The 144,179-nt window shown below is 36.3% G+C and overlaps 6 protein-coding genes and 5 pseudogenes across 14 annotated transcripts in view; 9 read left to right on the forward strand and 2 right to left on the reverse strand.

The window, feature by feature from the left end:
- Positions 1 to 34,976: 34,976 nt before the first annotated feature.
- LOC128221253 (F-box and WD repeat domain containing protein 10B-like) lies at positions 34,977 to 61,476 on the reverse strand. Of its 4 annotated transcripts, none has more exons than XM_052929805.1 (14): positions 61,343 to 61,476; positions 53,944 to 54,596; positions 50,844 to 50,975; positions 48,982 to 49,307; positions 46,808 to 46,834; positions 43,469 to 43,704; positions 43,120 to 43,189; positions 42,355 to 42,527; positions 40,997 to 41,118; positions 40,594 to 40,742; positions 39,964 to 40,106; positions 39,562 to 39,720; positions 38,220 to 38,372; positions 34,977 to 37,955 (listed from the first exon to the last, which is right to left on the reverse strand). In XM_052929805.1, the coding sequence occupies exons 2-14, from the start codon at positions 54,548 to 54,550 to the stop codon at positions 36,452 to 36,454; spliced, it is 3,801 nt and encodes a 1,266-aa protein (XP_052785765.1). In that variant the 5' UTR covers positions 54,551 to 54,596; positions 61,343 to 61,476; the 3' UTR covers positions 34,977 to 36,451. The 4 variants fall into 4 exon arrangements, with proteins under 4 accessions (XP_052785765.1, XP_052785756.1, XP_052785771.1 ...); XM_052929796.1 differs by lacking the exon at positions 61,343 to 61,476 and adding an exon at positions 55,214 to 55,413; XM_052929811.1 differs by lacking the exons at positions 46,808 to 46,834; positions 61,343 to 61,476 and adding an exon at positions 55,214 to 55,412.
- A 114-nt stretch (positions 61,477 to 61,590) lies between these two features.
- LOC128243165 (kinetochore protein spc24-like) lies at positions 61,591 to 70,105 on the forward strand. The gene is made up of 5 exons (XM_052960753.1): positions 61,591 to 61,642; positions 64,427 to 64,599; positions 64,862 to 65,081; positions 65,601 to 65,677; positions 67,840 to 70,105. Exons 2-5 carry the CDS (start codon positions 64,434 to 64,436, stop codon positions 67,941 to 67,943), a joined length of 567 nt encoding a protein of 188 aa, XP_052816713.1. The 5' UTR covers positions 61,591 to 61,642; positions 64,427 to 64,433; the 3' UTR covers positions 67,944 to 70,105.
- A 7,394-nt stretch (positions 70,106 to 77,499) lies between these two features.
- LOC128216091 (rho GTPase-activating protein 19-like) lies at positions 77,500 to 80,473 on the forward strand. The gene is made up of 7 exons (XM_052922684.1): positions 77,500 to 77,602; positions 77,787 to 78,017; positions 78,292 to 78,588; positions 78,752 to 79,182; positions 79,510 to 79,734; positions 80,038 to 80,190; positions 80,426 to 80,473. Exons 1-7 carry the CDS (start codon positions 77,500 to 77,502, stop codon positions 80,471 to 80,473), a joined length of 1,488 nt encoding a protein of 495 aa, XP_052778644.1.
- Positions 80,474 to 80,535: 62 nt separating this feature from the next.
- On the forward strand, positions 80,536 to 85,481 carry LOC128216102 (rho GTPase-activating protein 19-like). Its single transcript, XM_052922694.1, has 7 exons — positions 80,536 to 80,626; positions 82,795 to 83,025; positions 83,301 to 83,597; positions 83,761 to 84,191; positions 84,519 to 84,743; positions 85,047 to 85,199; positions 85,434 to 85,481. The coding sequence occupies exons 1-7, from the start codon at positions 80,536 to 80,538 to the stop codon at positions 85,479 to 85,481; spliced, it is 1,476 nt and encodes a 491-aa protein (XP_052778654.1).
- Positions 85,482 to 85,543: 62 nt separating this feature from the next.
- On the forward strand, positions 85,544 to 90,498 carry LOC128216113 (rho GTPase-activating protein 19-like; annotated as a pseudogene).
- Positions 90,499 to 92,529: 2,031 nt separating this feature from the next.
- On the forward strand, positions 92,530 to 95,640 carry LOC128216123 (rho GTPase-activating protein 19-like; annotated as a pseudogene).
- A 1,891-nt stretch (positions 95,641 to 97,531) lies between these two features.
- On the forward strand, positions 97,532 to 100,508 carry LOC128216134 (rho GTPase-activating protein 19-like; annotated as a pseudogene).
- Positions 100,509 to 102,539: 2,031 nt separating this feature from the next.
- LOC128216145 (rho GTPase-activating protein 19-like) lies at positions 102,540 to 105,529 on the forward strand. Its single transcript, XM_052922730.1, has 7 exons — positions 102,540 to 102,642; positions 102,837 to 103,067; positions 103,350 to 103,646; positions 103,810 to 104,240; positions 104,568 to 104,792; positions 105,096 to 105,248; positions 105,482 to 105,529. The coding sequence occupies exons 1-7, from the start codon at positions 102,540 to 102,542 to the stop codon at positions 105,527 to 105,529; spliced, it is 1,488 nt and encodes a 495-aa protein (XP_052778690.1).
- A 2,044-nt stretch (positions 105,530 to 107,573) lies between these two features.
- LOC128216155 (rho GTPase-activating protein 19-like) lies at positions 107,574 to 110,557 on the forward strand (annotated as a pseudogene).
- A 2,040-nt stretch (positions 110,558 to 112,597) lies between these two features.
- LOC128216166 (rho GTPase-activating protein 19-like) lies at positions 112,598 to 115,578 on the forward strand (annotated as a pseudogene).
- Positions 115,579 to 143,161: 27,583 nt separating this feature from the next.
- Positions 143,162 to 144,179, reverse strand: part of LOC128225111 (HSPB1-associated protein 1-like) — a 12,353-nt gene continuing 11,335 nt past the window's right edge. For 2 of the 6 annotated variants that reach the window (XM_052935141.1, XM_052935140.1), the window contains one exon: positions 143,166 to 144,179. This exon is cut by the window's right edge and continues 129 nt beyond it. In XM_052935141.1, coding sequence (XP_052791101.1) covers positions 143,472 to 144,179 — 708 coding nt within the window. In that variant the 3' untranslated portion in view covers positions 143,166 to 143,471. The other 4 variants (XM_052935143.1, XM_052935144.1, XM_052935142.1 and 1 more) reach the window with 3 other exon arrangements.

Below are 144,179 nucleotides of genomic sequence, written 5' to 3' on the forward strand. Positions count from 1 at the left end.
GGTGTAATTTAAGCACATGTTTACTGGAAAGGTTCATTGATTGACACATTTTAGGACACGCGCCTAATCGTTGCTCTAAACGGTATCAACAGAGTTTAAGCTCCATCATTAACTGGATAAATATAGATTCAATTAAAAAGTTGTTCTTTTGAGTGCTTGAAAATGATAACATGAAAGTTTCATAAATTTATCACATACCGGGCAAACCGACGGATTGATGAGGCAAAGTTTATAAACTATTTCTTTTAAATTTCCTAGAATATTGACAGTACAAATCATCATGTTATCTATAACATAGTACGGAAGGAAATGACCTACATGTGACTTTAGGAGTTTTAAAAAATACACAAATTATGTATCATATATTCCTGTAAATTCTGTTTTAGGTAATTCCACATTATATATTTTAAATGCTTCGTTAGCTTTGGTGATTGACACACATACAAAAGTATTGGCGACAACAGTGGTTTACCTAACCTAATGTATGCTAATGGTAGGCTCTTGATTCAATCAGCACCATCATACATATCAAGCACAAGCCGTATTCTGAAATTTACTGTTCTTTTTCATTTACATTTACATTGACATTACGTGTGCTTATGTGTTAATGCAAATTGTCCTCTAGTCATAATAAAATGGATTTACTACAAGTATATTTTTTCAGTGGACAGACGGTTCGTTATGCTGCCAGTTGTTGTTTTGCGTAATAGTCCTCAGGTCACAATAAACACAAATGACGCAACAAATACAGTTACATTGTATTTTTGGTTAATGTTAGTTAGACCATTTCAAATATTCTGATAAAGATTATTATTTATTGAGAAACATTTCATTATGACCATATTCATTTTGATATTAGGAAAAGTGTTGTTTTATGTACCCAATAGAATAGTTATAGACATACAGTAAATGTTGAGCGGACGATAACTAGATTTGAAAACGTTATTGAAAGAGAAGCAGCTTCAATTTTTAGCTTTTATTACATTTTGTGTCATTTCGAATATAAGTTGGAATTGTAGCGTCTGTTTTAAATCTAGAACAACATAGGGGATCCTTTCTTGATTTTTTGATACCATGTATACTACGAGAATCGTTTTATAAGCAGTGGCACAGTGGCGGGTTACCATTAGAGCTTATGTCTTGGCAGGAAAGGTCTACTTTAGTCCCTCAAACTTCCTTGAAGTATTCCATCGCATCATCCACACTCTTGAAGCCTTGAAATCCAATCTCAAAATGTCTTTGGAAACACTTGTTTAGTTGTAATATTTATACACTACATCCAAAGGCATTGTGCGTCTCAAAATGACGTCTGCGTACATATGGTTTTATGTGAGGATTAAACCAGAAGTCACACGGTGTGAAATCTAGGCTGAATGGTGATTGTGGCGAAAGTTGAAGATTGTGCTGTTGAAGATATAATGTAACCGGTAAAGAGCGATACAATGATTGATTAGCATGCAGAAACTTGACACCGCGACGTGTGGTACAAGGGCGCTTGTATTATTATTGTTGTCAATAACAGCAGAGAGAACATACTCTCTATCAATTTGTCTCTAACACTTTCAGGTACGGGGACCCGGGGCTTCGATCCTGATACTGCCAAAACATAGAGCATACATGCCCCGCCTGACACTCATGTTATGCGCAGCTTTCACATGACGCTTAATTTGTTCACCCACCCTCATGCTGTTCTATTTTACTGTAAGGCTTAATATTATATAGAGCCATGTTTCGTCAGAATGACGATCTCTCAAAAACGCCGAGGATTCTTTAGAGAGCAATGCCGGCGCCATTTGAACACATGACAGCTTCTGTTCTGTGATCAAAAAGTGCGGTGTATAACGTACAATCCTCTGACGAATTTACCCCTAGATATTTTGCTGTTAGACGGGCATCTGGCTTTACTATGGATTTGACATTGTCATTTTATTTATCAGAGCCAATCGAAATACGCAGGCCGGGTGAAGGATCATCTTTAACACTTTCTCTTCCTTCCATAAACAAGGATACCATCTTGCAACAGTACGGTACGGTAGTCTGTTTAAAGGCACAATGTTATATACCTTACACACAACATACTGCCCATACATATATACTGAAAATACTTTCATACTGAAAATACAACACACTGAACATACAATATACTGACCATACTGACCATGCATACATACTGACCATACATACATACATACTGACCATGCATACATACTGACCATACATCATATTGACCAAACATCATACTGACCATACATATAAACTGATCATACAACATACTGCCCATACATACATACTGATCATACATATATACATACTGATCATACATATACACATACTGACCATACATACATATTGACCAAACATCATACTCACCACACATACATACATACATACATACTAACCATACAACATACTGACCATACATGCATACTTGCCATACATTCATACTGACTAAAGAACATACTGACAAAATAGACAAACTGGTCATACAGCATACACACCATACCATATAAGTTAGACACGTTTGTACTTCTAAGAATACAACGCACATTGTCAAGTAGTATATTTTGTAAAATAATTAAACTTCAAATTTAATACATATCATATGCATGTTGTATTATTGTATTTTGTAGACACTGTTGTTAATACTATGATATAAATATAATATTTCATAGTTAAGATCATGTATGTATTTATGATATGTATATCAAACTCTCCTAGGTACAGCTGCTATTTATTTGATACAATTATGCTTGTTTACTTGTTCGCTATTTGAACTTGAATTTGTATACGTAAGCTATTGTATTCGATGAATTTGATCACGGGTCATGTTGGCCTATTTCAAATGTATATTGTGTGTTATATTTCCTTGAATAAACTTTCTTCTTCTTTCTTCTATACAGACCATACAACATACTGCACATACAATAAACTGACCATACAATATATTGAACATACAATAGGCTGACCATACAACATACCGACCATTCAACATACTGACCATTCAACATACTGACCATACAACATACTGACAATACATACATAATGACCATACAACATACTGACCATACATACATACTAACCATGCAAATTACTGACCATACAAAATACTAGTTGCATTCATAAATACTGACAATACAAACATACTGACCAAATACCATATTCAACACACATACATACATAAAAACATACAACATACTGGCCATACTTGCATACTTGCAATACGTTCATACTGGCCATAAAACATACTGACAACAGGAATGTCTGTGGAATGAAAATAATTTTTAAAGCATTTTTGAAGACAGCTTTAATGAACAATGAATAACCGCTGAGTCACTTCCGGTAAAAACATTTTAACTCACCGCTGCGTCAATTCCTGTAGACACATTTCTAACTCTGTATGATGCATGGGTAATAAGGTGGCCTCAACGAATGCTCTATTAGACGTTAACGTTAAACGTTAACGGAATTGGCAACATTTCCGAGACAAAGAAACACTTCATTTTGTTATCTGTTTTGTAATTCTTTTAAAACTATAATTCTCTCACAACATTGATCATTATCAGGTTATGTCTGACGTCAGGCAAATCAGGAATTCAAACAGTGAGTACGCAGCAATCTTAAACCCAGTGGTATTATTACGAGAAACTTAGTTAACGAGTACTAGTCAATGTATGAGCAGTGCTTGCGGAACAAAACTCAATGTTCTCATTCATGTTATAGACGATAGCGTAACAAAATAGGTAAACATATGTACAGTGACAAAAGACGTCGTTTAAAAAACATAAGAGTAGGATTATTTCCGTCACGCAATCGCCAGCAAAAATGCACGACAATAGATGAGCAGGGACCTATCCTGGTCAATACCCCTAAAATTTTGATCCTAAGGCTGTTATCGAAAACGATTACGCGCTTTATTGCTTGGAAAACATTTAATCTTCATATTATAAATATATAAATAAATACATAAATATCATGTCATTAAAACTCATCATTGCGTATATTTACACCATTTTTCACCCTCAAAGATCAGAATATGTGTTAAAATTATTGTAACAATGCTAATAAGTTAGTTTGATTCCTTTCAAGTGAAAAGTAATATGATGATATACACAGTATTCCAGGAAACAAAGGCACACGGCCGATACCAGTGCGTTGTTGCCAGTATACTGATCGTAACCAAGTAATGCAGGCGTTCAGGCAAAAATGGAAGGAAAGAGACCTTCAGGTGAGCAAAGATTTACCAAGCCGTTTAGCAATGGCGCGTACTGTTTCATATCCTTTTTCAACCTTGCATATCTGAGGTAAGAGGGCGTATGCTCTTGTCACGATTTAGAAATTTAATAAGGAAAACATCAAAATTTAGAAATATATTATAGATTGTGCTCTTCGTGTATATACTATAAACACGATCGGGGACGATCATTTTATGTTAATTTGCCATCTAAAATGCGCGATTCTAAAGGTTGTCTACTAAAGAAACATTGTATAATTCCAAATAATTGTTATTATTTAGAGGTTAATACATGGCGTAGCCTGGCCGTTGAGTGATAATTAGCCCGAGTGACTCATAATGGCCCGAGACGTAGTAATAAAACACCTACATACAGTTTCAGATTTGCAAACACAAATAGGATGAACTCATTCCGTTTTGAGGCTGCCCAGGTGATGAACACCCTTCCAAATGAAGACAATTTTAAAGTATTCAAAAGACTTATAAACACCAAAATGCAAGAGGTACATGTGTCGTTCTAAATAACACTGTGTATAATTTTATAAGGTACCAATGCTTTACATTGCTGCTTATCTTTATCCCTTTTATGTAACCTGTTATAATTATATCAGTTGTATTTCTTGTAAACTTAACACTTATGAGCATTATGTTTCTTCATTCCGAATTCATTAATTTGGTTTTAGACTGGTTAAAATTTAATGTTGTTTTGTTTTGGTAGTGTAGTATACTAATATGTGTTATGTCTTAGTTAAAATAACATATGCGTAGAAGTTTCTTAACCCTTTGCCTAAAATCTCTATTAACGTCATGAGCATGCTAAACATCCTACATTCATTGCTTTATAAAATTGCATGTTTCTTTCCATTTGTAACATTTTCCACGGAAATGTCTGTTATAACATATTGCATTGCACTGCTTTATGTATATATTTTTGAAACCTTTTTTTACATCAATATTATTTGTATTTTTGGATTTTAGCTAAAACTATTTTTCCAATGCTAAAATCAGACAATAAGCGCAGCCGCTGAATAATCATATAAGTATAAAATAACTATACATTTTTTTGTCAACAGTGATATTTTAATTTTCTCACATGTTTATAATTTTCTTTCAAGTAAGAATCGATGTTTTTATAATGATTTTTTTTTCTAATTCTAAACTATTTTGCAAATAGTATTTAACTTTAATCTTGTTTTCATTCATTTATTGTTTATCTTCAAGGCGAGCTAGTGTTGAAATGTATGTATATCCAACGTGAAGTACATTTTCTTTTATCTTGTATATTGAGTACGGTATGCGTAAAACTACTTAGATATGATAATTTCTATTTCTGTACGCGTGAAACAGAGTAATTAAAGTGTCAATAAACGTTATAAAATATCATAACAATAGTAGGGGATTGACTGCTGACGGTTTTTCCAAGGCATTTACCGGTCCAAGAGGTTTCAGCCTCATTTCAAATACTGTTTAGCGAAACAACATAAGTAGCACCAACATCAACTTCAGGGTTAATACTTACCGATTGCAAAGAAACAAAATTGTTTCAAAACTCAACACACATCAAGCAGACACCACTTGTTTATGAATAGTTTAATCTGTTAAGAGACGAGTATTGTTTTATTGTATGAACCTACAACTTCACTATGCACTAAGGAATCGTTATAACAAAGTCAAATATCAAAGAAGGGCTGAAACATGCCGTGTTCAAATATAAATTGTGGGCTTTCAGTTACATGAGCTTTTTTCGTCCCATATCCCCAGAGAAGGATATAATTTTCACTGATACCCATATGACATCATTGGGCCCAGACATACAATTGCATGGATCCAAAAGAAAATTGCATCCTTAAAAATCACTGGACAATTCAACGATAACTGGAACTATCATTGAATGTGATAAACACACCCGAACACTACCCTGAAAGGAAACAGCAGAGCAATATTCAGAAATCCCACCTAAATGGCAATGCTGTTGATAGAGTTATTGTTTATGTACAGTGCACTTCTTCTAATGTTGCTGTAAGTTTCAAGAAATTCCATCTATTAGTTTTTAATTTATTATCCAGACAAACGTTTGATAACAAAAAAAGAAGTGCAATAACTCTGTAACTTGCTAAATTACAGTCATTGTTCATTTTCACTGCATTTCCTCGTATTAGATTCCATCAGGATTTTTGCAAGATATGATCCGGAAAGTAATACAGGGCTATAACTTTGTAATTAGCTAAAATAGAGTTAATGTGACTGTATACTGCTTTACGTCTCATTATGATCTATCATTGTATGAAGGTTAATTGATTTCCATCCAGTAGTTTTTATGTTATAGTATGGGAAAGAAATTGCAACGATCCAATCGACCGACCATATGGGGTGACTCCAATATACCCTTTTCGAACTTCGTTTTTCAGGAACATGACAACGATGGTATATTTTGATGTTTTCGTTATCACATTAAACGGTGTAATTAATTCTTGATACATCAAATTCAGCATTTCTTGTTAAGATGTTTCGTTGTGTTTTTTTTTCTATTTTCAGAGAGTTTTCACTTATTTTATCGTCATTTTGAATAGTTGTCCTTTCCACAAAATAAAGAAGATTCAGTAAAAACATTATTTTTATGGAGAGACAGTCATTACGCTGACAATCCTTGTATTGCGTGATTATTCTTGGACCACAAGAGCCTCAATGACGTTACAAGTACAGTGATATTTTATAACTATATACTTCAGAATCGGCTGGTACACATAACTTTATTGAGAAACATTTATTATATATGACTATTGCCATATACAGACGAAAACATGTCTCACTCAACGCAGGAATTGTTGACAGAACAGAGGATATTCTTTATTTATAATTTGGCTGACGCCTTATCCAAAGTGTATCGTATGATATTATTTTCCCCTCATTTTGCTGAAAGTGATGGCTCTTTATTGCTATATTTCTCTCTTCAGAATCCATCCATTTGCGCTCATGTGAACTCGAAGTCTGCCAATTAAAAGTATTTTCCAGCAGGCTGCTTTTATTTATTTCCAACAGGCTGCTTTTATTTACAATAATATAGTAACCGTAAATGGCATCCTATGCCAAAATATCTAAAGATGTAAAAGTTGCAGGAAAGAAAGTTGACAAAGATACTTACGGCTGTAAACAAAATATTAAAATGCTCTGTTAACAGAATATCAATATTGTGCTTTAAAAAAAGAGTCGAGCATGTGCAAATTGCCTTAAAGCGGCACTCTCACAGATTGAACGAACAAGTCTTTTTATGAATGAGCCAATTTTTGCGAAAATGCATGGAAAGCAGTTATCTAAGACTTCTGACAAAAATTAGATCGCAGATTTTTTTTATTTAAGTTCAAAAATTGATGTTTTATGTTTTTTTCTTCAACCGTTACTGACGGTTTAAGCCAAAAAACATCAATTTTCGAACGGAAATATGAAATCTGCGATCTTGTCTTTTGTCAGCGATATTTCATCATTGATTTGCAGAAATTTACGCAAAAATTTGCTCTTTCCAAGACAAAAAATAAAAAAGTTGTAAAAACGGTATATCTGTGAGAATTAGACGGAGCGCGGATAACAATATGTCCAAATACATCCTTAACAAACAGCTGATGTTCAAAAGAAACAATGTTTAGAGGATATAAATCATTAATTTTCAATTGCCGTATATATGACAAGCTTTTTCTTTAATCGTCATTTCACGCGAATCACGTTTGATTCACCTTAAACTGTCTATCTATCATCCATAGCCATTCTATAAAAAAACGGCGCCTATCATTTCTACGTGACTTCAACAGATTTTGAAACAGCAAGATGTCAAGTACACATATAAAAGCCTTTAATGAACTAAGCGCCATCTACGTTGTGCGACTCGTAGACAAACAATGTATGATATATAAGTCAAAGCCGGGTTTTGGCGCCATTTGTGAAAACGTAATTCATTAACATTATTAAAATATCTGCAGACTGTGTAGACTATGGTTGATCATCGCATTGGATCACACACACAATGATGCCATCGTTTTGTACATTAAGAAATAGACGCAGTCTTCCAGGCTATTTTAAATCTGGCGTATCTTTGAGACTTTCTTGGTGTATAACTAAGTTTCCTTCACATTGCGCAAGAACAGTTGCGACGAACACGTGATCTTTGAAGTACAAAAGTGTTGCGCTACGTGTCATGATGAGTACTTGAAGTGACGTCCTTAATGGTCCGAGTGCCTTTAGTTGATGAATGGAAATAACTACATGTTGTTCTGTACTGTAAATTTTAAGTTTCTAAATGTCAGGAATGATTTTTTCTTTATTGTGGCCGTGAAACATAAAATGGGCAATGTACGTGAAGTTAGCGGCGTAGCGGCGTGAAGTTAGCGGCCTAGCGGCGTAGCGGCGTAGCGGCGTAGCGGCGTGAAGTTAGCGGCCTGGCGGCCTAGCGGCCTAGCGGCGTGAAGTTGGCGGCCTAGCGGCCTATTTTTTTTTTCTATTTCCAAGCAATTGTTAATGCGTTTTTTTTAAAACAATGATAAATCAAAGTTTTTTATTCATATAGTAACATAGCGGCCTTAAATTGTTATCTATTCAGAATATTTTTTTTTACCTTTTATTTTAAAACAATTTTAAATGAACTGTTTTATGCACAAATGATCACTCTGAAGCGTTTTTTTTTTTTTAAATTTCCCAAAAAGTCGATCAAGCACTTCAGCGACCTAGCGGCCTAGCGGCGTGAATTGAATCCTTTTTCAAAGCATGTATACATGCATTTTCTTCTAAAACAATGACATTTTAACTGTTTGTATGCACACATTGAAGCAATTATCAACATTTTTTTCTCCAAAAACGTCGATAAAGCAGACAGCTAATTCAAAGCATTAAACATGCCTGTTCTTCTAAAACAATGATGTATTTACTGTTTTTATGCACAAATTATCACTCTGAAGCGTTTATCAATTTTTTTCCAAAAAAGTCGATCGAGCACTTCAGCGGCCTAGCGGCGTGAAGTTAGCGGCCTAGCGGCCTATAATGGTTTCCTATTTCAAAGCATGTATACATGCATTTTATTCTAAAACAATGACATATTAACTGTTTGAATGCACAAATTAACACTATGAAGCTATTAGCGATACCAAACATATTTTTTTCAAAAAATTCGATTAAGCAGTCAGCTAATTCAAAGCATAAAACATGCCTGATCTTCTAAAACAATGATAAATTTACTGTTTTTATGCACAAATTATCACTCTGAAGCGTTTTTTAATATTTTTTAAAAAAGTCGATCGAGCACTTCAGCGGCCTAGCGGCGTGAAGTTAGCGGCCTAGCGGCCTAAAATGGTATCCTATTTTAAACAATGTATACATGCATTTTCTTCTAAAACAATGACATTTTAACTGTTTTTATGCACACATTAACACATTGAAGCGATTATCAACATTTTTTTTTCAAAAACGTCGATAAAGCAGTCAGCTAATTCAAAGCATTAAACATGTCTGTTCTTCTAAAACAATGATGTATTTACAGTTTTAATGCAGAAATTATCACTCTGAAGCGTTTTCCATTTTTTTTCCCAAAAAGGTCGATCAGGCACTTCAGCGGCCTAGCGGCCTAGCGGCGTGAAGTTAGCGGCCTAGCGGCCTAAAATGGTTTCCTATTTCAAAGCATGTAAACATGCATTTTCTTCTAAAACAATGACATTTTAACTGTTTGAATCCACAAATTAACACTTTGAAACTATTAGCGATAATCAACATATTTTTTCAAAAAAGTCGATTAAGCAGTCAGCTATTTCAAAGCATAAAACATGCCTGATCTTCTAAAACAATGATATAATTACTGTTTTTATGAACAAATTATCACTCTGAAGCGTTTTTCAACTTTTTTTCAAAAAAGTCGATCGAGCACTTCAGCGGCCAAGCGGCCTAGCGGCGTGAAGTTAACTGCCTAGCGGCCTAACGGCCTAGCGGCCTGGCGGCCTAAAATGGTATCCTATTTCAAAGCATGTATACATTCATTGTTTTATAAAAAGATGCATGTGTACATGCTTTGAAATAGGATAGCATTTTAGGCCGCCAGGCCGCTAACTTCACGCCGCTAGGCCGCTGGGCCGCTGGGCCGCTGAAGTGCTTGATCGACTTTTTTGAGAAAAATTTCGCTCCAGAGTGATAACTTGTGCATAAACAGTTAATTATAATTGTTTTAAATTAAAAACGTATAGAAAATAGATCATTGTTTAAAAAAAAAACGCATTAACAATTGCTTGGAAATAGAGAAAAATAGGCCACCAGGCCGCTAGGCCTCTAGGCCGTTAGGTCGCTAGGCCGCTAGGCCGCCAACTTCACGCCGCTAGGCCGCCAGGCCACTAGGCCACTAACTTCACGCCGCTAGGCCGCCAACTTTACGCCGCTAGGCCGCCAGGCCGCTAGGCCGCTATCTTCACGCCGCTAGGCCGCCAACTTCACGCTGCTAGGCCGCCAGGCCGCTAGGCCGCTAACTTCACGCCGCTAGGCCGCCAACTTCACGCCGCTAGGCCGCCAGGCCGCTAGGCCGCTAACTTAACGCCGCTAGGCCGCTAGGACGCTAACTACACGCCGCTAGGCCGCTAGGCCGCTAACTTCACGTACATGGATAATAAATGGGCAGGTGTTTTGCCAATGGAATTGTCTCTGTTCTATCCTGTATTGATGTGTTTCTCATCATAAAACTTGCACGAAGAAAAACATAAAAAACGATTCAAAGTTGATCAATAGTTTGCTTCAAGGTATGACTCAAACGAACGGTGGACTGAAATATAAATATCCACGGACGTTTGATTTACATATAGTTTCATTAAAGGTTTATTTGAAGTAAAATGTTGATAAGATAATAAAACAAACGTCAATAGACGTGAGTAGAGGACGATATTAATGGCTCAATAGAAATAATTGCGTCTGCTGTGACGGTCATTGAACAGGTTTAATATTTAAAATAGCATTTTCCTAGAACAGATATCTTTCAATTTTCGTGTAAGGAGTGAATGTTCTCAAGACAAGTCAGTGGTTGCACAACATACATCAATACCGGTTACGAGAACCCCCCCCCCGTACCTCTGGGACAGGGGTGCTACAGCGGACCATCGGAAACATCTCCTGGTCCCGTTTTCCGTTAAGCGAATGCCTGGAAATACCGTTCGGGCGTTTTGCATTAAGATATTACATTGCATGTATTTGGACCTAAATGAGGGGACACAAGATCAAGAAATTGTCAATTTAGTACAGTGGCATTTATTTCAGTGGATGATAAGAGAAGATACAAGTATCTGATCTTAGCATTCATATCAACTCCATCGATCCGTTGATTATATTAATTTGAAAAAAACCAACACTTTAAGTTTTTGAATATCAAATACACAATCGAAATAATTGATAAAAATACATTCGAACTGCATAGCCCATATATTGCCATATGAACGGGGTGGTATTATAAAAAACGATAGAAACTAACTAGATGTAATTGGGAAATAATTCATTAATGTCAAGTTGGAGTGCTTTTGGTGTGATTCATCTCATTCTGACACATTATTGTTATTATTTTCGTACAAATATTTCTCTGCGTCTTTTCGAAATAGGTCATAGTCGTTGAAACGTGAATGGAATGAGTACAATCATGTTATTGTTGTTGTTGTTATTGTTGATAAGTATTAACGGGATGATGTTAAAGAAACAATAGAAACTTACTAGATGTAATTGGGAAATAATTTATTACCTTTTAAGGACTTAACATTTTATGAAACGATACGTATATTAATAAACAATAAAAATCCACTATTGCAACATGAGAGGAAAGTAACAGATATATCACGAGAAAACACTCCAAACACCTTCTACAACACTAAACTGAGCATGTACTCAACTGACGTCAAACAAACAGCGGTTTCTTAGAAAGAATATTAACATTTAAATTATAAATAATATTGTTTAATTGAATAAAGGGGCCGGTGATGTCAGACGTACGAAGGAAATAATTAATGCATTGTTACAATCGTTAAAATTGATAATTCCGTTTATTCTATGAGTAATTTAAGATGTGATCTAAAGTTCAGCATTTTTTGTTCAAGATACCCATGATGTACTTATTTAATTTTTAGAAGATTTTCCCCCTTTTCTATTTTTATTTCGATTAGCCGATACTGATAAAATGTTCGGGCATTAACCGTGGTATTTATTGCAAAAGGCTTGGCTATAAAAGCTTTATGATTCTGCTCCCTGTAGAATGTAGCTTTAACTAAGGAACCAGTTCATGAATTGTAAAATATTGCTTTTGATAATTTGCGAAGATGAAATGTGAACTATGTGCAGTGTATTTTTACAAAAGTATTCACTGTAATTGATAACGAAGTTTTACATTAAAACGGCCCTGAATATTTTTTTCTCCAAATTATTTATTTTAAATACAAACTTTTCACCAATTAGATGATGGTGAACGGTACAGCTGAAACGATGTATTAATAATTGTTCACGGCACTTCCTCTGTTTTTGCTTTACCATTGTATGAAGTTTTAACAAGTTCCATCAGTTTGTTTTTAAGTTATTGGCCGAACAAACGTTTGATAACAAAATCACAACAAGGGCAATAACTTGGCAGTGTGTTAATAAAGAGCTATGAATAATGCTCACTGCACTTCTTCTTAGAATATTAGATCTGGTAGTTTTCAAGTTATGCTCCGGACAAAAAAATGTAGCATATGGCAATAACTCTGTAATAAGCTAAAACAGAGTAATGGTCCCTGAACACTACACTTCGTCTCATTATGTATCATTTTATGAAGTTTAATTGAATTCCATCCAGTAGTTTTCAAGTTATGGTCTGCACAAGGAAAATTGCAACGAACCGACCGACCGACCACAGGGTGACTCTAATATACCCCTATAAATCTCGTTTGTCGGGAGTATAAAAACGATGTTATATTTAGATGTTTTCATAATCACATTAAGCGGTATAATTCTTTTTTGAGCATTTCATGTTCAAATATTTCGTTTTTCTATTTTCAAAGAGTATAACTGCTTCAATCGTTGTTTGAATAGTTAATCTCTCCACAAAATAAAACGCATTCTATTTAAATCTTATGTTTTCTTCGGACAGTCATTTTCCTGACAATTCTTATATTACGTAATAATTCCTTGACCAAAAGAGCCTCAAATGACGTTGAAAATACAGTTATATTTTATAAATATATAACCTTAGAATCGACTGCTACGTATAACTATTTATATAAAGAAACAGTTCAATATGATCATAACTATATACAGATAAAGATCAGGATATCCAGCATGTCAACTTTTTGTATCTATTTATCTGAGGTGGGAGTAAAACGTGTCTCGCTCAACGCATGATTTGTTGACAGAACAGAGAATATACTTTTTGATAATTTGTTTTAATAATTTGGCTGACGCCTTATTCAAATGCATCGTATGATATTATTCTGCATTACTTGATTCGGTCAAAATGCATATCAACGAATAGATCGATTTATCCTGGCATCTGTGGGATAACGCCTTGCTCCAAGGGGTCATTTCTTGCCTTCAATTGTATACAACTAACCTTGGCACCCTTACCGTCATTTCGTTGAACCAGCGACAATGACCCTCACTGCATGTGGCAATGACAGTAATGGATCTTAATTGGTGTTTTACTCTCTTCAGTAGCCACTCTCTGTTGTCGTTTGGTGGCGCTCATGTAAAACTATAGTCTGCCAATAAGAAAGTATTTCTCAGCAGACAATATAATAACTTATGAATGACAGCATGTGCCCAAGTATCTTAAAGTGTAAGAATTGCAGGTAAATAAGATGACAACACTAATAATTGCCGTAGACAAAACAGTGAAATGCTCCATGAACAGAATATCATTATTGTACTATAGTAGAGAGTCGAACATGTGCCTATCGCCCAAAACAAAGTAATAAAGTTTGAACAAACTGTTCACGAAACATTGCGGCTATAAGAAGTTTATTTGTCAATATGGAGTGGAAGAAGTGTAGAATATAGTATTGGAACGTTATACACATATAATACATGAAATAATGCTCGGTATAGAAATAATCAACCACAAAAAAGTGTTTAAAAAGTGAAATTTAATGATGCCTATAGTGAGTCTCCGTAGAAATAGAGGTCATTTTCCGCAATTTAACGTTACATAAAACTGCCATGGCACGTTTTTTTTTTAAATAGTCACGTTTAGAAAAGGGTACTCCGGCAAAGGCATAACACAGATAACAATATGTCCAAACACAACCTTAACGAAAGAGCTGATGTTCAGAAGAAACATTGTTAAGAGGATATCATTTCTGGCGAATCACATTGATTCATCTTAAGCTGTCTCTCTATCATATATAACCATTATATCAGAAACGGGGCGCTCTTTTTTACATAACAAAATTAATATCTCTGTCTCATATATGTTAGACAGGGGGCTTCAATAGACTACAATTATTCAAAACAGCAAAATGGCACGTACACATATTAAAGCCTTTTGTAGAGTAAGAACCATCGACCTTTATGCAACTCGTGGACACACTATACGTATAAATCAAGGTCGGATGTTGGAGCCATTTATTTAGTGAAAACATAATTCATAAACATAATTGAAATATCTGCAGTCACCATAGAATACGGTTAATCATCGCATTCACACACAGAATGATTGCATCGATGTTCGTTCTCCCACCTCAGATAAGTTCGATCCAAAATTATGGCCGTGCTGGAAATCCTTATTTCACTGCTAGGGCAATTCAGAAGGGAAATTCGCTTTGAAATAATGATGTATTATATATCTGAGTTCCCTCCCCAGTAGTGCCATATTTTTAGAATTATTATGCAATCTTCTTCCATTGAGGTCAAACCCAGACTTGCCTGGAGTTTTGCAGTTTATAGGAGTTTTCCCTTTCCTATCCGTGTTTTATAAGTTTGTTAACTGTTAAAATATGCAAAATATTACGCACTCTTACTTTTAACTAAACATGAACAGTTTATGTAAATAAAACATTATTCCAGGTATGTTTCACAAACAAGTTTTTATTGAAATCTGGTACATTCTATTATGATTTTCAACTCAAAATGAACTCAATTGATTTTTTGTGGTCTATTACAAAAGTCTTGAGTTAGCACTCAAGCCTGAAAATTGTCATCACACAATTACCTCCCTTGTTAAAGACCGTCGTCCTTAGAATCATGGAAACTTTGTCTTGTGGCAATATTTAAAATCCAAATTAATTATTTCTCGCTTCAAATGGCACCATAAAAAATTTCACACTGCATTCAAGAAATAATGCTGAGATTTCCTATCATTTAAAGAACTAATTGCATAATCTTTATGCATGACAACCACAAATTATGACATATCAATACGCGAATCATTTCCACCACGCATAAAAAAGTTCAAATGAAAAAATACATTTCAACTTGATTTTCTTCAACAGAGTTAGGAGAAAAAGGATCTTTCATAGCCGCTCGTGATAGGTTCATCCCAATCCGTTAAAGATACTAATAGTCGGTCATGCCATTTTAATTCTAGTGTACCTTTCTTGTTTTATTGCTAAGTTTCCTTCTTATTGTTTTAGAAATGATGAGACGAACAGCAGTACTGGTGTTCTTACAAGTGTAAAAACGTTGGACACCATGTCAAGTTGAGTGCTGTTAAGCTTGTTTAACTGTGTACGACGGTAACCACGCCATTTTAGTGTCCTCCTTAATGGACCGTGTGCTTTTAGTTGACGGACTGCAAATAAAACATATAATTGTTTACTGTGAATTTTGAGTCCGTAAATATCGGGATTGCTTTGATGGCGGTGAAACATAAACTGGGCAGGTGTTTTGCCAATTAAATGGTCCGCGGTCTATCCTTTATTGATGTGTTTCTGTTCATAAAATTTGCACAAAGAAGACTATAAAAACAAATCGAAGATGATCAATGGTTTGCTTCAAGTCTTACTACATGGATAGCTTTAAGAATGTGTGTACTGCAATATAAATATTCACATATGTTTGATATAGTTTCATAAAAGGTGTATTTACTGTGAAATGATGACAAGATAATAAAACAAACGTCATTAGGCGTGAGTAAGGGACGAAATTAATGCCTCAATAGAAATAATTGCGTCTGTTATGACGGTCTTTGAACAGGATGAAATTCATTTTTTTCTCAAATGTTATTTTCCTAGAACACATATCTTTCTATTTGCGTGTCTGAAGAGAATGTTCTCTTGGCATGTCAGTGGTTGCCACATACTGACATACATACGATTAGTTAATTTCGTTATAAGCATCATCACCATCATCCCTTTTTTATCTTTTATTTTTTGATAACGATTGACTATAGGTTATTCAACATCGCTCTGTGCTTTCTGAATTTAATCAAACTTCTAGAATTGGACATAATGATTGATCAGTTGATAATGATTGACTCTCCCATACTAAACTGGGTATCACTACGTATAATCAAAAATATTTATTTTTCCTAACTGCCGCCAATGTTTGTTCATATTATATTATATGCTATATCTAATGGTATCAGTGGATAGACGGTATTTGACTTGATCTGTTTTTACTCTGCATATGCAACACATATAACTTTGACACGAGTAATGCCTGTTTGTATTTTACAAAACGCAAATTTCAATGACCCCGACGCCAATTTAATCCTTTTCGTGGTCAAAATGAATTAGATTGCATGTTGACGGCCTTCGTAATTTTAATGAGCCCTGGTATGTGTATCAAAGGAATATCATTTATCTTCGCTCTTTCTGTTTACGTCATCATCTCCCCGTAGGTATTGTTTGGTCAACGAATGTCTTAAAGCACAGTTCGGCCGTTTTGCATTAAAATATTACTTTGCGTGTATTTGGATATTTGGACCAAAAAGATGGGACAATAGATCAGAAAATTTTCAATTTCGTACACTGACCTTTATAACAGTGAGAGATAAGAGATCTGGCCATAGCATTCATATCAACTCCATCAAATCCGTTTATTATTATTATTAAGTAATTTGAATATAAAATATATATCGAAATTATTCATAATGAATATCTTTGAACTGCATTGTCCACATACGCAGTGAATTACAACTTATACTTGCCAGATGTGAATCTGTTTGATTTTTCTTTTGTCTTGCCATCTCGTACACATTCCTAACACGTTTTCTACGACCATAACCTATTTCGAAAATTGCGTTAAAACTGTGTGAATGCCATGCACGTCCACTGTTGTATTATCAGGTGTCTCCTACGAAAGTCACTTGAAATTCCCTATTACATAATCATTTGCTCCTGAACGTTTAATGTATGCAGTCTATTTTATGACCGTATTAGGGTTGGACAAAAAATGATTTAATTCCCCAGTGTGCGTTTGTCTCCTCCCACTTTCCGTTACTACAAGAGGTCTACAATAAAGAGAATGACTCCGTCGCATTTGTGGCACTTTTTTCCTGTATAAAACTTTTCAATAGTAAAAGGCCTACTTTTCAAGCATGTAGAATGCAAAAAATACAGGTCGGTAGCATAAATTGTCCGTTCTTGGTCTGTTATTCAAGTGTGTTAACGGTTAAAAAGCGTTTGTTAACGACAGAAAACATTTAATTTAAATGTTATTTAGAAAATTGACGTGCAGTTAACGTCTGACATTTTCTTAAACATATTTACAATTTACCTGACATACGGTCTTATTGTTTTATTATTGTATTATAGTCCAGAATTAAGCTCTTGTCGCTGGGGTATTTTTTATAGTGTTAGTGCCTTGTCACTGGGGTATTTTTATAGCCTCGCGATGGCGCTCACTCAGCGGCGCTCTTGTATATTTTACAACGCAGTACTCACTTCAACGACTCCAACGCCATTAGCATACATTTAGCGGTCAACTATTACTTTTAGATTTGTTATCTACACCCTCTAATGCGTCTATTCGAGACCACTAAATGTATTTCTAACGGCAATTAATGTTCTTCAGGCAACATTCTGCTGCGTCTTGTTGATAATTTACGGGGTATGAGTCAAATAAACGTCATCGATAATATTTGCAAGGTTTATTCGCTAATGCGTCGACAAATACAGATAACAGATTTTTCAACAGCTGACTTTTGTAATTTTATGATAATAAGGTGTTTGTAAAACAAGTTAAAAATCCTGTTAACCACTTTCTTAATTTTAAATGAGTACAGCGTGTATATTTAATAATATTGTCTTTATTGTTTGTTATGCACCAGTCAATTGTAACCACGCCCAACCCCCAGGTCCGGGGAATAGCAGGGACTTTGACTTTCGGTCCAGCCAACCCCGGCTAAAATCCCCGCCCTGCGGGGACGAACAGATAATAAAATCCCCGCCAAATGCCACCGCACCCAGGGACCATAGGTAAGGCCCATTCCCCGCTATATTTAATGCGAAGACAAAACCACCGCATTCACCCGGCACTGCGGGGCCACCTGAAAGGTAAAAACACGGCCCATTAACCCGGTATACCCCCAGACCTGGGGGCCGTGGTTACAATTGACTGGTGCATTATATTTTTGTTATTCCTTATTTACCCATATGTTATTGTCTGTCCGCATATGTCATTCGAATACTGTTTGCGACGTATTTCATAAAGAGCCTTAGTGTTCGAGTGCATCAAGCGTAAGCAATCTGTTGTAATTTCTCCATCTTGAATATTTTCAACCATATAGCTCTGGTATATCACGGTAAAGTTGCCATGATATTGTAGAATCATAACACATGTATTTGGAATGGAACAAACAATTTCTCTATGTCACCCATTTTTAGAGAAATAAACTACACCAAAAACGTAATGTCTCAATTTCACAACTCATCAGCAGTGAATCGAATAAAGTGTCACATATTTTTTTTTACCCAGTAGTAGAAATAATTGTTGTTGTTGTCGTTGTTATTTTTCTGTTGTTGTTGTTGTTGTTTGTTTGTTTGTTTGTTTTTTGTTTGTTTTTTGTTTGTTGTTTTTTTGTTGTTGTTTTTTTTTTGGGGGGGATTATTATGAATCTTTGTTATTGATAGATAAGTAATGTCGTCATTTGTAGACTCCGATTTATGAACTTTCTTTGAATAAAATTTAGAGCAAAAGCTCAATGCCAGCCAAAAGTTCCATCTTGGTGGAATTCAAAAAAAAATTGGAGATCAGACATTTCGATGCTCCGTTATATCGAAGGCTGGATCAAAATTGCACGTGCTATTGTCTCTGCTATGTTCTGTACAGGTATCGCTGTGTGTCGTGCAATGATAAATAACGAATCTTCTCATCGCTTCCGTCATTTTTTTCTGAACACAAGGGCCACTACAGCTGGTCTACCATTAAGAGATATATAAAGGACCTCGCAGTAATGGCTCTTAAACAAAACACAAATCCGTAATAATTGTAGCCAATTTCTGTGGTTTATCTTTGAAACAGCGAACAACTTGGCACTATCAAGAAACTATTACATTTGCAAACCCCTGCTTTCAAGTTTATGAAAGTCACTAACAACAGAGTCTAGTATCCCCTTGTCATTGCATGGGTTGGATTCCAGAGTGGATTTACAAGTAGCAAATGTTTTGCCATAATCTGTCAGTGTTTTGTTTTTGATTCCGGAGACACATTTCATAACTGTTCTAATATGGTCATCCCTGTGTTTATTTTTAGCACACATTGTTTGCTTGACCTGTAACAAATCTGACTGTAACGCTGCAGTGGTGTTTTTTAGATCGGTAAGTTCCATAGAAGATGGTGCGGTATGACTATCGCTAGCTATCGTTCTGGCTGGTGTCTGTGACATAGAGCGTTTGATAATCGAATTATTCCTCACCCTTAAGATAGCCAATAGAGCGTGAATGTCATTTGCTTGTTTAACGTACGGTTTTTCACCTCTGCGAGTTTGGACTTTTCGTTTCAGCTCAGCGGCCTCCTGATACGGAAAGGCATCATACACTTTGACAGCATCAATAAATAATTGTCTTGTATGCTCTAACTCAACCTCGTTGTATGCGTATTCCCGTAAAAAGTCTGGACAAAAATATGCCTGAAGGCAACTCTCTATGCCAACAAAAAGTCTAGTGTACACTTTGTAAAATCTGTCCTCTTGTAGAATCCCAGACTGATTAATCTCATCATTTTCGTCTTGATCAAGTGGATTATATGGACAGTTCAGGCCGATGGAGCAATTATCAGCCCTTTAGCGTACAAACGGTACTTTAACAACTGTATTGTCACTGTCATATTACTTCAGACTTGACGCATATTTCATATCGGCGTAATGTTATTATTAGATGTACATTAAGGCATTGTACCATCATCTTAAAGGGACTGTGTCACAGATTGGCACCAAAAAAGTTTTTTTCTGTAACGAATCTCAGGACAATTATCTAATAGAATGTGTTATGCTTTGATATCATAATTGTAAAAAAAGTACCAAAATGTAAAAAAAAATTGTGTCGGAGACCGGGTTCGAACCCGCGTCGCCAAAATTGAAGTCTAGCGTCTTACTCACTGAGCTACAAAGGCTTATACAAATCGGGTGACATAAGTAAGTTATTCACCTACCTCGGTAATATCACGTGATAACACCGACTAGCCAATCACGCATAAGGAATGAATTCTACCTGGTAGACATACCCAGTAATCATTTTAATGGACAAAATACGAAATAACTGTTAAACTTAAATAAATTGTAAACTATGTGGTACTTTAGTTATTAAGTTTCAATTCATTGTACACATCGATGCCAAGTTTATGTCAGTTTTCGACAATTTTCTTCTTTTTTTCGCTATTTGATAATACGTGAGACAGCCCCTTTAATGTACAATCACAGCCGTGACCTTTCTTACTGAAATGCCATTTTATATGTTTCAAGGAAATGCAATCGTGGCTTCCATGACTCCGTTATTTCCCAGTCTCTCACTTGGAAAATACAAATCCCTCGGAGTATTATATGCGGAAGAGTAAGAAGTTTGGACTAGATGAAATGGAGGCTTTTCACAATATACCATTTGTTCCTCATTAAAAAGCGTTACAATTTACGAATGCCTTGCACGTTCTCTGAGGTATAAGGCGCCTTAATCAAATGCCGCTTGCAATTCCGAATAACATATTCATCAGGTGCTCGTGAACATTTTATTTATGGAGTCCAATCATTCATTCTGGTACAATGATTTTTCATGTACATGTGTATTTGTATTTTAAAATAAACGAGGTGAAATTTTATTACGGCCAAAATATTTCGATCAGCTTTAATTTAAATACATTTTTTGTATTTAATTTTCAATATGACTTTGAATACTTATTTGATCAATACTACCATTGCAAAGTCCGTCATCGTAAAGCTGCTTTTATGTCATTTGTTCCATATTAAACATAGCACGCTGATGTATAAGAAAATCCAACAACGCAAATGTTGTGAGGAAATTAGCTGTATTCATTTTTAATGCTTTTAGAATAAGAAAGACACATACCCTAATCCAGGCCAATTAAGGGAGACCTAAATTGCTTTAATGCTGGTCGACTAAGATATTTAACCAGTTTCGTTAAAATCTGTATACACTATTAATGTTATAAACATTATATAATTATCAGATTGGTATACTGAATTAAGATACAAGTTTTTATCGAGAATCAAGCAAGCTAAGTAATAACAATTGAATATAATGGACATGCAATGTTTCCCTGTGATATACGTACATTGAGAACAAGAAGGATCCCATCTTATTCAATGCCCAATTACACATGAATGAGTGACACTGTATGCAATGATACACTAAACATACAGGAATTAAAGACACAACAACATTAATAATGAAATTAATCTTTTTCACATACACATACATACTTTGTGAATATTGTTTCCATTTGATAAACAAAGACAACACTGATATAAGTACACAACAATCAAAGGTTCCACTTGCAAAAGATTTAAAATATTACGTTTACCATATATTTTCCATGTAACTGTCATATTTTCTTGAAAATACTGTGGAACATGTCTGTATGGTCTGTAATATCCTTTTGAGGCTTCTGATCACATCTACAGTGGGTAAAGAACAGCAAAGTAGGTGAGGAACACCCCAGCAATCTGAAGGCAAAATGTTACAGTCACATACCTTAAATATAGAATTTACTAAGGAAATAAGTTAGTGATTTTTAAAGACAATACATTTCTCATTGTAATCATGCATTTTAATGCAGTATTTAATTTGAAATTTCAGAAACAGAATTTAGACTTCGGTGACCAATATAACAATTTATTTAGAAGTTAACATCATGTTTATGAAGAATTGTGGAATCGCATTGGGTACGTCGATCATATGATTCTGCTGTGCATAAAATATGCCATTCGTTATGGAATTACATTATACCGTAAGAATGAACTCCTTTGTAATTGTAAGCAGTCCACACGTGGTGAATCCAATCTGGGTCCCTGTCAGTTGCGATAGAAACATGTTCAGCTGAAGAATACCATACATGTTTATACATCACTTCTTTGGTGAAATGGCTAATCAGGCTAACGAAATAGCTAATTTGGACTTGGGTTAGAGTTGGTTTGAGGCAATGTTAGTCCAGTTGAGTGTCTTTTGGGCGTCGATCATAATGTCAATTAAACCAGCTCATTGTTGGATAATAGCTCTTGTAATTAGAAAAAAAAATATTTAAGGATTCATTGTTTTAGTATTGCAGTTCATCGTTTTATAAAACATTTGGTCAGTGCTCAGTTTGTGAAGCTCGAAGGACTTCACGTGGATCAATGCACTGGCAAAATACATGCACATATATTCTAAAAGTTTATTCCAGGTTTATATTTACAATCTTTAATTGCAATTTATCTCTAGTCAAAATGTTAATACAACGCTGTAGCGAACGCGTCCAAGAGAATTGGACGAAGTATATCTTTGGTTGTTAAAACAGCAGCGGCGTCAATAATGTTAATTCTTCCATCGACGTAACATACATTTTACCGCGATTCAACGTCAGATATTAACACCTCAACGTCCATTCCTTAAATGAACTACCTTTCGGCAATTGTGATTATCATCCGATGAACGCAACACCTTAGGATATGTTCGGATCGCGAATCATCGCATAACAATATACATGAAAATTGAAAATTGTTTATCTTGTTATTGTTTGTATTGTGTCAGCAGGCCCCGAAAACCTTAAATCAACATTTTAGAAGGTATGTGATATATGTAAAATAATTTGTTGTAATTAGTGTTTCAATTTTACGCTTAAAAGTGATTTCAAGTAGTTGATTTTTTCCCTCGTTATTGTGACGTAATTTGATGTACTGTTCCTGGTTTTTATATTTACAGAATGGGTGGCAACGAATTACTGTAATGATTTTCAAATGAAGTGAAGTATTTTTTAACAAATGTTGAATGAAATAATGATCTATTGGTGTACAAATAAGTTATTGCGGGATTGATGTCAAAATCGGGGATATGAAAGACGTTGGGCTAGTTAAATAACACATGGAGTCCTTTTGACCAATCAAAGGCGTCATTTTTGTAGTATCAGGGGTCTTCCAAAGATGTTGGTACATCGGAATATGAATATAAATGAAAGGATATGCGTTAAGCTAAGGAAGCACAGAAGGAATGCAAACTACTGAAATATAGGTAATGGATAGATTGATCAAATGGGGTTTGTTTAGCCTCGACTTCTATGTATGGTGTTTCCTAATTATATGGACACTTGCGTATGACTGATTGTAACATTATTGTAAATAATGATTTATATGTTAAGCAATGAACTTGAACGTGTTGTTTATACTAGTTGACAAACTATATGAATATTCTTTTTGTAGACAATTTCCTTTAACAAGATATTATAATAGTTCTGATCTAAAAAAAAATTAAATTGTTAGGCTCATAAGGAAAACTTGTAAAAAGAACTCCCATTTCCATCAACATGTGATTATACAGATCCAAACTGATCAAAATTGCCCAAAATGTAAGAATCAACGTACTGCAAACTCAGAAAGCATGTATTAAATGCATGTAGGCTTTATACGATTTATTGTGTTAAGTGTGAAAGGACCAAGGTTCTTACCTCGGCTAGTTTTTCCACCGTGATATCTCGTACGCTGATAAAGTAGATTGTGTCCAACGGGGCGTGAGCCTGAAAATATTCAATTTGTGAAACAAGATGTATGTAGTTTGATTGGATATAAACGACGTATGCCTTGTACCTCTGTAAAGTGTTGGAATGCAATGTTAACATATATTACAGAATCAAATTGTTACCATGACAGTGTCATCCTTATCGTAGACAAACAATGGACCTCTGTTTATTTTACAGTGTACAAAAGTTCATTTATTTTTTATTTGTGTTTTTATTTTTTTATTTATTTATTTTATTGGGAGTGTGGGGGGGGGGGCACACAAATTGCACAGTAACCGAAAAACGGCTGTTGCCAGCAAATATATCGAGTAAGAGAATTCATTTTATATATCGTCAGACAATGTCCGTTTTAATGTGGTCACCTGACATCAAACGTTCCGTTTTGAAATAATCATCAAAGACTTGATTGAATGACAAATGCATCGGATACCATCAATTCTGACACATGTAAGTTAAGTTTACACCTCATATTGTATTCTTTATTGCCATGGATTCAACAAATTCGGGCTTCTGTTTGCCCATCATGAGCTTTAGGTGTTGATGTCTTACCATTGTATTAACCTTTGCTTCCGTCACTGACATGACTGCAAGAGCTCCAATGTCCGTCATTAACCAAAATGCATAGATGACAACTTCAAATGATCCAGTAGATGATGTGGTGCATTTCAAGATAACATACAGGATAAACAGCCCCTGTCCGAGATTCCAGAAGAATATGTTCCCGTTCAAATAACTGAAATCTTTGTCAAATTCAGTGATTGCTTTGCAGATTTTTGTGTAGAGCAACCGAATGTTGTGTAAGTCCTCTGGAATTTTACACGAATCCTGGCATGTTTGATTTTTAAAGAACGTATTGAAGTTATCTAGTAATGCTTTCAACAACAGCGATACAGTTATGATATAAAACAGTGAAGCAACGTAGACTAACGTTGCGTAGAACTTCGTTACGGTAGATAAGATTTTAGTAAACACGTTGGACGGAAATGGTGTAGTCTCAGTCATTTCAGATTCTTGTCCAAACAGACCAGTTACGGTACACACATGGAAACCTGTGTTGCCTAGCACAAGACAACAGATTACAACGCACATAATGTGTTGTTGTCTCTTAAACCTTTTACCTCCAAATGGAACTAATGCTCGTTTCATGTCGACCATTAAGTCATCATTGACGAATTTGAAAACTTTATCTTGATGTCCATATTTTAAACTCCAAGCTTTTTGACACAATAAAAAGTTAATGAAAACACCAAACACCCATGTAAATATCATTCCACGTTTGTATATAGTCGTCTGGTCAGTGTAAAATAAGGCCGCAACTGACTGCGCAACGTATACGGATAGAATAAGGAACACGAAACCCCTGTAGAATGTATAGAACCTTTCGTCCATCTTGTTTGTCACCTGATTGTTTCTCTTAAAGTTGTGTAGACCAGCGATTGTAAGGATGGTTAAGGTTTGTTTCAAACAAAAGTGTTTAATATTATCATAATTTTGCACTACACGTTTACCGTCAGTCATGTCGTCCGTCACTATATCGTCTTTATTTGGAAGTTCCAAAACGTCTATTTTCATTTTGCTTACGATATTTCGCGCTCCTGATTGATCCAAACCTGTGATATTTATGACATTTTCTCTCCCGCCACTGCCTCATACCATTTACAATGGCTTCAGACTTGATCAAGAGAGACAGTAAGTGTTTCCGCTGTAACAGAATCATCGGACCATTTAAAATGACCCACGCTGAGTGATCGTTCAAATAAACAAATTTATTCTCATTCAAATGGTATTGATTTTCGTTCATACCATAATGGTCAAGCTTTGTTTTATGTAATTTGTGGAATTCAAGTATTCAAGGCATTTACAACTGGTAAATATCCACTTTATCAGTGAAGGACTTTTTGATATGAAAACATCGGACAATTTCTTGGTCAATGGTTCCATTAAAATTGACGACAAAGGTTTGTGCTCAGGTAACAAGGTTACCATATATGTCCTAATAAAACCCCTGTGAATTTCTGTATTACTAACCTGGGCATCGATTTTGAACTAAAGTATTGTAAACCATATTGGTGTGTGTAACCTACCATAGTGCACTAGGTACACAGGTTATAAACATGATGGTTTGTTAATGGAGGCCACCCATTCTTTTAACAGAGACACTGGCTGCCTTTCTACAAGTTATATGGCAATTCAAGAATTGCTTAAGTCCCAGAATCAGACGAAATACCTACACAAATACTCGCATTTTGAGTGTCTAAAAGGACATAATTTGTATGGCCATTGCATCAGTATGTTTATACCACGTGATAACTACATCATATATGCTACGTCGCAAGGCAACTTTTGCTTAAAATGAAGACTTAAAACAAGGATAACCTTTCTCATTCTACACCATCTAAATTTTAAATGCAATAAAGGCCAGTCTATTCCGCTTAAAGATCCCCACCTTCGGTTAATTATCGGAGTTTGATAAGGTGATTTGTTTCTTAAAATACTTCGACAAACCTGTTTCCAAATTAATGTTTTGACAATTCTCCATCAGACAGCCGTTTTGCAAAAAGGATTGTCGATGTGTTTTAAAAAACTAAAGACCGAAGGAGTGGTTCTATGTGTTACAAGTGTGTAAGGCAGGTTCTAATTTTGTTTTCCTTTGAACTATGAATGGATATATTTGTGTCAATGGCGGAATTTAGTTATTCAATTTAAAACAGTATGTTTTTTATTGCAATTATAAAATAATAGGGGTTTTGTGATGTGTTGCATAGGCGAGCAGCTCTCTGGTGATATGGAATGTATCATACTTATTTGCAACAACAGTATGTTGTATGCAATATTTTCGCATATATCTGCGGAAAGCTACACATTTCTTCACGATAACACGGTGTTGCATACGAACGGATCTATTCAACAGAATCAGTTGAAAACATATGAACTTTCTGCAGGAAAGGTTTAACCTTCCTATCTCTTTTTAGCTCACCTGAGCACGATGTGATCGGTCTATGACTGGCGTCCGGTGTCCGTCGTCCGACGTCCGACGTCCAGCGTCAACAATTGCTTATAAACATGATCGCCTCCTTAACCGCCTTAGCAATTTTGATGAAACTTCACAGGGATGTTATTTGGGTCGTGCACTTTCAAAATTATTCAAAGAAATCAATTCCGTGCATAACTATCGTTGCCATGGAAAAACTTCATGACAAAAGCCATGAGGATTATATTTGAGTTTAAATGTTATATATATAAAGTTTACTAGTCAAAGTAGTCACTGCAGTAGTATTTTCATAGTTAAGTAATTACTACATTTCTTTATTTTTAGAACTAAGGTGAGAAATTTAGGGCCATCGTGGCACTATGGTTCTATTGGTAACCTAAGTTGATAAATAACAGAAAGTGTTGGGGGGGGGGTTATAAAAAAGGGTCATTGCTTAGTGCAGTAGTGTCTGCTTAGTGTTCATACCAATTTATTTTAGCTCGAATGTGTACAAAGCTTATAGTTTATTTCAGTCACTTTCGAGTCCGCTTCCTGAGTCAAACTCACCAGAACTTAATAACCATGTAAGACCGCTCCTAGACCGGGACCTCTTGGTTGGAAGTCTACCTCTGAGTCACTTCGACCGGATTAGAGTTTTTCGTAAAGTGCTACCCTGCTTGCCCTTTTTATTATACAGTTTTGGAACTAATAGAATGGTTCGATTGTTTAGGCTTTAATTTCGTATTTTAGTGATATGACATCAAGTGTTAAATTGCCACGTTTAGCCTGAAAACGTATTTGTATTACCATGTATGTTATCAATTTTGTATCAAATGTATCATTTCATGGCATTTGCCATATATACTTCCTGAATTGTGATGACCAGTCACAATGATTATTCATAATAGATATTTTAATTTTAATTTTTATCTCTCGGTTACCCCAAACACAAAGAAGCCCCAATTGACATAAACATTGGTAGTTATTTTGTTGACTATTTCAAAATGAAAAAGAAACCATCTGTCCAACTTCATGTTTCATGTTATGCGCTCTATTGTTCCTGTTTTATATTAACTATCCTATTAAGGGCAACTATTTCTATGTCCCATTGGGATTCATTCATCGTAGAGATCCCCCGCTTAAAATGTTACATTCAATGTAATATCACGGTATTATAAAAAAAAATGTTACTGTTTGAAAAGAATGGACCTTGGAGATTGCATTATCGTGACATGTTCTAAAAACAAATTCAACCACTTCATAAGTGATCCACATTGTACTCTAAACTACCGGAGAATGCAACTTTATTACTGTTTCATTTAAGAGTTTTACCATCAATCGTCATGCAGTTATGATACGCGACCCATTACCTATTGAACAATGTTGTATCCTTTGAAAACATTTTTATGATCAATGTTAATGGACTTTTCGAAAACAATGATACTACTAGTGCGAATGTCCTCAAAAAAATCATCATTTCTATCGAGGTCGTGGTAAAAAGCCCTAGCGTTCATCTGTATAGAGCTTCATGAAGATAACCTTTCTGATTATGACGGAAGAAAGAAATTGCTTTAGCATCTATTAAGGATATCTCGGGGACATAAATACATACCGGGCTATATTGAAACTGTTATAATCTTGCTGTCTGTGTCTTGAAAGTATGTTATGTGTTATAATTCCGCATAAATTTATTATGTGCGATATTCAAGACCAGAGAGTGCGTTGAAAAATATTTTTACCCTGAATGTTTTTTGTTGTTGTTTTTTTAAAGTGCATGTACATACATACATGAAGTGAGAAAGAGATCGAGTTACTATGCTTACCTGTATTTTTTTCCAAGTCCGCGCCCAAATTTCTCCCATTTAAAAATGCATGTCCAAACTGGACGAAACGTCTTAATCTCAAAACACCTTTTTGTCAATGAACTGATCACAAGTCTTGCACAACCTTTAGAATAGACGATTATTACAAGTAAATGACTTCAAAGATATATTTAATATCTAATTTCTTACAACTAGTCAAGACTATAGAGAAATGAAACCGTATAAACTGGTCAGAGCCACAGTGGCTGGATGACAAGAGCTCATAACATTGATACTTAATCAGTTCACGAAGCAAAAAATATATTTTACACATACCTGATTATATATATCGTCAATATAATACATTGCCTTAAACATAAAATGAGATTTGACAAAATTCAAAAGTACCCTATATGTGTTCATATTACAGTATAGTGAACATTTGAATTATGACAAATTAGGGACTTGTAACGGACTTGGATACAATGTGCATTGACCCCAAATGATGTATGTATCATGTGAAAATATTTAATGTATAGAGAGGAAGAATAATGTTATATTATACCTCACGTAAATTTGTCCCTTCTTTATATATATATATATATAATATCGATCGGTCCGCATATCACAGTATTTTGATGAAAATCCAGTTTTATGACGTCAGCGGTCCATATTATATTTTTTTGTCGGTCCGGACCTCGCCAAAAATGTAATATGGACCGCTGAAGTCATACAATTGGTTTGTGCGGCTTGCTATTTTCACAACGGCGAAAACTTGTCGCAAGTAAACATTATCAGGTTTGTTAAATAAAACACATTTAAATCGCATTAAAAATATTGAATTGTAATGAAAAGTGTTCGGTATAATATAAGAAACATAACACACCACTTCGGGCCATATGGCGTTTATAAGGACCGGTCAGTCAGCCCCCGAAGGTGAATGGACCTCGGCGAACGACTCGGTCCATATACACCTTTGGGGTTGACTGGCCGGTCCTTATAATATCATATGACCTTCAGTGGTGTGTAATATTTCTTAAATAGTATGCACATAAAATATAACTCTGGTCTGACCTTGAAAGATTGAAAAATCGGTCAGTATACCTCGCATTCAGTTTGAATTAGGAACAAAAATACAGTTTGCAGTTGCAGAGTAAGTTTACAAACTTTAAGCATATTTTTATATTGAAGCTTCACCTGAGTTATGAGCTTTTGGTGAACTGTATATATCGAGTACCATCTATATGTTGCTAGTTTACGCCCAAGAAGCTACATGCTCTACCCAATCGTTTCAAAACTTGGTCATGATTTCAGAAATAAACAATATCCCCCTCCCGAAACCTTCAGCTCGGCGGGGGATAAAAATAGTCTCATTATGGATTTTGGCAAGTACACAGTAGGTCATATAGGAAACATTGTTAACACTCGTGCGGCCACATTCTGTACTCAATCTTCATGAGAATTGGGTAAAATGTTTTACTTTAAATAATGGAGTTCTACTTCAATGGCTGGTAATGTTCGATAACATACGGTCACCAGGATAAAACAATTAATGCTTAAATGTTATCAAAAGGTGTGGTACTCTTGCTTTAAACAGTCTAAGTTATATTACAGCTTTTGCGTCATTTAGGCATTAAGATCAACGTTAGATGCATATTGAATACCAGCCCAAATACCAAACTGAAAGTCTCATGATCATTAATGATCTCAGAAATATTAAAAAAACGTATGGTTAACATAAAAGCTAAATATTTTTAAACAAACAAAATTAATTAAGGGGGCGGGGGAATGGGAGCGGGGGTAACACTCACACAAATCGGCCAAGAAACGTATACTGCCAAGTAATAACCATCAAGTTTGAAAAGTAGGAATATGTTCATGCAAGATAGTTACAACATGCATCGAAATTCCATACTGAGTATGTGTCCAGGAAATACGTAAAATTGTGGATTAAATTAACACGGTAATATGTAAACATTGCATCGTTATCCACAATCTGTTAAAAAAATATCTTCAAAGTTATGATACCAAACTAAGATACCGATCGAAGAATATGCTTTATGCCACATACTGGATTCTCATATTTTTTAAAATCCAAATAAAAAAGTCCACAAACCAGGCAAAAGTTAAAACCAGTAACGGTCCTTTACTTTTACTTATAAAACCGCTTTTGTGTTTGTAACATTTTCCCCACTAAAGCCCCTGTCACACTAGCGAGTTTCGGCTACGAGTTGTTGCAAGATTCAACTCGCCTAAACTCTTAAGGTATCGTGTTGGCCTTGTCGTAACATATCGAAGACATGTCTTCTCATAAATAAAGCACTGGGCAAGCAGTGGCGAGTCCTTTAAAAAGTTTAAAATTGTCGTACGAGTTTTCATCTCGTACACATATCGAATACATTTGGTAGGGGTGTCGAACAAACTCTAACACATGTCTTCACTAGTCGCCGCTTCTCGCCGCGTCAAAAAGTCGCTCAAAAATCAACGAGTTCAGCAGCGACTCATGAGGACATTATTACGATCTCTGCTCGAGATTCGTTCCAGTTGTTTTGAGTTTGTACGTACCCCTTCGACATGTTCTCGAGACTGTTGCGATTTCCGGCGAGTTCATATATATGAGTGACCAAATCAATAAAAAGCACTGCATCATTTCTCCTGAAGATTTCAACCAGTAAAAAGCACTGTTTTACAAGAGATCAACCATTGTTAGACTAGTCATGCTTAGTCATAATCTATGGCCTCACCCAATTTCTTCTCTGGGCTCTCCTTCTTCAGTTTTTCCTGTACTGTAAAAGCTGAGGAATCGCAAGATCATCTTCTGCATCACCTTCTTCCATCCGTGCAAGAAGTTCGAGGTTTCTAAGTCTATCTGCCATTGCTACGAAGCGTCACCTACGCTACTCAACCGGGATTAGGTCCTGATGTACAGCACCATCTGTAAGTATACCCAGTTCGCCATGTGTCGTCTTTTCTCGTACACACTCGTAGCTCACTCGTAATAACTCGTCATGATTTCGTCCTCATGTCGTCAGAACTCGTAGAAATCTGTGGTTGTCGAAAGAGTGTCGTGCACAGATCGTACCGATGTTGCTTAATCTCGAGTTTAACAGAAGAATCTCGTACTACTCTCGTATTCACATCAAAGGGAACTCGAGCAGGTCTCGAACTGATGTACCTAGCATCAGAATCCGCGGTCATCTCGTCGCATTTTTGGCGAGTTATAATTCACCAGCACTCGAGGTAACTCGCGGATCCAAGACGTGACCTCCAGTCCCAGAATTCGGGCCAACTATAGAAACTGATTACTCAATATGAACGTTTGAACCAGCGTTGACCAGCTTATGAAATGTCTAAGAAATGACCCAAAACGTCGGCGATATCACGTTTTTGAGGGTTTTGCAAACATTTCTAAGCATTTGACAGCGTATTCTAGCGCTTGGCAGCATTTGTCAGCGTTGTATTCATTTTCTATGAGCGTTAGGCTGATGTAGCGTATGTGCAGCGGTCGCCGACTTTGTCCATCTAAGACGAACGAATAATCAGCATAGGTAAGCTGAGGTCAGCGTCGGACGACTGCTATCAGAAGTGGTCATATCCGTTATAATAAGTTATGCTAAGTTCTCGGGTTCGTTGTGGAAAGTTCCCCTAAGATAGCTCCTTGCGTTAACATTGCGTTCATTGCGACGGGTACCTGTTGGTCATGCGTTCGGGTTAGTTCACCACCGCCAGCAAGCGTCTCAATCGACTTTTACCAACGAAGTCCAACTAAGATAAACTCTGTACAACTTAATCAAGCGTCAAGGAACATTTACAAACGGAGCACAACTAACACCAGCGTTTAATCCCAAACGTAGACAAAGTTTTTGCATGTTAAAATCTTTCAACGAACACAACGATCGCCAGCGAACATTAACTCTTATAAACTTTTAAAAACTTTTACTAGCGGAGCTGAACGTCTGTCCAAACGTCGTAGTGTGAAACCATCTTTATTTAATTAGTAAGAATTAAAGAGGATTTACTTAAACCATATGAAGGGAAAACATAAAAGATAAAGATTTGTTTTTAATAATCATTTTTAGTATACTTGTATATTAAGTTTCGTTTTCCACTCAAATCACACGTTTTCTATGTGAAAGCTAACAAATGAAATATGCCTTTAAAAAACTACAAAAAACAAATAACCAAGTCAGCTCACTTGGCGTGTGAGTGAAAAGATTGTAAAAAAAAAATCAAATGAACACTGCGTTGGCAATTCAGTAAAACGCTATCAGGTTATTTATTATCGTTCAGTAGGAGATATATACAGCCAGAACGTAATGAAACAAACCGAATTTCTTCGTTTGAAGATAACAAGGTATTTAAATATCAATTTTACTGTTTTTAAACGGCTTTCCCGGTTTATCATGAGGCCGGATAGGTTATTCAAAGAAAACAAATCATTTATCTTTGTTGGTTTCTGTTTACTGCCTCATATCATCGTGTGTGTTTAATTGTCCATAGATATCCTGAAAAACAGTTTGCGACTTATTGCATTATCATGTTACTTTTTATGCATTCTGGCCTTAATGTAAAACAATTGATCAGACAATGGTTTTAGTCTTAATTAACCGGCTAAACTGAGTGTCTTTACAATTGACGAACCGTTGTAGCTGTCTAAAAACATACATTCTATCAGTCTTTATATTTGTTTTTTTTCATTATTTCAGTAGCTTAAAAAGCTATTTTTTTAATTTGAAGGTTTATCACTTGAGCACTACACTAGCATAATCCTGCAATCAGTGCCCTTAATTGGTAAGTCAGTCTATGGTATTAATGTTATGAATCTTAACATTCTAGATACCAGACTCATTTAGCAGTTTCAGTTGATACGCTAGCGTTACATAGCGATTCATTTTAACAGACTGTTCATAAACTTTTAAGGTTCTATGCTATTTTAATCGGTCAAGGCCCCTAAAAGTGATGATGGCATCATCATCTGTTATAACAGGGTATGTGACAGGGAGGGAGTCGTCTTTAGGCAATACTCTAAGAACAGAAGGTACTGCAGGGACCGGTTGGCACGATGACACTGCACTTTGCAATGTTGTCTGCTGGAGAGGCAGCTTAAACTGTTTCCATGGCACGGTGATTTTTTTGCAAAGCAAATAAAATGTTAATTAATACTGATGACTACCGTGTGTACTTATACAAGCTATTAATAAATGGCACAGAACAAAGTGTGACACGAGTGAATACAAACGATCGTCTCTTGTTTTAGTGGGAAAAGAGACAGAAATCTACAGATATGAAAGCCGCAGTTATGAGCTTTGCTTTACATGTGTAAGTTGTCTACAAAGTTTCATTTGTATATCTTGGACGGTTACCGATTTACGACAAAGCGAAATCAGATAGGTTCCATGCATACATGGTTGGAGTTTCGTAAAGAATACACTCTCAATCCACTATGAAGGTGCAACCATCGATGTATTAAAGATCAGATAGTACGAACTGTTCAAGGTAGCTAGGGAAAGCCTAAATGGGAACGTATATTCTAAATATCGGTATGATTTGGTACGAACGTCCGCAGTATATCTGGGTTCGAAACTTTTGCGTATGAGTACATTCTACTTGTCTTGCATAAGAGATCCATGTATACATGATCTAAACTCGCCGAGTGCTTGCACAACTTGTTCTTATCTTGTATAGTGAGAGCATAGGGTGAAATTGAACTATTCGAAGCAAATTCACATTCCGGCCTGAAATATGTCTATAGAAATGCCAAATTATGAAATACTTCTTCAGGTGCGAATTATGCTGTGTGCACAAATACATGCATTCTTACAAAATATAAAGACAACATAATACAGTCCATTTTTCCTTATTTTAATACTTAAAAAGGTTACAAATAAATTATAAGTTATAAATTATCACAGAATCTTGAGACAACAGACTGAGATGCAATCACACAAAAGTATTGATATTCAAATGAAATGTAGTATATGTATATATTACCAGCAAGGTGTATAAAGGTATTTCATCAGTAGATGGTCTATCTAAAGTCTATGTAACTTACAGAGTGCTCAAAAACGATAATGCATACATGTGTTATTTCATCCTATTTTAAACTTTTAAAAAAAAATCATCACATTTTGCCTTTGGACAATTCACTTTAGTCAGACCATAAAAATGTTGCTTATAATTTAAAGCTATCTCAATTGATGATAACTTCACAATTGCTTTGCGGCACACTATATGTCTCAATTAGCCATTTAATTTGTACTAAAGAGAATAAGATCATTCCAATACACTTTCAACCCTGTATAAAACATTTTCTCTTGAATTAATAACAATTGATAATAATAAATAATAAAAATAACAGATGCACAGACATTGTCAATGCTACATGTAAGTCAACCTGTGTATAAAGATCACATTAAAATATACATATGATTTGGCAGTATTGTAATACTTGGTATAGATAGTCAACAATTTAACAAGAAAATCATTTGACAAAGTGTTTCTAAGGCAATCTGGTATGATACACAAAATGCTGTAATAACTGGTGATATATATTATAGAAAATGTAAAGCATTAAAATACATATGTGATATATCAGTAAATGATGTGTAAAATTGTTTTGACACATAAATCGTTTTTTGACACTACAGTTCACTTTAAGATATAAAGTGAGTTTTAAAATAGTAACCTACAGGAAGGAAAAGCAGCCTGTGTTTCAACATGAAAATAACAACTTTAACAATCAGAAAAAAACAATTCTATATATCACAACAGTTAATAAAATAAAGAAATTATTCCTCACTGTATTTCTTATGAAAACATTCAAAACAAAATTATGAAATATAGAACTATATATGTTCTAATAGTAACAATCTGTTTTCATCATGTAATTTGTATATATTTTAAGCAAATGTTATTGTTTTTCCTTAATATATATATCCAAGTCATAACTGGTTTTGTTGCTCTACAGTGTAGAAAATCTTAATATATTTGTGCCATGTTCAAAAAGAGAGAAATTAGCAAATCCCTACTGCATCTAAACTTTTATAAGTAGTGAGTTTACTCAATATTCAACTTAGATTTTCATGAATCTGACTGTGTCATCTACTTTTGTAGCTTACAATTAAAATCATATTCCCCTAATGCAAACAATCACAAAGCATTATACTGAAGACCAATGCTGTATAAAAGATTGTTACATGTGGATTGGCGATATGGTAGAAAAAGTCTTGTTTGAAATAATTCAAATGCTAACCTAAACTTACAAACATGCCATCAGAAAATGAAAGATCTATCACTTCTATAAACAAAGCCATAATTGTAAATTTAAATCCCATCCCCCTCTCCTAATCCTCCGGGAGCAGATTTAACACAGCGACCTTTCGCCTTGGCTGTCCAAAGGTGGCGTTTCTTCCTTTCTTGAAGAATGTCATCTCTTTTCTGTCTTTCGTGGTGGAGCTGCTCAGTTTTCACAATAAAATCACGCTCTTGATTATGAGTTCTCAATTCAAATTTCACATGTGTCCTCATGGGGTCATTATACTGACTGACCTTTCCCAGCCCCATTTCGCTGGCTGATTCTAGTTGGTCGTCATGCCTCAGTTGCCTCTTTTCTTTCAGGAGTGTGGCCAGTTTCTCCCTCATATCAGGTGGGTACATGAGCATAGGAACAATGTTAGCTTCTGTATTTGAAATGGAGACATTTTGTTGTTTCCTCCTGTGAGGCTGTGCACCAGGCATGGAGGATGCGATATTGGAGGGAAGGCTGGAGGCAGTGTCAGGTCGTGCTCTCAAATGGGGAGCTGTGATTGGTCGAGCTTGTTTTTCTTCTTCAGGCTCCTTCCTTGTTACAGAGGCAGAGATTGGTCGAATTAATCTGCCTTTAGGTAGGGTCGTTCGAATGTGTTTAGGGTGTACACTGACCTTGGGTGAAGTCTTCAAATGCTTAACTTGACATTTTGTGGAATAGATCTCTTTAGATATTGTCTGAGGGACTTCATCTCCTGCTTTTACAGACTTCACAGAACGTACCTCTGAAAGTTCTGACATGACGTCAAGCTCTTGTGTTTTTTCTTTAAAATGTGCAAAGTACAGTGATTCCACAGGAGCTTTAGATCTTGGATCTATCTTGCTAGGTGAAGAAGAAGGTCTATTTTGACGCAATCGTGTGTCTAAATGAACTTTTCTAGAGTCTAACATATTACGTTCAGTGTTATTACCAGCTTCACTAGGTTTCAGAGAATTTTGAATAGAATTTACAGTTAAATATATAAAATCTGGAGGCACAATGCTTTCAGACTTCATTCTCATTTGTGAGCGCAAAAGGGCTTTCGTCTCGGAAAGGCTGATATCTTTAGTTTTCGGGACAAGCGGATGCTCAAACGCCCAGGAGATCCTCCTGCGCAATCTGTATGGTTCCCTCCATTCCTCTGCCTCATAGTCCTGCTCTGCAGCTTCTTCCATGATGGTGACAGAGTATCCAGACACACCAGACTTGGAGGTGTTCGGTCGGCACTTTGAGGAGCTTGGGAGCGGTGGTTTTGAATGGGAGGACGACGTTGGCACCCTTTGCACGGAGGATGATCCCCTCTCTAGGGTTGTGGCACTCTTAAAGCGACTCTCCCTGTGCGAGATGATACTCTCCACTGGAGCGGACTGGATCATTTTGGCACTCCCAAGGCTCTTGGCTGAGAGGGTCTTAGCACTGTGGGGCAGCTGGGTGGCCCGGTAGGCCATCTGGGGCAATGGGAGCCTGCCTGTTACCTCCACCGACTCCTCCTTGTGTAACAGCTTTGTGTTTGATGCACCAGCCCTCTTCATTCGTTGGGCTCTGTTTACAAATAAAATTGATAGTAGTCATGAGCAAGGTATGTATGCTAATTTTTTTTTTTTTCACTTAACATTAAATCAAAGAGATCTCCAGGGTATTTTAACATGGATTTCAGCCTTAATAATTGATCATTAATTTGATTTAAAATATGTTAAACAGTTTCTGAAGCAGTTACAACAAAAATAACAACTTAAGTAGTATGTATCTTCACCACATATGTCCATACACGTATCAAACAAGAGAGGGTCTTCACTATGCTGTTACCTGATGTAAGGGTAAGGCTGTTGGCGTACAGGGGCATCAGTGTAGGAGGAGTACTGCACGAGAGGTGGCACCTTGTCCTCCTCCAGTGTATAGTCCCACTCCACCTCCTCAAAGTTCAGCACCAGCAGGTTCACAGCAGTGTTGATGGTGATCCTACAGATAAAAACAACATATTGGTTAGTTCACAGAATGTAAGTACATCTATAGTGCAGCTTAAAAAAAACTGGTCCTTTGCAATCATTTAATATGACTGAGTGAAAATAAAATACCACTAAGCTGGTGCCAGAGGGCGCTGCTTCAACCAATGCTGTTTAATACTAGTAACAGTCATCATCAATCATTTCCGGCTGTGTACATACTTCACAACTCTTTTTAACTTCTGTGGGATCTTGATTCTAGGATGTATTTGGGTAAGGAAGTACATGGCCTGGGGTAGTGATTACGAACAGTCCCAAGTCAAGGTTTAAACTCAGACTCAGAAAGCACTTTTAAATATTTACAAAAATAAATAAGAAAAATTGTGCAGCTTTGACTTCAGCAAATTTCATCATAAAATCTCATCTAGAAAGAAAAAACCAATAAAATGAAGATTTGCAGTTCTGCCACTTGAGTCTTAATTCAGACTTGAGACTGTTTGTAATCATGGCACCAGGTCCCTGCTTATAGGGTTTTGGTGTTATTGCTAACAAGAGTTGTAACTGTGTAGTTGAGGTCAATATACTAGTTACAGGCTTAAAAATATATATATATATATATCTGATAGTGAAAAGAGAAATTTGCACAGACAATTACAGATTTCTAGATTTTTACAACCCAAAAACCATTCCTTACAGGAAAGTTCCATATGCCTTATAAACATCAAGCAAGGTTATAATTTGGTTACATTTCATATAAGGAAGAAAAACATGGTTTCACACATTGGTTGTATTCAATCAAATACCCATAATCCAGTTGTATGAGTGTACCTACAGCAGCATGCAGCTTTAATGTAAACAAAAAATGTACAAGTATACCCAGTATGTTAAGCTAGTACTTTTTTAACACAAATCATTCTGCTTCAAAGCCCACTTATGATGATGGAAATCAGTCAGTGTACTGATTTGTTACATGTATTTCCATGCTTGGATTTAGAGCTATATGTTAAAAATGTGTTAGAAAATACAGCTAACCTATGTTACAATGGAACACTGACTTGAAGTAATCTGCACTACTTGTAGTTTTTTTTATTCAATTACTTATATTTCTAAACCTAGATCTCTACAGATTCTAAATCATCCTGAATACAGTCATGTAAAAGAACACTAACCAAGATCATACAAATCCCCCCCAAATGTTACCCTACCTGTTGTCAATAGCGATGATACCAAGGATGGGGTCACTGCGGCTGTTCCCACGCATGATTCTACAGCAGGTGCCATTGATAATATTCCAGATTCGTATACGCCCGTCTGCACACCCGGTGATACAGCGCAGGTAGGTAAACTCAACACATAGCACCTCTCTGTAGAGAAAAAAGATCACTTTAGCGAAGTATGACATAGTAAAAGTAAATTCTAGCTAGATATATAAAATAAATCAACCATTAAAAAAGATACGAATTCCAATTTCCATAAACCCTTTTTACAAAACCGTTCTTCAGATTGATGTTTTATCTATGTTTAAGTATGGATAGATCCCATTCCAACCATGTCTTTATGACCAAACTTTCACGTACATCAGTCACAAAGGATATTTGTTTACATACTTGGGATGGCGTAGAGCGTTGAGGCAGCGATTGTGATCTCCAATTGCGCTCCAGACAAGCGCGTAACCATCCCGACCCCCAGTCACAATGTGGTAGAGGTCAAACTGAATGGCTGTAACACTCTCATGATGGCCACTCAACACCTGGCAAATATATCATAATCATTATGGTTGAACGTCCTCAATAAATGCAAACGAGAACAGTTACATTGACAAATCATAGTCAAGATGTCTTTAAAGCTATGAGACAATAAGTTATCATCAGAGATAAAAGTAAGAATTAAAACTAAGAGGCAATGGGTCTTATGACACATTTTCATTTTTATTGACATATTAAAAATCATTAGTATCATTTGACCTCAATATTGAGTGACAAAGACCTTTGAGGTGTGATATTTTAGACAACTTCTAGTGCACTTAAAGAAACCTCAACCAACTAGAGTACTACAAGTAAATGCTTTTCTCTGTTTTCTTATGTAGTTTGCATAACTTGATAATGAATAATCATAGGCAGAGTGATTTGAAATATAATGACAATACCAACACTATAACAATATCTCAAATTAGCAGACAATTCGCAGACATTTAGTTAAAAATAATAGGATAACAAATACGCTACCAGGTCCTATACCTTGATAATGTTGCCAGACTTGAGGTCCCAGACCTTGACCTTGCCCCCCTCACACCCGGAGATGACCACCTCTGTTGACATGGCTACAGCATTCACTGGGTAACGATGTCGGAATGACCTCTGGCACTTTCCAGTCTGCAGATCCCAGACTATATGGAAGAAAGGATAAAATTAAGCTATTTTTCTAATATTTATCTTCTAAGTGATCTTCAAACATTATTACTCATATTAGACTGAGAATGAACAGGTAAAGACTATAGCTTCACATTGATATCTAAATATGAAAGATTTGAAAGCAAGGGAAGCGACCCATGAGTTACACCAACTTTTATTTTTATAAGATTTGTCTTTGCATATTGACACAAGCAAAAATAGGAAACCAATTTGTTAAAGCAATTTTTACTTTTACAAGACTTGTCCTTCGATCCAGAGATGAGGATATCCCCGAGGACTCTGATGATGAGCACGGTGTCGCGGTGACCTCGGAATATCTTAAGGCAGTGACCAGTGTTCACACTCCACATCCTAAAAAGGAGACATATAAGGTTGACCATATAAGCTCAACTGTTAAGACAACTATTAATTAGTTCAATTAGCTGTGTCATGTATGAATTACAACTGAAGCTATTACCTAGGAAGAAACAAGTTCTAGTGTTCCTTTTTGAGAAACCAAGAGTACATGGCCCTGGTTGGGCTCCACCCATAACCTCTAGGGGTACAAAGGCATTTATATACTTTATTGTCATTATGCATGGAGAACTAACAAAAAAGATCTACATAAAAAATGTTTATAAATTAATGTACAAACTTAAATACCCTTTCCTATTCAAAAATCTGCTTTCAGTTTCATTAAATAATTTTTAGACATTGCTTTTTTTCGGTAATTACTCAAAAATAATTATGATTATTTCCCATTTGCAGTGAAATTTTTCAAAAAAAGAAAAGCCTTTTAATGTTATGAAATTAACAAGTTACTTAAAATATAGTCAAAATTAAAATCAGACATAATTCTCATTGATAGTTATGTTAACATATTTCATAATAGCAAGGTTATCAAATATCGTGCACTACAATAAACAAATCTAATCAATACATATGGATTCAACATGGCTTAGGTGCACTTCATGTGTCATACTGGGGGAAACGTCATTAAAAAATCATTAGAGGAAAATCTACCATTGTACCTGCATGTTACAAAGCAAAAGTATTAAAATGTCAGAACAGAATTAGCATTTTCAACAGATAAAAGAAAATAATTATTACATTTTATAAGCAATTTTTAGTTAGCAATCTTGTAGGTAATATTAAAACAAATTTATAGTCCATTTAATTGCGTAAGGGAATTGAATTCTTGACTAGGTTATGAATGATAAAACAGAAACTCAACTTGAGGTAAATAATTTGAGTTTCATGTTTGCTCACTTTAATATTTGTCTCGTGCTGGTAGCAAAGTTTTATCTTTACAGAAACAAACAGCACTTCATTTAAATTCAGAGCCTGGTGTTTGATGTTTAGGTTTTCTGCTGTACAAATACCGTTAAATCCTTGTCATTGTAAATGAAGTCATAAAATAGATTTATAGCAGACAAATAAAAGAACCACACTGAAATATTTGAATAAACAAGAAATTCTATTTTAAATTTAATTGATTGTACACGTTCAGCCAGTAAGTATTGAATACAAAACTGCTCACTTTTTCAATGCTAAACTTAATGAATGTTTGAACTTTAGCAACAGTAAATTAAGATCACTATAGCTCACCGAATACTTGTGTCATAACTGCCTGAGAGTACAACGCCCTGTTTTTCGATGATACAGACACACCGTATTGACCCGGCATGGCCAGTGATCACAGGAAGTTCTCCATCCTCTCCCGGTTCACCCTTTGACATCCGCTTGTGCTCCCGTGCTGATGTGTTGTCTATAAACCGTACCTGTATGCACAAATATTGCGTTCTATATTAAGCTGTATTGTATTATATTTTCTTCAGTGTGGTTTTCATCAAACTGTATAATAATGATATAAAGTACATCAAGTTGAATGATGATTGTGATCTTCAAGTACACTTATTATTAAAGGAAAAGATTTTTATTTCTGAATATCCAAAGTAAACCCTTTGTGTGATAACTTATTAACTGCTAAGAGACATCAGTCAACAAATAAGACGACTGTAGTGTCCTGCCCAGTTATTATTTAAGTTTTTCCCCAGGTTTTAAAAAAGACAGGGAGCTTTCAGATTTTGAACATATGATTTTGCCAGAAAATGTTAGGATTTGTGTTTAAATGAAGTAATATTAGTTTTAAACTGCCAAATATGGAAAGTTTGTTTTTATTATCATGTTAGAAGTTTTAATAAAAAAAGAATACCATCATGCTTGTCTCCATGAGGGAGGAAGGGTGTTACTAAAACAGGACAGAGTGCAGCACCCTTCCATAATTCTTAAGCTGAAACCCTACATTAGGTGTGTGATATGCGTGTTATGGTAGATACATGAGAGAGAATGGTAGTTTTGAGGTTTGTGTACCTTTCGGTCCTTGGATCCAACAGCAATCAGCTTGCCACCGTCTGTGTGCACCACTCTATGTGGGTCGTCCCTGGAATACACCATGGTCAACCATACTTAATGTCATTTATAACAAATAAATTTCAATTTCATCTTTGTTCAACATGGCCTCATTTTCTTCATTCTATTATTTATTGGATTCAATTTATGTTTGGCACTTGCCATGAAATTAACGTCATTGAAGTCAAAGACAGACAAAGGATGACTTATTTATTTAAACTTTTTTAAATTGTTCTTAATGAATCTCCGACTGGTGGAAATGAATACTAATCCTAGATTTATTTTCTACATAGAAGACATGCCTACTCACAGGTCAGAGAGCACAAGGACGTTGTATGGCCCACAGTAGACGTTGCGTTCCTCCATGATGACCTTCCGCGTAGACATACCGCTGTACGCGGTCTCATAGTTGACCTCGCTCTTGAACGTTGTCTTAACCACCGCATCGCCTGTCCGTATCACGTGACCAGTCCTGTGGTCTACATTAGGGACTAGAACGTCGATATCCTTTGCATACAGTGGGTTTGAACTCTGTGCAGATGATCCCTGCAAGGTATAGTTCAAGGTAATTAATTATATGTACAAACAGCATGTCAAACAGCGCTGGGTATTATGTAACATATTGTGAGGGATAAAATGTTTCATGGAATACTATTTATATTAATAATTGGTCATTTTTGTTACAAGCTATCTTGTCAGTAGTGATACATTAACATCTGATGTTGATATATGAAGAAGTTTTATTTTCATACATGTGTTTTATTTGTTATGATGTTAGGACTGTTAGTCATGCAGTAATCAATGATAATGTTATATATTTTTTAATTAATAAACCATGTTACCAAAATATAATGTATAAAAACAAGCAAAATGTTACTTGTCTCAACCCTGAAACAAAAAAGTGCAAAATTGTATGACAAAAAACAGATTCAAAAGGAAAGAAAGCAGCCATTTTAAGACATAATCCCCACTACAGATCTCTCCTCGAAGAACTTACACTTTTCTTTAAGGTACTTTTCACAGAAAACTGAACTTTTTTATGGTGGCCATCTTGCTCAATCCTGGGCAGTGCCATGTTGAGGTTTGGATGGAGGACATCCAGTTGGTCCACTTCCTTTTCCTTCATCTGGTCCAGGATCCGCTCATCCACCTCCTCTGCCCCGATATCTGGTAACACAGGCGGGGCAAGCCTGGCAGCTTCCCGTCTTCGGTCAGCTTCATTTTGTCGCCCAAACAGGTCATGGTGGAACTTCTCATAGTTGCCGATGTCAGCGCTGTGCTCTTGCACCACGTGCAGGACCTGGTTGTTGTACTCCTGCAGCTTCATGTGCATTTCCACCTTGACCAGTTTCAGTGCTGAGCTAACGTCCCAGGAGTACGCCCGGGCCAGCTCATAGTTGTCCATTAGTCGGATATCACCATACGGATACAGAGCCATTTTGATGCCTTTTATAAAGTAATGAATATAATTGTGTAGTTTTCTTTTAGATTTGCTCCAATTTGTAGAAAAACATATCTTTCTCTTTAAACATCCATATTTTTTCTGAATCTGTTAAAGGAAGTATGATTTGAGTGTATAATCCATGTACTCATGATTATCTTATTTTCATCACTACCTACTGTCAATATTATTCCTAAATCCTGCTAACAATGTTACTTTCTTTCATCAAAAAGTTTTGTACAAAGTCTATTTCCATTCTCCATATAATATGTCACAAAGTTTTCACAGTAAATTTCATGCATTGTCTTCTATCCTCGCACATTTTTATTCATGTGAACATATCTGATTTTATACCTAATCTCGTTCATCAAGCTCGTAAAAGGGATTTGCCCTTCAAATTTGAAAAGATTTACGCAACTAAATGCCTTAAGTAATTCATTTAATGAACACTCTTGTCACAAAAATGTTCGTCTTTCCATATCATCATTAAAATGTTATTTTAATATTCAAAAGAAAATCCATGTTTTGTAATAATATTAATATGACAAATTTCTTCATGAATTGATACATTTAAATCTACAATAACAATAATTGTCAGGCTGATGCCAAATTTGTTAAAATAAAGCAGAGTTCAATTTCACAGATAAATGGATTCAATTTGTATCAAACAATTAATGTTGACAAAAGGTTATAATATGAATATGAAATATTATTGAAATATGATTCAACAAGTTGATTCTCTTGTCATTTCATATCTAAGAGGCAGCTTTGTTTTACCAAATATAGCATGTGAGTGTCTTGATAAGTCCCTTTGTGCCCATACTTGTGCTAGAGTCGTACAAAAGCTGATAAAGATTTAATTCTAAAGTCATACTTTGTGTGTGATAATACAATTTAAATTCCAATGACAAAGCACTCATACACATTAGAGATATGACAAATCCAAGAAAAAGCCCAGTATTTGTTGTCGGGCATTGTAAAGTGAATGATAAAAAAAATAGTATACCTGCATAAAACTAACATCTTCATTGAACATGTTGTAATATGTACCCAGAGGTGAGAGCTAAATGGTTCTATATGTTATTTAATAAAGAAGCATATAGGACATTTCCGCTTTCACCTCTTGTTATATTTAGAGGATATTTACCGTAATAGGATTATAGTAATTAACAACAGAACATTCAGTGGGATTATTGAATACATTAATTTAGTAATCGCATCATCATAGAGGCATAATGAACTTAAAAGTCAATAAAATGTACACTCAAAGTGTATTTTAAATACATGCATTGTCAGTGGAATTAATATTTTTCATATTTTTAATTCCATAAAATGTTTACAATCATAAAACAAAAAAGAGAGGCTGTTTTTTTTATCAGTGGAATGGGTCTTTTTTTCTCAACAACAAAATCGTATCATTTGACAATCATTTCCTCAAGGCTGAAGCAGTCTTGTAAAACAATATTGTTTGAGTATAAGTCACACAATGTATTCTATTGCTCTTACAGAAAATTATTCAGGTCATGCAAGTTAAAGCATAAAACAACTATTAATAAGTGACACACACACACTTAAACATGCTGTTTGTTTCTATAAACATTCAATACAATCAAATATGTTCACCATTATCTATAACACTTCTCTCGCATGCAAGTCTTAGAACTATGGGCACACACTCCAGTGCAAACCGGAAAACCACATGGTGAAATTACCTCCCTTGACTCAAACAGATAGGATTCAGTGCTCTGGATAGAGTAAAGACAGAAAATGAAAGTCCCTGATTCAATGAAAGCTGATAAATATTTCCTTCCAAATATGTTTTTAAGAACTAATGGGCTAAATTGTTGATACAGACTGCCCAGTACAGCATCATGAGATCTATTCTAGAACTAGGAAACTACAAATGTTACTATATCAGAATCAGTGGCATTCATTATAATGTTCAATGAAAAGATATAACAATGGTATATTTTGTGGAGAATGATTTATGCATTCCTGAAAATGATGTCTGGAAAAGTACACAAAAGTTTGAGCTACAGTTTATACAAAAAGTGTGTGCACGTTATATATAAAGAAGTGTCTGTCCCTTGTCACCTGCAAAAGAAATGAGCCCAATACCCTCTATGATCAAACATGGAACCATGGAAAATTGCTACATGTTCACAACCCAGAGTGCTTTAATGCTTCCTTCTCTTTATTGACATATACCTTTGCTCCATCCGCAAAAGATCCGCCCTAAATTTTATAAAGGTTGAGTTAAGCAGTCATAATTAATACATAATGCACCAGTCAATTGTAACCATGGCCCCCCAATGTCCGGGGGTATACCAGCGATACCCGGGAATATGGGTCGTGTTTTTACCTTTCATTGCCGGGTGAATGCGGTGGTTTTGTCTTCGCGCAAAATATAGTGGGAAATGGGCCTTACCTAGGTGTGCAGGGGCATTTAGAGGGGATTTTACCATCAGTTCGCCTCCGCAGGGCGGGGATTTTACCCAGGGTTGGCTGGACCGAAAGTCAAAGTCCCCGCTATTCCCCGGACCTGGGGGGTGGGGGGCGTGGTTACAATTGACTTGTGCAAAAACCTATATCAAGAAGTGTAATATTTCTTGACAATTTCTAGTGATGTAACAGTTTGTACCTAGTGGTGCTTATTTAGCTTGAATATCTAACTGAAGCAAAAGCTCAGGTAGCTCACAACATACCCATTGAATCTGTTTCCTTCATGTATAAACAAGTACTGCTGACCATAACGAGATACCACGAGAGACAGTTGCGTGGTCTTTTTAGGCAAAGCTTATTAAATCTAAGAAGACTCTTCCGTCCATTAGTTGCCCTGGGTGGTATCACACCCAGGCCTGCATAGGAGTGAGGCAGACACTTTTTGCGACAAGATTACTGCTTTATATTTGAACTTTAGTTAGCATTATGCTGCACTGAACAGTTTCCATTTGGCAGCCTTCAGTGTTCACCTAAGGCTAAAGGAGCTTATGATTCACCTATATACTTACCTTTGCATTAACATTTATGTCTAAGGCAGATAACAACTTTTTATTTTCATCACCAATAACTTTTACCGGATTAAACGAGGTCAATGTATGTTGCTCTCTCAACTAATATAAAAGACCCATTTGCAAAATATCATAGAAACGCCCAACATCAAAATGGAACAATTGGCTTACATTGACAGTTATTTAATGTTCTATCTGAAAATCAAACAAAGCCTTAATGAAAAAGATACAGGCTTCATTATGAAACGCTTTAACTGTCTCAATTGGCAATGTAAGAACGTATAATAGAACATTTGTAAGACTAGCAACAGTCAAATGAAAGAGAAGTCTCCTTTGTGTTACATTAAACGAACAAAAGTATTTGTTGGCAGGGAGCATTATGTGAGGAATAATAAATTATTATAATCCATTATAATGACTGTATGGCAAAATTTGAAATGTAAAAGCATGCACTAAATATGATAAGAGAAGACAAAAACAGTTGTCATCATAATAGCAGCAAAAGTTCAGATTATCGGAATCAAATAAACCTACGTCTTCAATTCCGATCTCCCCGGACCAAAACACTTTCATAATGATACAGTCTGTCATGGGAAATGGATGTAAACGTGATTTTGATTTAAACGTTTGTATTTATTCTCAGATAATGCCAATTGGGCTTTAAAGAAATCAATTGAATAAAGTAAACTACTATTCAAATATCTTCAAACATGGTTTTTTAATATCAAAGACTGTTTTGATATAATCAAATAATAAATGGTTGGCCAGTTTTCAAGAATGAAATAAATGACAAACATTCAAAAAGTCTTTGACATTGTGGACAACTTATTCTAGGTGCCATTTTGAAGCAAGTGGAAAATAAAAACAATTCATTAGTTATTCAAACACTGCACCTACCAGATAAAACTGTTCTGATTGGCATGATTCTATTTGTTTAATGTCCTTATCATTTAAGAAGGAATTACCTTTTATTGAATTCAAATAACAACATAAAAGGCTTAAGCCAGTATAGGCTTTATTAGCTATAAAAAATTATGCTTTGAATTTTCATCAGTTGAGTTCATAAATTCTGTCTAGCACATTCTTTATCAAATATCATGCAATTTACCATGCAACTGCAATCTTTGACTTCAGTGTTTATTTGGACTAGCAAACAGTTTACAACATGTACAAAGCAAACATACTTGTAGCCTAATAAAACCAATATGTGTGAATGAAGCAGCCCACACACCAGCTCAAGCCCACTGTGGGGTGTACACATTGATGCTTTACAAACTTATTTAGAAGTCTGTTAATATAATTAATTTGATCATGTATCAGTAGCCTGTATCAGAGATCCCCCAGCCCCGATACCACAAGGGTAGTACATACCTGCATGAGCATGACCTCTTCCCAGAGCTGCTGATTGACATATGTGTCACGGTGCACCTCCTCCACAAGCACCCGCCAGCACATGCTCACCAGCAGTGCATTCATCATGGACGCCTTGTCAAGGTAGCTGAGAATTGCCTTGGAGATGTGCACTGGTAGCTGGCGTATCAGATCCACATGCTTCGCCACTCCAGCATAGGCCTTTGCTGACGTTGGGATGACCATGTAAGCTGGATCCAAAGATTCCACGGCAAAGTCTGAGTATTCATCATCTCCTGCATCATTTTCTATCATGCCATTGAGATTATAGCCTGGTAGTGGTTCACCTGTTCAAGAGATTGTACATTGATTGTGTGTAATTAAATATTATGTTTTGGGGTGTGTGGATGAAGATCACATCTTTGCTAATTGTATGTTTTCTAAAACAGTATGAAAAGTGTCAAACACATTATGAAGACAAAAATGCAGTACCTAGAACCTGTACCAAAGTAGGATATAAGTTAATAACTATGAATTTTTACAGTATATTAAGCATGTTTGGTTACATTGTGTAACTATCATTAAGATTTCCATTTTGCAGAGGTGTTTTTTATATGAAAAACCTAAAAAAGCTTTCCACCTGAGATAGTCTAACCAAGGACCTCTTCTAATACAATACACCACTACACCACTATGACACTACACACCAAACAACTAATCCACTATTACACTACACTAGTACTCCACATAACCACTACACTAACTACTTCACTACACCACTACATTACTACACTACTACTTCACTGCACCACTACATTACTTCAATACTACTTCACTGCACCACTATACTATTACACACTATAGCACAATACCTACCACTTAATACCTGTGACTTCATCACCATATATTTACACCTCAACTTCCATTCCTTAAATGAACTGCCTTTCGGCAATTGCGTTTATCAATTGATGAACGCAACATCTTCGGATATATTCGGATCACAGGTCCCGTAAAATATAATTCAACATTTTAGAAAGTGTTTATTTATTATATTTTAAATCTATTGTTGCCATAAGTGTTTCAATTTTAAGTTTAAAAGTGATTTCAAGTGGTTGATCTTTTCCCGAGTTATTGTGACATCATTTGAAAAAAAATGTTTCCAGTTACAGTCGGGTCGTTCTATTTACAGAATGGGTAAGAAAGGATTACTGAAATGAAGAATTTTTTTTAACAATTCTTGAATAAAATAATGAACTATTGGTGTAAATATAAGGAATGAATTGTGGGGTTGATGTCATTATCAGGGATATGATCGCAATTGGGCTGGTCAAAGTATTCGTGGAGTCCTCCACACATTTTGACCAGCCCAGTTGGGTTCATACCCTGGTTGTAACATCAACCCCGAAATTCATTCCATAAACCACTACAGTATTACATCACTACATCACTACACCACAACAACACTGCTGCTTGTTGTATACTGAGCAGTTTGTTAAAACAGTGGCCATAAAAACACACAACCCCAGTATTTAGCTTTAAAGCTGCACTCACATAGATTGAACGTTTTGAAAACTTTTTTATTTTTTGTCTTTGTACGAGCCAATTTTGCGAAAATCCATGAAAACCAGTTATATAAGACTGCTGACAAAAAATAGATCGCAGATTTTTATATTTAAGTTTAAAAAATTGATGTTTTATGCATTTTTCTTAAACCGTTTGTTAACCGTTTAAGCCATAAAACATTAATTTTCGAACAAAATATGAAAATCTACGCTCTGATTTTTGTCAGCAATCATATATCATTGGTTTGCAGATATAGTTGTAAAAATGGAATATCTGTGAGAGTGCAGCTTTAAGAAATATTGTGTACAAGAGGTTCATACCTGTGAAAGGGTTAATTTGATCCTGTCCGTATGTCTGTCCAGCATTTATCAGTAACTCTAGCTCCGGGTGTTCATCAGTGTTATATGTAAAGTTGCTGGACACGACTGAACCACGCTCCGTGTACACAGACTCTACAAGTACAGTGGATTAGAGGCCATATGAAGGGAACAATATGGTAATTTTGATTTTGTATTTAAATATATATACAAACTAAAATAATGCAGAATGATATCACGAAATAAATATTCAACATTTGGCATATAATAGGCGGTACTGAGAAGGACTTTTGCCATTTATTAAAAAAAAAAAGTATAGTTAAATAAAAGACTGTCAAAAAATAGATTGTATAAAGACTTCCTCTTAAAGGAATCAAACTCAAATAAAATGTCTTGAAATGATTGTTTAAGCATTTTGAAATACATTATTCATACATGTATGCAAATTTATACAAGATTTTTTTTTAAACTTTACATTTTAATATGCAAATATTGAGACTAGTTATTTCCAAACGAAGCTAACATTTGCACATATGTACAATGGATATATCAATTAAAACTTGTTTTCTTTTAATGTCGTTCTGAGACCTGCAAATAACCTAAATGATTTTCTCTATTTGAACAGGATTAGGAAACATTTTGAATTGTAGAAGCTATTTATTCCTGGCCAAAAAATAATGAGTGAAAAGCCCCTAAGTGCAATTACAGACACTTAACAGAATTTATTGATAATCTCTAACCTTTTATTTGTTTGCACAACTACACTACTGCTTTTGAACCAAGTGCTGTACTATAAATGGGTACAAACAAAAGCAGACATTTTCAAATTCGATGACCATTATAATACAATGGGGTGAAAACCACACATTGCAATTAATGTATCAGGGATACAATTGATCTGCTGGTTAAAAACCATTAATTAGAAGTTCTGCCTTTTTGGTTTTGAAGAGTAATGTTGCATTTATAAGGCGAACATTTGCCCATGCCCGGGGGGGGGGGGGGGTGCAAACATACCCACATAGGCTCAGATTGCCCCCAGGGGTATTTGTTGAACATATTTATACGGCACTTGTGAAAAATGAATATTTTAATATGATTAAAACGCCAATAGTTTATGTTGAAAAGCACATAATGATGAAGCTAATATTACTAACGTATGACATAAATATGTGCATTTAAAACCACTGTTATTTACTTAGAGATATTATTTTGCCATAATTTCAGTTTTTGTTTTTGATTGGGTACATGGAAACAAAATTTAGATACATATCATACATGATAAAATAATTTAAAGAATTTTAAACCAAGGTTATATCCTCTGTCTTATATTTCTGATTTTTATTCTTCACAGTTTGAAAAGTATGACATTCTTAAGTTGGGAATGGCTATACAAACGAAAAGCACATATTTTTTACTTAAGAATACCTGAATGAGTCAATCTGACTATACAAATATGTTATTCCTTTTAGGTGATAAGTGTTATGAGTTGATCTTTTCGTGCTAAAATTGATTTGTGTACGAAAAATAATTCATTTTCATTGATTTTCTGATAATTAACAGCCCATAGAAAACAATGAAGCAGAAGTGAGCCCAGAGTTTGCCAGATTCCAATCGTTTTTCTATTTCTTATCATTTTACCAATTGAGGTCACCTAAAAGCCCCACTTTTAATAATTGCTCTAATTGAATACAAATCAAAGTAAACATAATTGTAGAACTGAAGGTATTTTTATGATGTTATTCTTTAAAAATGGTCAAGCAAAGCTTTAATCTATTGACCATTCTACTGGCCAACGGGAATTTAATTGTTGTAGGTAAACACAAAACAATTTCAAATAGAATCTTAACATGCTAGCGATTATTCCAATAAAATTGCTTAATGTTTCATTTATGCCTAATATTCATCAAACTTTAAAGCCATTTCTTCTTTCCTTTATGGATGAGGAAATAATTATAATTCAATTGTTGGAACCAATAGTTCCCCCTGGTGGTTGTTTTTGAAAGCATACGCTATAAATCATCGGCCACATGAAGAAAGCCTTTGTCATCCTTTATAAATTTACATGGAACTTTGGGGATGATTTTGACAATTTAATGAAATCATACTTGATACTTATTAATGACAGTGCTTTTTATAATTATTTTAGGACAAATTATTTACAAATCTATTTTATTAATTTTAGTTTCTTATAAGCACCTAACAAAGAATAATGTCATGGATGTGTTTTGGCATTTTAATGTCAAGACAATGCGCAAGAAAACACAATACAACATTTTGTCATTCTGTTTCCTGAAGTGCCAGGTGGTACCATTTTTTTAAATAAAAAATATAACATGGCACGATTTAGTGAATTCAATGACAGTATTAAATTGATATCATCTGACATAGTTTATGACAGCTATATGATCGGCGTCTTAACAACGACTTTCAATATGATACATGAGCAAATGACCATGATAAGCTGAATGTATACATTATGGAAGATTAACCTAAAGCTATAATAAATCCAAGTTTAAAGTTTTAAGAAACATGTATCTAAAAGTACATAATCAATAAACAAGTATTGACAAACACTCCAAATGTTCAAAGCACTAAATAGTTTTATGAGGTTCAAACATTTCAAAGCATATCAACTTTAAATGAAAATAATAAACAAAGTTCTTGAACAAGGAATCCTTATCTTAAATATTAAATTTAAAGTGAGACATAAGATCATTTTGTTGAGTACCCTTCATTGTAACATTTATGCATGTTAGTCTTTCATTGATAATGATTTATAGAAAATAACTCATTATAATAAACTCAAATCTCAACTTGTAATTGCTGGCTTTAAGGGTTCTTTCAACGATTAAACATGAATATAGAATTAGCCGAACATCTTTACAGGCCATTTAAAGTGGACTATAGTCCAAGTTATAAGAAGCTTAAGTGTACCAAAACTTACATCCAATACAACATCGAAAGTCCTAAATGAAGCTTGGAGCCATCATCACAGGTCATGCTAAAACCCAAATGCTGCAAAAATAAATGCTTAGCCCACAACTAAACTTAAATACCACAGAATTAAATGAGACACAAGATATGTTCAACATCAAGTACTGACCTCCAAACTCCTCTGCAGCCTTGACTTCAGAGACGAGCAGCGTTCTCGCCTGTACGCCAATGGTGTGTAGCAGGTGAGCTTCACACATCTGAAGAAGCACAAGGGCCAGGTTGGACTTACTCCAGTAGTTCATCTCTGCGTACCACTGCCATGTGGAAATAATGTAGTTGTTTACAGCTTTCTGTGACAGGGCACGGTCTGAACTAAGGGTTGGGGCGTCAGTTTGCAGGCTGGGGTTTGTTCTTGACCGAGAGTAGGTAAAGTCTTTGTACAGAACTGGTTGTAACAGCTTGACAACCTGGGTTAGAAGTTCAGCACTGTGAGTGCGCTGAATCAGTCCCAGCATAAAGCGCTTGCGTGAGTGGTCACCTAGACGGGGGAACCACTGCTTCACTTCTCGCACCTTGCTGTTCAGCTTGCAGGCCTCGCATTCATTACAGCTCGTTGACTTCTCCGTGCTTGTACACCGGAGCTGGGGTGCCATCCCCAGGTTAAACTCAAAGACCTCGAGGTTTGGGGCCGAATGTTTCATCATGATGTCCTCTTCGTCACAGCTCGAACTCACAACGCTCGAAGCGTCACTGTAACGGCACACTTCCAACATCATGGCACAACTCTTCAGGTGTCAGCTCTAGTTTTGTATTGAGTTCATCCTGGAAAGCAGAATAATGTTTTAAATTAAACTCTAAACTTAAAATTAGTTAGAATATTAGCCAGAGCAGAGACCTAATCAAAGACAATAATATCCACTTCAGATGTTAGGTTCAACATTCTAATTTCTTTTTTAATAAAATGAAATGATTATGATGAAAATATAAAGCACTAACCATTTTACTTTCCAGTATTTATTTTCAACTTCTAAAAAATTTCACAAGTTGTTTAAAACATCCAAACAATTTCAAAATCACAAAACAAAAAACTTTTTTTGTATTTGTTTCAAAAATATATGTCTTTTAATATGCAGCAAATTGGAATTTTAAAGTTAACAACAAAATTGAAACCACAATCTGACTGAAAGATATAGCAATAGGGTACATGAAAATTTAATTTACATAGATTGATTAAACAAATGCGACTGGTATATGATCCTTTAATCCCTAGGATAATATGCATTAAATACATTGTGCATTAATACTGTAGGAAAATACCCAGGATAAATTAAGTGGAAATTACATAAGGATAATCCCTGTAACTATTGCTTATTTCACTGATAATGTTTAATTAATCATCTACAAAACTTTATGAAATAAAATAACACATATTGTATTACCATTTTTTTGTCCATTATTATCCAAAATGTAAAATAAATATGTTCAATGATCCATAAAATTAATTTGTCCGCAACTCGACATTCATTTAATTCCACTGTTATCAAATCAAATATCACTAATCAGCAAATTGTTAAGATTTGCAGAAGGAACAGGATCTATGATCTGAGCAACCACAGCGCTGCTACCCCAATCAGATAGGTATAACAATCAATATAGTAATGGTTTAAGGCGATGACTGATCACCACGGTTTTAAATCGCCTCTGACTGAGTGGGACTCTTGTACATCCAAATACAAAATCTTTAATTTACACTTTTTCGTCTCCTATTAATGCTATCCAATATTTCATATTGATGATCGAGACGTAATATTGATTGTACCATATGAACTTGAAGTAAAGTTTACAGAAATGGCTGTTCTTTTTCATGCTTCGTTCTTCATATTTATAAAGCAACTAGATCCCATGCTAACTAAATTGAATCTCAGCACCAAAAAGTTGAACTTTACATTGCCATATTTTCTGTAAAACCAGTTAAGGATTTTGATAATAAAATATGACTTACAGGAAGTTAAAATTACTTTTGTTCATAAAATATCTGTGTTGTAAATGCAAATAATAATTAGAAAATATATTAAAAACTTCAATTCAACCTGTATATCTAATGAAAAGTAAAGAAAAGCATTGAATTCAAATTGCTTAGCAAAATATAATATTCTGTGATCACAACTGAAATTAATTTTGATCTTAAACTGTAAATTAACAAATGTTTCTTTTACGATCAAAATTAAGAGAAATATCAATTTAATTGCCATTAATTGAAATATCATGTGTGAAACATACCGGTAACGCTTTGACATCAATTCAAAATTAAGTGAATACTATGTCGCATTTATTATTAGAAATACAGTCACCAATATTTATAAGAGCAATGAAAATATCACAACTGATGTGTGCACTGCACTGAGCAGTGAAATAACAGCAGTGAAAATAACATGGTATTTCTCTGAAAGCAAAAACAAATTGGCATCTTTTTTCATGCAATAATGTTTGCCAATGTCAAGGCCAAATAAAAGAAATAAGTAAGTCATGTAGAATACTGTAAATAATACTGGACATGTAACTTTAGGCGCTGTAATTGCTCGATTGCAAGCGATGAACTATACAGCATAATTGCAATGTCATCTTGCACGTACAGTGAGGAGGTCTAAGGACAGTTTATACAGCCCTGGTAGAATCATTCAACACTTCAAGGTTTTAGCTTAACAGCACTTATAATTCTTCAATTGTCAAACCAAAACCATTTTAATTATCATAGCTTTAGCCATGTCTAGCAGTAAAAATGTGCAGCCACCTCTTTACTATCCAGGTTTACATGAAGACTAGATTTCTTAAGCCATAACTGGTTCTCATGTTATTTTCTGACTGACTGAATTGCACAAACTGATTAGGTTTTGTAAATACTGTAGACTACAGGTTTAAGCTTTTCCCAATTCCATGACAAATTATTGGAATTGTATCATATTTGTGTCTGACCACATTTACCTGTTACAAAATGTAAAATGCACTTTATAATTGTTTTATAGTTGTAAGTTAAAGCTGCATTCTTTGTTCCAGCCATTATATTTGTTTATATTTAAGAATAAAGAAATAAAAAAGATTGAATAAGGCCTCATGAAAATTCCTCTTCTTTATTTTCTACTTGTGAAAATTCCTCTTATTTATTTTCTACTTGTATCTGTCAACAGTGATGTAATGGATATCAGGTCCCCGAATGCGACCTAGAGCACTCCGGTTTGAATCCTGTTGTCCTGCTGAACATGTGTTTCAATATTTGTTATTTTCAAATATTTATTTAATTTCATGTCATTACCATCACCTTGGTATTTTTTGTTTTTCATAATTTTCCAAAAAATGTATTCATTTGATTATATCATAATATTATATAGACCTTTATTTTTTTTACTTCTATGATACAATATAATTGCATGTTGTACATGAGTGAATAAAATCATGTACTTCTGGAAACATACATGCCATATAAAATTCCCCGGAATTTCGACCCATCCCCTGGTCCCCCGCCGGGGGATCCATATCCCCTGGAATTCTAAAAAAAAAAAAAAAAAAATCTTTTTTTTTTTTTTTTTTTCAAAACTTGCTTAAGGTTGCCAGTGGAAAGCATCAATAATATTATGAGTGTGAAATTCCATGAAGGACCATGATGACTAAGTCCAAAAATTATTGTAATTTGTGTGTATTTCTGTATTTATTTTTATATTATAAATGCAGATATTGCGCAAATTTCGCAACGTAAAAATCTCCTGGTGTAATATCAAAATCCCCTGGAATTCAGACCAAAATCCCCTGGCAAGCCTCTCAGAAATATGGCATGTATGTTGAAATGCCTGCTGAGTTGCCATGAAAATAATGCATTTAAAACTTTTGAAATTCCATGGACGCTTCAGAAGAAAGTGAAACATTACTGAACATACAAAATTCTAAAATGACTGTGATGCCCACTAATATTGTCCATTTTAATCAATATATAACACTATTTTATCTACATAACACTGATATCTACGTAATGGATCAACAGGTTTAGAACAATTCAAGAGATAAGGAGTGGACACGAATACAATAATGTTTAAGTCATATGAACTTTGACCAATGTGTGACCTTGACTGAACTGAGCTGCTTATGTAACATGCCCTCCACACATTATCAAAATATGGTTAACATTTTAGGCAAGTTATTTAAAAATTATTCAAGCAGTTTTATTTTGAAGAGATATGGAGCCAACATGAAATGTAGTCATTTGACCTATGACCCCTAAGTGTGACCTTGAACAGAGCTTGTTGTAACACATGCCTAGCACATCATCTCCAAATGTTTAACATTTGTGGCGAGTATTTTCAAAATTAAGGTATTCATAAGTTTTATTGTAATAATTAATAATTATAAGTTCATCGTAATTCAAGTATAGTTAAATAAATACTGATATGGTATGATTGTAATCATGAACTTGGACCAGCTTTGGAGAAGTTATTGTATATATGCATCATTATTTAATATTCTAAGCTATATATCTTCTAATACAAGATTCAATGATAATACTTAGATCAATTTAATTAAATTATCGGAAATATATAAATGTTTTATGATGTTGATCATGAAATTAAAATATTGACAATATTGAAGAATATAAGGACCATTTTTAAATGCCAGTTATTAATATAAAGATATGTGAAATCTGATAGAAATTCCCCTTTAGCGCAGGAGGGTAAATATTTTATAACTTTAACAATGTTAATTCAAAATGACCATGTCACATCAAAGATGTTTAAAAGGGTACCAGCATTCACTCGCCAGATACTTTGCATTTGAGGGTCATCATTACTGGAAAATTTGGAGTTGAAACCCGGAAAGGAATGTTGTTAACCAATGTGTTTCAAAAATTGGGCAAAACAATTATTGGAACGTGGCAAAATTTCCCTATACTTTTTGTGTACCGTAAATGACTGGGTATAAGACGATAGGGGGTATTAGACGCAGGGAAAAAAATCTGTGAAAAATCCGAGAAAAAAACTTTTAATCTATGTTTTTGGTTAAAAGACGCATAGAAAAAATGTCAAAATCGTCCGGCATTTTCAGCCACCATGTTTGTTGACAGTGACAAAAAAAAAAAATTCGTGAAAATGGCGATGGTTATCTTTAAAACCATACAACCATACTGTCGAGAATGAAAAGTTGTTTTGCAAAAAATATTTTGACAGTGCCCAACTTTGCTTTTTTATATGTAAGTTTGATTATTGTTTAATTCAATTTATTATTTAAAATAATATTGAATACCGTAATTCACAAGAGTTCGGACACCATAAATTAATTATTTTTTTCTCTCTCCGACTACATAGAAAATTATCATTTTTACATTTTATTTACATGTTTGTTTAACCTGCCTTTTTTCTTCATGTTTGCTTTTTACCACTTATTAATTTATCCGTAGTAATCAATGGTCATAAACTTATTTATTACGCCTATAAGTGTAAATCCTTCATGAAGTTAATTAAAACACCATTTTATACATGCACTGAACTGAATAAACACATTCTATCGGCTTCAGATCAAAGAGTCACACTGTGTGACGTCACATAACTTACAGTTATACCCACGAGGATCTCGTGGAGAGCATGGACATTGCTATGCAGGATTAATGTATAACTGTACGATTATTGCTTCATATAGTGGTGTGGTACAAGTTTGAAAGCTTATTGGCAGATCGTTTTACAAACATGCCATGTCGATGTTTTCTTAATCCCTTGATTGCCCTTGTTGTTTGTTTAATCCTCAAATAAATATATCACACTTCCTTTTCAACAGGCAATAAATCGTTTAGGATGGGTAGTAACTAATTAAATTGTCACAGTGGTGTATACGGTTAGGTAATCTAGCCAAGCATTGATAAAAATCCATAATCTTCGTCTGTGAAACTTGGTAACTATGAAAGTTATGATTGATGTCCTTTGGTAGTCCGAAAATTAAGTACGCAAAATAAATTCTTTTGGGAAATAATTATGGGTGTCCAAATATTTAGAGTGTCCGAACTCTTAGGTGAATTACGGTAACTTTAATCGAAAAATATTTTTGTTGAAATTATAAACGTCTTACGATATACCGTATCCCGATCTTCAACTGCCGTTTTAACCCGTATATACTCGATCAATATGACGCGAGTAACATCCCTTTCTACATAAATCTAAACAAAAACTTTCGGCTTGAAATTGACCTCAGAAAAAAAGTTCAAAAAATTGTTACTGGGTATTATACGCAGGCATTTTTTTGCATCAAAATCTGAGGGAAAAAAGTGTGTCTAATACCCAGTCATTTACGGTAGTTTGACGAGGAGTTGCCAGCAGTTACAAACATGATACATGTATGTTTACATAATTTTATGTAATTCTCAGGTGTTTTAGTGCAAATAATTGTACATTGACATATTTTTTTATGATTTTTGATATGGCAAATCCTTCATGTACAAATTGTTTTGTACCAAAAGTGGGTAGTTGTTCTGATCGGGATTCCTGGTTAATGCATAATGCATTAATATAATATCATAAAAACAAGAAATATTACCAGATAATGTTATTTTATATTAGTTCCGTACACAAAAAATAAATATCCCAACGAATTATTATGAGTTTGATGTGTTTTTCTTCATTTCATACTGTCAAAACATAACAATATATACATGAAAGGCACCTGCAAGGCTGCCGTTCACAGTTTTACAACAATTGGAACATTTTGGCCATGGCCGAGTTGTAACGATTGTATTTATGAGGTGTATCTCGAAGCTTGAACGGAGATGACCATGTTGTTACGATTGGAATAATTGTTGTCTGTGTCAGTATAGTTTTCTTTTATTGGAAAGGTAAATCCTGTGTATAAATGTATTTAATGCTTGTATTGTGCAAAATATATTCAGTGGTCGAAATTAGCACAAGCCCGTAAGCCTTGCACTGGTAAAATGTCATCCAGGCTTGCTCAAATTCGGAATTTTATATAGCAGGGCTTCTTCAAAAATTTGATTCCAAGCAATAGTATAAGAATTCGGGCTTGTTCATTTAAAAGTCTAATTTCGATGACTGTATAACTATATTTGCAATTACATTGTAAAATATGAATATAAACCTTTATTATCTATTTCAAACAAAAAATTCTTCTCTAAATTCAATTTCAATGTTTTTCCCAACCCCCACCCCTGTTTTTGCACAAACCCGTTTAGACGTTAGGGATTGGAAGAATCCCGTATAACATGTCTATTATTTTAGACTATCTGACATCAACGAAAGATAAACTGATAGATCCAATACAATTAAACATATGAGGAAGACTGAAAAGGCATATTTTACATCATACACATATTTATCCCAGTCTGGGAGTAAAGCTAATAACTATATATGCCAGGTTTCTAATTCAACATCAGAACATTCATCATATCAGACTAGATAATGGCCAAACGACAGCTAATTGGGTAATTATAACATACATATCATAACATAAATATCATGACAATGAGCATTAGAAGGTCATTTCTTTATTTTGGTAGTTTATTCAATATCTACTAAGGTACTAACACGTTTCTCTGACAGTTTTCACAACTTTCAGACTTTCTTCCATGTAACGTCCCCAAGGTGATGTAAACAACTTTTAGGTGCGTGTTTAGATTGAAATAATATATTTTGCATAAAATGCCAGCGTAAAGATAAAAACATGGAAACCAGTCTGAAAAATAATGTATAACCTCCCTTTGTCGTGTTTATCTTTTATAAGCGCATTTTTAATTGGTTCTGGATGTTTAGTTTTATCCAATCAGTGATTTCCGGAAGTGAGTCCAGACAGCGGAAGAATCAAAATATATTGTGAAAGAAAAAACTGTAATATACTGATTTACTGTTATTCATTTAAAAGTTATCCAATTCAATTGACAACAACTCCTACATCTGTTCACACGAATGAAACTTTGAACTGCTAAAGTCACCGAAATAGAACCAAGTAGACCTTGAATGTATATGACATACATTTTCGCGACCGAAAGGATAGTGATCTTTAGTAAAGACTACATTAAAATTGAATGTTTGGTTGCTTTAATACATTGAGTTTATGTTTTTTGTGATTTTTAGCTCGGCCTTTCAAAAAATAAGACGAGCTATAGTCCTTTTTCTAGCTCCTTATCTTCTGCATCTGCGTCACACCTTGGTTAAAGTTTTGCATCTTAGCACCTTCAAGTCATTTTCTCAGCAAATACATTATGTATTGCATTGGACCTTAAGAAATGTATCTCAAACTATGCAACTTACTTAATAAATGAAGTTAGTCGGTACTTATTTGATTATAGTGCAAATAATGGACCTTTATGTTTAAGTTCTGCAGATAGTTCAGTTAGTCTAAAATATATGACGTGTTATGCAGGATTCTTCCAATCCCTAACATCTTAACGGGTTTGTGCAAAAATCAGGGGTGTTTGAAAAATATTGAAATTGTATTAAATGAAGTATGGTTGAAATGGATAATAAAGGTTTATATTCATATTTTACCATGTAAGTTAAAAGTTATTAACTTATTTTGCACAAAACAAGCATTTAATACATTTAAACACATTATTTACCTTTCCAATAAAACGAAAGTTGACTGACACAGACAACAATTATGCCAAGCGGAACAACTCGACCCAATCGTAATAACTCGGCCACTTCCGACAAGCTCCGAGATAGACCTCGTAAATACAATCATAACAATTGGCCATGGCTGAAATGTTCCGATTGTTTTAAAATTGTGAACTGAAGCCTTGCAGGTGCCCTTCATGTATATATCGTTATGTTTTGACAGAAATGAAGAAAACCCCGTCAAACTCATAATTATTCATTGGATATTTATTTTTTGTGTACGGAACTAATATAAAATGACATTATCTGGTAATATTTCATGTTTTTATAATATTTTATAGACGCAATATGCTTTAACCCGGAATCCCGATCTGAATAACTACCCACTTTTGGTACAAAACAATTTGTATGTGAAGGATTTGCCATATCAGAAATCGTAAAAAAAATCTGTCAACGTACAATTATTTGGACTAATAGTTCAGTATGGTGAACGGTTGTTTTACATAAGCAAACTGTTTGTTTTTTATCCCTGTTACCACAAGCTTGCTGAATTCATTGCTTTTTTAGCCTAATGTTTTGCATGTAAGCACACATATATGCTTTGAGACTTATTACAGTGGTGCTCAACCATCAAACCTACTTAAATAACCAAGTTAGATAACTTTATTTTGCCTAAAATGCAAATTATGTCCTTTTATTATTTGACTTAGACATTCTGCGTAAGGTTTTGCATGTAACTACATGTAAGTCAACATCTCAGCAAATACATCATATATTGCATTAAAACTTCAGACATGTGTTCTCAACTGTTCAACTTACTTAAATTAAGTTAAAATACATCATGTATTGAATTGAAACTTTAGTTCTGGCAAGGTTTTGCATGATGAATTATTTTAAAGTGATCCATGCCTGTTTCACCAGACTTTGCAATCCTTAAACTTAAAAGTCACATACTAGTCAAGCGGAAATGTCTCTGTGACAGTTCTTGTTACTTTCACTTTAATGTTAGAATTTGCGGGATTCAATGACTGGACAAAGGTGTCTTCACATCTACAAATATTTCCAAGTGCACTTTCAAGTTCCTCCATTGTTCCTTGAAAACATATGGCAAAACAATTTAGTTTTGTAAAATAAAACACTGTATTTTCTTGAATTCTGACTTTAGATGTAAAATGAGCAGCTTGGTCTCTGTTGATTGGCTTATATAAACAGGCAAAGTTCATTTACAGGTTAGGCAACAGTTTTTCACCAGTTCAAGGAAGGCGTCTATGAAACTTATGCATAATTGCAAGACAATTCTGTGTTGAACAAGAAATTACTCTGTTACACATGATACATGATAGAACAATTTACAATACAGTTTTCAACAGATTACTTATTTTTTTCAGGATAGCCTACTGGGCTTCTAGTTTTTTGCAGTAGTCTTTGGTGATAAGATGTCTTTACTCCTTTAGTTTCCAGAACATTTATAAAATTTCACCATTATCAGTGTTCAATATAATTACTTGGATTAGTGTAATCCCAACATGTTGTTTGATATATCGAAAAGGCTGACATTTCTACGAGTTAGTGGATTTTATGCTATTTTACTGGCTTTTTAAAATTGGATTATTCACAAACAGTTAAGACACAAAAAGGTCTTTATATTGTGGATTCTTTGCATTATGGGAATGTTAATTGGGTTTTCTGTTCAATTTTTGTCCCAGCATAGTAAATATATCTAACAATTAGGACTAAACTATTACATCCTACAATTTTATGCTCCGGTCAAGCTTCCTTTGTTGAAAATATCCTTTCAATCGCATTTATTTTCTGATAAACAACAATATTTCAGAATAATTCTGAAAGCATAGATTAAGGTTTGAATGTTTCAGAATTGCGGTATATAATTCCTCCCACTTCACTATTCATGCACTGACCAAACGTTTTCATACACTCATGAACCACAATACTAAAACTTCAGTCCTTCATTTAACTAGCATCTAAACTACCTAGTCTGAAAACCATTTCTCACAGGAGAGTTATCCATAAACCAAAACTTGCTCATCATTTCAGGGTCACGATGGAGTCAGTTGATGAATTTTTGGAGGTAGCAGATGAATTTATGCAACAAGAAAGTTTGAACATAGCACGAGCCCGTGAGCAAATCTCAGTGGTCAAACAAAATGTCCTGTTGATTGAGACTCTTAGGAGGGCTCTGGAGGACCAGATTAAAACCGATATTGAAGGTAAGTTATGTGTTGCTGTCCTCATTTTTTGGAGAAAAGGATAAATCTACATGTACATTAATTAACTCTAACTAATTGAAAAATTACAACAAGAGGCAGGGTAGGAGGGTGATTTGCATAACTTGTTTGTAATCTTTTCCAACAAAGAGATGACATGTTTGAGGAAGTAAATGGTAGTTACCAGTAAGGTAAGAGGTAAAAGTGTTGAGATGACCATTCTAGCGATTCAGGATATTTCAGTCATTTGTATGCTTTGCTTCAGAGCTGATCAGTGACAAACAAGAGTCCCAGCAGTCTCTTCTAAAGCAGGAGCAGCAGTTGCGGCAGGAGATGGAGTCTGTGAAGAGGAAGAATATGGAGCTCTCTGCAGGGCTTGCAGAGAGGGAACAGGAGAAGGCAGGGCTGAAGGAGGAGCGGGAACAGCTCAGTGAGGAGAGAGAGAGGCAGGAGAATGAGACTAAAGTCAACATTCCTATCAGAAAGTATGGATCTCACACTTTGTCACAGATTTGAATATGCATATAATGCAAATATTTCCCTTTTTCTATTTGACGTAGAAAATCTGGTTTATGTTTTGCATGTAATCAAATTTCACATTCTTCCATGCATGATTCACCAAAACTTTGCTGTCCTTGAAAGGGGTGTAGTAATCCAGAGCGCTGTCCCTTTGACAGCTTTTGTATTTATAACTTAAGGCTCATAGGGAATTTGAAGAATATATTTATTCTTTTTTTGACCCTGTCGAAACATAGCTTAAATTGGTTATGAAAGCAGCTGAAAAATATTTTCCATATATATTCATAAATGCCATGCTTACAAAATTTCTTTAATCACAATTTTACTGTGGTTATGGTTTCTTAATTTGTTGGTTACATTATTAATTTGCAGCAACTTATTTATGCTTATTAAGACTGATGGTTATAAACTATGTAGATAACGTTTGATGTGATTGGTAGTGGTCAAGGATGAACTGTGTTTTATTGATGCTTTTTTTATTTCAGAGAAGAGATAAGCCTATACACATGCATCTCAAAAATCCGCTGGGATTTCAACACTCCTAAACATGAGGTTAAAGGATGTATCCTTTGGACTTGTTGTCCTTGAAAGAATTAAAAATTTAACCCTGTAAAAAATTAACTCAATACATAACATGGCATGATTGTGTATGTAACATATTCACATCCTGCACACACATATTTATATATATGCAATTAAAATTGATACTTGTTACCTCAGGGGAGGTAACTGTATTGTCCTGCCTCTTAACTCATTCACCTGCCCCTGAAATACACTTTATCCAGGTGATTTAGTCCTCCGAAGTAGTAAAGTTATATTTCATGCCATGCTGAAATATTGGCTTGTTTGGATGAATCCAATGTTCCTTGCATACTTCTTTGTTTAAATACAAATAATTAAAAACAAAGTTTGGGGGGGGGTATACTGGAATCGGTTTGTCCGTCTGTCCGTCTGTCTGTCCGTCCGTTTTTTTTTTGTCCGGGATTCATCTTTGTCGTTATTGAACAAATCTTTTTCAAACTTTCAAATATTAATGACCATGATGTAAACCTGTGCCTCCGTGGATTTGGTCAGAGTCGCATGATCCTGAGTGGAGTTGTGGCCCCTTAATGAGTTAAATTGGGCAAAATTAGCTTTGTCCAGGATTCTTCTTTGAAGCTATTGAGCAAATCTTTTTCAAACTTTCAAATATTAATGGCCATGATGTAAACCTTTGCCTCCATGAATTTGGTGGGAGTCACATGATCCTGAGTGGAGTTGTGGCCCCTTAATGAGTTAAATTGGGTAAAATTAGTTTTGTTCGTCCTACTCCTTCGTCATTTTTGAATGAATCTTTTTCAAACTTTTAGCCATGGTGAGAACATTTGCCCCTGTGATTGTGGTTGGAATCACATGATCATGTCTCCAATTATGGCCCCTGAATAAGTTAAAATAGGCAAAAATTATACAGCTTTGTCTAGCCTAATCCTTGGTCATTTTTTCTATAAATCTTTTTCAAACTTTCAGATGTCAATGACCATGATATGAACTGTTGAATATGTGATTTGGTGCACCTGTATTAATCAGAATGTTTGCATGGCCTTAAAAAGACCTTTAATTGATTTTGTCCTTAAAAAGACCATCAAAAGTCCTGAAGTTAGGTGCATACAGGCCTTAAATTTGTTACAATATTCGCTTTGGTGGCCTACTCCTTTGTCATTTTTCAATATATTTTTCTCAAACTTTCAGCTATCCATGACCATTATGTGAACCTTTGTATATGTGATTTTGTGCACCTGTATTATTTCCTTGGTACTCATGTGTGGGGGGGAGGTGGTGGGGGTGGGTAAACAGAAATTGGGTTGGCAGACTGTCAAATTCACCCGTCCACCTTCATTTTGGAATATCCTGTCAGGAGTCATGACCCCTTTATGGTGAAAATGAGAGAAACAGGTTTGTTATCTCCCCTGAGGTGGGTGGGAGTGGGGTAATATTCGCTTTGGTGGCCTACTCCTTTGTCATTTTTCATCATGACCCCTTTATGGTGAAAATGAGAGAAACAGGTTTGTTATCTCCCCTGAGGTGGGTGGGAGTGGGGTAATATTCGCTTTGGTGGCCTACTCCTTTGTCATTTTTCAATATATTTTTCTCAAACTTTCAGATATCCATGACCATTATGTGAACCTTTGTATATGTGATTTTTTACACCATTTTGTGATCTCTGCTGCAGTGCCATGGCAGTCCCTGATTCAGTAATAGGTATTCTAAATAAACTAAATAAATGTATTGCCTTGTGCTTTCTAATGATACCATAACTAAGGCCAGGGCAAACAACCTAGACAGGGAAGGGTTGGGGGGTATTCGTTAGCCTTTGGCTTACAGTTCTAGTTATACATGAAACATTGGCGCGAGTTCACCCAAACAAGTCGAAAATGAAGCATGGCATTTGAAATTTAATTTTACTACATCCGGGGACTAAATCTAGTAGTTGAAGTGTATTCAGGGACAGATGAATGAGTTATCGGAAAGAACAATAGGCACTTTGACAGTGTTGTTAGCTCCCCTTCTATAATTTTGTTCACATTAATATACATAACCAAGATGTTTTTAAAGCCAGGCCTTGTGGGCTTGTTTTGATCAATGAGGTATTGGTTTAAATGAAGATGCATAAGAAATATTTTGATCTGCTACTTCCTATTGTTCTCTCATGAAAGCTTTATAATATTCCCCTTAACTGGTGTGTAGATGTGAGTAGGAAGGGGAGTGTAAAGCCTTTCTGTTTCGACAACCGCAAGACATCCCAGTTCTTCATCACAAATGCCCTCTGGGATGCCATGCAGGAAAATTGACCTATCTCAACATAGACAAATTTGCGATCTGTGTGTCAATATAGGCACTGTATTTTCAGCATAATGTGTTGATTTTTTTTTATTTTATTCTGTTGTGGCTGTGAATCTATTCATGATGGAGACTGATAAATTGGAAATTAACCATCATGGCTATCGGCCATATTTACTACCATGATTGGTGTCCTCCGGCATAGTAGTTTGGACTGTTATACATGTATATATACTTTAAAATACAAATTTATACTTTTTGTTTTTGTTTTCTGCAAGTGGGCTTACCAAAGTGTGGCCATGGTGTTCTCATTTGTTTAGTCTCGACCAACCTACACCATACCATGTATGAAATTTTTGAATAATTTCTTATTTTCCTTGATTGTGAGGCTAAAGCTACGTATCACCCGTAACCCTCAAGTCAGTGACACATGGGATTATGTGCAGGTCATAACTATTTCAAACAAAATAATTATTAATAGAAAAAATGCCAAAAATAATGAAATTATCTATGTACCGTATATCAATTTCTTCCAAACTTCCTTCTTTTTAAAGGCTTTTCATCATTTTCTCAAAGAGTTCTGACCATTAGTTTTGTCATGTTTCCATTGTAACCACAGATTTCATCCAAACCTATTTTGACTGCATTCATAAGCTGTGTTTAAAACAACCCAATTTATTAAAATGCAAAAAATGAATCATTAACTTTTTCTTTATTTTTGATCCATTAAGATTCTGTGTTAGGAAACAACTTAAATTATTAGCTAGTTGTAATATTGATACAATAATTTTGCACATCATTTGAAAATGTACTTTTGTAAGGATCCCATCTGCATTTTTAACCAGGTTTTCAACGAAAACCTGGTTATTAGAATGAGGTTGTCGTTGGGCGGGCGGGCGGGCGTCTAAACATTAATTTCTGTTCAATAACTTAAGTTAGCATAAATAGATATTGATGAAACTTGGTGTGTAGGTAGCTTATGGGAAGAGCTAGCTTGGGATTGCTTTTGAGGGGGTGGGGCTAAGGTCACTGTTACTAAAAATAAAAAAATGGTTTCTGCCCAATAACTTTAGTTAGCATTGATAGATATTGATAAAACTTGGTGTGTAGGTAGTTTATGGGAATAGCTAGCTTTGGATTGCTTTTGAGGGTGGTGGAGCTAAGGTCAAGGTCACTGTTACTAAAAATAGAAAAATGGTTTCTGCCCAATAACTTTAGTTAGGATTGATAGATATTGACGAAATTTTGTGTGTAGGTACTAGTAGCTTATGTGAAGAGCAAGCTTGGAATTTCTTTTGAGGGGGCTGGGCTCAAGGTCACTGTTCCTAAAAATAGAAAAATCGTTTCTGCCCAATAACTTTAGTTAGCATTGATAGATATTGATGAAACTTAGAGCGAAGGTAGCTTATGTGAAGAGCTAGCTTGGGAGGTGGGGTCAAGGTCACTGTTCCTAAAAATAGAAAAATGTTTTTCTGCCCAACAACTTAGTTAGAATTGATGGATAGTGATGAATCTTAGTGCGAATATAGCTTATATGAAGCTGCAGATTGAACTTGCTCATACAACAAATTAATTGGCTATAATTTCTGATTGCCCATAACAAAAACCTGGTTTCGTCGCATTGTGGCACTTAATGTGCAATAGTAGTCTCAGTTGTTATGACCCATGTTATGAATCAATTAGTTTATATACCCCAAACAATAATAAAGCAAATATATGTTGGAAAGTCCAAAATCACGCGGTATGGCTTTTAATGTTCTTTTATATCATTTAAATACATGTACACAAAGAAATGTGACAAAGATTCACACTGTCTTACACCAAATATAGTCCTCACTTAACTGATTTTTATATTTATATTTAACTTTTTATTCAGCATGTTCATACTTTTTTAAATATACGTTTATCTAATTTCTATTCTTAAACCAAGTTAAAGTCAATACATGCTACTAACTGCTTTTTTATTGTTTGACAAGTGTTATTTGATATTATTTTTGTTATAATTGATATTATGTAACACATACATGTATAATCTACAGTTCTAATCTGCTTTCTAAAGGCAGACTGTGCTTCAATATATATATATACACATTATATGTTTCAGCCCATGAACAAAGTCTGTCAACATTTTTTTAACAATTTCCAAGGAGTATTAAACAGTATAATTCTATAACTATTTACATTTTACATTTTCGGCACCACCTTTTTATGCAGTCAAACTTTTATGCCTGAATACCACATTTCTGTAAAATATTTCATACAGTATAAAACTATTTTGGTAAAAAGACAAATTTGTTCGACTACCGCGTATGTTTTCTAATATTCTGCAACATTATCTGACAAAGACTTCATTATTATGTATCAAACTTCAAGTATTTTGTTTACCTCAACCCTGCTTGGGGCTTAAATCCTTCATACCCAAACTTAAACTCAACTCAACCTGTTATCATTCCTGTTCTACACAAACTATAAAAATTGAATTTGTTTTTGTAACTTTGATATGATGCAAATAGAAATAGACAGTGTTTTTCTGTCTAGATTCCTAAAATATTCAGTTTTTGCAGCCTATTTAATAAATGAGAATTCAGACTTATATTTTAAATAACATGTACCATTATACAGTAATTGTGTTGTGCTAATGTATTTGTTATGCCCCCCGTGGTATATTGCTTTGCACATGTTGATCTGTCTGTATGTCTGTCGATGGTCGGTAGACTTAAGCTTGTCTGAGTGACAATGCCTGGACCTATTGTCCTCAAACTTAATTTGGAGGTTGGATGTGACTAGTAGATGACCGCTTTTGATTTTAAATTCATTGGGTCAAGGGTCAGGGTCACAGTAACCTTAAATGCAAAACACTTGTCAAAGTAATACCTAAACTCGACAATGCCTGGACCAATGGTCCTCAAACTTGACGTTGAGGTTGGGCGTGACTAGAAGATGACCTAGTGATTTCGAGGTCATCAGGTCAAAGGCCAAGGTCACAGTTACCATGGACACGAAAAGCTTGATCCAGTGATAATTCGACTATTCCTTCTTCATGGCCCTCAAATTTAACATAAGGTTTAATGACATTGAATGCGTAAAGCTTATCTGAATAATAACTTGACAATGCCAGCACCCATGGCCCTCATACTTGACATAAAGGTTGTGGGTGTGACTTGTAGATGACCCTATTGACTTTTGAGGTTATTATGTCACAGTGGCATTGAATGCGAAAAGCTTGTCAGTGTCGAACTATATTCCTCAAACTTCACATGGAGGTGTGACCAGAAGATGACCCCTATTGATGAGGGGTGCACATGTTATAACTAGATATGATGCGGTACCATTTTATTTGCTCTTTTATTTTCGTAATCAAGTTTTTTTTTCAAAAAAAGCCCGAATTTGTGTTTAGAATCAAAATAATGAAATGGATAACTAATAGTGATATTTAAACAAAATGAATGTAATGATATTATTATATTTAAGATGATACCACAGGGGACAGATGCAAACGATTGTTTTTGTTTTCTTAGCCTTTATATACTATAATATATAAATGTTTGGAAAACATGCTTCTGTCCCCGGTGGATGATACCATTTATCTTGCTTTTCAGTGAAATATGGAGTTTTAAGATTGAAATAACAGGAGTGAAACTAATTTTTCACTGCAAATTAATGAGTGAAAATATCAGCTTAAAAAACTGCATCTTAAATCAATCGTAATAGCATCGATCAATACTGAATTCAGTACATTATGTCAAAAAGAGTAATAACTTGATCTTAACAAGAGATTGCATATATTTGAGTGCAGATTTTTTGGAAATAAAAGCAAGTTACATTAGGGAATGGTATTTTTCAAACGTTTGCTTTTATACAAAACAATAGACGAATTTCTTTTTCGAGCAAATCATTTCGGTGTCAAATCAAGTATTGAATATCTGTCAAATTACGAACTTCCTGGAAAATTCACACGACAATTTACTCATACAATGTGAATTAATTTACCCCATCTTAAAAAGCGAATAAATAGAATAGAACAGATAATTTATTAAGACTTGTACAAAGTACATCATCTTCTTAACCATATACATATAATAATTGAACACATGGTGAGAACACAGGTAATACAATAATGAGTAAATTAGAATACAGGTGTATGGACATATTCAAATTAGGTGAGGATGAACAAAAAATATAACAAAAAAATGAATCATTGTTATAATTCAATATTAAGAGTTGTTCGTCTTATACATAACGCTTCTTTGATTAATAAAGATAGTTTTATAAGTTCTTGTCTATTTGTTGTATTTAACAGTTCAATATTTTTAGTACAGACGGACGTATATAATAATTACGTTTGATGTATTTCTTTCTAATAAGATTAAAACATGGACAAATAAAAATGAAATGGAACTCGTCTTCTATATCTCTTCTATTACAATATAAACAATATCTTTCATCACGTTGCATTCGATTACGGTTATATCTACCCGTTTGAATTCTTAAAGGGTGAACAGAAAGTCTAAGTCTACAAAAGAATAGGCGTAAGCTTTTAGGTAAAATGTCTAAATAATGTTCATAACCAAAAGTGGTTTTAAAGTCTTTATACAAAAACAAGACTGGACTATCAAGAGATCGATACCACTCTTGCCTAAAACAATCAATTATTCTAGTTTTTAACTCACACAAAAAATACTTTTCATTTGACACTGGCATTATCAAATACATATCCAAACCAAACTCGCTCAAAAGCTTTCTAACATTTGATACCCAATTATTCTTTCCTATTACACAGTCTGATAATGCATACCTATATACAGTGCGCATTATGATATTATCACTTCTTACAACCTTAAGCCAATATTGTATAATTCTAACAAATCTATGTACATAAAGAGGATATCTGCCAAGCTCACCGTAAACACTTACTGTACATGTATTTTTTCTAACATTTAATAGACGTTTACAAAATTTTAAATGAATTCTTTCAATTTCTTTAGACTTGGTATAACCCCATATTTCCGAAGCATAATTTAGAACAAGAGCTACAAAAGCATCAAATATTTGACATAGAATCTTTGGTTTCAGGTCATATTCCCTACATTTACATAATAATACATTTAGTGCTTTTAAAGCTTTACCAGTTAAATGTTCTTGGTTTAAAGCATAATAACCAGTTTAGTTGAAAACAGTTCCTAAGTAATTAAAATCATTCACAACTTCAATAGACTGGCCATTGTAGGTCCAATGTTCTGATGGCAATAGCCCTCCCCTTTTACGAAAAACCATAATTTGTGTTTTAAGTATATTTACAGATAAACCCCAGTTATTACAGTATTCCAAAAGTCTATCCAAATGTTGTTGTATTTCTTCAGGTGATTTTCCTACGATAGCCATGGCATCTGCAAATAACAACAATATAAGGACAATATCATCAATTAGAAGTCCAGAATCTACATCATTCTGTAAAAATAATTCTAAGTCTTCAACAAAGAGAGAAAATAGTAAAGGAGACATAACTTCCCCTTGACGGAGGCCTACAGCATAGTCGAAGTAATCAGAATATGTAAAACATGATTTAACACAAGATTTAACTTTTTGATACATATATCTCGTACTATTCTAAGTAGTTTTCCTTGAATACCGCATTTGTACAGTTTCAACCATAAAGCATTTCTATAAATAGAATCAAAACATTTCATCATATCAACATAAACAACATAAAGTCTTTTATTGTCATTCAAATATTTTTGCACTAATGACGTCAGAATAAAAATAGCATCTACAGTTGATCGCCCTTTCCGAAATCCGAACTGAGCGTCCGAAATTATGTTATGTTCATTACAAAATGTATCGATGCGTTTATTAAGTACAGTTGTAAAAAGCTTAGACAGGCAACTAACGAGTGTAATTCCTCTATAATTATTAACGTCATCTAAATTTCCCTTTTTATGCAATGGTATAATAACACCTTCCATCCACTTATCGGGAAAAAAATCCTGAGTTTAAAATACCGTTAAAAATATCACATACATGCGAAGGCAAAATATCGAACGTCTCTATAAAGTATTCATTCATCAGAATGTCACTCCCAGAAGATTTATTACGCTTCAATGATTTAATAGCAATATGTATTTCATTGACAGTTATAGGCTGATCTAATTCGGAAAATGAAACATCAACATTATCAAAATCATGCGTGTTGCAAAAAATTTCAGACTCTTCGTTAAAACATTCAAAGACACTACTACCTAATGCTGAAAAATATTCCCTAAATGTTTCATTTGGTATAATGTCAACCGTTGGTTTGGATTTTGGTTTAAAATATTTCCAAAAAACCTCTAGGATTACTTTTTTTTAATTGTTCTATTTCTTGCATTTTAAATCTGTATGCATTATTTTTCTTTCTACTAACAATATTTTTATACACACGTTTATGTTCTACTAATAACAATCTATTTTCATGCGATTTATCGCTATTAAACAAACGTAATATCTGTAAATACACGTTATGCGCTTCAATACATTCAGCGTCAAACCAATCGTTATTTTTAATACATGTGTCCACATGGAAATGTGCTTTATTATTGACATCATGACATTTTAAGAATAAAGGGTCAGCAACAGAACGTATAACATTCGTAAATTCATTAACAGCGTCATTTACAGATTGTCTAGTGTTATCAATATTATTAACAATGTTATTGAATCGTGGCAAACAGCCAATAATGCCCGTGCGAAACTGTCCTCTATAATCATTACTCCATCTATATTTCATCTCTGATCTTTCTTGATCATCATGAGTGACATAATTACGTAATAGCTTAAATTGCAAGGGACAGTGGCTGGCCTCTCTACCATTAACAATGCGCATAGATGAGGATTTCACAAATCTAATAATTTAACACCGTGGCTATTATGTACAGTGTCTACAGAGGCCCGCACGGGGGTACTGTCAGGTTCATAATCAGTCTCGTTGAACGAAAAATTAACATCATCATGTATGATAAAATAATGTTTTTTGCCAATTCTACTGTTTAAATCGCCACATATTGTTGCACAGCATAAATTGCTATACATATATATATCATTCTCAAGCGTATCAAATAGATCAACGTTATTAAATTTATTGTATGCTGGCGATACAGTTTTAAAAAAAATTATGGTCTAGCCTTAACCATATAATAGTATCATGATGATTTTTTACTATTTCAATTCCATCTTTCAGTTGTTCTTTATAAAACAATACGATTCCTCCACTACATCTACGTGCATTTCTATGTTGAAATTTTCGATAAAAGTTATGAGAACCAAAGCCATTTAAAGATACATTGCTAGAAAAATTGGTCCATGATTCATACAAAAAACAAATATCAGAACTAGAAATAATATTTAAAAACCCCAGAAGATTGTTGTTTTTCATGGGTAAGTCCGTGCACATTCCAAGAGGTAATATAAAGTTCACCCCCGGCGTGCCCCTAGTTCCTCATCGGTCGTCCGTCCACGTAGAGGGTATCGTACACGAGCCACGCCTTCTTCCCCTTCTCCCTGTACTCCTTCATTTTCTTCACTAGACCCCGCCGCTTATCGGTAACCTCCTTCGGGAATTGTTCAAACATGTGAAACTGCGTCCCCTTTAGGTGTTTCCATTCTCTACGTACCAGTTCACGCTCTTGGAAGAACGTGAACTTGGCCACAATGTTCCTAACTTTTCCCGCGATCGGCTGCCCCGGCGTTCTGTGAACGCGTTCAAACCGGATGGATTCCACCGTCTCTTTAGCAATCTTAAGGGCGTCCTGCAGATGTTTTCGCCGCTTCCTCTCCGTGACATCGACCGCCTCATTCCCATTGCTGTTGTCCTCTGTGATGTTAGTGAAAAACCAGATTGTTTCTCATCGATTGTGACTTCATGTATGTAAGATCGTCACGTAGCTCCTCTCGCTGCTTCTCCAGTTTTACACTTAATATCCAAATTGTTTGCTTTATTAACGAGATTTTTTTATTTTTATCAATATTCCCCCCACTGTTTGAAAACACGTCTACTCCCGCCTACACCATGTCACATAGATATAGAGTATAATTGTTTGTGTCAGTTTTAGATCGTAATATATTTCACCGAGTGAGCACCAATATATTTATATCACGAGTGGCATAGCCACGAGTGAAATATTTACATTTGGTGTTCATGAGGTGAAATATATGGCGATAGTACACTCAAACAAGTTTTCATTTTTTAAACTTGCAACAGTGAAAAATCATCTTCTATTTCACTGATAATCTCTATAAACCCCGGAAAGCATATTATAAAAACTGATCTCTGACAGTGAGGGTGATTTATTATCCATGAAACAAACTCTTAAATTCGAAAAAATGTTTCCAATGTTATACCACATTTGTTTTGCTAACACTTGCGACCAGTGTTATTTGGTGAATGTGTTCGCGCACATTTCAATTTAAAGAGAGTTCTTGTATTTACTATTATCATTTGAAACATAACTGCTTTAATACAAACTTATTGACAACTGTTTACACTTAGTTCCACTGACACACAATAAAATAACAAAAAAACAACACCTGCAAACCTAGTTCCCGACACACCGGAGTAGGAACGACAGTCTACGGCGATTAAAACTGTGCGTGAGGGGCGTCCAAAGAGTAGCCGCGACGCTAAGGTCGTTTTATTCAAGAAATGTGTATTTAGAAAAATAAATTGGAATACCAATAAATCGCCGAAAACAAACACAAACGAAACAGAATATCTGTTGATTTTAGAACACTACCGTATATTATTTCACACGTGCTCACGAATTAAAAAATTATCTATTGAATTATTATTCATCTACACCAAGACTCTCTCAAAATTGATTTTATTCTTTGATTGTACTTAAATATTCCAAGCTTACATAATTGTTTTAACATGAAGTTTTATTTTTTGCCTTAAAGTCATACTTGAATTATTCAGACTAATAAACTTAATTACCAGCAGAATGCATCTTTATTATAACAAGAAATAATCTTTAATTTCAGACATTTGTTTTAAGTGGTTGTAAATTAATTTTAATTACATAAAAGTCTAGTCTAGACGAGAGACAACCTGTCCATTGTTTTACCTCGTCTTAATTGGCATCAGGGTCTCACAAACACAGTTGGACGGACTGACGGTCACACTTATATACTGCACTTACCTGGCGTTAATTGCCACCTTTGTGTTCTTAAGTGATAGGCACTTAAGTCTATTGTTTTCATAAATTGACTTGACGAAAGTGTGTCCTTTTCCTGTTTGTCTGTTAATTGATATTTAATGACTTTGTTTCTATATAAACTCCTTGGTTTTCTTGTCACTTCAGTCTTAAAGAAACAATCATTTCAAGTACTTCAGCTAGTAGCAAAAGCCCTTCAATCTATATTGAGCACAATTTGTTTTGTTACATTGCTAAAGATACTTGTTATAGGGCTTGTTTAATTGTTGGAGGTGTAAAAAGTTTCTAAAGAGTGCTAGTGTTTGGATTTGAGAAAAAATAAATCATCTGAGTGACTGCCTAATTCTAATTTAATACTTAGTCACACTGAACCTAGTTCAGAATGGTATGTACACCTAATAAGTGTTCACCTGCTTCTGAAAAGTTTACAAAAATGAAGGAAAAGTATCTAATAAAAAAGTGCAACCTGAAGGCTATGTTGAAATGTAAGTACTTAATAAAAGATATTCCCTTTACCATTATTATCATTATTATTATTAATATTATTATTATTATTATTATTATTATTATTATTATTTGTAGTTTGATTAATAATGAAAATGTATTTGATATGCAACATTGATATGTTAATGACAATATAATTGTTAAAAAAATATTGTTTCAATTCAGCCAAAGACCTGTGTGAGATTGAGTCCCAAAGAAGCGGGCCGACCGAGGCAGAGCGCGGGGTAGTGCGTCTCCGTGACGCCATGCCGGAGAAGATAGCGACGTTCTGCAAGGCACACCTTTCCAGTCTTCTCCATATGGACGACCACAAACTCGACGAGATAGTTCAAACCCACGTTACCGACCATAACGCTAACAAGAAGAATGCCACCACAATACTCTCTAAGAAGAAAGGTAATTACTTGGGATAGTAAGGGTATATGAAAGATAAAGACAGCATAATTGGTAATAACTAGTTTAAGCATTCAGGGATAACCGAAGGAAAATTTCACGCCTGTGAAGTAAATGTCTAAAATGAGAACTCTGAAATCATGTACACACATCAACAAAAGCTTTTGACTTTGGATATTACAATGATTTTGGGCAAATTCAATTGTATACAGATTTATTTTTTGCTCGATCGTGTGTTACCAATCCAGTATCCACAATTTCTTCTCTCTCCTTCCAGAGCGCAGCGCTAGCTCGACCGCGTTATCGAAGGAATTGGTGTACGCCATGAGTAAGTTTGTGGACTACCTCTCCCAATCAGAAAACCTCAAGACCGAGGGCATCTTCCGCAAGACTGGCAACGTGGCCCGCCAAAGACTTCTCAAGGGTTTGGTTCTTGGAAATACTGGTGACTTCAACCTGAACGATAACACGTTCTCCCCCCACGACGTGGCCACCGTCCTCAAGCAGATCCTCTCTGAGATGCCCGACCCTCTGCTCACTCACAAACATTACGAGGCTCACCTCAAAATAGCTGGTAAGTAAAAGTCAAGAAAGTGATTGTTCATGTCATGAATAGCTGAATGGTGTTGAGAATGATCTATCATAGAAGTAAATTAACTTAGAAAATAAATACACCAACATGCTTATATTCAATTGATTCCAATATTTAAAGACCGTTGAATTCATCTCCATTTCAGACATGACCAAGTTGTGTGTTTCGGAGCAACAGAAAAAGCACGCACTGGAGAAGCAAATCAAGTCCCTTCAGATGCTGATGTTGCTGCTGCCCCAGGAAAACGCCGCATTCCTCGAGACCCTCCTAAAGCTGCTGCACCGCACCGCAAGCTGCCCAGAGAACAAGATGACCGCCACATCCCTCGGTGTCGTATTCGCACCTAGCATCGTCTGTCCCCGAAAGCTTTCCGCCGAGGGCCTTCAGAGCGCCTCTGGAACCCTGAGCAACGCCGTCACGCTGATGATCGAGAATACGGATTCAATCTTCAAAGTCCCCCGCGAGATTGCAGCCGACGTAGCTAACTTCTGGCAGGAGAGGGAGAACCCGAGCATGGAGCTGCTCGCCGCTCAGGACTGCAACGAGGAGGACCGCGCAAATATACAGAAGGCGAAGGTGAGAACAATGGCGATGTACCATGTTGATTATTATATAATGGTAGTTTATTTAAAATTGGGTTGAACAGTGCAAATTAAGCCGCCATCATTAATTGGATATTTTTTATCAAACAGCATATTTTTTCATATCGGGAAAATGCTAGAAACTGTATGAATCAGATTATATTCACCCAACAACTACGTTGAATATCAAATGTTAAAAACATATGTTAAAACGTTGAATTATACTCTTAAAATAGATTACTCCAAAATTTATTTGTTAAAAGTCTTGAAGGAAATGGCAGATGTGATAACTGATGTGAACCACCAATGTTGTATTTTCCAGAACCGCAGCTCGAGCGCCGTGAACACCGTCTACATGTTCGCGGAGAGAAAGTCGCCTGAGGAGTACAAATGCGCACAGGACACAAAGACTGTCCTGTCTCAGCTGATTGCCCATGTCCATTCTGCAAAGAAACTCCTTAAACCTTTAAACCGTGTCGGCAATGTGCAAAAGAGCAACAAGAAGGGAAACCATTCGCGCAGTAGGTCCTTCGGCGAATCAATAAAGGTACGCACCAGATAATGATTAAATTGTTACCTTAACATGAACATGAAAGATATAATCATTCAAACGGATATAAACGTGTATTCAGTTTGTGAAAGTAATATGTAGATAAAACATAACTCAGAAATATATTCATAGAACGCATACGTTCTTGCTGTTTTAATGGAAAAGATTGGGATAAAGTTACGAAAAACAATTATTATAAAGTAAGATTTTAGTAATCTTTGCATGTGTTAAGCATAAGCGATTTGTTTATTTGCAAAAATATGATTGCGTTATTTAATATTTCCTTATTTCATCCTCTAGAAGCACCTCCCCCTGCTGTCGAATGTCAAGTTACATAACCTGCGCGACGACGAAGAATTGAAGTTAAGCGTGACTTCCCCTGTCATCACCGAAAACAGCGTCGCCAACATCACATACTTAAATACCCCATACAATAAATACACACCCGTCCTGGTAGGTACACATGATAAAGATATCGATAACATTAAAATAGACATTTAAACAGTATAACAAATTTAGCACTTACTGTTTTTTAAAGAAATCAGAAATATTAATTACATTTAAAAAAAACAAATTTATTATACGCTAACAAGATTTATTCCGAGGAGAAGAAAATACGATGATTGTGATAATAAACAAATTTAAATGAGTGGGACTGTTTTGAATCAACTATTGTTTCTCCTTGCAGCGTCACAGTCAAGCTGTCCACATCGTCGACCTTGGTGCATCTACATGAAACACAGAGTTCCGCTCCTTCACGCAGCCCGGCTATGCGCTCATGGAACCATCACAAGACCTATGTCGCTCGTGTCATCCATCACGCAGGCGGTGAAAACCGTCCCGGATCTCAAGAAGAGCATCACTGATCCCGGGTTCCAGGTGTTTCATAGTGCTTGTTGCCACATGCACTGAAACCACGCCTCGAATACTTGTGTTTGAGTGTTGAACGATAATGATATATTGAGAAGTAATTACTTTCACTGCACTGCCTTATTGCTAAATGTGCTCAAATTAACCTGTCTGGCAGTCAGGATTCGAAGAAGAATTAGACACAAGCTTAGTGTTATTAAAAGTATTTCAGTATGCTGTTTAATCATACTGTTAAATTGTGCTACTTAGAAAACGTCGCGAAATCAAGCATTATAAGTGTAATGACGATGGGAAGTCTAGTCGGTAGCGCCATGGTTTCTTTATCATGAGACCATATATTGTATGTAATATGTCTCTCTCTCTCTCTCTCTCTCTCTCTCTCTCTCTCTCTCATTTTGTTAAAGTTATGTTGAAATAGTGCTATAAATAATGTATTGCTATACTTATTTAAGGTTCACCATTAGGGTACACAAGCTATGTATGTGTATATATTTACTATATTATAATATGAGTGATATTTACCACACCAAAATAAATGTAGAAATATACATTTTTTTCTTTTGTTGATCAGTTTGAATGTGGAATTGAAATAGTCGACCAGAAATGATGGACGTAGTACCTTAAACAACGTTTCATACTTTTATGAAACAGTCGAGTCAATGATCATATTTATACTATTTCCCCATTTGTTTTGCTAACACTTTCGACCAGTGTTATTTGGTGAATGTGTTCGTGCACTTTTCAATATAAAGAGAGTTCTTGTATTTACTGTTTTTACTATTAACATTTGAAACATAACTACATTAATACGAATTTATTGATAACTGCATATAAACTGTTTGCACTTAAACACAAGAAAATAATAAGCAAATTAAAAAAAAATGAAAACTATTTCTCGACACACCGGAGTAGGACCGACAGTCTACGTCATCGGCTATCAAAAGCTGTGCGAATGGGGCGTCCCAAGAGTAGCCGCGTCTTTTTTTTTTTTTTGAAGAAGTGGGTATTTAGAAAAATAAAACGGAATACCAATAAATCGCCGAAAACAAACATAAAAGAAACAGAATATCTGTTGATTTTAGTGCAAGACTGTAGTTTATTTCACACGTGCTCACGACTTCACGGTGTTTCATTGAATTATAATTCATCTACACCAAAGACTCAAAATTGAATTCATTCTTTGATTGTACTTAGATATTCCAAGCTTACATAATTGTTTTAACATGAAGTTTTATTTTTTGCCTTAAAGTCATACTTGAATTATTCAGACTAATAAACTTAATTACCAGCAGAATGCATCTTTATTATAACAAGAAATAATCTTTAATTTCAGACATTTGTTTTAAGTGGTTGTAAATTAATTTTAATTACATAAAAGTCTAGTCTAGACGAGAGACAACCTGTCCATTGTTTTACCTCGTCTTAATTGGCATCAGGGTCTCACAAACACAGTTGGACGGACTGACGGTCACACTTATATACTGCACTTACCTGGCGTTAATTGCCACCTTTGTGTTCTTAAGTGATAGGCACTTAAGTCTATTGTTTTCATAAATTGACTTGACGAAAGTGTGTCCTTTTCCTGTTTGTCTGTTAATTGATATTTACTGACTTTGTTTCTATATAAACTCCTTGGTTTTCTTGTCACTTCAGTCTTAAAGAAACAATCATTTCAAGTACTTCAGCTAGTAGCAAAAGCCCTTCAATCTATATTGAGCACAATTTGTTTTGTTACATTGCTAAAGATACTTGTTATAGGGCTTGTTTAATTGTTGGAGGTATAAAAAGTTTCTAAAGAGTGCTAGTGTTTGGATTTGAGAAAAAATAAATCATCTGAGTGACTGCCTAATTCTAATTTAATACTTAGTCACACTGAACCTAGTTCAGAATGGTATGTACACCTAATAAGTGTTCACCTGCTTCTGAAAAGTTTACAAAAATGAAGGAAAAGTATCTAATAAAAAAGTGCAACCTGAAGGCTATGTTGAAATGTAAGTACTTAATAAAAGATATTCCCTTTACCATTATTATCATTATTATTGTTATTATTATTATTATTATTATTATTATTATTATTATTATTATTTGAAGTTTTGTAGTTTGATTAATAATGAAAATGTATTTGATATGCAACATTGATATGTTAATGACAATATAATTGTTAAAAAAAATATTGTTTCAATTCAGCCAAAGACCTGTGTGAGATTGAGTCCCAAAGAAGCGGGCCGACCGAGGCAGAGCGCGGGGTAGTGCGTCTCCGTGACGCCATGCCGGAGAAGATAGCGACGTTCTGCAAGGCACACCTTTCCAGTCTTCTCCATATGGACGACCACAAACTCGACGAGATCGTTCAAACCCACATTACCGACCATAACGCTAACAAGAAGAATGCCACCACAATACTCTCTAAGAAGAAAGGTAATTACTTGGGATAGTAAGTGTATATGAAAGATAAAGACAGCATAATTGGTAATAACCAGTTTAAGCATTCAGGGATAACCGAAGGAAAATTTTCACGCCTGTGAAGTAAATGTCTAAAATGAGAACTCTGAAATCATGTACACACATCAACAAAAGCTTTTGACTTTGGATATTACAATGATTTTGGGCAAATTCAATTGTATACAGATTTATGTTTTGCTCGATCGTGTGTTACCAATCCAGTATCCACAATTTCTTCTCTCTCCTTCCAGAGCGCAGCGCTAGCTCGACCGCGTTATCGAAGGAATTGGTGTACGCCATGAGTAAGTTTGTGGACTACCTCTCCCAATCAGAAAACCTCAAGACCGAGGGCATCTTCCGCAAGACTGGCAACGTGGCCCGCCAAAGACTTCTCAAGGGTTTGGTTCTTGGAAATACTGGTGACTTCAACCTGAACGATAACACGTTCTCCCCCCACGACGTGGCCACCGTCCTCAAGCAGATCCTCTCTGAGATGCCCGACCCTCTGCTCACTCACAAACATTACGAGGCTCACCTCAAAATAGCTGGTAAGTAAAAGTCAAGAAAGTGATTGTTCATGTCATGAATAGCTGAATGGTGTTGAGAATGATCTATCATAGAAGTAAATTAACTTAGAATATAAATACACCAACATGCTTATATTCAATTGATTCCAATATTTAAAGACCGTTGAATTCATCTCCATTTCAGACATGACCAAGTTGTGTGTTTCGGAGCAAGAGGAAAAGCGCGCACTGGAGAAGCAAATCAAGTCCCTTCAGATGCTGATGTTGCTGCTGCCCCAGGAAAACGCCGCATTCCTCGAGACCCTCCTAAAGCTGCTGCACCGCACCGCAAGCTGCCCAGAGAACAAGATGACCGCCACATCCCTCGGTGTCGTATTCGCACCTAGCATCGTCTGTCCCCGAAAGCTTTCCGCCGAGGGCCTTCAGAGCGCCTCTGGAACCCTGAGCAACGCCATCACGCTGATGATCGAGAATACGGATTCAATCTTCAAAGTCCCCCGCGAGATTGCAGCCGACGTAGCTAACTTCTGGCAGGAGAGGGAGAACCCGAGCATGGAGCTGCTCGCCGCTCAGGACTGCAACGAGGAGGACCGCGCAAATATACAGAAGGCGAAGGTGAGAACAATGGCGATGTACCATGTTGATTATTATATAATGGTAATTTATTTAAAATTGGGTTGAACAGTGCAAATTAAGCCGCCATCATTAATTGGATATTTTTTATCAAACAGCATATTTTTTCATATTGGGAAAATGCTAGAAACTGTATGAATCAGATTATATTCACCCAACAACTACGTTGAATATCAAATGTTAAAAACATATGTTAAAACGTTGAATTATACTCTCAAAATATATTACTCCAAAATTTATTTGTTAAAAGTCTTGAAGGAAATGACAGATGTGATAACTGATGTGAACCACCAATGTTGTATTTTCCAGAACCGCAGCTCGAGCGCCGTGAACACCGTCTACATGTTCGCGGAGAGAAAGTCGCCTGAGGAGTACAAATGCGCACAGGACACAAAGACTGTCCTGTCTCAGCTGATTGCCCATGTCCATTCTGCAAAGAAACTCCTTAAACCTTTAAACCGTGTCGGCAATGTGCAAAAGAGCAACAAGAAGGGAAACCATTCGCGCAGTAGGTCCTTCGGCGAATCAATAAAGGTACGCACCAGATAATGATTAAATTGTTACCTTAACATGAACATGAAAGATATAATCATTCAAACGGATATAAACGTGTATTCAGTTTGTGAAAGTAATATGTAGATAAAACATAACTCAGAAATATATTCATAGAACGCATACGTTCTTGCTGTTTAATGAAAAAAGATTGGGATAAAGTTACGAAAAACAATTATTATAAAGTAAGATTTTAGTAATCTTTGCATGTGTTAAGCATAAGCGATTTGTTTATTTGCAAAAATATGATTGCGTTATTTAATATTTCCTTATTTCATCCTCTAGAAGCACCTCCCCCTGCTGTCGAATGTCAAGTTACATAACCTGCGCGACGACGAAGAATTGAAGTTAAGCGTGACTTCCCCTGTCATCACCGAAAACAGCGTCGCCAACATCACATACTTAAATACCCCATACAATAAATACACACCCGTCCTGGTAGGTACACATGATAAAGATATCGATAACATTAAAATAGACATTTAAACAGTATAACAAATTTAGCACTTACTGTTTTTTAAAGAAATCAGAAATATTAATTACATTTAAAAAAACAAATTTATTATACGCTAACAAGATTTATTCCGAGGAGAAGAAAATACGATGATTGTGATAATAAACAAATTTAAATGACTGGGACTGTTTTGAATCAACTATTGTTTCTCCTTGCAGCGTCACAGTCAAGCTGTCCACATCGTCGACCTTGGTGCATCTACATGAAACACAGACTTCCGCTCCTTCACGCAGCCCGGCTATGCGCTCATGGAACCAACACAAGACCTATGTCGCTCGTGTCATCCATCACGCAGGCGGTGAAAACCGTCCCGGATCTCAAGAAGAGCATCACTGATCCCGGGTTCCAGGTGTTTCATAGTGCTTGTTGCCACATGCACTGAAACCACGCCTCGAATACTTGTGTTTGAGTGTTGAACGATAATGATATATTGAGAAGTAATTACTTTCACTGCACTGCCTTATTGCTAAATGTGCTCAAATTAACCTGTCTGGCAGTCAGGATTCGAAGAAGAATTAGACACAAGCTTAGTGTTATTAAGAGTATTTCAGTATGCTGTTTAATCATACTGTTAAATTGTGCTACTTAGAAAACGTCGCGAAATCAAGCATTATAAGTGTAATGACGATGGGAAGTCTAGTAGCTAGCGCCATGGTTTCTTTATCATGAGACCATATATTGTATGTAATATATCTCTCTCTCTCTCTCCTCTCCTCTCTCTCTCTCTCTCTCTCTCTCTCTCATTTTGTTAAAGTTATGTTGAAATAGTGCTATAAATAATGTATTGCTATAGATACTTATTTAAGATTCACCATTATGGTACACAAGCTATGTATGTGTATATATTTACTATATTATAATATGAGTGATATTTACCACACCAAAATAAATATAGAAATATACATTTTTTCTTTTGTTGATCAGTTTGAATGTGGAATTGAAATAGTCGACCAGAAATGATGGACGTAGTACCTTAAACAACGTTTCATACTTTTATGAAACAGTCGAGTCAATGATCATATTTATACTATTTCCCCATTTGTTTTGCTAACACTTTCGACCAGTGTTATTTGGTGAATGTGTTCGTGCACTTTTCAATTTAAAGAGAGTTCTTGTGTTTACTGTTTTTACTATTAACATTTGAAACATAACTACATTAATACGAATTTATTGATAACTGCATATAAACTGTTTGCACTTAAACACAAGAAAATAATAAGCAAATTAAAAAAAATGAAAACTATTTCCGACACACCGGAGTAGGACCGACAGTCTACGTCATCGGCTATTAAAAGCTGTGCGAATGGGGCGTCCCAAGAGTAGCCGCGTCTTTTTTTTGAAGAAGTGGGTATTTAGAAAAATAAAACGGAATACCAATAAATCGCCGAAAACAAACATAAAAGAAACAGAATATCTGTTGATTTTAGTGCAAGACTGTAGTTTATTTCACACGTGCTCACGACTTCACGGTGTTTCATTGAATTATAATTCATCTACACCAAAGACTCAAAATTGAATTCATTCTTTGATTGTACTTAGATATTCCAAGCTTACATAATTGTTTTAACATGAAGTTTTATTTCTTTGCCTTAAAGTCATACTTGAATTATTCAGACTAATAAACTTAATTACCAGCAGAATGCATTTTTATTATAACAAGAAATAATCTTTAATTTCAGACATTTGTTTTAAGTGGTTGTAAATTAATTTTAATTACATAAAAGTCTAGTCTAGACGAGAGACAACCTGTCCATTGTTTTACCTCGTCTTAATTGGCATCAGGGTCTCACACACACAGTTGGACGGACTGACGGTCACACTTATATACTGCACTTACCTGGCGTTAATTGCCACCTTTGTGTTCTTAAGTGATAGGCACTTAAGTCTATTGTTTTCATAAATTGACTTGACGAAAGTGTGTCCTTTTCCTGTTTGTCTGTTAATTGATATTTACTGACTTTGTTTCTATATAAACTCCTTGGTTTTCTTGTCACTTCAGTCTTAAAGAAACAATCATTTCAAGTACTTCAGCTAGTAGCAAAAGCCCTTCAATCTATATTGAGCACAATTTGTTTTGTTACATTGCTAAAGATACTTGTTATAGGGCTTGTTTAATTGTTGGAGGTGTAAAAAGTTTCTAAAGAGTGCTAGTGTTTGGATTTGAGAAAAAATAAATCATCTGAGTGACTGCCTAATTCTAATTTAATACTTAGTCACACTGAACCTAGTTCAGAATGGTATGTACACCTAATAAGTGTTCACCTGCTTCTGAAAAGTTTACAAAAATGAAGGAAAAGTATCTAATAAAAAAGTGCAACCTGAAGGCTATGTTGAAATGTAAGTACTTAATAAAAGATATTCCCTTTACCATTATTATTATTATTATTATTATTATTATTATTATTATTATTATTATTATTATTATTATTTGAAGTTTTGTAGTTTGATTAATAATGATAATGTATTTGATAAGCAACATTGATATGTTAATGACAATATAATTGTTAAAAAAATATTGTTTCAATTCAGCCAAAGACCTGTGTGAGATTGAGTCCCAAAGAAGCGGGCCGACCGAGGCAGAGCGCGGGGTAGTGCGTCTCCGTGACGCCATGCCGGAGAAGATAGCGACGTTCTGCAAGGCACACCTTTCCAGTCTTCTCCATATGGACGACCACAAACTCGACGAGATCGTTCAAACCCACGTTACCGACCATAACGCTAACAAGAAGAATGCCACCACAATACTCTCTAAGAAGAAAGGTAATTACTTGGGATAGTAAGTGTATATGAAAGATTAAGACAGCATAATTGGTAATAACCAGTTTAAGCATTCAGGGATAACCGAAGGGAAATTTTCACGCCTGTGAAGTAAATGTCTAAAATGAGAACTCTGAAATCATGTACACACATCAACAAAAGCTTTTGACTTTGGATATTACAATGATTTTGGGCAAATTCAATTGTGTAATGTATACAGATTTATTTTTTGCTCGATCGTGTGTTACCAATCCAGTATTCACAATTTCTTCTCTCTCCTTCCAGAGCGCAGCGCTAGCTCGACCGCGTTATCGAAGGAATTGGTGTACGCCATGAGTAAGTTTGTGGACTACCTCTCCCAATCAGAAAACCTCAAGACCGAGGGCATCTTCCGCAAGACTGGCAACGTGGCCCGCCAAAGACTTCTCAAGGGTTTGGTTCTTGGAAATACTGGTGACTTCAACCTGACGATAACACGTTCTCCCCCCACGACGTGGCCACCGTCCTCAAGCAGATCCTCTCTGAGATGCCCGACCCTCTGCTCACTCACAAACATTACGAGGCTCACCTCAAAATAGCTGGTAAGTAAAAGTCAAGAAAGTGATTGTTCATGTCATGAATAGCTGAATGGTGTTGAGAATGATCTATCATAGAAGTAAATTAACTTAGAAAATAAATACATCAAAATGCTTATATTCAATTGATTCCAATATTTAAAGACCGTTGAATTCATCTCCATTTCAGACATGACCAAGTTGTGTGTTTCGGAGCAAGAGGAAAAGCGCGCACTGGAGAAGCAAATCAAGTCCCTTCAGATGCTGATGTTGCTGCTGCCCCGGAAAACGCCGCATTCCTCGAGACCCTCCTAAAGCTGCTGCACCGCACCGCAAGCTGCCCAGAGAACAAGATGACCGCCACATCCCTCGGTGTCGTATTCGCACCTAGCATCGTCTGTCCCCGAAAGCTTTCCGCCGAGGGCCTTCAGAGCGCCTCTGGAACCCTGAGCAACGCCGTCACGCTGATGATCGAGAATACGGATTCAATCTTCAAAGTCCCCCGCGAGATTGCAGCCGACGTAGCTAACTTCTGGCAGGAGAGGGAGAACCCGAGCATGGAGCTGCTCGCCGCTCAGGACTGCAACGAGGAGGACCGCGCAAATATACAGAAGGCGAAGGTGAGAACAATGGCGATGTACCATGTTGATTATTATATAATGGTAGTTTATTTAAAATTGGGTTGAACAGTGCAAATTAAGCCGCCATCATTAATTGGATATTTTTTATCAAACAGCATATTTTTTTCATATTGGGAAAATGCTAGAAACTGTATGAATCAGATTATATTCACCCAACAACTACGTTGAATATCAAATGTTAAAACATATGTTAAAAACGTTGAATTATACTCTCAAAATATATTACTCCAAAATTTATTTGTTAAAAGTCTTGAAGGAAAAGGCAGACGTGATAACTGATGTGAACCACCAATGTTGTATTTTCCAGAACCGCAGCTCGAGCGCCGTGAACACCGTCTACATGTTCGCGGAGAGAAAGTCCCTGAGGAGTACAAATGCGCACAGGACACAAAGACTGTCCTGTCTCAGCTGATTGCCCATGTCCATTCTGCAAAGAAACTCCTTAAACCTTTAAACCGTGTCGGCAATGTGCAAAAGAGCACAAGAAGGGAAACCATTCGCGCAGTAGGTCCTTCGGCGAATCAATAAAGGTACGCACCAGATAATGCTTAAATTGTTACCTTAACATGAACATGAAAGATATAATCATTCAAACGGATATAACGTGTATTCAGTTTGTGAAAGTAATATGTAGATAAAACATAACTCAGAAATATATTCATAGAACGCATACGTTCTTGCTGTTTTAATAAAAAAAGATTGGGATAAAGTTACGAAAAACAATTATTATAAAGTAAGATTTTAGTAATCTTTGCATGTGTTAAGCATAAGCGATTTGTTTATTTGCAAAAATATGATTGCGTTATTTAATATTTCCTTATTTCATCCTCTAGAAAGCACCTCCCCCTGCTGTCGAATGTCAAGTTACATAACCTGCGCGACGACGACGAAGAATTGAAGTTAAGCGTGACTTCCCCTGTCATCACCGAAAACAGCGTCGCCAACATCAACATACTTAAATACCCCATACAATAAATACACACCCGTCCTGGTAGGTACACATGATAAAGATATCGATAACATTAAAATAGACATTTAAACAGTATAACAATTTAGCACTTACTGTTTTTTAAAGAAATCAGAAATATTAATTACATTTAAAAAAACAAATTTATTATCGATAACAAGATTTATTCCGAGGAGAAGAAAATACGATGATTGTGATAATAAACAAATTTAAATGAGTGGGACTGTTTTGAATCAACTATTGTTTCTCCTTGCAGCGTCACAGTCAAGCTGTCCACATCGTCGACCTTGGTGCATCTACATGAAACCAGAGTTCCGCTCCTTCACGCAGCCCGGCTATGCGCTCATGGAACCATCACAAGACCTATGTCGCTCGTGTCATCCATCACGCAGGCGGTGAAAACCGTCCCGGATCTCAAGAAGAGCATCAATGATCCCGGGTTCCATGTGTTTCATAGTGCTTGTTGCTACATGCACTGAAACCACGCCTCGAGTACTTGTTTTGAGTGTTGAACGATTAGATATATTGAGAAGTAATTACTTTCACTGCACTGCCTTATTGCTAAATTGTGCTCAAATTAACCTGTCTGGCAGTCAGGATTCGAAGAAGAATTAGACACAAGCTTAGTGTTATTAAAAGTATTTCAGTATGCTGTTTAATCATACTGTTAAATTGTGCTACTTAGAAAACGTCGCGAAATCAAGCATTATAAGTGTAATGACGATGGGAAGTCTAGTAGCTAGCGCCATGGTTTCTTTATCATGAGACCATATATTGTATGTAATATATCTCTCACCCCCCCCCCTCCTCTCTCTCTCTCTCTCTCTTCTCTCTCTCTCTCTCTCTCTCATTTTGTTAAAGTTATGTTGAAATAGTGCTATAAATAATGTATTGCTATAGATACTTATTAAGATTCACCATTATGGTACACAAGCTATGTATGTGTATATATTTACTATATTATAATATGAGTGATATTTACCACACCAAAAAATATAGAAATATACATTTTTTCTTTTGTTGATCAGTTTGAATGTGGAATTGAAATAGTCGACCAGAAAAGATGGACGTAGTACCTTAAACAACGTTCATACTTTTATGAAACAGTCGAGTCAATGATCATATTTATACTATTTCCCCATTTGTTTTGCTAACACTTTCGACCAGTGTTATTTGGTGAATGTGTTCGTGCACTTTCAATTTAAAGAGAGTTCTTGTGTTTACTGTTTTTACTATTAACATTTGAAACATAACTACATTAATACGAATTTATTGATAACTGCATATAAACTGTTTGCACTTAAACACAAGAAAATAATAAGCAAATTAAAAAAAAATGAAAACTATTTCTCGACACACCGGAGTAGGACCGACAGTCTACGTCATCGGCTATTAAAAGCTGTGCGAATGGGGCGTCCCAAGAGTAGCCGCGTCTTTTTTTTGAAGAAGTGGGTATTTAGAAAAATAAAACGGAATACCAATAAATCGCCGAAAACAAACATAAAAGAAACAGAATATCTGTTGATTTTAGTGCAAGACTGTAGTTTATTTCACACGTGCTCACGACTTCACGGTGTTTCATTGAATTATAATCATCTACACCAAAGACTCAAAATTGAATTCATTCTTTGATTGTACTTAGATATTCCAAGCTTACATAATTGTTTTAACATGAAGTTTTATTTCTTTGCCTTAAAGTCATACTTGAATTATTCAGACTAATAAACTTAATTACCAGCAGAATGCATTTTTATTATAACAAGAAATAATCTTTAATTTCAGACATTTGTTTTAAGTGGTTGTAAATTAATTTTAATTACATAAAAGTCTAGTCTAGACGAGAGACAACCTGTCCATTGTTTTACCTCGTCTTAATTGGCATCAGGGTCTCACACACAGTTGGACGGACTGACGGTCACACTTATATACTGCACTTACCTGGCGTTAATTGCCACCTTTGTGTTCTTAAGTGATAGGCACTTAAGTCTATTGTTTTCATAAATTGACTTGACGAAAGTGTGTCCTTTTCCTGTTTGTCTGTTAATTGATATTTACTGACTTTGTTTCTATATAAACTCCTTGGTTTTCTTGTCACTTCAGTCTTAAAGAAACAATCATTTCAAGTACTTCAGCTAGTAGCAAAAGCCCTTCAATCTATATTGAGCACAATTTGTTTTGTTACATTGCTAAAGATACTTGTTATAGGGCTTGTTTAATTGTTGGAGGTGTAAAAAGTTTCTAAAGAGTGCTAGTGTTTGGATTTGAGAAAAAATAAATCATCTGAGTGACTGCCTAATTCTAATTTAATACTTAGTCACACTGAACCTAGTTCAGAATGGTATGTACACCTAATAAGTGTTCACCTGCTTCTGAAAAGTTTACAAAAATGAAGGAAAAGTATCTAATAAAAAAGTGCAACCTGAAGGCTATGTTGAAATGTAAGTACTTAATAAAAGATATTCCCTTTACCATTATTATTATTATTATTATTATTATTATTATTATTATTATTATTATTATTATTATTATTATTGAAGTTTTGTAGTTTGATTAATAATGAAATGTATTTGATATGCAACATTGATATGTTAATGACAATATAATTGTTAAAAAATATTGTTTCAATTCAGCCAAAGACCTGTGTGAGATTGAGTCCCAAAGAAGCGGGCCGACCGAGGCAGAGCGCGGGGTAGTGCGTCTCCGTGACGCCATGCCGGAGAAGATAGCGACGTTCTGCAAGGCACACCTTTCCAGTCTTCTCCATATGGACGACCACAAACTCGACGAGATCGTTCAAACCCACGTTACCGACCATAACGCTAACAAGAAGAATGCCACCACAATACTCTCTAAGAAGAAAGGTAATTACTTGGGATAGTAAGTGTATATGAAAGATTAAGACAGCATAATTGGTAATAACCAGTTTAAGCATTCAGGGATAACCGAAGGGAAATTTTCACGCCTGTGAAGTAAATGTCTAAAATGAGAACTCTGAAATCATGTACACACATCAACAAAAGCTTTTGACTTTGGATATTACAATGATTTTGGGCAAATTCAATTGTGTAATGTATACAGATTTATTTTTTGCTCGATCGTGTGTTACCAATCCAGTATTCACAATTTCTTCTCTCTCCTTCCAGAGCGCAGCGCTAGCTCGACCGCGTTATCGAAGGAATTGGTGTACGCCATGAGTAAGTTTGTGGACTACCTCTCCCAATCAGAAAACCTCAAGACCGAGGGCATCTTCCGCAAGACTGGCAACGTGGCCCGCCAAAGACTTCTCAAGGGTTTGGTTCTTGGAAATACTGGTGACTTCAACCTGAACGATAACACGTTCTCCCCCCACGACGTGGCCACCGTCCTCAAGCAGATCCTCTCTGAGATGCCCGACCCTCTGCTCACTCACAAACATTACGAGGCTCACCTCAAAATAGCTGGTAAGTAAAAGTCAAGAAAGTGATTGTTCATGTCATGAATAGCTGAATGGTGTTGAGAATGATCTATCATAGAAGTAAATTAACTTAGAAAATAAATACATCAACATGCTTATTTCAATTGATTCCAATATTTAAAGACCGTTGAATTCATCTCCATTTCAGACATGACCAAGTTGTGTGTTTCGGAGCAAGAAAAAGCGCGCACTGGAGAAGCAAATCAAGTCCCTTCAGATGCTGATGTTGCTGCTGCCCCAGGAAAACGCCGCATTCCTCGAGACCCTCCTAAAGCTGCTGCACCGCACCGCAAGCTGCCCAGAGAACAAGATGACCGCCACATCCCTCGGTGTCGTATTCGCACCTAGCATCGTCTGTCCCCGAAAGCTTTCCGCCGAGGGCCTTCAGAGCGCCTCTGGAACCCTGAGCAACGCCGTCACGCTGATGATCGAGAATACGGATTCAATCTTCAAAGTCCCCGCGAGATTGCAGCCGACGTAGCTAACTTCTGGCAGGAGAGGGAGAACCCGAGCATGGAGCTGCTCGCCGCTCAGGACTGCAACGAGGAGGACCGCGCAAATATACAGAAGGCGAAGGTGAGAACAATGGCGATGTACCATGTTGATTATTATATAATGGTAGTTTATTTAAAATTGGGTTGAACAATGCAAATTAAGCCGCCATCATTAATTGGATATTTTTTATCAAACAGCATATTTTTTTCATATTGGGAAAATGCTAGAAACTGTATGAATCAGATTATATTCACCCAACAACTCGTTGAATATCAAATGTTAAAAACATATGTTAAAACGTTGAATTATACTCTCAAAATATATTACTCCAAAATTTATTTGTTAAAAGTCTTGAAGGAAAGGCAGACGTGATAACTGATGTGAACCACCAATGTTGTATTTTCCAGAACCGCAGCTCGAGCGCCGTGAACACCGTCTACATGTTCGCGGAGAGAAAGTCGCCTGAGGAGTACAAATGCGCACAGGACACAAAGACTGTCCTGTCTCAGCTGATTGCCCATGTCCATTCTGCAAAGAAACTCCTTAAACCTTTAAACCGTGTCGGCAATGTGCAAAAGAGCACCAAGAAGGGAAACCATTCGCGCAGTAGGTCCTTCGGCGAATCAATAAAGGTACGCACCAGATAATGCTTAAATTGTTACCTTAACATGAACATGAAAGATATAATCATTCAAACGGATATAAACGTGTATTCAGTTTGTGAAAGTAATATGTAGATAAAACATAACTCAGAAATATATTCATAGAACGCATACGTTCTTGCTGTTTTAAAAAAAGATTGGGATAAAGTTACGAAAAACAATTATTATAAAGTAAGATTTTAGTAATCTTTGCATGTGTTAAGCATAAGCGATTTGTTTATTTGCAAAAATATGATTGCGTTATTTAATATTTCCTTATTTCATCCTCTAGAAGCACCTCCCCCTGCTGTCGAATGTCAAGTTACATAACCTGCGCGACGACGAAGAATTGAAGTTAAGCGTGACTTCCCCTGTCATCACCGAAAACAGCGTCGCCAACATCACATACTTAAATACCCCATACAATAAATACACACCGTCCTGGTAGGTACACATGATAAAGATATCGATAACATTAAAATAGACATTTAAACAGTATAACAAATTTAGCACTTACTGTTTTTTAAAGAAATCAGAAATATTAATTACATTTAAAAAAACAAATTTATTATACGATAACAAGATTTATTCCGAGGAGAAGAAAATACGATGATTGTGATAATAAACAAATTTAAATGAGTGGGACTGTTTTGAATCAACTATTGTTTCTCCTTGCAGCGTCACAGTCAAGCTGTCCACATCGTCGACCTTGGTGCATCTACATGAAACACAGAGTTCCGCTCCTTCACGCAGCCCGGCTATGCGCTCATGGAACCATCACAAGACCTATGTCGCTCGTGTCATCCATCACGCAGGCGGTGAAAACCGTCCCGGATCTCAAGAAGAGCATCAATGATCCCGGGTTCCATGTGTTTCATAGTGCTTGTTGCTACATGCACTGAAACCACGCCTCGAGTACTTGTGTTTGAGTGTTGAACGATTATGATATATTGAGAAGTAATTACTTTCACTGCACTGCCTTATTGCTAAATGTGCTCAAATTAACCTGTCTGGCAGTCAGGATTCGAAGAAGAATTAGACACAAGCTTAGTGTTATTAAAGTATTTCAGTATGCTGTTTAATCATACTGTTAAATTGTGCTACTTAGAAAACGTCGCGAAATCAAGCATTATAAGTGTAATGACGATGGGAAGTCTAGTCGGTAGCGCCATGGTTTCTTTATCATGAGACCATATATTGTATGTAATTATCTCTCCCCCCCCTCTCTCTCTCTCTCTCTCTCTCTCTCTCTCTCTCTCTCTTTTGTTAAAGTTATGTTGAAATAGTGCTATAAATAATGTATTGCTATAGATACTTATTTAAGATTCACCATTATGGTACACAAGCTATGTATGTGTATATATTACTATATTATAATATGAGTGATATTTACCACACCAAAAAATATAGAAATATACATTTTTTTCTTTTGTTGATCAGTTTGAATGTGGAATTGAAATAGTCGACCAGAAAGATGGACGTAGTACCTTAAACAACGTTTCATACTTTTATGAAACAGTCGAGTCAATGATCATATTTATACTATTTCCCCATTTGTTTTGCTAACACTTTCGACCAGTGTTATTTGGTGAATGTGTTCGTGCACTTTTCAATTTAAAGAGAGTTCTTGTGTTTACTGTTTTTACTATTAACATTTGAAACATAACTACATTAATACGAATTTATTGATAATGCATATAAACTGTTTGCACTTAAACACAAGAAAATAATAAGCAAATTAAAAAAAATGAAAACTATTCTCGACACACCGGAGTAGGACCGACAGTCTACGTCATCGGCTATTAAAAGCTGTGCGAATGGGGCGTCCCAAGAGTAGCCGCGTCTTTTTTTTGAAGAAGTGGGTATTTAGAAAAATAAAACGGAATACCAATAAATCGCCGAAAACAAACATAAAAGAAACAGAATATCTGTTGATTTTAGTGCAAGACTGTAGTTTATTTCACACGTGCTCACGACTTCACGGTGTTTCATTGAATTATAATTCATCTACACCAAAGACTCAAAATTGAATTCATTCTTTGATTGTACTTAGATATTCCAAGCTTACATAATTGTTTTAACATGAAGTTTTATTTCTTTGCCTTAAAGTCATACTTGAATTATTCAGACTAATAAACTTAATTACCAGCAGAATGCATTTTTATTATAACAAGAAATAATCTTTAATTTCAGACATTTGTTTTAAGTGGTTGTAAATTAATTTTAATTACATAAAAGTCTAGTCTAGACGAGAGACAACCTGTCCATTGTTTTACCTCGTCTTAATTGGCATCAGGGTCTCACACACACAGTTGGACGGACTGACGGTCACACTTATATACTGCACTTACCTGGCGTTAATTGCCACCTTTGTGTTCTTAAGTGATAGGCACTTAAGTCTATTGTTTTCATAAATTGACTTGACGAAAGTGTGTCCTTTTCCTGTTTGTCTGTTAATTGATATTTACTGACTTTGTTTCTATATAAACTCCTTGGTTTTCTTGTCACTTCAGTCTTAAAGAAACAATCATTTCAAGTACTTCAGCTAGTAGCAAAAGCCCTTCAATCTATATTGAGCACAATTTGTTTTGTTACATTGCTAAAGATACTTGTTATAGGGCTTGTTTAATTGTTGGAGGTGTAAAAAGTTTCTAAGAGTGCTAGTGTTTGGATTTGAGAAAAAATAAATCATCTGAGTGACTGCCTAATTCTAATTTAATACTTAGTCACACTGAACCTAGTTCAGAATGGTATGTACACCTAATAAGTGTTCACCTGCTTCTGAAAAGTTTACAAAAATGAAGGAAAAGTATCTAATAAAAAAGTGCAACCTGAAGGCTATGTTGAAATGTAAGTACTTAATAAAGATATTCCCTTTACCATTATTATTATTATTATTATTATTATTATTATTATTATTATTATTATTATTATTATTTTGAAGTTTTGTAGTTTGATTAATAATGATAATGTATTTGATAAGCAACATTGATATGTTAATGACAATATAATTGTTAAAAAAATATTGTTTCAATTCAGCCAAAGACCTGTGTGAGATTGAGTCCCAAAGAAGCGGGCCGACCGAGGCAGAGCGCGGGGTAGTGCGTCTCCGTGACGCCATGCCGGAGAAGATAGCGACGTTCTGCAAGGCACACCTTTCCAGTCTTCTCCATATGGACGACCACAAACTCGACGAGATCGTTCAAACCCACGTTACCGACCATAACGCTAACAAGAAGAATGCCACCACAATACTCTCTAAGAAGAAAGGTAATTACTTGGGATAGTAAGTGTATATGAAAGATTAAGACAGCATAATTGGTAATAACCAGTTTAAGCATTCAGGGATAACCGAAGGGAAATTTTCACGCCTGTGAAGTAAATGTCTAAAATGAGAACTCTGAAATCATGTACACACATCAACAAAAGCTTTTGACTTTGGATATTACAATGATTTTGGGCAAATTCAATTGTGTAATGTATACAGATTTATTTTTTGCTCGATCGTGTGTTACCAATCCAGTATTCACAATTTCTTCTCTCTCCTTCCAGAGCGCAGCGCTAGCTCGACCGCGTTATCGAAGGAATTGGTGTACGCCATGAGTAAGTTTGTGGACTACCTCTCCCAATCAGAAAACCTCAAGACCGAGGGCATCTTCCGCAAGACTGGCAACGTGGCCCGCCAAAGACTTCTCAAGGGTTTGGTTCTTGGAAATACTGGTGACTTCAACCTGAACGATAACACGTTCTCCCCCCACGACGTGGCCACCGTCCTCAAGCAGATCCTCTCTGAGATGCCCGACCCTCTGCTCACTCACAACATTACGAGGCTCACCTCAAAATAGCTGGTAAGTAAAAGTCAAGAAAGTGATTGTTCATGTCATGAATAGCTGAATGGTGTTGAGAATGATCTATCATAGAAGTAAATTAACTTAGAAAATAAATACATCAAATGCTTATATTCAATTGATTCCATATTTAAAGACCGTTGAATTCATCTCCATTTCAGACATGACCAAGTTGTGTGTTTCGGAGCAAGAGGAAAAGCGCGCACTGGAGAAGCAAATCAAGTCCCTTCAGATGCTGATGTTGCTGCTGCCCCAGGAAAACGCCGCATTCCTCGAGACCCTCCTAAAGCTGCTGCACCGCACCGCAAGCTGCCCAGAGAACAAGATGACCGCCACATCCCTCGGTGTCGTATTCGCACCTAGCATCGTCTGTCCCCGAAAGCTTTCCGCCGAGGGCCTTCAGAGCGCCTCTGGAACCCTGAGCAACGCCGTCACGCTGATGATCGAGAATACGGATTCAATCTTCAAAGTCCCCCGCGAGATTGCAGCCGACGTAGCTAACTTCTGGCAGGAGAGGGAGAACCCGAGCATGGAGCTGCTCGCCGCTCAGGACTGCAACGAGGAGGACCGCGCAAATATACAGAAGGCGAAGGTGAGAACAATGGCGATGTACCATGTTGATTATTATATAATGGTAGTTTATTTAAAATTGGGTTGAACAGTGCAAATTAAGCCGCCATCATTAATTGGATATTTTTTATCAAACAGCATATTTTTTTCATATTGGGAAAATGCTAGAAACTGTATGAATCAGATTATATTCACCCAACAACTACTTGAATATCAAATGTTAAAAACATATGTTAAAACGTTGAATTATACTCTCAAAATATATTACTCCAAAATTTATTTGTTAAAAGTCTTGAAGGAAAAGGCAGACGTGATAACTGATGTGAACCACCAATGTTGTATTTTCCAGAACCGCAGCTCGAGCGCCGTGAACACCGTCTACATGTTCGCGGAGAGAAAGTCGCCTGAGGAGTACAAATGCGCACAGGACACAAAGACTGTCCTGTCTCAGCTGATTGCCCATGTCCATTCTGCAAAGAAACTCCTTAAACCTTTAAACCGTGTCGGCAATGTGCAAAAGAGCACCAAGAAGGGAAACCATTCGCGCAGTAGGTCCTTCGGCGAATCAATAAAGGTACGCACCAGATAATGCTTAAATTGTTACCTTAACATGAACATGAAAGATATAATCATTCAAACGGATATAAACGTGTATTCAGTTTGTGAAAGTAATATGTAGATAAATAACTCAGAAATATATTCATAGAACGCATACGTTCTTGCTGTTTTAATAAAAAAGATTGGGATAAAGTTACGAAAAACAATTATTATAAAGTAAGATTTTAGTAATCTTTGCATGTGTTAAGCATAAGCGATTTGTTTATTTGCAAAAATATGATTGCGTTATTTAATTTTCCTTATTTCATCCTCTAGAAGCACCTCCCCCTGCTGTCGAATGTCAAGTTACATAACCTGCGCGACGACGAAGAATTGAAGTTAAGCGTGACTTCCCCTGTCATCACCGAAAACAGCGTCGCCAACATCACATACTTAAATACCCCATACAATAAATACACACCGTCCTGGTAGGTACACATGATAAAGATATCGATAACATTAAAATAGACATTTAAACAGTATAACAAATTTAGCACTTACTGTTTTTAAAGAAATCAGAAATATTAATTACATTTAAAAAAACAAATTTATTATACGATAACAAGATTTATTCCGAGGAGAAGAAAATACGATGATTGTGATAATAAACAAATTTAAATGAGTGGGACTGTTTTGAATCAACTATTGTTTCTCCTTGCAGCGTCACAGTCAAGCTGTCCACATCGTCGACCTTGGTGCATCTACATGAAACACAGAGTTCCGCTCCTTCACGCAGCCCGGCTATGCGCTCATGGAACCATCACAAGACCTATGTCGCTCGTGTCATCCATCACGCAGGCGGTGAAAACCGTCCCGGATCTCAAGAAGAGCATCAATGATCCCGGGTTCCATGTGTTTCATAGTGCTTGTTGCTACATGCACTGAAACCACGCCTCGAGTACTTGTGTTTGAGTGTTGAACGATTATGATATATTGAGAAGTAATTACTTTCACTGCACTGCCTTATTGCTAAATGTGCTCAAATTAACCTGTCTGGCAGTCAGGATTCGAAGAAGAATTAGACACAAGCTTAGTGTTATTAAAGTATTTCAGTATGCTGTTTAATCATACTGTTAAATTGTGCTACTTAGAAAACGTCGCGAAATCAAGCATTATAAGTGTAATGACGATGGGAAGTCTAGTAGCTAGCGCCATGGTTTCTTTATCATGAGACCATATATTGTATGTAATATATCTCTCACCCCCCCCTCTCTCTCTCTCTCTCTCTCTCTCTCTCTCTCTCTCTCTCATTTTGTTAAAGTTATGTTGAAATAGTGCTATAAATAATGTATTGCTATAGATACTTATTTAAGATTCACCATTATGGTACACAAGCTATGTATGTGTATATATTTACTATATTATAATATGAGTGATATTTACCACACCAAAAAATATAGAAATATACATTTTTTTTTTTTGTTGATCAGTTTGAATGTGGAATTGAAATAGTCGACCAGAAAAGATGGACGTAGTACCTTAAACAACGTTTCATACTTTTATGAAACAGTCGAGTCAATGATCATATTTATACTATTTCCCCATTTGTTTTGCTAACACTTTCGACCAGTGTTATTTGGTGAATGTGTTCGTGCACTTTTCAATTTAAAGAGAGTTCTTGTGTTTACTGTTTTTACTATTAACATTTGAAACATAACTACATTAATACGAATTTATTGATAACTGCATATAAACTGTTTGCACTTAAACACAAGAAAATAATAAGCAAATTAAAAAAAAAATGAAAACTATTTCTCGACACACCGGAGTAGGACCGACAGTCTACGTCATCGGCTATTAAAAGCTGTGCGAATGGGGCGTCCCAAGAGTAGCCGCGTCTTTTTTTTGAAGAAGTGGGTATTTAGAAAAATAAAACGGAATACCAATAAATCGCCGAAAACACATAAAAGAAACAGAATATCTGTTGATTTTAGTGCAAGACTGTAGTTTATTTCACACGTGCTCACGACTTCACGGTGTTTCATTGAATTATAATTCATCTACACCAAAGACTCAAAATTGAATTCATTCTTTGATTGTACTTAGATATTCCAAGCTTACATAATTGTTTTAACATGAAGTTTTATTTCTTTGCCTTAAAGTCATACTTGAATTATTCAGACTAATAAACTTAATTACCAGCAGAATGCATTTTTATTATAACAAGAAATATCTTTAATTTCAGACATTTGTTTTAAGTGGTTGTAAATTAATTTTAATTACATAAAAGTCTAGTCTAGACGAGAGACAACCTGTCCATTGTTTTACCTCGTCTTAATTGGCATCAGGGTCTCACACACACAGTTGGACGGACTGACGGTCACACTTATATACTGCACTTACCTGGCGTTAATTGCCACCTTTGTGTTCTTAAGTGATAGGCACTTAAGTCTATTGTTTTCATAAATTGACTTGACGAAAGTGTGTCCTTTTCCTGTTTGTCTGTTAATTGATATTTACTGACTTTGTTTCTATATAAACTCCTTGGTTTTCTTGTCACTTCAGTCTTAAAGAAACAATCATTTCAAGTACTTCAGCTAGTAGCAAAAGCCCTTCAATCTATATTGAGCACAATTTGTTTTGTTACATTGCTAAAGATACTTGTTATAGGGCTTGTTTAATTGTTGGAGGTGTAAAAAGTTTCTAAAGAGTGCTAGTGTTTGGATTTGAGAAAAAATAAATCATCTGAGTGACTGCCTAATTCTAATTTAATACTTAGTCACACTGAACCTAGTTCAGAATGGTATGTACACCTAATAAGTGTTCACCTGCTTCTGAAAAGTTTACAAAAATGAAGGAAAAGTATCTAATAAAAAAGTGCAACCTGAAGGCTATGTTGAAATGTAAGTACTTAATAAAAGATATTCCCTTTACCATTATTATTATTATTATTATTATTATTATTATTATTATTATTATTATTATTATTATTATTATTGAAGTTTTGTAGTTTGATTAATAATGATAATGTATTTGATAAGCAACATTGATATGTTAATGACAATATAATTGTTAAAAAAATATTGTTTCAATTCAGCCAAAGACCTGTGTGAGATTGAGTCCCAAAGAAGCGGGCCGACCGAGGCAGAGCGCGGGGTAGTGCGTCTCCGTGACGCCATGCCGGAGAAGATAGCGACGTTCTGCAAGGCACACCTTTCCAGTCTTCTCCATATGGACGACCACAAACTCGACGAGATCGTTCAAACCCACGTTACCGACCATAACGCTAACAAGAAGAATGCCACCACAATACTCTCTAAGAAGAAAGGTAATTACTTGGGATAGTAAGTGTATATGAAAGATTAAGACAGCATAATTGGTAATAACCAGTTTAAGCATTCAGGGATAACCGAAGGGAAATTTTCACGCCTGTGAAGTAAATGTCTAAAATGAGAACTCTGAAATCATGTACACACATCAACAAAAGCTTTTGACTTTGGATATTACAATGATTTTGGGCAAATTCAATTGTGTAATGTATACAGATTTATTTTTTGCTCGATCGTGTGTTACCAATCCAGTATTCACAATTTCTTCTCTCTCCTTCCAGAGCGCAGCGCTAGCTCGACCGCGTTATCGAAGGAATTGGTGTACGCCATGAGTAAGTTTGTGGACTACCTCTCCCAATCAGAAAACCTCAAGACCGAGGGCATCTTCCGCAAGACTGGCAACGTGGCCCGCCAAAGACTTCTCAAGGGTTTGGTTCTTGGAAATACTGGTGACTTCAACCTGAACGATAACACGTTCTCCCCCCACGACGTGGCCACCGTCCTCAAGCAGATCCTCTCTGAGATGCCCGACCCTCTGCTCACTCACAAACATTACGAGGCTCACCTCAAAATAGCTGGTAAGTAAAAGTCAAGAAAGTGATTGTTCATGTCATGAATAGCTGAATGGTGTTGAGAATGATCTATCATAGAAGTAAATTAACTTAGAAAATAAATACATCAAAATGCTTATATTCAATTGATTCCAATATTTAAAGACCGTTGAATTCATCTCCATTTCAGACATGACCAAGTTGTGTGTTTCGGAGCAAGAGGAAAAGCGCGCACTGGAGAAGCAAATCAAGTCCCTTCAGATGCTGATGTTGCTGCTGCCCCAGGAAAACGCCGCATTCCTCGAGACCCTCCTAAAGCTGCTGCACCGCACCGCAAGCTGCCCAGAGAACAAGATGACCGCCGCATCCCTCGGTGTCGTATTCGCACCTAGCATCGTCTGTCCCCGAAAGCTTTCCGCCGAGGGCCTTCAGAGCGCCTCTGGAACCCTGAGCAACGCCGTCACGCTGATGATCGAGAATACGGATTCAATCTTCAAAGTCCCCCGCGAGATTGCAGCCGACGTAGCTAACTTCTGGCAGGAGAGGGAGAACCCGAGCATGGAGCTGCTCGCCGCTCAGGACTGCAACGAGGAGGACCGCGCAAATATACAGAAGGCGAAGGTGAGAACAATGGCGATGTACCATGTTGATTATTATATAATGGTAGTTTATTTAAAATTGGGTTGAACAGTGCAAATTAAGCCGCCATCATTAATTGGATATTTTTTTCAAACAGCATATTTTTTTCATATTGGGAAAATGCTAGAAACTGTATGAATCAGATTATATTCACCCAACAACTACGTTGAATATCAAATGTTAAAAACATATGTTAAAACGTTGAATTATACTCTCAAAATATATTACTCCAAAATTTATTTGTTAAAAGTCTTGAAGGAAAAGGCAGACGTGATAACTGATGTGAACCACCAATGTTGTATTTTCCAGAACCGCAGCTCGAGCGCCGTGAACACCGTCTACATGTTCGCGGAGAGAAAGTCGCCTGAGGAGTACAAATGCGCACAGGACACAAAGACTGTCCTGTCTCAGCTGATTGCCCATGTCCATTCTGCAAAGAAACTCCTTAAACCTTTAAACCGTGTCGGCAATGTGCAAAAGAGCACCAAGAAGGGAAACCATTCGCGCAGTAGGTCCTTCGGCGAATCAATAAAGGTACGCACCAGATAATGCTTAAATTGTTACCTTAACATGAACATGAAAGATATAATCATTCAAACGGATATAAACGTGTATTCAGTTTGTGAAAGTAATATGTAGATAAAACATAACTCAGAAATATATTCATAGAACGCATACGTTCTTGCTGTTTTAATAAAAAAGATTGGGATAAAGTTACGAAAAACAATTATTATAAAGTAAGATTTTAGTAATCTTTGCATGTGTTAAGCATAAGCGATTTGTTTATTTGCAAAAATATGATTGCGTTATTTAATATTTCCTTATTTCATCCTCTAGAAGCACCTCCCCCTGCTGTCGAATGTCAAGTTACATAACCTGCGCGACGACGAAGAATTGAAGTTAAGCGTGACTTCCCCTGTCATCACCGAAAACAGCGTCGCCAACATCACATACTTAAATACCCCATACAATAAATACACACCCGTCCTGGTAGGTACACATGATAAAGATATCGATAACATTAAAATAGACATTTAAACAGTATAACAAATTTAGCACTTACTGTTTTTTAAAGAAATCAGAAATATTAATTACATTTAAAAAAAAAATTTATTATACGATAACAAGATTTATTCCGAGGAGAAGAAAATACGATGATTGTGATAATAAACAAATTTAAATGAGTGGGACTGTTTTGAATCAACTATTGTTTCTCCTTGCAGCGTCACAGTCAAGCTGTCCACATCGTCGACCTTGGTGCATCTACATGAAACACAGAGTTCCGCTCCTTCACGCAGCCCGGCTATGCGCTCATGGAACCATCACAAGACCTATGTCGCTCGTGTCATCCATCACGCAGGCGGTGAAAACCGTCCCGGATCTCAAGAAGAGCATCAATGATCCCGGGTTCCATGTGTTTCATAGTGCTTGTTGCTACATGCACTGAAACCACGCCTCGAGTACTTGTGTTTGAGTGTTGAACGATTATGATATATTGAGAAGTAATTACTTTCACTGCACTGCCTTATTGCTAAATGTGCTCAAATTAACCTGTCTGGCAGTCAGGATTCGAAGAAGAATTAGACACAAGCTTAGTGTTATTAAAGTATTTCAGTATGCTGTTTAATCATACTGTTAAATTGTGCTACTTAGAAAACGTCGCGAAATCAAGCATTATAAGTGTAATGACGATGGGAAGTCTAGTAGCTAGCGCCATGGTTTCTTTATCATGAGACCATATATTGTATGTAATATATCTCTCACCCCCCCCCCTCTCTCTCTCTCTCTCTCTCTCTCTCTCTCTCTCTCTCTCTCTCTCTCTCTTTTGTTAAAGTTATGTTGAAATAGTGCTATAAATAATGTATTGCTATAGATACTTATTTAAGATTCACCATTATGGTACACAAGCTATGTATGTGTATATATTTACTATATTATAATATGAGTGATATTTACCACACCAAAAAAAATATAGAACTATACATTTTTTTCTTTTGTTGATCAGTTTGAATGTGGAATTGAAATAGTCGACCAGAAAAGATGGACGTAGTACCTTAAACAACGTTTCATACTTTTATGAAACAGTCGAGTCAATGATCATATTTATACTATTTCCCCATTTGTTTTGCTAACACTTTCGACCAGTGTTATTTGGTGAATGTGTTCGTGCACTTTTCAATTTAAGAGAGTTCTTGTGTTTACTGTTTTTACTATTAACATTTGAAACATAACTACATTAATACGAATTTATTGATAACTGCATATAAACTGTTTGCACTTAAACACAAGAAAATAATAAGCAAATTAAAAAAAAATGAAAACTATTTCTCGACACACCGGAGTAGGACCGACAGTCTACGTCATCGGCTATCAAAAGCTGTGCGAATGGGGCGTCCCAAGAGTAGCCGCGTCTTTTTTTTGAAGAAGTGGGTATTTAGAAAAATAAAACGGAATACCAATAAATCGCCGAAAACAAACATAAAAGAAACAGAATATCTGTTGATTTTAGTGCAAGACTGTAGTTTATTTCACACGTGCTCACGACTTCACGGTGTTTCATTGAATTATAATTCATCTACACCAAAGACTCAAAATTGAATTCATTCTTTGATTGTACTTAGATATTCCAAGCTTACATAATTGTTTTAACATGAAGTTTTATTTCTTTGCCTTAAAGTCATACTTGAATTATTCAGACTAATAAACTTAATTACCAGCAGAATGCATTTTTATATAACAAGAAATAATCTTTAATTTCAGACATTTGTTTTAAGTGGTTGTAAATTAATTTTAATTACATAAAAGTCTAGTCTAGACGAGAGACAACCTGTCCATTGTTTTACCTCGTCTTAATTGGCATCAGGGTCTCACACACACAGTTGGACGGACTGACGGTCACACTTATATACTGCACTTACCTGGCGTTAATTGCCACCTTTGTGTTCTTAAGTGATAGGCACTTAAGTCTATTGTTTTCATAAATTGACTTGACGAAAGTGTGTCCTTTTCCTGTTTGTCTGTTAATTGATATTTACTGACTTTGTTTCTATATAAACTCCTTGGTTTTCTTGTCACTTCAGTCTTAAAGAAACAATCATTTCAAGTACTTCAGCTAGTAGCAAAAGCCCTTCAATCTATATTGAGCACAATTTGTTTTGTTACATTGCTAAAGATACTTGTTATAGGGCTTGTTTAATTGTTGGAGGTGTAAAAAGTTTCTAAAGAGTGCTAGTGTTTGGATTTGAGAAAAAATAAATCATCTGAGTGACTGCCTAATTCTAATTTAATACTTAGTCACACTGAACCTAGTTCAGAATGGTATGTACACCTAATAAGTGTTCACCTGCTTCTGAAAAGTTTACAAAAATGAAGGAAAAGTATCTAATAAAAAAGTGCAACCTGAAGGCTATGTTGAAATGTAAGTACTTAATAAAAGATATTCCCTTTACCATTATTATTATTATTATTATTATTATTATTATTATTATTTTATTATTATTATTATTATTTGAAGTTTTGTAGTTTGATTAATAATGATAATGTATTTGATAAGCAACATTGATATGTTAATGACAATATAATTGTTAAAAAAATATTGTTTCAATTCAGCCAAAGACCTGTGTGAGATTGAGTCCCAAAGAAGCGGGCCGACCGAGGCAGAGCGCGGGGTGCGTCTCCGTGACGCCATGCCGGAGAAGATAGCGACGTTCTGCAAGGCACACCTTTCCAGTCTTCTCCATATGGACGACCACAAACTCGACGAGATCGTTCAAACCCACGTTACCGACCATAACGCTAACAAGAAGAATGCCACCACAATACTCTCTAAGAAGAAAGGTAATTACTTGGGATAGTAAGTGTATATGAAAGATTAAGACAGCATAATTGGTAATAACCAGTTTAAGCATTCAGGGATAACCGAAGGGAAATTTTCACGCCTGTGAAGTAAATGTCTAAAATGAGAACTCTGAAATCATGTACACACATCAACAAAAGCTTTTGACTTTGGATATTACAATGATTTTGGGCAAATTCAATTGTGTAATGTATACAGATTTATTTTTTGCTCGATCGTGTGTTACCAATCCAGTATTCACAATTTCTTCTCTCTCCTTCCAGAGCGCAGCGCTAGCTCGACCGCGTTATCGAAGGAATTGGTGTACGCCATGAGTAAGTTTGTGGACTACCTCTCCCAATCAGAAAACCTCAAGACCGAGGGCATCTTCCGCAAGACTGGCAACGTGGCCCGCCAAAGACTTCTCAAGGGTTTGGTTCTTGGAAATACTGGTGACTTCAACCTGAACGATAACACGTTCTCCCCCCACGACGTGGCCACCGTCCTCAAGCAGATCCTCTCTGAGATGCCCGACCCTCTGCTCACTCACAAACATTACGAGGCTCACCTCAAAATAGCTGGTAAGTAAAAGTCAAGAAAGTGATTGTTCATGTCATGAATAGCTGAATGGTGTTGAGAATGATCTATCATAGAAGTAAATTAACTTAGAAAATAAATACATCAACATGCTTATTTCAATTGATTCCAATATTTAAAGACCGTTGAATTCATCTCCATTTCAGACATGACCAAGTTGTGTGTTTCGGAGCAAGAGAAAAGCGCGCACTGGAGAAGCAAATCAAGTCCCTTCAGATGCTGATGTTGCTGCTGCCCCAGGAAAACGCCGCATTCCTCGAGACCCTCCTAAAGCTGCTGCACCGCACCCAAGCTGCCCAGAGAACAAGATGACCGCCACATCCCTCGGTGTCGTATTCGCACCTAGCATCGTCTGTCCCCGAAAGCTTTCCGCCGAGGGCCTTCAGAGCGCCTCTGGAACCCTGAGCAACGCCGTCACGCTGATGATCGAGAATACGGATTCAATCTTCAAAGTCCCCCGCGAGATTGCAGCCGACGTAGCTAACTTCTGGCAGGAGAGGGAGAACCCGAGCATGGAGCTGCTCGCCGCTCAGGACTGCAACGAGGAGGACCGCGCAAATATACAGAAGGCGAAGGTGAGAACAATGGCGATGTACCATGTTGATTATTATATAATGGTAGTTTATTTAAAATTGGGTTGAACAGTGCAAATTAAGCCGCCATCATTAATTGGATATTTTTTTATCAAACAGCATATTTTTTTCATATTGGGAAAATGCTAGAAACTGTATGAATCAGATTATATTCACCCAACAACTACGTTGAATATCAAATGTTAAAAACATATGTTAAAACGTTGAATTATACTCTCAAAATATATTACTCCAAAATTTATTTGTTAAAAGTCTTGAAGGAAAAGGCAGACGTGATAACTGATGTGAACCACCAATGTTGTATTTTCCAGAACCGCAGCTCGAGCGCCGTGAACACCGTCTACATGTTCGCGGAGAGAAAGTCGCCTGAGGAGTACAAATGCGCACAGGACACAAAGACTGTCCTGTCTCAGCTGATTGCCCATGTCCATTCTGCAAAGAAACTCCTTAAACCTTTAAACCGTGTCGGCAATGTGCAAAAGAGCACCAAGAAGGGAAACCATTCGCGCAGTAGGTCCTTCGGCGAATCAATAAAGGTACGCACCAGATAATGCTTAAATTGTTACCTTAACATGAACATGAAAGATATAATCATTCAAACGGATATAAACGTGTATTCAGTTTGTGAAAGTAATATGTAGATAAAACATAACTCAGAAATATATTCATAGAACGCATACGTTCTTGCTGTTTTAATAAAAAAAGATTGGGATAAAGTTACGAAAAACAATTATTATAAAGTAAGATTTTAGTAATCTTTGCATGTGTTAAGCATAAGCGATTTGTTTATTTGCAAAAATATGATTGCGTTATTTAATATTTCCTTATTTCATCCTCTAGAAGCACCTCCCCCTGCTGTCGAATGTCAAGTTACATAACCTGCGCGACGACGAAGAATTGAAGTTAAGCGTGACTTCCCCTGTCATCACCGAAAACAGCGTCGCCAACATCACATACTTAAATACCCCATACAATAAATACACACCGTCCTGGTAGGTACACATGATAAAGATATCGATAACATTAAAATAGACATTTAAACAGTATAACAAATTTAGCACTTACTGTTTTTTAAAGAAATCAGAAATATTAATTACATTTAAAAAAACAAATTTATTATACGATAACAAGATTTATTCCGAGGAGAAGAAAATACGATGATTGTGATAATAAACAAATTTAAATGAGTGGGACTGTTTTGAATCAACTATTGTTTCTCCTTGCAGCGTCACAGTCAAGCTGTCCACATCGTCGACCTTGGTGCATCTACATGAAACACAGAGTTCCGCTCCTTCACGCAGCCCGGCTATGCGCTCATGGAACCATCACAAGACCTATGTCGCTCGTGTCATCCATCACGCAGGCGGTGAAAACCGTCCCGGATCTCAAGAAGAGCATCAATGATCCCGGGTTCCATGTGTTTCATAGTGCTTGTTGCTACATGCACTGAAACCACGCCTCGAGTACTTGTGTTTGAGTGTTGAACGATTATGATATATTGAGAAGTAATTACTTTCACTGCACTGCCTTATTGCTAAATGTGCTCAAATTAACCTGTCTGGCAGTCAGGATTCGAAGAAGAATTAGACACAAGCTTAGTGTTATTAAGAGTATTTCAGTATGCTGTTTAATCATACTGTTAAATTGTGCTACTTAGAAAACGTCGCGAAATCAAGCATTATAAGTGTAATGACGATGGGAAGTCTAGTAGCTAGCGCCATGGTTTCTTTATCATGAGACCATATATTGTATGTAATATATCTCTCCCCCCCCCCCCTCTCTCTCTCTCTCTCTCTCTCTCTCTCTCTCTCTCTCTCTCATTTTGTTAAAGTTATGTTGAAATAGTGCTATAAATAATGTATTGCTATAGATACTTATTTAAGATTCACCATTATGGTACACAAGCTATGTATGTGTATATATTTACTATATTATAATATGAGTGATATTTACCACACCAAAAAAATATAGAAATATACATTTTTTTCTTTTGTTGATCAGTTTGAATGTGGAATTGAAATAGTCGACCAGAAAAGATGGACGTAGTACCTTAAACAACGTTTCATACTTTTATGAAACAGTCGAGTCAATGATCATATTTATACTATTTCCCCATTTGTTTTGCTAACACTTTCGACCAGTGTTATTTGGTGAATGTGTTCGTGCACTTTTCAATTTAAAGAGAGTTCTTGTGTTTACTGTTTTTACTATTAACATTTGAAACATAACTACATTAATACGAATTTATTGATAACTGCATATAAACTGTTTGCACTTAAACACAAGAAAATAATAAGCAAATTAAAAAAAAAATGAAAACTATTTCTCGACACACCGGAGTAGGACCGACAGTCTACGTCATCGGCTATTAAAAGCTGTGCGAATGGGGCGTCCCAAGAGTAGCCGCGTCTTTTTTTTGAAGAAGTGGGTATTTAGAAAAATAAAACGGAATACCAATAAATCGCCGAAAACAAACATAAAAGAAACAGAATATCTGTTGATTTTAGTGCAAGACTGTAGTTTATTTCACACGTGCTCACGACTTCACGGTGTTTCATTGAATTATAATTCATCTACACCAAAGACTCAAAATTGAATTCATTCTTTGATTGTACTTAGATATTCCAAGCTTACATAATTGTTTTAACATGAAGTTTTATTTCTTTGCCTTAAAGTCATACTTGAATTATTCAGACTAATAAACTTAATTACCAGCAGAATGCATTTTTATTATAACAAGAAATAATCTTTAATTTCAGACATTTGTTTTAAGTGGTTGTAAATTAATTTTAATTACATAAAAGTCTAGTCTAGACGAGAGACAACCTGTCCATTGTTTTACCTCGTCTTAATTGGCATCAGGGTCTCACACACACAGTTGGACGGACTGACGGTCACACTTATATACTGCACTTACCTGGCGTTAATTGCCACCTTTGTGTTCTTAAGTGATAGGCACTTAAGTCTATTGTTTTCATAAATTGACTTGACGAAAGTGTGTCCTTTTCCTGTTTGTCTGTTAATTGATATTTACTGACTTTGTTTCTATATAAACTCCTTGGTTTTCTTGTCACTTCAGTCTTAAAGAAACAATCATTTCAAGTACTTCAGCTAGTAGCAAAAGCCCTTCAATCTATATTGAGCACAATTTGTTTTGTTACATTGCTAAAGATACTTGTTATAGGGCTTGTTTAATTGTTGGAGGTGTAAAAAGTTTCTAAAGAGTGCTAGTGTTTGGATTTGAGAAAAAATAAATCATCTGAGTGACTGCCTAATTCTAATTTAATACTTAGTCACACTGAACCTAGTTCAGAATGGTATGTACACCTAATAAGTGTTCACCTGCTTCTGAAAAGTTTACAAAAATGAAGGAAAAGTATCTAATAAAAAAGTGCAACCTGAAGGCTATGTTGAAATGTAAGTACTTAATAAAAGATATTCCCTTTACCATTATTATTATTATTATTATTATTATTATATTATTATTATTATTATTATTATTATTTGAAGTTTTGTAGTTTGATTAATAATGATAATGTATTTGATAAGCAACATTGATATGTTAATGACAATATAATTGTTAAAAAAATATTGTTTCAATTCAGCCAAAGACCTGTGTGAGATTGAGTCCCAAAGAAGCGGGCCGACCGAGGCAGAGCGCGGGGTAGTGCGTCTCCGTGACGCCATGCCGGAGAAGATAGCGACGTTCTGCAAGGCACACCTTTCCAGTCTTCTCCATATGGACGACCACAAACTCGACGAGATCGTTCAAACCCACGTTACCGACCATAACGCTAACAAGAAGAATGCCACCACAATACTCTCTAAGAAGAAAGGTAATTACTTGGGATAGTAAGTGTATATGAAAGATTAAGACAGCATAATGGTAATAACCAGTTTAAGCATTCAGGGATAACCGAAGGGAAATTTTCACGCCTGTGAAGTAAATGTCTAAAATGAGAACTCTGAAATCATGTACACACATCAACAAAAGCTTTTGACTTTGGATATTACAATGATTTTGGGCAAATTCAATTGTGTAATGTATACAGATTTATTTTTTGCTCGATCGTGTGTTACCAATCCAGTATTCACAATTTCTTCTCTCTCCTTCCAGAGCGCAGCGCTAGCTCGACCGCGTTATCGAAGGAATTGGTGTACGCCATGAGTAAGTTTGTGGACTACCTCTCCCAATCAGAAAACCTCAAGACCGAGGGCATCTTCCGCAAGACTGGCAACGTGGCCCGCCAAAGACTTCTCAAGGGTTTGGTTCTTGGAAATACTGGTGACTTCAACCTGAACGATAACACGTTCTCCCCCCACGACGTGGCCACCGTCCTCAAGCAGATCCTCTCTGAGATGCCCGACCCTCTGCTCACTCACAAACATTACGAGGCTCACCTCAAAATAGCTGGTAAGTAAAAGTCAAGAAAGTGATTGTTCATGTCATGAATAGCTGAATGGTGTTGAGAATGATCTATCATAGAAGTAAATTAACTTAGAAAATAAATACATCAACATGCTTATATTCAATTGATTCCAATATTTAAAGACCGTTGAATTCATCTCCATTTCAGACATGACCAAGTTGTGTGTTTCGGAGCAAGAGGAAAAGCGCGCACTGGAGAAGCAAATCAAGTCCCTTCAGATGCTGATGTTGCTGCTGCCCCAGGAAAACGCCGCATTCCTCGAGACCCTCCTAAAGCTGCTGCACCGCACCGCAAGCTGCCCAGAGAACAAGATGACCGCCACATCCCTCGGTGTCGTATTCGCACCTAGCATCGTCTGTCCCCGAAAGCTTTCCGCCGAGGGCCTTCAGAGCGCCTCTGGAACCCTGAGCAACGCCGTCACGCTGATGATCGAGAATACGGATTCAATCTTCAAAGTCCCCCGCGAGATTGCAGCCGACGTAGCTAACTTCTGGCAGGAGAGGGAGAACCCGAGCATGGAGCTGCTCGCCGCTCAGGACTGCAACGAGGAGGACCGCGCAAATATACAGAAGGCGAAGGTGAGAACAATGGCGATGTACCATGTTGATTATTATATAATGGTAGTTTATTTAAAATTGGGTTGAACAGTGCAAATTAAGCCGCCATCATTAATTGGATATTTTTTATCAAACAGCATATTTTTTTTCATATTGGGAAAATGCTAGAAACTGTATGAATCAGATTATATTCACCCAACAACTACGTTGAATATCAAATGTTAAAAACATATGTTAAAACGTTGAATTATACTCTCAAAATATATTACTCCAAAATTTATTTGTTAAAAGTCTTGAAGGAAAAGGCAGACGTGATAACTGATGTGAACCACCAATGTTGTATTTTCCAGAACCGCAGCTCGAGCGCCGTGAACACCGTACATGTTCGCGGAGAGAAAGTCGCCTGAGGAGTACAAATGCGCACAGGACACAAAGACTGTCCTGTCTCAGCTGATTGCCCATGTCCATTCTGCAAAGAAACTCCTTAAACCTTTAAACCGTGTCGGCAATGTGCAAAAGAGCACCAAGAAGGGAAACCATTCGCGCAGTAGGTCCTTCGGCGAATCAATAAAGGTACGCACCAGATAATGCTTAAATTGTTACCTTAACATGAACATGAAAGATATAATCATTCAAACGGATATAAACGTGTATTCAGTTTGTGAAAGTAATATGTAGATAAAACATAACTCAGAAATATATTCATAGAACGCATACGTTCTTGCTGTTTTAAAAAAAAAGATTGGGATAAAGTTACGAAAAACAATTATTTAAAGTAAGATTTTAGTAATCTTTGCATGTGTTAAGCATAAGCGATTTGTTTATTTGCAAAAAATGATTGCGTTATTTAATATTTCCTTATTTCATCCTCTAGAAGCACCTCCCCCTGCTGTCGAATGTCAAGTTACATAACCTGCGCGACGACGAAGAATTGAAGTTAAGCGTGACTTCCCCTGTCATCACCGAAAACAGCGTCGCCAACATCACATACTTAAATACCCCATACAATAAATACACACCGTCCTGGTAGGTACACATGATAAAGATATCGATAACATTAAAATAGACATTTAAACAGTATAACAAATTTAGCACTTACTGTTTTTTAAAGAAATCAGAAATATTAATTACATTTAAAAAAACAAATTTATTATACGATAACAAGATTTATTCCGAGGAGAAGAAAATACGATGATTGTGATAATAAACAAATTTAAATGAGTGGGACTGTTTTGAATCAACTATTGTTTCTCCTTGCAGCGTCACAGTCAAGCTGTCCACATCGTCGACCTTGGTGCATCTACATGAAACACAGAGTTCCGCTCCTTCACGCAGCCCGGCTATGCGCTCATGGAACCATCACAAGACCTATGTCGCTCGTGTCATCCATCACGCAGGCGGTGAAAACCGTCCGGATCTCAAGAAGAGCATCAATGATCCCGGGTTCCATGTGTTTCATAGTGCTTGTTGCTACATGCACTGAAACCACGCCTCGAGTACTTGTGTTTGAGTGTTGAACGATTATGATATATTGAGAAGTAATTACTTTCACTGCACTGCCTTATTGCTAAATGTGCTCAAATTAACCTGTCTGGCAGTCAGGATTCGAAGAAGAATTAGACACAAGCTTAGTGTTATTAAAAGTATTTCAGTATGCTGTTTAAATCATACTGTTAAATTGTGCTACTTAGAAAACGTCGCGAAATCAAGCATTATAAGTGTAATGACGATGGGAAGTCTAGTAGCTAGCGCCATGGTTTCTTTATCATGAGACCATATATTGTATGTAATATATCTCTCACCCCCCCCCCCTCTCTCTCTCTCTCTCTCTCTCTCTCTCTCTCTCTCTCTCTCTCATTTTGTTTAAAGTTATGTTGAAATAGTGCTAATAAATAATGTATTGCTATAGATACTTATTTAAGATTCACCATTATGGTACACAAGCTATGTATGTGTATATATTACTATATTAAATATGAGTGATATTTACCACACAAAAATAAAATATAGAAATATACATTTTTTTTCTTTTGTTGATCAGTTTGAATGTGGAATTGAAATAGTTGACCAGAAAAGATGGACGTGTACCTTAAACAACGTTTCATACTTTTATGAAACAGTCGAGTCAATGATCATATTTATACTATATTCCCCATTTGTTTTGCTAACACTTTCGACCAGTGTTATTTGGTGAATGTGTTCGTGCACTTTTCAATTTAAAGAGAGTTCTTTCGTGTTTACTGTTTTTACTATTAACATTTGAAACATAACTACATTAATACGAATTTATTGATAACTGCATATAAACTGTTTGCACTTAAAACACAAGAAAATAATAAGCAAAAAAAAAAATGAAAACTATTTCTCGACACACCGGAGTAGGACCGACAGTCTACTACGTCATCGGCTATTAAAAGCTGTGCGAATGGGGCGTCCCAAGAGTAGCCGCGTCTTTTTTTTGAAGAAGTGGGTATTTAGAAAAATAAAACGGAATACCAATAAATCGCGCGAAAAACAAACATAAAAGAAACAGAATATCTGTTGATTTTAGTGCAAGACTGTAGTATTAGTTATTCACACGTGCTCACGACTTCACGGTGTTTCATTGAATTATAATTCATCTACACACCAAAGACTCAAAATTGAATTCATTCTTTGATTGTACTTAGATTTCCAAGCTTACATAATTGTTTTAACATGAAGTTTTATTTCTTTGCCTTAAAGTCATACTTGAATTATTCAGACTAATAAACTTAATTACCAGCAGAATGCATTTTTATTATAACAAGAAATAATCTTTAATTTCAGACATTTGTTTTAAGTGGTTGTAAATTAATTTTAATTACATAAAAGTCTAGTCTAGACGAGAGACAACCTGTCCATTGTTTACCTCTCGTCTTAATTGGCATCAGGGTCTCACACACACACACACAGTTGGACGGACTGACGGTCACACTTATATACTGCACTTACCTGGCGTTAATTGCCACTTTGTGTTCTTAAGTGATAGGCTTGATAGGCACTTAGTCTATTGTTTTCATAAATTGACTTGACGAAAGTGTGTCCTTTTCCTGTTTGTCTGTTAATTGATATTACTGACTTTGTTTCTATATAAACTCCTTGGTTTTCTTGTCACTTCAGTCTTAAAGAAACAATCATTTTCAAGTACTTCAGCTAGTAGCAAAAGCCCTTCAATCTATATTGAGCACAATTTGTTTTGTTACATTGCTAAAGATACTTGTTATAGGGCTTGTTTAATTGTTGGAGGTGTAAAAAGTTTCTAAAGAGTGCTAGTGTTTGGATTTGAGAAAAAAATAAATCATCTGAGTGACTGCCTAATTCTAATTTAATACTTAGTCACACTGAACCTAGTTCAGAATGTATGTACACCTAATAATGTTCACCTGCTTCTGAAAAGTTTACAAAAATGAAGGAAAAGTATCATAAAAAAAAGTGCAACCTGAAGGCTATGTTGAAATGTAAGTACTTAATAAAAGATATTCCCTTTACCATTATTATTAATTATTATTATTATTATTATTATTATTATTATTATTATTATTATTATTATTATTTTGGTTATAAAATGGGAAAAGCAGATTTATGGCCTCTTCACTTCTCTTGTGTACATGAAAGAAATATTGACAAAAGCAGAATTTTACAACCTGACTTTCATACCCAAGATCTCCAGTTTGAATTTTATGGAGTCAATTACAGCTAAATGTGACCATGCATAAAACAACGAAATTATCTTAATATGATGGCGGGTCAAATTTCAATGATACAATTCTCTTTGTTACATTTGAATAATGAAACACTGTAATTTGTATGCAACATTCAGAAACTGAGAGTTCAACTTTTGATGGTGGGCCCCGAAGAGACCCAGTCATTAAGTCTAAATGTTACAAAATCTTCAGTTAAAGTTGGTTAAATACACTAAATATTTTAACTTGATTAGGGCCCAAAGATCAAGATAAGGCAGTAAAATTATCAGTTTGCATTGCAAGACAAAGAGAATCAAGCAGAATGTTTAGTAGACAATACATAATAAACAATAATAGATAAGGTCTCTGAAGATAAGATCTATACAATTAATTGAAGTCTATAAAACAATGATAATACATGTATATGCCATTATATGGATGGCAATTTTATATCATCCATTCGTGAGCAATTAAGTAGACAAAACTGACTTTTTTTTATAAAATACATGTAATTAAAGCGCTTCCATCTTTTCAACTTTGTCCCAAGGTTGTAATTACCTACCACAGTTGATTTCAGATATTGATTTATAATCAGCTTCAAACAGTCTCCAATGTTTAATGAATACATTACAATTTATGACTTTTTTCCATGTAAGAAAGACTTCATACATCTTTTAACAGCCTCAAATTTCCATACCATAATTAAACTAATATATTAAAATTCAATTTAATTTGTAAAAAGTACAACCTAATCCTATGTAACAGTACATTAAAACATTTAAATTGCCATTTTAAATCTTTATTACATCCAATAAAGTACAAATGATGTGACTCACAGGTAAGAGTTGTGTGGTTAACAGCATCTTGGCTACATGTACAATATCCCTCTCACTTGATGACACTGTATAATTAATTTTATTCCTCATTCGCCCAAGATGTCCAGTTTGTTTCCTACATGTTCACTGTATGAGTGTTGTCATCAGCGAATCATGGCCATTGTTTACATGAGCTGTGTTCCTATCTATTGATGTGGTGATGGCCTTACTCTCTCTCTCATTCAGGTGTGCTTTAACCCTCAACTTGGTCGTACCATTTATCTGGTGAGGGAGTTCAGCATTCTCTCATACAATTTCAAGCTCTGTTACATCTTTGTTTATATCAACTTACAACTTGAGCTGAATTAAAACCTCCAGTGAGGCTATAAAATGTTGGCTACCTTATTTAATGACATACCTTAGCAAGCAATTTTATAGGTAACTGCAGGCTACACATTAAACATAAAATGAATGGCTCAATTTAAAAGGCCGGTTTCTACCTATAGTGGCTAGTGGTCATTTCCATTTTTCTCAAAATTGGTGATGGGTCAAGTGACAATAGCAATTTGATAACCAAATGTCAACCATTTTCATTGTTAAGGTATAAAAATACGCTGCAAAAGATGTGGTATAATCCAATTTCTGATTTTGTCACACTTGAGACTGCAGCCTGTCTGAGGGAAAATCAATGGGTGATGATAATTATTGCAAAATCAATACAACATGTTGAAATATTATTATAAACCTCATCAATTCTGCAATGGGTTCATTAGAGAATGATGAGAACACAAAGCTTGTAGGATTTATTTGATGTAAACCGATCAACCATTAATTTTTGTGATTTTCTGACTCATACACCTTGCTACTTAATTTGGTTGAAAATGTCAAGAGAAAGAGAAAGGTGTTTCCTACATGTACATACAGTAATGAAATACCAACTCACAGCTTGACATATGTATGTTAATGATGTACTATTAATAGTATATGTCATTATTTCAGCCAGAAGCTACCACAGTAATATATACAAGGGCAAAAATACAAGAGTACAAACAGCATTACTAATGCATGAGAGATGAATATTTAAATGTAAAGTGGTGAGATTTAAGGACCATTATTTTGTGATCCAGTTACAGTCATGACCAAGATGTGTAATTTAACCATTGAGGGGAGTGCATATTTTATACAGCATGAACTTCTGAGACAAAGAAAGCTGCATTTTACATGAACAAGGTGCATTAAATTGGCTGTCTAGTCTAAACTTATGAACAAAAAGAACAATGACCAAAACATTTTTCTTATCACCGTATATATACAGCACTCAGCACTCTTTCATATTTTAAAATTGCAATCTTCATGGACCTTATAGGGAGATATTACCACCATGACCCAGTTGTAACCCTGACCCTTTTGAGCCCCCTCTTTAACCACATTTTGACCACCTCAAACTGTAGAAAATGAGTTTTCATGGACTATATTATGAATGCTATTTTAAAACAAGATTGTAAGGCAAAAATTTATATAGTTTGTTGCCTGACTGACATAATGTTAAAAAAAAAAAACGAAAAATACCCAAACCTATTTTTTGGTGTCCGCGATAGGCATATTTTTTGGAATAAACAGATAAAATAAACAAAACAAAATTGTTGCCAATTGAAAATGAAGAACAGTACCATTTTAAATCTGCTGAATTTGTTTTCAATTCAAAATTTTCAAACTTGAAAAGGATATTTTATAAGGAAATGGATAATTAAATACGAACTTTTAAAATTTATTTCTTGTGTGTCTAAATGGGAGTCAAAGAATGACAAAACTTGTACAACGTAGATGTCATTTGATCTTGATACAATTGTTTACCAATGACAGGTTCGGTGTTATATAGCATCTATTAACCAACCTTCCGAGCCGAGCCTTGCATGACTAACGACCCAGAAAAACAGAACTATTTTACGATTAACAAACATGTTACGGAGCAAACAATGTACAAGTTTGTATCATTCTAAACAAAACATTTTGCTGATAGCGTAATAGGTTAATGGGATGTTTTACAACACATTGTTTATCAAAACATAAATTTATTAGATATGTGTCAATTTACAGCCATATTCGTTTACAATTTCTACCAATGACATGAAAAAAACATCAAAATGCAATATGGCAGAAAAAAAAGATAGGTGGGATTTGTGTTATAAAAAAGGGTCACAAGGAAGGGAGTAATTGCAAACAATGATAGGCTTGGTTAAAAAAAATGAATCTACTGGTTTCAAAATATTCGTGCAGTGCAACAATAGTTATTTCTTTTTGTCAAAACATACATGCAAAAAATGCTTATATTCGAATACAATTTTGACATCTATCAATCTAACTCTCACACATTTGTTGCCATTATCCATGAGGATTAAAATGGGCTTTACTGGCTAAGCCATTTATATCATCTGTACAAATATGGGATAAACGGGCATGACTAAATTGTATGTATCACTACAAGTTACAAATCTTGTTAAATTGGGCTTTGCTGTAATTTATTAACTTTTCCTACCTGTCATAAACTTACACTGGACATACAGGTCGGTTGCTATGAGCAAATATTTGTAGGATCACACTTAACATCATGGTTTATGGCCTATACAAAGTTTATGTACAATCCATGTCAGCAACAGACTAAGCTACAAAGTTGCCCACTTAATGACAATTAATCGCCTGAGAAATGGCTTCACGATTAATTCATTTTCAGTCCTTAGAGATATAAATGTGACCAGGACATAAATTCGCCATTATGCAACCAATTTTGTAAAAACATGTATTGGAAAATAATATTTCAGGTAGTAAATAGTAAATGCCTGGCAACGTTGATGTTGAACACAATGGTGTATCAGGTGGGACAACACTGAAAAACAGCATTAATTTTATAGATAAGTCGCATAAAAATGACTTCTTTACATTTTTTAATTAATTTATTATATTAAAAAAAAAAATGACAGTAACAACAAGATAATCTTTCTAAAAAATATCATCAAGTTTGTAATAGGGAAAGAATCAAATAAATTTCTTCCTTTGGATAATGATCACACATAAATAGCATTTTCAGTTATCATACTCACTACCGGGTATACCCTTTCATTTTTAATTTAAGGCGTGTCTGCAAAAAATTGTAATGATATTGAAGAGAAAACTCAAATTCTAGGTAAATTTTTTTATTACAAACTTTAGATACTGATAATTCAATATAAAAGCATTATTTACAAACTTGAAAATCACAAAGGCCTATACTTGTCATAATTGATGTTTAAATTGGTAAATATCAAATACATCATGCACACATTGATGGTAATCTTGACATATCAATCTATCGTAAACAATCTAATTGGTCATGCAATCATACATTCTTTGGGTACAATAAGTTATTAAAACCAACAAATCTGAACAAAGTCAAATATTTGAATGAGACTTTAACAATACAGAATCTGGCTATTTTTCCTCACAATAAGCCCTGTATACTCTTAGTCAACAGGCAGGTAAATATCCCCATACATGAAACTTTGCTCTTTTTCGACAGATGAAATAAAGGATATCGCTTAACATCTAAGTTGAAACTTTAATAGAAAGTTTTATAAGGCAGTAATTGTCCATTGTTAGAGCCATTAAGTTGAGAGAGGAAATAATTAACATTTTCAAATATGAACAGAAAGGCACGTCTGTTTGAGCAGGAGAATAAACAATTTTTGCACTATACTTTCCCCCTTTCCATGGATGTTATTAATTGAAATCCAAGACAACCTACAACATAACTAAATGAACACTTTGATAAAGCCATGTACATTGGCATTTCATTTTTTCATGTCTTTTTAAATGGCAAATAATGGTTCCACTCATTTAGCAATGTGATTTAAATGTCATTTTCCACACTTCTAATAGGTCACCAGAGCATGTAGTTTATTCTACCATGTTTTTGCTTGAATTATTTATGTTGGTGCTTTGTTGGCGACATACAACTTCACAGTGTTTTGTTAGGAGACTGAGAGACAAATGGCATATATATATAGGTACAGATTACAGTAAATTTGGTATACACCTGCTACATTTACAGAAAAGATTTCCATTTCAAGAATATCATGATTTCTGTAAATCAAGGCCGTGTATAACCAACCCCCTTACCCTGGTCACAGTGTTGTTCCAAGTCCTCCTTCACTTTCTACTCAACTCTTGGGTAACAAATAATATTAAACTATTTTGTGAGTCTGCATACTGATTAATGCCAATTTTAGAGTTTCTGAATACCACATTTCCACTCATGGGTACTGCTTAAAAAGCATGGAATACCACATATCACAAAGTGCAGGTTTCAGCTTCAATCAAGTAAAGGCCAGCGCCACCATGTGTAGTACCGGTAACTAAATTGATGCTGGAGATAGCGTTTTATGTTTAAACAGAAATCATGCAGAATGTTGTACCCTTTCAAAATTTCAACCATGATATATATATATTTATTTTTTTATTATTTTTGCTAAAATTCCATATATACTGTAAACAGTAATGAAACATCATTGAGTATCATTTAAACAAGAGATGTTAGTGAAACATTTATGCCCCCTTGGGAGCCAAATTGTTAGTAGGATTTGGACACTTAAATAAAATATGGACAATCAGAAAACCTTTTTTCAGCTTACAGTCACACTGACCTTGACCTTTGACCCACTGACCTCAAAATCAATAGGGTTCATCTGCTGGTCATGACCAATAAGCCTACCTAGTATGAGGTCCCTGGGTCAAAGCGTTCTCAAGTTATTGATCGGAAACCGTTTTTCATGTTAAGGTCACACTGACCTTGACCTTTGACCCACTGACCTCAAAATCAATAGGGTTCATCTGCTGGTCATGACCAATACACCTACCAAGTATGAGGTTCCTGGGTCAAAGCGTTCTCAAGTTATTGATCGGAAACCGTTTTTCATGTAAAGGTCACACTGACCTTGACCTTTGACCCACTGACCTCAAAATCAATAGGGTTCATCTGCTGGTGATGACCAATACACATACCAAGTATGAGGTCCCTCGGTCAAAGCGTTCTCAAGTTATTGATCGGAAACCATTTGGTATTCCGACCGACCGACAGACAGACAGACCGACCGACCGACCGACCGACCGACCGACATGTGCAAAACAATATACCCCACTTTTTTCAAAAGGGGGCATAACAATAAGTTTACATTACAGTTGATGTCAACACTCTTCCAGTTCTTCTACATCAATCAAGGAGTGTAACTCAACAATCATAAAAGCTTTGAGTATGGGACTCGCTACAGACTACACTAATTCATAATCTCACTGTGGATTGTTATAAATTTGCTCGAAATTGCTTCTTACGTTTTTAACACTGCATGCTTAGATTACACATTCATCTTTCAAGGAAATGTCTTTTAGATGAAAAATACTAAAGCTGGACTCTCACAGATTAAACCGTTTTTACAACTTTTTTATTTTTTGTCTTGGAAAGAGCATTTTTTTGTGTCAGTATCTGCAAACCAATGACTTACGATTGCTTACAAAAGATCAGAGCGCAGATTTGCATATTTCCGTTCGAAAATTAATGTTTTATGGCTTAAACCATTACTAATGGTTTAAGAAAAATGCATAAAACATGAAGCATAAAACATGAACTTTTTAACTTAAATATAAAGATCACCGAACTTATTTTTTGTCAGCAGTCTTATATCACTGGTTTCCATGGATTTTCGCAAAAATTGTCTCATTCCAAGACAAAAAATAAAAAAGTTGTCAAAACATTCAATCCGTGAGAGTGCACCTTTAACTTACTTAAACTACCAGCAAGGCCACAATTTGACCTTGAATATGTCAAGCTTCAAAGAGCATAAGTCTTTGACTTCACGGAGCCTTTATGAGCGAAACTTGGACTCACCAAGATCAAGCCACTACTTGACCTCTGCGTCTTCTAAAAGAAATAGCCAGTCTATACAGATCAGTTTCCCAAGAATTGTACAATTTTAATGCATGAAAGAACTTACTGTTTTTTGCTGTTCAATTCCAAAGTTATTTGTTGCTTTATTTCACGAATTTTGCATATAATTAAATATACACATAAAAACCTACTGCAATGTAGTTTACTTAAAAGAACATTACATGACACAAAGAGTAACTCTGTTGTCAACAAATATCATCTTTCTATTATTCACAACAGCTAGCATCCCTAAAGCACATCAGAGCAGTCAAAATGACAGATGGCCGTCCACATCAGACCTATGGTCACACCTCTTATCCACTGGCGTTTTAGGATACAGACGACAGAAGTGAGAAGAAAGAGAAATATGGCAGACATAATAAACAGTGATAAAACATACCTCGTTTTCTTTGTCGGAGTCATTCGTCATCTCCTCTATATCATCTTTCATTTCAGCGCTGCTTTCTATCTGTACCATTTTCGGAGAATTATTATTTACGTGCATTCCAATCACTTGAAAACTTCCCATTCTAATATTCGCGACTGGATTGTACAAACTCAACCCATTGACATGCATTTCTTCTGCTGTTATAACTGTGAATTTGTGTGTGAAAGACAACCGTATGTTTAAGACAAGCAATGAAACATATTTGCCATAAACCTAAATCACTTTTATCGAAATTCCTAACAAATTGTACGAGTGTGGTAAACTTGACAAAGATTTTAACTCGACTGCTGTTGTTGACTATTCTATACACAGCCAATACCCGGATGACGCGACGGTTCAGTAAGCTCGCGCGCAGGTAAATGTCGCGCTTGATTGGAACGCAAATAGATGTTTAATCCATATCTGATTACCCGTAACCGATTAAAGGTAATGGGAAATGTATTGATTCAATTGTTCTAACATTTCATGTGAGAATTTTTTTATTGTTTCAAATTTGACTTTTTAATCTTTGGTAGCCCACTTTTAAATGAACATGTTTTCAAAATTATTAATAATTTATTTAAATTATAGTATGTTTCAGATACCAGGTAATGTAAAGTTGTTGTGAACTTGTAAAGTTTAATTTCATTTTAGGCTCAGGGGCAATTTTATTTGGACTGAAAAAATAATTTCTACAAGTGACTTTGACCTTTGGATGCACATTATGTTAGGTGTTGCACCTTACCACAGGGGCGTAGCTAGGGCCTAAACAACTTGTAGGCCCGATGATTCTATGTGAGTTTGGGGACTTTTATATGTACATTACACACACTCAATAATACTTCCAATGATTACAATAAAACAAAGTAATACACCCTGCAGTTTAAATAAACACCAGACTTGCTTTCGTTAAAATAAAACAAACTTTTGACTTGTTCAAAGTGTTTGAGTAGCTATTAGTTTTTGTTGCATTTTTGGGTTATTTAAATTTTTCCATAAAGGTTGTAGGCCCGGGCCTACAAGGCCTTTATGTGGCTACGCCACTGTACCAGTAACCATGTTGCTTTCCCAATCTTTAAAGCTGCTGCACTCTCACAGATTGAACGTTTTGACAACTTTTTTATTTTTTGTCTTGGAATGAGCCATTTTTTGCGAAAATGCATGGGAACCAGTTATATTAGACTGCTGACAAAAATCAGATCGCAGATTTTTATATTAAGTTCAAAAATTGATGTTTTATGCATTTTTCTTAAACCGTTAGTAACGGTTTAAGCCATAAAACATTAATTTTGAACGGAAATATGAAAATCTACAGTCTGATTTTTTTGTCAGCAATTTTATATTACTGGTTTGCAAATATGTATGCAAAAAAGGCTCTTTTCAAGACAAAAAAGTTGTTAAAATGGTCAATCTGTGAGAGTGCAGCTTTAAAGTTTAAATGAAATCAAATACAAACCCTAATAAGAAAGTCATGTGGTTTTAAACAGTTTCTAGATTGCAAGAATATGTCAGTTCATTGCACATGGTATATAACTATGGAAACAGTTGTTCTGTGCCATTAAGAATAATCAATAAAAAATACTGTATTTACCTAGAGTTTGAATAAATTTCATGACAACAAACCGTATCAATTATTTATAACATTTTAGCATCATAAATTCATGTTATTATTTCCAGCTCTAACTATATTGTCGCAGTGGTATTGATTTCAAGTTCTGTTTTCTATTTACAGAAAGCTCTGACAGTATAGAGGCAGGGGAATGGCTAGACCTAATTATATATACAGGCCCAACCTAACTGGGATATTTGGGTACATGCTTCCCTGTGAAATCTTTAATTTTTTAATGCGCAAAGGAGCCCTTTCTGGCATAAAAAGACCTAAGACTTAACTCACATTTCCTAAAATTGATGTGAAGGCGTAGGCCTACACTACAGTGGCTATGTGTTTAGTTGTAGCTTAAGTCATTGAAGGGACTGCAGCACCCTATCGGGTTTTGGAAGCTCCCTTCCAGCCTCATGAAGACTAGTATGGGCACCATTTGCCTTCATAGAAGTAAATACCTACTTGAATGTCTGTTAAATATTAAATATTTCTTTTGTCTTTATTAAAACTTATAATACAAGTATAGACACATACAAATTTATTTGGCAGTTGAAACTTACTATCACTTTGATTAAACACCATTCCTTACATTTTCTTTTAAATTCATGATGTTGAAGTTCTTCACAGCCTGATACGTGCCCTCTTTTAGCCCTTAGCACCATCACTTCTCTGAAGCACCCTGTACAATATAAAACGTGGCCTACACCCTTCATTGTAGTGCTATGCCAGTCAGACTTTTAGTGGAAAGCTTTTTTATTGCAACAAGAATAAGGGCCAGAATTATTATCAATTACCCATAAAGAGATGGAATGAAGTCATTGCTCTGCGGTCAGTTTGTTTACGACACCCATTTGAACTAGATTACTGCTTGAATAATCTATGCATGTTGCTTGCATGCATCATGAATATTAGTAACTGTACCCTCTACGAAAGTTGTTGAAATTATACACAACGTATGGAGGGTTCCTTTAGCATGTTACAGGTACTGGGGGTATGTTCCTTTAGCATGTTTCAAGTATCGGGGGTATGTTCCTTTAGCGTGTTTCAGGTACCGGGGTAATGTACCTTTAGCTGGTTTCAGGTACCAGGGGGTATTTTCCTTTAGCATATTATAGGTACCGGGGTATGTTCCTTTAGCATGTTACAGGTGCCGAGGCTATGTTCCTTTAGCATATTATAGGTACCGGGGGTATGTACCTTTAGCATGTTACAGGTGCCGGGGCTATGTTCCTTTAGCATATTATAGGTACCGGGGTATGTACCTTTAGCATGTTACAGGTGCCGAGGCTATGTTCCTTTAGCATATTATAGGTACCGGGTTATGTACCTTTAGCATGTTACAGGTGCCGGGGGTATGTTCCTTTAGCATGTTACAGGTACCGCGGGTATGTTCCTTTAGCATATTATAGGTACCGGGGTATGTACCTTTAGCATGTTACAGGTGCCGAGGCTATGTTCCTTTAGCATATTATAGGTACCGGGTTATGTACCTTTAGCATGTTACAGGTGCCGAGGCTATGTTCCTTTAGCATATTATAGGTACTGGGGTATGTACCTTTAGCATGTTACAGGTGCCGGGGCTATGTTCCTTTAGCATATTATAGGTACTGGGTTATGTACCTTTAGCATGTTACAGGTGCCGAGGCTATGTTCCTTTAGCATGTTACAGGTGCCGGGGCTATGTTCCTTTAGCATATTATAGGTACCGGGTTATGTACCTTTAGCATGTTACAGGTACCGGGGCTATGTTCCTTTAGCATGTTACAGGTACCGGGGGTATGTACCTTTAGCATGTTACAGGTGCCGGGGGTATGTTCCTTTAGCATATTATAGGTACCGGGGCTATGTACCTTTACCATGTTACAGGTGCCGAGGCTATGTTCCTTTAGCATATTATAGGTACCGGGGTATGTTCCTTTAGCATGTTACAGGTGCCGAGGCTATGTTCCTTTAGCATATTATAGGTACCGGGTTATGTACCTTTAGCATGTTACAGGTGCCGAGGCTATGTTCCTTTAGCATATTATAGGTACCGGGTTATGTACCTTTAGCATGTTACAGGTGCCGGGGCTATGTTCCTTTAGCATATTATAGGTACCGGGTTATGTACCTTTAGCATGTTACAGGTGCCGGGGCTATGTTCCTTTAGCATATTATAGGTACCGGGTTATGTACCTTTAGCATGTTACAGGTGCCGAGGCTATGTTCGTTTAGCATATTATAGGTACCGGGGTATGTACCTTTAGCATGTTACAGGTGCCGGGGCTATGTTCCTTTAGCATATTATAGGTACCGGGGGTATGAACCTTTAGCATGTTACAGGTGCCGAGGCTATGTTCCTTTAGCATATTATAGGTACCGGGTTATGTACCTTTAGCATGTTACAGGTGCCTAGGCTATGTTCCTTTAGTATATTATAGGTACCGGGTTATGTACCTTTAGCATGTTACAGGTGCCGGGGCTATGTTCCTTTAGCATGTTATAGGTACCGGGTTATGTACCTTTAGCATGTTACAGGTGCCTAGGCTATGTTCCTTTAGCATATTATAGGTACCGGGTTATGTACCTTTAGCATGTTACAGGTGCCGGGGCTATGTTCCTTTAGCATGTTATAGGTACCGGGTTATGTTACTTTAGCATGTTACAGGTGCCGGGGCTATGTTCCTTTAGCATATTATAGGTACCGGGTTATGTACCTTTAGCATGTTACAGGTGCCGGGGGTATGTTCCTTTAGCATATTATAGGTACCGGGTTATGTACCTTTAGCATGTTACAGGTACCGAGGCTATGTTACTTAAGCATGTTACAGGTACCGCGGCTATGTTCCTTTAGCATATTATAGGTACCGGGCTATGTACCTTTAGCATGTTACAGGTGCCGAGGCTATGTTCCTTTAGCATATTATAGGTACCGGGTTATGTACCTTTAGCATGTTACAGGTGCCGAGGCTATGTTCCTTTAGCATATTATAGGTACCGGGTTATGTACCTTTAGCATGTTACAGGTGCCGGGGGTATGTTCCTTTAGCATGTTACAGGTGCCGGGGCTATGTTACTTTAGCATATTATAGGTACCGGGTTATGTACCTTTAGCATGTTACAGGTGCCGGGGCTATGTTACTTTAGCATATTATAGGTACCGGGGCTATGTTACTTTAGCATATTATAGGTACCGGGGCTATGTTCCTTTAGCATATTATAGGTACCGGGTTATGTACCTTTAGCATGTTACAGGTGCCGGGGCTATGTTACTTTAGCATATTATAGGTACTGGGGTATGTACCTTTAGCATGTTACAGGTGCCGGGGGTATGTTACTTTAGCATATTATAGGTACCGGGTTATGTACCTTTAGCATGTTACAGGTGCCGAGGCTATGTTACTTTAGCATATTATAGGTACCGGGTTATGTACTATTAGCATGTTACAGGTGCCGAGGCTATGTTCCTTTAGCATATTATAGGTACCGGGGGTATGTACCTTCAGCATGTTATAGGTACCGGGCTATGTTCCTTTAGCATGTTACAGGTGCCGGGGCTATGTTACTTTAGCATATTATAGGTACCGGGGTATGTACCTTTAGCATGTTACAGGTGCCGGGGCTATGTTACTTTAGCATATTATAGGTACCGGGGTATGTACCTTTAGCATGTTACAGGTGCCGGGGCTATGTTCCTTTAGCATGTTACAGGTGCCGGGGCTATGTTCCTTTAGCATATTATAGGTACCGGGGTATGTACCTTTAGCATATTATAGGTACCGGGGTATGTACCTTTAGCATGTTACAGGTGCTGGGGCTATGTTATTTTAGCATATTATAGGTACCGGGTTATGTACCTTTAGCATGTTACAGGTGCCAGGGGTATGTTCCTTTAGCATATTATAGGTACTGGGGTATGTACCTTTAGCATGTTACAGGTGCCGGGGCTATGTTACTTTAGCATATTATAGGTACCGGGTTATGTACCTTTAGCATGTTACAGGTGCCGGGGCTATGTTACTTTAGCATATTATAGGTACCGGGTTATGTACTTTTAGCATGTTACAGGTGCCGGGGGTATGTTACTTTAGCATATTATAGGTACCGGGTTATGTACTTTTAGCATGTTACAGGTGCCGGGGCTATGTTACTTTAGCATATTATAGGTACCGGGTTATGTACTTTTAGCATGTTACAGGTGCCGGGGCTATGTTACTTTAGCATATTATAGGTACCGAGGGTATGTTACTTTAGCATATTATAGGTACCGGGTTATGTACTTTTAGCATGTTACAGGTGCCGAGGCTATGTTACTTTAGCATATTATAGGTACCGGGTTATGTACTTTTAGCATGTTACAGGTGCTGGGGGTATGTTACTTTAGCATATTATAGGTACCGGGGGTATGTACCTTTAGCATGTTACAGGTACCGGGGCTATGTTACTTTAGCATGTTACAGGTACCGGGGGTATGTACCTTTAGCATGTTACAGGTACCGGGGCTATGTTACTTTAGCATGTTACAGGTACCGGGGGTATGTACCTTTAGCATGTTACAGGTGCCGAGGCTATGTTACTTTAGCATATTATAGGTACCGGGTTATGTACTTTTAGCATGTTACAGGTACCGGGGGTATGTTCCTTTAGCATATTATAGGTACCGGGGGTATGTACCTTTAGCATGTTACAGGTGCCGAGGCTATGTTACTTTAGCATATTATAGGTACCGGGTTATGTACTTTTAGCATGTTACAGGTACCGGGGGTATGTTACTTTAGCATATTATAGGTACCTGGGGTATGTACCTTTAGCATGTTACAGGTGCCGAGGCTATGTTCCTTTAGCATGTTACAGGTGCCTAGGCTATGTTACTTTAGCATATTATAGGTACCGGGGCTATGTTACTTTAGCATATTATAGGTACCGGGTTATGTACCTTTAGCATGTTACAGGTGCCCAGGCTATGTTCCTTTAGCATATTATAGGTACCGGGGTATGTTCCTTTAGCATGTTACAGGTGGCAAGGCTATGTTACTTTAGCATATTATAGGTACCGGGTTATGTACCTTTAGCATGTTACAGGTGCCGGGGCTATGTACCTTTAGCATGTTACAGGTGCCGGGGCTATGTACCTTTAGCATGTTACAGGTGCCGGGGCTATGTACCTTTAGCATGTTACAGGTGCCGAGGCTGTGTTACTTTAGCATATTATAGGTACCGGGGGTATGTTCCTTTAGCATGTTACAGGTGCCGAGGCTATGTTCCTTTAGCATATTATAGGTACCGGGTTATGTACTTTTAGCATGTTACAGGTACCGGGGGTATGTTCCTTTAGCATATTATAGGTACCGGGGGTATGTACCTTTAGCATGTTACAGGTGCCGAGGCTATGTTACTTTAGCATATTATAGGTACCGGGGCTATGTTCCTTTAGCATGTTACAGGTACCGGGGGTATGTACCTTTAGCATGTTACAGGTACCGGGGCTATGTTACTTTAGCATATTATAGGTACCGGGGCTATGTTACTTTAGCATATTATAGGTACCGGGTTATGTACCTTTAGCATGTTACAGGTGCCGGGGCTATGTTACTTTAGCATATTATAGGTACCGGGGTATGTACCTTTAGCATGTTACAGGTGCCGGGGGTATGTTACTTTAGCATATTATAGGTACCGGGGGTATGTACCTTTAGCATGTTACAGGTGCAGAGGCTATGTTACTTTAGCATATTATAGGTACCGGGGCTATGTTACTTTAGCGTATTATAGGTACCGGGTTATGTACCTTTAGCATGTTACAGGTGCTGGGGGTATGTTACTTTAGCATATCATAGGTACCGGGGTATGTACCTTTAGCATGTTACAGGTGCCGAGGCTATGTTACTTTAGCATATTATAGGTACTGGGGTATGTACCTTTAGCATGTTACAGGTGCCGGGGCTATGTTCCTTTAGCATATTATAGGTACCGGGGGTATGTTCCTTTAGCATGTTACAGGTGCCGGGGGTATGTTACTTTAGCATATTATAGGTACCGGGTTATGTACCTTTAGCATGTTACAGGTGCCGGGGGTATGTTCCTTTAGCATATTATAGGTACCGGGGTATGTACCTTTAGCATGTTACAGGTGCCGAGGGTATGTACCTTTAGCATGTTACAGGTGCCGAGGCTATGTTACTTTAGCATATTACAGGTGCCGAGGGTATGTTCCTTTAGCATGTATAAGGTGCCGAGGCTATGTTCCTTTAGCATATTATAGGTACCGGGGTATGTTCCTTTAGCATGTTATAGGTACCGAGGTATGTTCCTTTAGCATATTATAGGTACCGGGGTATGTTCCTTTAGCATATTATAGGTACCGAGGTATGTTCCTTTAGCATGTTACAGGTGCCGAGGCTATGTTCCTTTAGCATATTATAGGTACCGGGGTATGTTCCTTTAGCATGTTACAGGTGCCGAGGCTATGTTCCTTTAGCATATTATAGGTACCGAGGTATGTTCCTTTAGCATGTTACAGGTGCCGAGGCTATGTTACTTTAGCATATTATAGGTACCGGGGTATGTACCTTTAGCATGTTACAGGTACCGGGGGTATGTTACTTTAGGGTGTTTCAAGTACAGGGGGTATGTTCCTTTAGGGTGTTTCAGATACTGCGATAAATTCCTTTAGGGTTCTTCTGTTACTCGGGGTATGTTCCTTTCGCATGAATCGGGAACTGGGGATATGTTCCTTTAGCATATTATAGGTAACGGGGTATGTTCCTTTAGCATGTTACAGGTGCCGAGGCTATGTTACTTTAGCATATTATAGGTACCGGGGTATGTACCTTTAGCATGTTACAGGTGCCGGGGGTATGTTCCTTTAGCATATTATAGGTACCGGGGTATGTTCCTTTAGCATGTTACAGGTGCCGAGGCTATGTTACTTTAGCATATTATAGGTACCGGGGCTATGTTCCTTTAGCATGTTACAGGTGCCGGGGGTATGTACCTTTAGCATGTTACAGGTACCGGGGCTATGTTCCTTTAGCATGTTACAGGTGCCGAGGCTATGTTACTTTAGCATATTATAGGTACCGGGGTATGTACCTTTAGCATGTTACAGGTGCCGGGGGTATGTTCCTTTAGCATGTTACAGGTGCCGAGGGTATGTACCTTTAGCATGTTACAGGTGCAGAGGCTATGTTACTTTAGCATATTATAGGTACCGGGGTATGTACCTTTAGCATGTTACAGGTGCCGAGGCTATGTTACTTTAGCATATTATAGGTACCGGGGTATGTACCTTTAGGGTGTTTCAAGTACAGGGGGTATGTTCCTTTAGGGTGTTTCAGATACTGCGATAAATTCCTTTAGGGTTCTTCTGGTACTCGGGGTATGTTCCTTTCGCATGAATCGGGAACTGGGGATATGTTCCTTTAGCATATTATAGGTAACGGGGTATGTTCCTTTAGCATGTTACAGGTGCCGGGGGTATGTTCCTTTAGCATATTAAAGGTACCGGGGTATGTTCCTTTAGCATGTTACAGGTGCCGAGGCTATGTTACTTTAGCATATTATAGGTACCGGGGCTATGTACCTTTAGCATGTTACAGGTGCCGGGGGTATGTTCCTTTAGCATGTTACAGGTGCCGAGGCTATGTACCTTTAGCATGTTACAGGTGCCGAGGCTATGTTACTTTAGCATATTATAGGTACCGGGGTATGTACCTTTAGCATGTAACAGGTGCCGAGGCTATGTTACTTTAGCATATTATAGGTACCGGGGTATGTACCTTTAGCATGTTACAGGTGCTGGGGGTATGTTCCATTAGCATGTTACAGGTGCCGAGGCTATGTTTCTTTAGCATGTTACAGGTGCCGAGGCTATGTTACTTTAGCATATTAAAGGTACTGGGGTATGTTCCTTTAGCATGTTACAGGTGCCGAGGCTATGTTACTTTAGCATATTATAGGCACCGGGGCTATGTACCTTTAGCATGTTACAGGTGCCGGGGGTATGTTCCTTTAGCATGTTACAGGTGCCGAGGCTATGTACCTTTAGCATGTTACAGGTGCCGAGGCTATGTTACTTTAGCATATTATAGGTACCGGGGTATGTACCTTTAGCATGTTACAGGTGCCGAGGCTATGTTACTTTAGCATATTATAGGTACCGGGGTATGTACCTTTAGCATGTTACAGGTGCCGGGGGTATGTTCCTTTAGCATGTTACAGGTGCCGAGGCTATGTTTCTTTAGCATGTTACAGGTGCCGAGGCTATGTTCCTTTAGCATATTATAGGTACTGGGGTATGTACCTTTAGCATGTTACAGGTGCCGGGGCTATGTTCCTTTAGCATATTATAGGTACCGGGGCTATGTTACTTTAGCATATTATAGGTACCGGGTTATGTACCTTTAGCATGTTACAGGTGCTGGGGCTATGTTCCTTTAGCATATTATAGGTACCGGGGCTATGTTACTTTAGCATATTATAGGTACCGGGGTATGTACCTTTAGCATGTTACAGGTGCCGGGGCTATGTTCCTTTAGAATATTATAGGTACCGGGGCTATGTTACTTTAGCATATTATAGGTACCGGGGTATGTACCTTTAGCATGTTACAGGTGCCGGGGCTATGTTCCTTTAGCATATTATAGGTACCGGGGCTATGTTACTTTAGCATATTATAGGTACCGGGGCTATGTTACTTTAGCATATTATAGGTACCGGGTTATGTACCTTTAGCATGTTACAGGTGCCGGGGCTATGTTCCTTTAGCATGTTACAGGTGCCGAGGCTATGTTCGTTTAGCATATTATAGGTACTGGGGTATGTACCTTTAGCATGTTACAGGTGCCAGGGCTATGTTCCTTTAGCATATTATAGGTACCGGGGCTATGTTACTTTAGCATATTATAGGTACCGGGTTATGTACCTTTAGCATGTTACAGGTGCTGGGGCTATGTTCCTTTAGCATATTATAGGTACCGGGGCTATGTTACTTTAGCATATTATAGGTACCGGGGTATGTACCTTTAGCATGTTACAGGTGCCGGGGCTATGTTCCTTTAGCATATTATAGGTACCGGGGCTATGTTACTTTAGCATATTATAGGTACCGGGTTATGTACCTTTAGCATGTTACAGGTGCCGGGGCTATGTTCCTTTAGCATATTATAGGTACCGGGGCTATGTTACTTTAGCATATTATAGGTACCGGGGCTATGTTACTTTAGCATATTATAGGTACCGGGTTATGTACCTTTAGCATGTTACAGGTGCCGGGGCTATGTTACTTTAGCATATTATAGGTACCGGGGCTATGTTACTTTAGCATATTATAGGTACCGGGGTATGTACCTTTAGCATGTTACAGGTGCCGAGGCTATGTTCCTTTAGCATATTATAGGTACTGGGGTATGTACCTTTAGCATGTTACAGGTGCCGGGGGTATGTTACTTTAGCATATTATAGGTACCGGGGGTATGTACCTTTAGCATGTTACAGGTGCCGGGGCTATGTTACTTTAGCATGTTACAGGTACCGGGGGTATGTACCTTTAGCATGTTACAGGTACCGGGGCTATGTTCCTTTAGCATGTTACAGGTACCGGGGGTATGTACCTTTAGCATGTTACAGGTGCCGAGGCTATGTTCCTTTAGCATATTATAGGTACCGGGGGTATGTACCTTTAGCATGTTACAGGTGCCGAGGCTATGTTCCTTTAGCATATTATAGGTACCGGGTTATGTACCTTTAGCATGTTACAGGTACCGGGGCTATGTTCCTTTAGCATATTATAGGTACCGGGTTATGTACCTTTAGCATGTTACAGGTGCCGAGGCTATGTTCCTTTAGCATATTATAGGTACCGGGTTATGTACCTTTAGCATGTTACAGGTACCGGGGCTATGTTCCTTTAGCATATTATAGGTACCGGGTTATGTACCTTTAGCATGTTACAGGTACCGGGGCTATGTTCCTTTAGCATATTATAGGTACCGGGTTATGTACCTTTAGCATGTTACAGGTGCCGAGGCTATGTTCCTTTAGCATATTATAGGTACCGGGTTATGTACCTTTAGCATGTTACAGGTGCCGAGGCTATGTTCCTTTAGCATATTATAGGTACCGGGTTATGTACCTTTAGCATGTTACAGGTGCCGAGGCTATGTTCCTTTAGCATATTATAGGTACCGGGGTATGTACGTTTAGCATGTTACAGGTGCAGAGGCTATGTTCCTTTAGCATATTATAGGTACCGGGGTATGTACCTTTAGCATGTTACAGGTGCCGAGGCTATGTTCCTTTAGCATATTATAGGTACCGGGGTATGTACCTTTAGCATGTTACAGGTGCCGAGGCTATGTTCCTTTAGCATATTATAGGTACTGGGTTATGTCCCTTTAGCATGTTACAGGTACCGGGGCTATGTTCCTTTAGCATATTATAGGTACCGGGTTATGTACCTTTAGCATGTTACAGGTGCCGAGGCTATGTTCCTTTAGCATATTATAGGTACCGGGTTATGTACCTTTAGCATGTTACAGGTGCCGGGGCTATGTTCCTTTAGCATATTATAGGTACCGGGTTATGTACCTTTAGCATGTTACAGGTGCCGGGGCTATGTTCCTTTAGCATATTATAGGTACCGAGGTATGTTCCTTTAGCATGTTACAGGTGCCGAGGCTATGTTCCTTTAGCATATTATAGGTACCGGGGTATGTACCTTTAGCATGTTACAGGTGCCGAGGCTATGTTCCTTTAGCATATTATAGGTACCGGGTTATGTACCTTTAGCATGTTACAGGTGCCGAGGCTATGTTCCTTTAGCATATTATAGGTACCGGGTTATGTACCTTTAGCATGTTACAGGTGCCGAGGCTATGTTCCTTTAGCATATTATAGGTACCGGGTTATGTACCTTTAGCATGTTACAGGTGCCGAGGCTATGTTCCTTTGGCATATTATAGGTACCGGGTTATGTACCTTTAGCATGTTACAGGTGCCGAGGCTATGTTCCTTTAGCATATTATAGGTACCGGGTTATGTACCTTTAGCATGTTACAGGTGCCGAGGCTATGTTCCTTTAGCATATTATAGGTACCGGGTTATGTACCTTTAGCATGTTACAGGTGCCGAGGCTATGTTCCTTTAGCATATTATAGGTACCGGGTTATGTACCTTTAGCATGTTACAGGTGCCGAGGCTATGTTCCTTTAGCATATTATAGGTACTGGGTTATGTACTTTTAGCATGTTACAGGTGCCGGGGGTATGTTCCTTTAGCATATTATAGGTACCGGGTTATGTACCTTTAGCATGTTACAGGTGCCTAGGCTATGTTCCTTTAGCATGTTACAGGTGCCAGGGGTATGTTCCTTTAGCATATTATAGGTAACGGGTTATGTACCTTTAGCATGTTACAGGTGCCGGGGGTATGTTCCTTTAGCATATTATAGGTACCGGGTTATGTACCTTTAGCATGTTACAGGTACCGAGGCTATGTACCTTTAGCATGTTACAGGTGCCGGGGGTATGTTCCTTTAGCATATTATAGGTACCGGGTTATGTACCTTTAGCATGTTACAGGTGCCGGGGGTATGTTCCTTTAGCATATTATAGGTACCGGGGTATGTACCTTTAGCATGTTACAGGTGCCGAGGGTATGTACCTTTAGCATGTTACAGGTGCCGAGGCTATGTTACTTTAGCATATTACAGGTGCCGAGGGTATGTTCCTTTAGCATGTTACAGGTGCCGAGGGTATGTTCCTTTAGCATGTTACAGGTGCCGAGGCTATGTTACTTTAGCATATTATAGGTACCGGGGTATGTTCCTTTAGCATGTTACAGGTGCCGAGGCTATGTTACTTTAGCATATTATAGGTACCGGGGTATGTACCTTTAGCATGTTACAGGTGCCGAGGCTATGTTCCTTTAGCATGTTACAGGTGCCGAGGCTATGTTACTTTAGCATATTATAGGTACCGGGGTATGTTCCTTTAGCATGTTACAGGTGCCGAGGCTATGTTACTTTAGCATATTATAGGTACCGGGGTATGTTCCTTTAGCATGTTACAGGTGCCGAGGCTATGTTACTTTAGCATATTATAGGTACCGGGGTATGTTCCTTTAGCATGTTACAGGTGCCGAGGCTATGTTACTTTAGCATATTATAGGTACCGAGGTATGTTCCTTTAGCATGTTACAGGTGCCGAGGCTATGTTACTTTAGCATATTATAGGTACCGGGGTATGTACCTTTAGCATGTTACAGGTACCGGGGGTATGTTACTTTAGGGTGTTTGAAGTACAGGGGGTATGTTCCTTTAGGGTGTTTCAGATACTGCGATAAATTCCTTTAGGGTTCTTCTGGTACTCGGGGTATGTTCCTTTCGCATGAATCGGGAACTGGGGATATGTTCCTTTAGCATATTATAGGTAACGGGGTATGTTCCTTTAGCATGTTACAGGTGCCGAGGCTATGTTACTTTAGCATATTATAGGTACCGGGGTATGTACCTTTAGCATGTTACAGGTGCCGGGGGTATGTACCTTTAGCATGTTACAGGTGCCGGGGCTATGTTACTTTAGCATATTATAGGTACCGGGCTATGTACCTTTAGCATGTTACAGGTACCGGGGGTATGTTCCTTTAGCATATTATAGGTACCGGGGTATGTACCTTTAGCATGTTACAGGTGCCTAGGCTATGTTCGTTTAGCATATTATAGGTACCGGGGTATGTACCTTTAGCATGTTACAGGTGCCTAGGCTATGTTCGTTTAGCATATTATAGGTACCGGGCTATGTACCTTTAGCATGTTACAGGTGCCTAGGCTATGTTCCTTTAGCATATTATAGGTACCGGGGTATGTACCTTTAGCATATTATAGGTACCGGGCTATGTACCTTTAGCATGTTACAGGTGCCGAGGCTATGTTCCTTTAGCATATTATAGGTACCGGGTTATGTACCTTTAGCATGTTACAGGTGCCGAGGCTATGTTCGTTTAGCATATTATAGGTACTGGGGTATGTTCCTTTAGCATGTTACAGGTGCCGAGGCTATGTTCGTTTAGCATATTATAGGTACCGGGGTATGTTCCTTTAGCATGTTACAGGTGCCGAGGGTATGTTACTTTAGCATATTATAGGTACCGGGGGTATGTTCCTTTAGCATGTTACAGGTGCCGAGGGTATGTTACTTTAGCATATTATAGGTACTGGGGTATGTTCCTTTAGCATGTTACAGGTGCCGAGGGTATGTTACTTTAGCATATTATAGGTACCGGGGGTATGTTCCTTTAGCATGTTACAGGTGCCGGGGCTATGTTACTTTAGCATATTATAGGTACCGGGGGTATGTTCCTTTAGCATGTTACAGGTGCCGGGGCTATGTTACTTTAGCATATTATAGGTACCGGGGTATGTACCTTTAGCATGTTACAGGTACCGGGGTATGTTCCTTTAGCATGTTACAGGTGCCGGGGCTATGTTACTTTAGCATATTATAGGTGCCGAGGGTATGTTCCTTTAGCATGTTACAGGTGCCGGGGCTATGTTACTTTAGCATATTATAGGTGCCGAGGGTATGTTCCTTTAGCATGTTACAGGTGCCGGGGCTATGTTCCTTTAGCATATTATAGGTACCGGGGTATGTACCTTTAGCATGTTACAGGTGCCGAGGGTATGTTCCTTTAGCATATTATAGGTACCGGGTTATGTACCTTTAGCATGTTACAGGTGCCGAGGGTATGTTCCTTTAGCATGTTACAGGTGCCGGGGCTATGTTCCTTTAGCATATTATAGGTACTGGGGTATGTACCTTTAGCATGTTACAGGTGCCGAGGGTATGTTCCTTTAGCATGTTACAGGTGCCGAGGGTATGTACCTTTAGCATGTTACAGGTGTCGAGGGTATGTTCCTTTAGCATGTTACAGGTACCGGGCGTATGTTACTTTAGCGTGTTTTAAGTACAGGGGGTATGTTCCTTTAGGGTGTTTCAGATACTGCGATAAATTCCTTTAGGGTTCTTCTGGTACTCGGGGTATGTTCCTTTCGCATGAATCGGGAACTGGGGATATGTTACTTTAGCATATTATAGGTACCGGGGTATGTTCCTTTAGCGATTTTCAGGTACTGGGGGTATGTACCCTAAGTGTGTTTCTGGTAACGTGGGTATGTTCCTTTAGCATGTTTCTATAAAACTTCATTTGAAACTTGGCCTTGAGTAGAATTAAAGTTTCTATAATAGTTTCTATAATAGGGAATTATTCTCTAAGTCTTGTTGGATTAAAATAGAGCTCATATAATGTATTCAATATTTCATGTGGATTTATTTCTGTGGACATTCAAAAATCAGTCAAGATATTTTGTGCACTTTTGGGCTTTGGACATTTTTTTTTTTATTCTAGGTATTCAAATTGTCAGATTTCTTATTTGACATTGATTTTGTAAATCTGTAAATAATAAATGTTGCTGTTGTATAAAGTTTGTTGCTGGTTTCACTTCTATGCATTTGGTGGTTAAAGGTAACATAAAACCAAGCCAATGACATTTGACCTGCAACAGTGACCTTTGGATATTTAAAGATGGGTTTTGGAAAGTAGACTAGGCCATACCGAATATATTTAGGTTCCAATAAATTATTGAGAAACCTACCAACCTGGCTAGAAAAAACAAAGTGCCTTTCATTTTCTTACACAACAAACGCTAAGCAGATTTGAAAGAAATATACACTTTGTAAATCCGTAACCGACTCATTGGATGATTTTCAGCTGATTAAATCAGTATTTGTTGTTTTTATAATTTGAAAGACAAAAAGACAAAAGCTAACCGCCTGATGACACTATGTTTAGCATGATGTTATGTTTGTAACATGTCATGCCCAGCTACAGAATACTTTTTAGAAAAGGATGTGTGTACATTACAATTCTCCAATAATTTTACAATAGCTTTGTCATCTTCTCAGCGGTATTATGTGGATATGCCATTGTTGTCTTCACAAGGTATTGTACACCACATGACTTGGGTTAACAGAAAATGCCATTGTTGTCTACACCTCATGATTCTGGTTAACAGAAAATGCCATTGTTGCCCACACAAGGTATTGTACACCACATGACTTGGGTTAACAGAAAATGCCATTGTTGCCCACACAAGGTATTGTACACCACATGACTTGGGTTAACTGAAAATGCCATTGTTGCCCACACAAGGTATTGTACACCACATGACTTGGGTTAACTGAAAATGCCATTGTTGCCCACACAAGGTACTGTACACCACATGACTTGGGTTAACAGAAAATGCCATTGTTGCCCACACAAGGTATTGTACACCACATGACTTGGGTTAACAGAAAATGCCATTGTTGCCTACACAAGGTATTGTACACCACATGACTTGGGTTAACAGAAAATGCCATTGTTGTCTTCACAAGGTATTGTACACCACATGACTTGGGTTAACAGAAAATGCCATTGTTGCCTACACAAGGTATTGTACACCACATGACTTGGGTTAACAGAAAATGCCATTGTTGCCCACACAAGGTATTGTACACCACATGACTTGGGTTAACAGAAAATGCCATTGTTGCCTACACAAGGTATTGTACACCACATGACTTGGGTTAACAGAAAATGCCATTGTTGTCTACACCTCATGATTCTGGTTAACAGAAAATGCCATTGTTGCCTACACAAGGTATTGTACACCACATGACTTGGGTTAACAGAAAATGCCATTGTTGCCTACACAAGGTATTGTACACCACATGACTTGGGTTAACAGAAAATGCCATTGTTGCCTACACAAGGTATTGTACACCACATGACTTGGGTTAACAGAAAATGCCATTGTTGCCTACACAAGGTACTGTACACCACATGACTTGGGTTAACAGAAAATGCCATTGTTGCCCACACAAGGTATTGTACACCACATGACTTGGGTTAACAGAAAATGCCATTGTTGCCCACACAAGGTATTGTACACCACATGACTTGGGTTAACTGAAAATGCCATTGTTGCCCACACAAGGTATTGTACACCACATGACTTGGGTTAACTGAAAATGCCATTGTTGTCTACACCTCATGATTCTGGTTAACAGAAAATGCCATTTCATAACTTGTGTTAACAGAAAATGCCATTGCATAACTTGTGTTAACAGAAAATGTCATTGTATAACTTGTGTTAGCAGAAAATTCCATTGTATAACTTGTGTTAGTAAAAAATGACACTGTATAACTTGTGTTAAAAGAAGATGCCATTGTATAACTGGTGCTAACAGAAAATGTCATTTTATAACTGGTGCTAACAGAAAATGTTATTGTATAACTGGTGCTAACAGAAAATTCCATTGTATAACATGTGTTAACAGAACATGCCATTGTTGCCAGGAAATGACATTGAAACTTGGCAAAAATTTAAACATACAATTTTAACATATTTTTGGGGGGCTTGGCAAAGAATGAGAGGGAATATTAGTTTTCCTGATGTATTGTAAAAAAACATGTACAAATTCCAAAATAAATGTCTCAAAATAATTTCTTTCACGCTTTTCACTTGTTTTAGAGATTAATAGGTTGTATATAACTTGATATTTTTAACTGTTTTGAAACTTAAAACCCTGTTTTGCATTTTTGAAATGACGAGCATGTGGATTCAATTTGTTTCTTTTTAAAAAAAATGTAATCACATTTGAATTTCTAACTACAACACATTTTAAACAACATCATCTGTCAACAGTTTACAAATCTGAGTTATAACAGTTGGGTGCAAGACTGCTTTAATAACATCAATCTCTGACACATTACTGATCTTTTCTTGTAAACTAATATCATCCAGATTTTTGTTTTCACAACAACTTTCATGTTCACTTTCAGTTTCACAAGAAACACTTTCTACATTTTCCACTGTAGATTTATGCCATGTTTTAGTATGTTTGTGTTCCTCCTGTTCAACACCTTCAGTGATGTCTGTAACTACATTTACCATTTTTCCAGTGTTATCTGTAATGGGTACACCAGTTGCTGCACTGTCCAGGTTATCAAACCCATTGTACCCAAATGTGCCTTTCAAAAATGTACAAAATTTGTCAAATGACATCGGTGACAAAGCAACAATGTTTATATTAGTTTCTTTTGTCCCATCATCATTAAGTTTCGATGCTCCCTGTTTCTGAATGTCATTTGTTTGTCTCTGAACAATTTCCTTTTTTCTGATTCTTAGTTTGGAATCAACAGTACTCGCAGTCTTGCTACAGTCAACTGCACTGGAAATTGAACTTTCAGAACTATCTGAGGAGTCCACACAAGGCTTCTGATGTCTGCTACCTGAACACAGCAATTTCCACTCATGTTCTTCATTAGATTCAGCCTTTCGTTTTCGGCCAACCTTTAGACACCCACAAGGGGACAAGCTTTCAACTGT

Source organism: Mya arenaria, chromosome 2 (genome assembly GCF_026914265.1).
Source record: "Mya arenaria isolate MELC-2E11 chromosome 2, ASM2691426v1".
Lineage (NCBI taxonomy): Eukaryota > Metazoa > Mollusca > Bivalvia > Myida > Myidae > Mya > Mya arenaria.

Excerpts from the sequence above, each read along its gene's own strand:
- LOC128221253 (XM_052929805.1), bottom strand. The coding sequence starts at position 54,550 with ATGATGTTGGAAGTGTGCCGTTACAGTGACGCTTCGAGCGTTGTGAGT. Across the intron at positions 43,190-43,468 it reads GTCCTTGTGCTCTCTGACCT|GGACGACCCACATAGAGTGG; the intron begins GTGAGTAGGCAT and ends GGTGTATTCCAG. Across the intron at positions 40,107-40,593 it reads AGTCTGGCAACATTATCAAG|GTGTTGAGTGGCCATCATGA; the intron begins GTATAGGACCTG and ends TATATTTGCCAG.
- LOC128243165 (XM_052960753.1), top strand. The coding sequence starts at position 64,434 with ATGGAGTCAGTTGATGAATTTTTGGAGGTAGCAGATGAATTTATGCAA. Across the intron at positions 64,600-64,861 it reads GATTAAAACCGATATTGAAG|AGCTGATCAGTGACAAACAA; the intron begins GTAAGTTATGTG and ends GCTTTGCTTCAG. Across the intron at positions 65,678-67,839 it reads TAAACATGAGGTTAAAGGAT|ATGTGAGTAGGAAGGGGAGT; the intron begins GTATCCTTTGGA and ends ACTGGTGTGTAG.
- LOC128216091 (XM_052922684.1), top strand. The coding sequence starts at position 77,500 with ATGGTATGTACACCTAATAAGTGTTCACCTGCTTCTGAAAAGTTTACA. Across the intron at positions 78,589-78,751 it reads GGCTCACCTCAAAATAGCTG|ACATGACCAAGTTGTGTGTT; the intron begins GTAAGTAAAAGT and ends TCTCCATTTCAG. Across the intron at positions 79,183-79,509 it reads CAAATATACAGAAGGCGAAG|AACCGCAGCTCGAGCGCCGT; the intron begins GTGAGAACAATG and ends TGTATTTTCCAG.
- LOC128216102 (XM_052922694.1), top strand. The coding sequence starts at position 80,536 with ATGTCGCTCGTGTCATCCATCACGCAGGCGGTGAAAACCGTCCCGGAT. Across the intron at positions 84,192-84,518 it reads CAAATATACAGAAGGCGAAG|AACCGCAGCTCGAGCGCCGT; the intron begins GTGAGAACAATG and ends TGTATTTTCCAG. Across the intron at positions 84,744-85,046 it reads CCTTCGGCGAATCAATAAAG|AAGCACCTCCCCCTGCTGTC; the intron begins GTACGCACCAGA and ends TTCATCCTCTAG.
- LOC128216145 (XM_052922730.1), top strand. The coding sequence starts at position 102,540 with ATGGTATGTACACCTAATAAGTGTTCACCTGCTTCTGAAAAGTTTACA. Across the intron at positions 103,068-103,349 it reads AATACTCTCTAAGAAGAAAG|AGCGCAGCGCTAGCTCGACC; the intron begins GTAATTACTTGG and ends CTCTCCTTCCAG. Across the intron at positions 105,249-105,481 it reads ATAAATACACACCCGTCCTG|CGTCACAGTCAAGCTGTCCA; the intron begins GTAGGTACACAT and ends TTCTCCTTGCAG.